This window comes from Xenia sp. Carnegie-2017, unplaced genomic scaffold (genome assembly GCF_021976095.1).
Source record: "Xenia sp. Carnegie-2017 unplaced genomic scaffold, XeniaSp_v1 HiC_scaffold_16, whole genome shotgun sequence".
NCBI lineage: Eukaryota > Metazoa > Cnidaria > Anthozoa > Malacalcyonacea > Xeniidae > Xenia > Xenia sp. Carnegie-2017.
In genome coordinates, this window is record NW_025813469.1 from 8,785,575 (window position 1) to 8,909,528 (window position 123,954).

The following is a 123,954-nucleotide window of genomic DNA, read 5'->3' on the forward strand; positions in this document are numbered from 1 at the left end:
ATTTTTAGTTGAAACGGATAAACGCATCGCACTAGCTATAAAATAAACAAAAACACGACGCAAACTTTTCCAGCTGGAAAAAAAACGAAAGAGTTAAAAACCGAATAATCTTTAATTAGTAAATATATCTTGATTTAAGTTTGATCGACTTGGTTTTAGAAACAAATAGAGGAATTTTTACTTTCTACTATTAAGCTAAAGACTGTAATTAAGTCTACTTCATCGACTTTAAAACAGTGTGCAGTTTTTTACTTACCGAACAATTCAAATAAGATGTACCCTTTCTAGCTGTGCTCGACCACAAAGAGAATAATCTGCATCAGCTAGCTAATTGCTTATTATGCCACAATACGTACGCAAGTATTAAGTCTTTGATGAACGATTGGTTTATAAAAAACTTTTGTATTTAACATTTGCAGGTTTACATTTTGGATCTCACATTTCTTTTCCAATGACGGCAATAAAGCAATTGGTTTTCTGGGAGTAAAGTGCTTATACGAGTTGCAAGACAAAGATGTCATCAGGTCAGCATGTACACAACTAAATAAGAATTATTCTCGAGAAATGAAGATTGAAGATGTTTCTTTTACTCCTGTTGATTCGAAAGCATTTTTCGAATTTCTTTCTGAATGCAAACACATAAATGAAGTTGTGTTTCATTCGTGTGAGTTTATTGATAATCATGTCTGCCTTGCAATGAAAAAGTTTTTATTAAACTGGACAGGCGACAAATTACTCTCTTTGCGTTTTGATTTATGTGATTTTAGTCGTTATTTTTTGAAATATCTCAGTGAAACTTTAAAATGTGGTAACTTTACATTCACTGCATCTAGGAACTTGATTAATCTAGAAAATGAAGGTGCTAAATATCTTAGTGAAGCAATGAAATTTGAGAATTGTAAAATTGCGGATTTAGGTATTAAAGACCACGATTTAGGTTATGAATGCGCGAAATATCTTAGTGAAGCTTTGAAAAATGAGAATTGTATACTTACTGAATTGCTTATTATGGATAGCAATATAGGTAATCAAGGCGCTAAATATCTTAGTGAAGCTTTAAAAAGTGAGAATTGTAAACTTACTAAATTAGATCTTGAAACTAACGAAATAGGTGATGAAGGTGCTAAATATCTTAGTGAAGCTTTGAAAAGTGAGAATTGTAAACTTACTCAATTGGATATTTATAAAAACGATGTTGGTGATGAAGGTGCTAAATATCTTAGTGAAGCATTGCAAAGCGAGAATTGTAAATTTACTGAATTGGATCTTCATGACAACAAGATAGGTGATGAAGGCGCTAAATATCTTAGTGAAGCTTTGAAAAGTGAGAATTGTAAACTTACTAACTTAAAACTTTCAAACAACAAAATAGGTGATGAAGGTGGAAAATATCTTAGTGAAGCTTTAAAAAGTAAGAATTGTAAACTTACTGAATTGGGTCTTAGTTCTAACAGTATAGAAGGCGAAGGTGCGAAATCTCTTAGTGAAGCTTTGAAAAGTGAGAATTGTAAACTTACTGAATTGTCTCTTGAATATAACAATATAGGTGATAAAGGTGCAAAATATCTTAGTGAAGCATTGAAAAGTGAGAATTGTAAACTTACTCAATTGAATCTTTATTGACAACAATAAAGGTGATGAACGCGCTAAATTTCTTATTGAAGCTTTGAAAATGAAAATTGTAAACTTACGGAAGTGTACTTTTCTGCTTACAAAATTAGTAATCAAGGCACAAAATATTTTAGTGAAGCCTTAAAAAGTGAGAACTGTAAACTTACTGAATACTTAAGATTGAACACTAACAACGTAGTTTGCAAACGGAAAGGCCTAGTACTTAAGCTTGGCCAACCATTGTCTCTTAAGAAAACATTCGTTTGCAGTGGTGTACTGGGCTCTGACTTGCTTCAATTTAAGGCCCTTTAGCTTTTTACTATTAGGGGGGACCATAAAAAGTATACCCAAAATGTTTTGTGATAATATATTGTTATAAACAACAATTTCTGCAGAATTTAGCTACCCTAAGCTGTTTTTAACTTTGCAAAATAATTCAGTGTTGTAAAAAGAACAGTTAATCCATTTCCAATGACTTCGACACCTCTCAAAAGTACTTTTAAATGTTAGTTTGTGCAATGCCCGTTTGCCTGCTTTAATTTTTATTTCTCAGTAAGGGGGCCTTACAATGGGCTCATATGCTATAGCGCATGCAATTGCTAGTAGAGCAGTCCAAGCCTGATGCATACCTGTTATCGACATCTAATTTATGAGTAATATAGCCATGATTTTCTTTTGTTTGCGCAAATTGTACTAGGTACGCTGTAGGTACGCAAGCCACTTATATTTTACTTCGTAAAATTCCACCTCTAGCTAAAAAGATTATAATTTTTTTATTTACTTTACAGTAAATGAATAATTTATGTGCATTTTGGAACTTTCATTTCATGGAAACGTACCTTCATTTTACTTCATTTTGTAAAGTAAAAGTATTGTTTGATTTTTAGATAGACAATTTTCATTTGTTTGTTTTGTTAATTTTATAACATTTATGTAAATAGTAAAAATTGTTACAAACAATGATAGACTGAAATGATGTTGTAAATTTTTAAGTAGCCAATGAAATTTAAATAATAAACATAAACACACGAATATTTTTATAAAAAATCCTTTTCCTGATGACAATTCCGACAACATTCATACGAACGCAAAATTTGAGTGTTTATTTAAGAAAAAGTTGTTTTCTTGTAATTGTATTTTGACTTCATTTAAAAGTCACTGACAACAATTAGCTTTTACAAGCGTCCTTCGATTTTTAAAATTTAGAAACAGAATATTACGTCAGATACTTGCCACAAACTCTATCAGGTATAACAAAGGAGCAAAGTTGAGAAATGAGTTTTTTACTATCTGCTCATAACAAGACTTCATCATTTGCATTTGACTTCAAAAAAAGTATGACCGTATGGGTGTAGAAAGTCGATAATTGAGATACAGTGTAGTGAATATACATTAGGGCCACTCCATTGAATTTTTTCGTGCCACGCATACCTTTTTACCAAATTACCCATGCGATTAACATAGTCAAAGTCAGCCAATTGCTTTTTTTGACCAATAGAAATGATGTAACAGCTAACGGCAGCTAGTAATCTAATTAAATAAACAGCAGCCAATGACACACGAAGTGGACCTACTGTATATCCCTATAATGTGAATGAGAGAAGGGCTAATATTCATATATAAATAGTAAAAATTATTAATTTCCATTGAAGTAGATGGCTCTCTAAGGATTATAACGTGCATATTTGAATATGAGCCCCTCCCACAATTATCAATCTTCCTATACCTATATATGAGCAAAAAATGTCAAATGCTTAAAGAGCCATATAGTATTAAGCCAGAATTTTGTTATAATGCATGCGATATATACAACTTTTGTAGCTATTTATAAATTTCCTAAAAATCATTGTTATAAAATATATAGGCAACAACAAAATCATAAGCATATCTTTGCTTTACATAACAATCTATTCTTTAGATTATTCAAATTCCGTGGCACAAAATAATTTACTTGTTATTAACTCAAAGAATACAGATGATTGCTAAGTTCTAAGAACGTTTTATTTTCAAATCTCTAAGTTTAAGCCTTTAAAAAGTAAAAGGTTTTAAAGACAAGATACACTTAACTGTCATTCGCGCTTATGATGCATAAATGTAATCATATATGTAACTTATTTACCATCTAGTAAGTCATTTATACACTTTGAAAAAATTTAAGTGTCGCTCTACAATGCCGTAAAAAGAATCTTCTATAAATAACCCGTATGTAATTCTGTTATTGTACATCAATCAAACGCAGTTACAAAGACAAACAACAACAGATTGCTCACCAAAAAAAATCGCTCTCATCTAAGAAAACAAGGTAATTTTGTGGTGATGTGTTGGTTAAGGAAGATAAACTGCTATTTTTGTTTATTAGTCGCTCCGTCCAAAGTCTTATTTCAACATTGTGATGGTATTAAATGACATATAGCTGACGAAGCAAATTAATTTCGAAGTTGCAATTCTACTTATAGAAGTATAGAAATATTGATCAGCAAATTGGCCTTGCTTATAATCGCTCTAAATGTATTTTCCTTGTCGAATTTATGATTCCTGAATTTAGATTTTTGCTAATTATAGTTATATTATAATTGTTTTATGATATTAGGAGTAATAGTATTTTGATTTTAAAGTTTTTATATTGATTTTAATTTGTTGTTAGTGTAATCGAAATGACAAAGATAAAAAAAATGTGCTTAAACTCTTTTCATCATTTCATTGACACAGAATAGAATAATATTAAATTATTTTTTTTATTCGAGCTTTGGTTAAATATCGTTTGTCTCACGCTGATGTGCTAATATAAATTGAAATCACTCTTTCTAATCATCTTCATAAAAGGATATTACTTCTATTTTTGATTTTAAAGTATTTATAACGCTTTTGATGTGATATGTTTTATGACATTTTACAGTATTTTCATTTCAAAGTTTTTACAAGGTTTTTCTGATGTGTTGTAGGAACAATCAATATGACAGAAAATAACAAAATAAATATGCACGAACTATAAAGTCATTAACATGGAATAAGAGGACAGTTATTTGTATTCCAGCTTTCAGTATGCAATGTATCTCTCTTGCTGATATCGAAATGTTGAATCAAATTGCTTTTGCTTTGCAATCGACTTTAGCAATACAATTCAAAATATGTGCACTGCAGAAAAGTCAAACATTCATAGAGTCTTATTGTAAGCATACTTTATGATAATTCACTAAAATTTACAATTTTTGGTATCCATTTGCACGAAAAAATTAAAATGAAAAAAAATACAAAAAAAATTATAAGCTTTATCTTTGCTATACGTTACAGTCTATTCTTAAGATGATTGAATTCCGTGGCACAAACAAAATAATAAGCCTCATTTTAAATTAAAAAATACATCAGACATTTAAATTGTCAGACCTTTAAACATAAAAACCTAAAAGCTTAAACAGTGTCAACTACTAAATAGTTTGTCAAACAAAACACAAAAAATTACCACGCCTGTTTATTATGTATATACTTATTGTGTATATAAAATGTAAATTTTCAAACATAGTGCAGCAGATATGTGCAAAATATGTTCGTTTTCAGTTAAAAGCACTAAAACTTGTATGAAGATAGTTCTTGTGGTAATGATCAAAATTTTGATGTTGTACAATCTCAAAATTACGTGCTTAGTGCTTTTTCGAGGGTGTTCTTAAAATGGCAGCCACCTTGAACTGAAAGTCAAAATATTGGTCAAAATTATTCTAGGGAGTTTCGGCAAATATCAAAAAAAGCAAATTGTTCTTAAAAAGTATCGCTCAGATTGACCATTGCAATCAAATAATTCTAGTAATCACAAAACAGGTACTGACTAGAATCATTGGACAAAAGTTCATAATATACGACGTTCGGTTTCTGTCTAAAACTCTTTTCTTACACGCAATTAAAATTAATTATGAGGTAACTAGAATCAGTTTATTGCGGAGTTATTTCATGTCATAAAGAACATGACTAAATATGACAAAAACGTTTTCCGTATTTCTTATAAACATTAATCCTTAACATTTGAATCTTGAAAATGTTCTTTGTAACATAACTCTCCAGACCGCGGAGAAATTTGAAAAGTGCGGTGGGGTGCGGCAAAAGAAGGTTGCAGAATAAGATTGTTGTTCCCAATATAGCAAAGCTGATTTTAAGAATTTTATCAGTAATCATCAAATATACAAAATTTGTTTTATTTCGTTTGTGAAGCTTATTATAATGTGTTCAGATACTGAGTGCCCGGGCATGGTGTTCAGGAACGTGCTCCAATAGGAACACTATATTTTGATGGTGCCCGTGTATGAGTATATCTGAGTGCTCATGTCTGAGTATATCTGAGCAACGTATACAGAGAGGCACGTATTCAGCACTTGGTTAAAAACCTGTTTAAAAAGTAAAGCATGAAATTGTTACCGAATGATGGACAAATCCTTATTAAATAATCTGTTTCCGCAATCCTCAAGACACTTGGAAAGAGCTGTACAACTCAAATTGACCATGTAGCAATCACAACGTCCATGACAAACACTTTTGCCACCACACTTAACCAAATGATGACATGACTTCATCATTTCTGGTAATGTTGTCCTCAAGGGCCGATATTTGTTTCAATCTAAGATCTATCTTTAGTCTTGCAGACGTGGAAGGAAAGGAATTTACGCAAGCTCCTGTACCTACGCGTACCACCCTGTTAGATTGTACAGTGGACATATTGGACCATTGCTGCTCGTGTTGATGGGAAAGAATCAAACTGTTGTCCTTTGCGAGTAAAAACTGCTTAAGGGCTTCATTGACATTTTTTTGTTACGCTCTGTCATACAACAACACAGTATACCACTCCAAAAATGATGTCCACTCATCACAAACTTCCAAAAGTGCATTGCTCATGGCTAGAAAAACAGGAGTAACATTGGGATAAATATTTCAGGTATCCAAGGAGTTTTCTTGCCCTTACCGAAAAACAGGAAACGGTGTCACATCCAGTGAAAGTATGAAAAGCGGGCAAAAGCACCGGTATCTTCACTACCGAAAAAATTAGTTATTTCATGAGCTGCTATACAACGTACATAGATGTGTGCAGGTTTTAAGTGCTACCCAGAGTTCAATATCATTAGCTGTCAGCTCTTGTAGTTGATGGAGCAGACATACTGTCAGAGCCTGAACATCTGTATCGTCACTGTGCACTTTAATTTTCCTGAAACAACACTGGATAGCATCTGCCTGGCGCTCTCAATCAATAGAAGTGACACACTGGGCGAGAAATTGAAACAGCTCTTGCTTGCTTTACTCAACATGAAGAAAATCTTTTGGAAGGGGGTTATTCGGTGCAACGTATTGCCTCACTCTTAAACCGCGAAGACTCCTAGTAGTGGCTTTCAGGCTCTTCCTAATTTTCTTCGTTCCACATAATATCGACACGTCTCACATATCAAATCTACGCAGACACATAGAAACAAACGTAGATGTGGCGTAATCTTCCAATGTTACATTAGGCTTGAAAAAGTGGATTACTGAAGCTTCATCCAAAACTCCGTAAGTTCCTCTCTGCAGCTTCAGTCAAGTCGTAATTACGATATTCTCCCAGAAAGAATTAACAATTAGGGCCTCCTTATGTAACTTAGCTTTTTTGCATTAGAAGGGACGTACTTGCCCCCTCCATAATGCGAAAATGCCAGCATTTACATTATTAAGTTTGTTGGTAAAACGTAAACTGTTGCCTGGTGTCACTGTTGTTGCAACATCACGACCCACAGCTGAACACGCATTTCATGAACTAAAATTTGACCGAAATGTGGAGATCTTAGGTTTTTTTGAAGAACAGATCAAATATAATATCGATAAGTTTTGTGTTGATGATAAGAATACCAATGAACTGATTTTGAATTGCATTGATAATTCTAGTAAGCTTCGTAGCCTGTGTTTTATCCCCGTCAACACTTATATCGTCTGTATGAACCTAAAGGAATGCTTTATAAATAATGCTGAGGATATTCCAACGACAATCACTGAATTGTACAACAGAGTCATTAAAATCTTATTATGGAGACACCATCCTTCTCTCAAGAAAAAAACAACGCCAAAATATTATTAGACTTTCCTTTACCATCCTTGCTTGATACCGATAAAAAAAAGAAAAAGCAAAATGAGGTATTGAGAAAGGAAATTTGATTTTTGAGGAAGAGAATAATAAAGAATTTCAAGATTTGACAAACTGTGGTATTTTTCATCAAGTTCCAAATAAACGAGGCTTTTTTTATTATTTTCTTCATTTAACTCTTTAGGAATTTTTAGCTGCGTGGTGTATTGTTGACGATGGGAAAAACCTCGGAAAACTGGCAGATCAAGTGGCAGATCCTAAATGGCATTTGGTGATTGAATTCATTTCTGGTTTAGTTGAAGATATGAAAAAATGAAAAGAAGTAGAAGATATTAACGTTGTTGGACAAAGGTAAAATATTTATATGTATTAATGGAGAATTTCTACACGTTTTATGTGGTTACGTGAAATTTTTTATTAAATCCAAGTAGGCTGATTTAAAAAAAATAATTACTTATTATCTTTCTACTATAATTTTCCTGATTTGGTATTCAAAGCAGCAATTAAAGGATTCTTTACACATGTCACCATCGCATTATTATTGGTTTACAATCATCTTTCAATTGTTCGTAGGAAAATATTTTCTTAAAATAATTACATTGATATGATCATCGTTATACTATTCAAACATTTTTGTAATTTGTTTCGTTTCAATTACTCTTGTATGTCTTCCCCATCTGAATTTTTGGTAGAGATACTATTAAAACTCATTGGATGTGCTCAAACAAACGTGAGGTAGAACCAAGTGTTAAGCCGATCTTCCTTGCAACTGCATTTTACGATGTAGTGCAAAACGTTTGCAATAGCTCATTGAGTAATCCATGTGTAATTTTGTAATGTTAAGAAGAGTTGGCATTCCCACAATTTGCATTGCAAATAATAAACTTCACTAATTAATAGTTAAGTATTAACAAGCCTAAAGGATATTTAATAAGAACGATGATTTTTTCAAAGCAAACATGTTTCAACAATACGAAAATTTCATCTTTATTGCAGATTGATATGAATTAATTAATATGATACATTATAGGATGTTATAAAATGAATAAATCATTAAAATGAATGGGAACATTATCTAATTACAATTATTAAGTTATTCACGTTGATTATAATAAAAAATATAGTGCATTAGCTAGCGGTTAATTTTAAAATTTAGCTCATTTTTTTGATCAAAACAAGGAATTTCTTTCATTTTGAAAGAAAGATTTGAGTGATCGGAGATGGAAAAGAATATAGCATGCCACATGTTGAACAAAATTTGTCTTTTGGTACTTTGCTGGCAACTTTAATCTTAGTTTCTTTTTACCAAAAGGTTCTTGCTAGACGGAAACAGTCTAGCTCCACACGACTACAGAGCAAACTTACAAATGTATTGCTTCAATATTTTAGGACTGTTTCAAAGATTGAATTTTACAAAAGCCAAAATACATTTAAAACAAAAGAAAATGAAGAGTTTATCTAATCATTTCTATTGCCTTTATAGCATTCAGCATATGTAAAATGCAAGAATTAAAACCGATCTTGAATTATTGCATTAGCAAATCAATTTCCAGTCAATCAACATTAGATATACGGCTTTTTCTTCTATCAAACCAATGGTTTAAAAGTAAATTGTGTTTTAAATTTGTAGATTTAAAGATTGGATTTCAAATTTATTTCCTGAGGACAGCGATAAATTCCTTGGTTTTCTAGGAGTAAAGTGCTTATACGAGTTGAAGGACAAAGATGTCAAGAGGTCAGCTTGCATGGAGTTAAAGAGTTTTTCTCAAGAAATGAGGATTGATAGAGTTTCTTTTACGCCTGTTCATTCAAGCGCATTGTTTGAATTTCTTTCTGAATGCGAGAAACTCAAAATTTTTTTTTACCAATGCAAGTTTCTTGATAATCATAGCTGTCTTCCAATGAAAAAATATTTGTTAAATGTAAGAGCTGAAATTTCAATTTATTTACGGTTTATCTGTTTTAATTTTGGAAAATACTTTTGGAATCATCTTAGTAAAGCTTTAAAGAGTGAGAGTTGTAAACTTACATAATTGCATATTAGTATTAGCAAAATAATTGATGAAGGTGCTAATATTTTAATGAAACTTTGAAGAAATGTAAAATTATTGATTTACACAGCGGTAATAACAGTATAGGTGATCAAGGTGCTCAATTTTTTTACTGAAGCTTTAAAATGTAAGGATTGCAAGCTTACTGATTTAAATATCGGTAATAACAGTATGGGTGATCATGGTGCTGAATATCTTAATATAGCCTTGAAGAGTGAGAATTGTAAGCTTAATAAATTGAATATTGAAGAAAATAACATTAGTGATCAGGGCTCTAAATATTTTGTGCAGCTTTAAAAAGTGAGGATTGTAAGCTTACTGAATTAAACATCGGTGGTAATAGTATAGGTGACCAAAGCGCTAAATATCTTAGTGAAACTTAGTGAAGATCTTTATATCAGTAATAATAGTATAGGTGATCAAGGTGCTGAATATATTAGTGAGAATTGTGTACTTACTAAATTGTATTTAAGTAGTAGCAATATAGGTGATAGGAGTGCTAAATATCTTAGTAAAGCATTAAAGAGTGAGAACTGCGATCTAACTGAATTGGATGTTTCATAAAACATTTTTAACGATGAGGGTGGTAAATATCTTAGTGAAGTATTGAATAGTGAAAATTGCAAAATTACTGTATTGAATATTAATTATTGTAATATAGGTGATAAAACCGTTGAAAAACTTAGTGAAGATTTAAAAAGTGAGAATTGTAAACTTACTGAATTAAGTAATTGCAATAACAAAAAAAGTGGTGAAGATTTTAAATGTCTTAGTGAAGCTTTGAAAAGCAAAAATTTTATTCATCAGAAAATTGGCAAAGTTATTCGCCAAGGGCAAAAGGTTGGTGATTTTTCGTAGCCAACAATCAACGAGCTATTTTCTGTTTAGAAAAGACTTTAGAAAAACGTTTGTGCCTTTACAGTTGTGTATACGTTAATGCCGTAACTGATTTATAAAAATTACATTGATTTTGTTTTGTTGTGTCAATTTTAAATGTAAGTTTATTTATAAGGTTTGTTTTATATGTAAGTTTATTTGCAGCAGTAACCGATAATTTTTCAAAAAAATTCATGTGGAAGCTATTAACTAAATATTTGGAAAAAATCATTGTTTTTTTTCAAAATGATTTTTTCGCATTTCAAGATGCCTTTTTTTTACGAAAATTTAGTACAGAGGGAAAATTTGGCTTGCACATAAGGTAAACATTTCATTCAATTTTATTTTGTTCTCGCTTTGTTTGTTGATAATTATCTAAAATAACCGAATATAGTAAGTAGAGTAGTAGACTATGTATGCATTCCTGATGCATTTGCAAATTCAACCTCACAATAAAACATTTTTTGGCATTAAACATTAGGTAAAACACGGAAAAACTGACTCTTGAGAAAAATATATCATTCTTTGTCTATAACGAAATAGCCTGTAGGTGTGTAAGCCACTTGTATTTAACTTAAAATCATCCCACCTCCTGCTTCAAGTTCATAATTCAAACCTTTATATGTTTTGTAAACAAGTTAAGTGAACAATTTATACATCTTGGGACTCTCCTTTCATATAAACGTTCATTGATTTAAAGTCAACAACTAAATCTATAAGTATAGTTTGATTTGTAAACAAATATTGTTCATTTATTTTTTTCTTAATTTTACAATATTTACTGTAAACAATTAAAAGTGTAACAAACAATGATGGACTTTAATGATGTTGTAAATATTTAACTATCCAATGAAATTTAAATAATAAACGTGAACACACAAATATTTTCAGTAGAAAATCTTTTCCAAATGACAATTTGCTTTTTATTATATATTTGGAATCGAGATCGTATCTTTCAAATGCCTCTTTTAATATCTTGTGACACGCGTTCGCGCTGCTGATGGATTCTACTTAACTCAACTTTTATCTAAAAGTGAACACATATGCCATTTTTGTTTTTGCATGTATTTTCTATGGTACTGATATATATTAAGACAAAGAGTTTACAATCACGATAACTTATGACAATCACTTAAACTGTATTACCCAAACAATTGTGTATACCTACACACTAAACAGTTTCTAAAAAACCCACAGAATTGCGCATTCTTGGGGCATTCAACGTCAACAGCTATAAGACACATGCTGTACGAGCTAACAAAGTTTTAAGAAATTTGGCTGATGCGTACACGAACGCATAGCTTTCAAATTGCAAATTATTTTGAACTTTTCGGGTTTAAATACCATCTTGTCATAATCTTCCTCAATTATCCATAAATTTGCAGTTTAATTAATCCAAATATGAATAACCAATGAAATTTTCAAAGAAAATGGCATTTAAAAAGAAAATAATTAATCTTATTCTCAATTTGGATGCTTAGCGTTCGTGCACAGTTTTGCCAAATTTTACGGAAGTTTGTAAGCTTGAACAACATGTAACATATTTTAACCTTAGGTGTTCCACCTGGTCTTTCGCTTTGTCGTTTTTGTGCGCAAGCTATTTCAAAAGAGCTTCTAGGTAACACAATTCTCATTCTAAAAATGGTTTTTATTTACAAAAATTTTCTATCAGATGATCCATTGGAAGTCCAACTGTCTATATCATTAAAGGATTTTGCAGATCTTGCACACTGATAACTATAGCAATGTTTCCCTATCTTTTTCAGTTTTTTTCATACTTTGTATATATAAGGAATAAATAACCTACATTCCTTTATCCTTGGCAAAGGGTGAGTAGACCTTAACAACTTTCAAAACCCTTTCGTTTTCTTCGATGATATGTCTTCTTCTTTTGGGAAAGGTCCCATCCATAACTATCGTACAAGCATCATGTCCTGCTTGTTGCTCTTACAAAAAGCCACTAACTGATCACGCTGCTCATTAAATGTTATCTCTGACTCCCCTTCAGGTATATCTGGAATAATTTGTAATGGTTCAACTAATTTCCGTTTTCTAACAGCCTTTTTCTTCTCATAAACCAAACCAGCGTCTTCCGATTTTTTTCTATAATTTGTTTATAAAAACACGAAACACAAGCTAGTTACACAACAGTTATAAAGGCCCGTTTTTACGAAAGAAAACTTTGCACAAAACGTAAAATTTTTCATAGTGCGCATGCGCTAAATATGGTAAAATATGCATCAAATTTTCCAGTGAAAGAAAATGGAATGTTTATTCGAGAAGAGATTTTTCAACTTTGTGTTATTGGTCTGGCGAAAGCGTGTGCAATCTGAAAAATTAAACATTCTTTTGAAAAATTTCTTAAGTGGAAACGGGCTTTAAGTGGTGCCCAGCCTCTCTTCAGGGAGTTAACGAACAATGGAAGTTTGCCAAGAATGTTAGACTATAACAGGATAGTAAGTAAGAAAAATGTTTTGTCAAAATTATCTAACATAGAATGCATGATGTAATTTTCATGCCAAGAATATGTAAATTTTAACCTCTCTCGCAGTTTTCCTTCCTATATTTAGCTGGCGATCTTTGATTTTCTTTGCCCAGAATTGTTAAAAAGTAGTTTAATGATAGAATTATCTATGCTATTATGTTAAACGATAACAAACAAATGTGAACTAGAAAGAAAGTGACTTATTACATAGCCCAATCCAAAAAGCAGTAGATTTTTTACGTAAGTACCACGAGAACGTACCTTGTTCAACACGACTACGGTCAGGTTTTCCTCGGTAAGGACCTCCGTAAATCTTAAGTCTTTTTTATTTGACTATTTTTGCAACCGACGATTAAATGTATTGCATACACTGAGACTCATTGACTGCATAAGTTATGTAACAAATTTTAGCCTTATCCCGGTCTTGTTACAAATTGACTTTTTTCTTACCTTGAACTATTTTCTGTCGTTTTTTCTTCATCTATAGCTGTAGACTATAATCAAGGCATGCATGCCTGTCAAGTATTTCAGGCGATAGTTGCCTCTAAAAAACTACTCATCTTTGAAATCTTCTGACATTTAGGGTTTGCATGATTCAACAACAATTGATCCCCAAATAAAAAGCTGAAAACACATATATACGTTTTGCAGCTATTGCAAATTTAAAATCCGAAGCATTTTGGCCTCATTAAGAACAAATTACTGCTGAGTCTACAAATTCCAAATGTCGCCAAATTTCAAATATGAGCATTTTATAAGATACATTGCATTCTTGGTACTATAAATGGTTTGTGCAAACTTTAGCTTAGTTGTTTGCTTAATCAGATGTGTGTTTTTTTTTGTAAATTAAACAATGATTAAACGACAGTGGCATATGCAAGGCCGGAAAAATGCAGTGGAAGTTGTTTGAGGTATTTTCAAACGTACATCATACAACAACTTGTGGTGTGTCTATATACTTAAAATGTTCCATGCATTACTGCATTCATATACTAAAAGGTTTCAAGAACTTAAAAATTAATGTATTCAGGACAAACATAGTCGACTACTCATAAATGATAAATAAAAACTAATGTAGAATTCATAGTTTTACATACTTTAGAATAACTGTCAGTGTGTACTTTATTGCCACTTGGATCAAATTCCTAAATGGACGGTCACAGATATCACATACTTCTGTATTTATGTAAATCTTCATAAATACATGATCTTGAACAATTATAGCTACGTATTTGATGAGGTTTCAATGCGTTAATTTTTTCTGAATTTCTTATGACTCAGAAAGAGTGCCCCCCCTCCCCCGCGCCTTTACATTTGGTTTTATCTTTTGAAGGGTGATTTTTTCGATCGTTTGATTATTTTTGCCGCTATTTTGTCGTCGGCCAACTATACTTATATTTCAATGGCATTAAAGTGCCTATATCACCTTCAGGGAAATAACCCATTTAGATAGAGTTTAAGAACATTCACAATGTATTTTATCTTGGCTTTTTTCGTATCTGACCGCGAGGTGCTGTGTCTGGGTCTAGTTCACTGAACGTGACGTGCATTAGAAAACACGCTGCTTTTTAACTTCGTAGAATTATAGTATAATTCAATAATAAAAAGCCCAACACAATTAAAGTTTAATAAAAATACATTCCTCGACTTTGTCACAAATATCACTAGAAACTACAGCGTTAAAAAGCAGCGTTTTCTACAATGTACGTCACATTAGCTGAGCTAGCCCCACTCACAACACCTCGCCGTCAAACACGAAAAAAAAGCCAAATTTGAGACCAAAAAAGTCAAGGAAGATAAAATTTTTGTCTTATAAAATACATAGCAAATGTTGTTAAATCATCAACTCTATCTAAATAGATTATTTTTCTTAGGGTAATATTACTGATATAGTCACTTTAATGATTTATAATCCGCACTTGCATCGATGCTAACTGTGCAGTTTGCTTTCATACAAAAAAAAAACAGAGCATAAATTTACATTTTGAAACCTGATTCACACATAATATCAAACACATCTTACATTTTTCACCAACGGTCCACTTACCATGCCGGTAACCGAGGTCCACAAAGCGATGAACTTTTTCTTATCTTTAATAATTTCTATTAGCATGTTCCAACCAATTTCATTGCACAAAAGTTTTCTCCATCGATTTCGTTATCTTAAAAAGACAACAATTTGTATTTCAATGAACAAGAAACGAAACCGTGAACTGAGTTTTTTCAAATTACCTTCAAATACGGTGACTGAATTCGACAAAGTATTAGCTTGGAAAAAGAAACAATGTTTACACACCAGAGCTTTCATTTGACAGTAAAGACATCACCGAAAAGTTATATTTTACTCAAAAAACCGAGTAAAAAACCTCGGCGAGAAGCTAGCAATGTTCAGTAACCCTTCACAAGGAATCCACTTTTTGGCGCAAATATACCAAAAAGCTTTTCGAATCCGTGAAAATGATGTAACAACTTATAAAGTGGAAACACTGATTTACAAAAAGAATAAAAGTCTTCGGAGCGCTTGCTTGTTTTGTTGGTTTTTTACAATTCTGTGTAACTTATATAATAAAACAATGCGCTGATTATATAGTTTTAATAAAAAGTGGTGATAATAAGCGTTGTTACGTGCCAAATACGTACTGACTTTTTTACATCAACTATATCAGAAATGGTCAGTCATTTAGTTTTGGTTCACCAAAATGATCCTGGTTTACACATAACATGTGATATACCTGGATGTCAATTAACTTTTACACGAGTTTTTTCTTACAAAAGTCATCTACGTCGTACTCACAGAGACATTAATATTAAGAAGCCAGTAGCCCAATTAACACACGGCATCGAAGAAGTGAATCGATATGGAAGAGTTTTGCACGAAGATGAAGAAATAGTTGAAACTCATAATGGAGATGAAATTAATAAGATGAAACGTGCAAACGCTCTCTATATACTGAAGCTAAAGGAAAAGAACTTTCTCACTCAAACATCACTTAATAGTGTGGTTCAAAAATACGTACAACTGGCATTGTTAAAAGAACCCTAAGTGCGTTGAGAAAGGAAGTGGCAAAGACACTGGCAAAAGATGGCATAGAACTAACGAACATCGAAGGATTAAGTGACTTATTCGACAATGATCACCCTTTATGAATCCTTTTCGCCAATATTGAAACACAGTATCAACAAACAGTATTTCAGAAATTTTTTTTTCTTAGTGATAAGAATAATGGTTAATACTTAACATCTTCACATCTGAGCATGCTCACTAGATTATACTAGACAATATATACATTTATTCAAGCTGTATAGGTATACAAAACACGTGTTCTAATATTAATGAAATGCATGCAATTATCTTAGTTTATATTGAAGTAATTACATTCGAAATTAAGGAACCAAGACGTATACTACTTGGTCATGTATCAAAAAGGAGACGTGTTGCAACAGGTCATAAAGAAATTTTGGTTAACAAGGAATTCGTGTATGTCCCATTGCTAAAATCCTTGGAACAAATGCTCAATCAGTCAACAGTTTTTTCTCAGGTAATTCAATGAGTTAGCTAAAACTATTAACCGTTCAGTGGATTTTATTACTTGTTAAAATTTTAATAGGGTTGCCGTTTGTATGGTAATCATTAAATTAAGACCGAAGATTGAGGTTAAACACTTTAATTTTTAGTTGCCGAAATACATAGTTCTATATCGTTGGTATTTTGATAGTCAACGAAATATTTAGTTGAATTTTTGCTTTCTTCAGGTTGAACAAACAATCCCATAATCCCATCTGAACAATAAAGTGTTCATTACAGTTATTAAACCCTCATAAAAGTACCGATAATTATATTAGAGATTTCTGCGATGGTAAGCTATACTAATGCCATCCGTTATTTTCGAGAAAGTCTCGGGCAATTCAAATAATTCTTTATTACGATGAACTGGAGATAGCAAATTCATTGGGAAGTAAGGCTGGAAAACACAAATTAAGTAATTAATTGCTGTTTGACGTCATGAAATTCTAATTATGCCTTTTACTTAATAATATGACTATCATTAAAATTATAAGTTGCAACTTTCCCACTCACTATTTCCCAAACACCAGAACTATTGGCATAGAGGAACTAACTTTTAATGTAGTAATTTTTTATCACACTTTGGGCAATATTATTCAAGAGAAAAGATCGCAACATTCAACTAGTTGCACTTGTTACCGTTCCTCTTGTTAAAAAATATGGTATAGATGCCATTTTGGAACCGTTTATGAATGATGTAATGGAACTTTAGAAGGTAATATTGATACATTGTTACAAAAACAACGGAATTATCTATGTGCCTGTGGCGTGAAACGGCATAATTTTATATGTGTGGTAGGCACATGTAAAAGCCTACTACTAACTTTATGGGACAGCTGCTCAAATTCGTGTAATATGACAACTATAGCAAAAGACCTCACTAGCTTCTCGAGCTTACATTTATCACTGGAGCATCTACGTCAAATCTAGGCTCTTACGTCACAATTTGTTTCTCAGGCAAATGACTACACGACAATAATAACTCATTGCGCAAATGTTCGTAATTATTTGCATTTTACAATATTTATCCTAGGATGAGGGATATGGTTCTAAAATAAGTGGCAAAATACACAAATTACAAGGAAATATAATTTACTGTAATGGGGATAATTTGGTTCACAACTCCTGGGTGGATTTAAAGAAGGTCCGGCTTCTTACTTAAAGGGAAGAGAGTGTATGGGCACTCATGAACTTATCACTTCACTGGTATGGAATAAAGAAATAAACCAAAACTGCGTATGTATCGTGATATACGTAATTTTCAATATGATATTAACTATACAATGGGCATGTCAAATTTAGTTTATTTTTAGTTCTTAGAGAAGAACTTTGAATTACGAACTAAGGAAGGTCATAATCATCATTGTCGTCAAATAGAGATCAATTCAGAGCTTTCCAAGACTTATGGGGCGAAACGAAAATCAATCTTGTGCAACTCTCGATATTTTCATGTTATTCATGGCCTTCCTGGGGATGCCATGCATGATGTACTAAAAGGGGTATTACAGTATGAGTGCAAGGAGATGCTAAAGCTTTTCAATAATCATGAATTTTTTTTACGTTGGAGGAACTCGATAACCGTGTACAGTTATTCAACTATGGCTACATGAATGACAGAGACAAGCCTTCAACTATTCAGCAACGCACACTAGCCAGTGCAGGCATTGCTTTAAGGGGTGCGCACACACGCACCCAAGTTGACTAAAGCGAGCGATCCATAGCGCGCCATTTTACGATTTCTTTCACAAAAGAGCGAAACTGTAGTGACAAATATCAAATTACGTTCTGAATAACATTTGTAGATAGTTGTGAAATTTGTTGATATCATGACAAAATAATGTGTTAATGAAAACTATTAGTAAGAAATAACTTTAGGTGCACTTATGCAAGGAATTATCTTTTCAATGATACAAAAATTACGTGCGCCTTTACGTGAAATTACGATCTTTGGCCGACTTTGGCCAGAACTTGACCTTGACCTAAAAAGAGCGCGATTTTTCCATAGTATTTTTCACAACAGAGAAACGATCGTCAGTATATTTGTCAACACTATATTGGCGCGTGCAACGTTTTTAAAAATTTAATTTTTTAACAAATGGCGAGGTTTGTAGCAAATATAAGCTATATGAATAAATAGTTAAGCACATACTGTAGTTCAAGTTGAATTAACTATAAAGTAAAAACTACGTCATTTATAATTATACTTTGAGGATATTTAAAAAAATTTTAGCGTCGAGCGCGCCATAAATTTTTCGTGCATGATCAATCACTTGCGCTTAATTTTCTTACAGCAAGGCCTGTAGCGACAACAACAGCTTAAAGCGAAAAGGTAACACACCTAGCTTCGCTACATAATGTCACGAATAGAACTAATAGAAGCTTCAAAAAATTTAGAATTGAATAACCCAGGCATTGTCTAAAATTTTCAAGTAAAGACAGTAGGCTACCAGCACTTGATAAAATTGCCAGAAAAAATGCCAGCATTTTACTTTATCTTATTAGCAGCACAAATGTATTGCTTTGCAAAGTTCTTACACCTGATAATTGGTAGACTTGTTCCAAAGTTCCGGCACTGGAAGCTTTTCTGCCAGCTCCTAGAGATGGTTGATATCGTGTTTGCACAAATAACAGTCAATGCCACTGCTGTATTGGAGGAACTGATTGAAGAACATCATTCCACATTTGTTCAACTTTATCCAGACTGTTCAATCATTCCTAAAATGCACTATATGGTTCATTATCCATCCCACATGATGCAGTAAGCACTCAGACACTAAACACATGAAATAGTAATGGTATATGGCAATAATTACGTATAAATAATTCCAGGAGTACGATAAACATAATATTTTTTATAGATTGGATCCATGAAGCGGACGTGGTGCATGCGTTTTGAAGCTAAGCATCATTATATCAAAAGGCTAGCTTCATTTATTGGGAACTTTAAGAATGTAGCATATACCATGGCCACATGTCATCAGGGGCAGCAGTGCTACTATTCAAATGTGAATGATGAAGAAACTTGCTCATTTCTCAAACGACCAAGGTCAGCAAGTAATATATAGCATAATGAAGCACTAGTTTACAGCTACAGGCATGGCATTAATATAAAATTTAAAGCATGCATTAATTAAACAACTCACATCAAATAATATGGTTTAAGAACTCTATAGGCAGCGGTCACATTGTTGTGGCTCAGGAATCCACTTACTATGTTGAATTACAAGCTAAACTGAAACACATGGCAAACAAAGAGTTGTTCTTTGAGTAAGTTTTAATGTACTCTTATTATATTTTGTTTGTGATTTAAATACCATTGCAAAGTCTTTACTGTAAGCAAGCTGTACAATAAAATATTACATCATGCCAGTATTTTATCTAAAGCATGGGACAAACTAGAAAATTTTGCTGTGTTCTGTTTTCTGCCTGGCATGCCAAAATGAGTCCAATCAATTGCAGAAAACTGACAAAATTTTGCATGGATTTTGCAAGTTGATATTAATACTATGCTGTATTTTTCTGTAAGACAACATGCCTAAAAAGGTTAACATTAATGGGAATGATTACATGGTTGGAGCAATTGTAGTCACAGGTTATTCATATGAGCATAAAGAGCCAGAATTTGGTCTAATACGAAAATTGTGATGCTACCATCCATATCCTATTTTCACATAAAGAAATATATTGCTGTCAACTCCAACAACCATTTTCATGCTTATGGAGAAGAACTGGAGAAGAACTGTCAACTTTCATCACTAGCAATGAATTTTTTATTCATACTCCAATGCACCTTGCATGTGCTATCAGTGCAGCTGGAAAAAATGCACCTTCATTTGTTGTGATACCATATAGCACAACAATCCATGCATAAAATCATGAATTCTTTGATTGAAATTATGAAAAGTGGTAACATAAGTAATGACATGGTAACAATTAAAAATTGGAAAATGTATATCTTAATATATGTGTACATTGAGCAGGTTATTCAATTTTGATACAACTTATTTCAATTGGATAATCTAATTATAACGAATAATGCTAATTTTTAGGTGTAACAAAATGTATGTAAATATATACAGTATGAAAGATTAAAAAAATGAAGAAGTACCATATATACTACACTAAGAAACTAATATATATAAAAACATACTGTATAATAATTTTACTTACCAAATATCACGTGTTTGGATGTAAACTGCACTAGCTTGGCACTCGGGTTATCATGAATGTTTTGCAAGTTCAACAAAATTATCAATCTGACTGCAAGAAAGAAAGAAAAAATTTTCCTGCGCCTTTAACATCTCCACATATAAAGATACATTTTAAAACGATGGAAATACAAAGGAGACAAAAATTCACACATCATGTAATATCACAAATACAAAGAAAGACCATGTAGTCCGTTGCCTGTGTAATCAAAATGTCCTTAGAAATAAAGTTTCATAGCCACCATTGCGGTGCTAAATTTTATGAACGGTATTCTGTCGTTTTTGACATGCTGAATTCGAATTTCTCTGTTCCCACTCACCCAAACTCGCAGTTTTTCAGAATTTTGACGATGAAGATCGTTCCCGTTTTTGCTCTTATGCTACAATCTTACTTGAAGTACTTCTAGTTTACCGCTATTATTTTGAGCCGAGTTATGGGCTTACAATTATTTTGAGAGGTAAACAAGGCAAAACACAATTTTCTAGTAAGAAAGATTATACAAGTTGACAGAATATTGAAGTTTGCTGCAAGGTCAAATCAAATTACGAATTATGTAATAAAGAGGTGTTATAATACGAAGAGCGGGCAGCATGTGGATCCAGAGAGCCTAAGACCGTGAAGAGTGGAGAAAATGTGGAGGCCATCTGCCAGCAGTGGCGTGACAGGCTGATGATGATGATGATGATGATGATGATAATAATACGAAGAACAATTGGTCTCGACTCCCATCAAATCGTACCCATTGGCAAAGAAAGTTTAGTCATGATGGGCCAATATGCCACACATATAAATGATATCTAGGTAGTCATTCAAGTGATCCTTTCTTCAAACAAATTCTATGTCTACATTAGGCACACGACCTCCTATATACCCTTAGAGCCAATTATGTAAATCACTAGACTAAGAATAAAGTTTTGATTTATTTTCACAAATGTCCAATGTTACGCCTAAACTACAGAATAACAATTATATACAGAAGGGTTACTCAAGTGTGCACCGCGTCTTCACGGCCGCCAATTCTCCAGCAAGATACTTTGGGTTTTTCACTTGTTTCCAACCACTGCAATAACATAACATCATATCTTTGTAATGAAATCAAAAATAGTTTAATATAAGAAATGACGAAGTAAATGGTTTGAACCCGGGATTATCGTTATATGTTTGTAAATGATGATCATCCAGGTTAATAAAGTCCTGAGAAGGACTGTTTTTGTTTTTGTTGACTGACGTTTCGACAACCTTAGCGGTAGTCATCTTCAGAGTCAAATGAGGAGTAAACGTCAGGTTAGCCGTATTTGTTGTCTGTTTCTTACGTCATTGTATTGTGTGTACAGGAAATGTGTATTGTCATTGTGAGTTAGTGTGAAGTGAAATATTTCATTTTTAGTTGTGATGTGTGATTTAGGTGTGCAATGATCTAAATGTTGATGTAATTCTGTTTGTTCTTGTTTTTGAAATAGGGTTTGTCACTTGTGTGCTCAATTGCCAATGTTGCGTCTTCTTTGCTTGTACTCCCGTGAATGTACGTCAAGAGCGTTGGCTTTGGTATGTCCCAATTTAGAAGAAGAAGATGGACACGTTCTTTTACAGTCCGCTTCTAAATTAAAAGTTCCTTGTACAACCGATAGGAAGTTGCATGTATTTACACATCCATGCTCCAAATGTATTAAGTGCAAAGGTTCAGGTACACGATCTTCCTAGAACTACCGATGGAGTGAAAGTTTCGCTTAGATGCAATCGCTGTAATTTGTTTCATGGATATTCCAAGTACGGTAATGGGAAAAATGGCTGGATGTTATATCCCGAACAAAGAAAAATGATCGAAGCTACGGATGTCTGTTTCGTTGATTCAACTTTGCTTCAGTGGCAGCTGTCACTCGCGTAAGTTACAAAATAGTCACTTGATTAATTTATGTTCAAATAGCAAGTAGAATTTACAAATGAAACATGTTTTACATAGTTGTCATTCGTGGGTATCATTTAACGGTTTTCCTGAAGCGCTTAATGAAGTATACAATGGCAGTAAGAGAACGATATGTTGTAGATCTGTATTACTGATATCACGTTGTTACAGTTTTTGATGGTAAGCATTATTTGCGTTTTATACAAATAAAACACTGAAAGTATATTTATGCTTTTACACTGAGTTGTTAAATGTCCATCAAGTGAATTTCCTTTATATTGGTCATAGTGCAAAAGTGTCACATGTTGACGAAAAGCATGCACTAGCTATAAAAAACATGAATATTTTATGAGCCTTTTCATTATTGAACAATTGTCAATAAATGCATGGACAAGATAACGGAAGATGCATTATTATTCATCTTTAGAAACTGTTGAACTTTACTACTGTGGCTGGAAAAACATCATTTTATGGAGAAAAAACACTTAAGTATAAAAGTTTCAACGTTAAGAGGACTGAAAATTAAATAAAAACTTGAAGTAGCTACAAAGAGATTGGTTGTCATACTGCATCACAATACTTATGTTTTTTATTACCTGGTGCATGTTTTTCGTCAAAATGTGACACTTTTGTATTATGCCCAATATAAAGGAAATTCAAATGGATGTACTTCATTTAATGGACGTTTCATTTTCAAAGAAAGGGAGAACTCATTGCTGCCATGAGGAATGTTAAAAGCGTAACATTTTTCTTTGAAGAAATTTCTTCAAAGAGCACTCATGTTTTAGAGAAACAGAAAGACATTCATGATCCATCTTAAAACAATGCATGGAAAACATGAAAGAAATATCGCCATGCAATTGAAATATTAAACTTGTGAAAATTCACACATCCTTGTATCGTAAAAAGAAAGACCAGTGTTTTATTTGTGCACTAGATTTGTAAAAAACTCCTTCTTACACACATCTATTTGTTCAACAACTAGACTATCCCCGTCATTTTGATACACAAGCGTGATAACTCTTTCATGTTGAGATGAAATAAGCCACTTCAGGAATAAAATTGACATCAATAAACAATTTAAACCCTGAACTTTTAACAAAATAACGCTTCCAGGAAATGCCGAATCAATGAAGTGAGAGACACCTACGAAGCTGTTTGCTGCATTGGTAGACAACCAAATTCAGACGTTTGTGTTTTGGGCGAAAACCTTCAATTGAACAGTGATGGTGACGTCGTTACTGCAGAAGAGACCAGCATTATATGGGTCAAGCCAATCTTGGAATCGGAAAGAACTGCAACTCATTGGCCTAAAGTAAACCAACCTTTATGTTCCTTAACATTAGGTAAAATGGTGAACTCTCTGATATCCATGTTGCATCATAATGGTATCGCTGCTGTACTCACAATTGGTAAGCTCATTACAATATGTTCAATATTGTGGCAAGTGATGTCTGTTTATTACATAATTGCTGACGTTTTTTCGTGTAAAAATACATTTGTCACATTTATTTTAGCATGAAAAGAATAATAGTAATTTGTAGACCTGTTGCTTATTTAAGTTTTTATGTAGTTAAATAGTGAATTTTATATGTAGCTACAATATTCACTCGAATGAAACAATATGAAGAGCAGGCGAAACTTGATCACCGATTTGATTAGTTTTTTTTCAAAATAGCTGCAATGTTATTAGGCTTTTATTATGAAATGATTGTGGATATTCTGAGATTTTGTCCCCTGCCCTTTGTATGTGAAACAAACAGACTTGGAAAGACAAAATCTTTAAAAGCCGCACTAAGTGTTGTAGGAAATGGATCAAACTTCTTTTCAGCAGAAAGGGAAAGACTCATCCCCAGGCTATGCAGCAGATCAACTTTGCCTCCCGTGCTCGACGACGTTAAGAGCACCACAGTTATTGAAAATGTTGCGGTCTCTTTCTACAACAGTGGCAAAGACGAAAAATGTGTTTTCGAAGCAGCTCCTCGAATGATTCCGATGTTCACAGTCAATTGGGACACTTTAGAGGGATTGAACAACGGCTCCAGGTAAATTTTTCCGTATTTATGGAAGAGGTTTGCTTTTTATTGCATTAATATAATTTTTCACGTGCTTTAGAGTACTTGGAAGGCTTGTCCTAATTCCCTTTCAAGAAGGAGCAAGAAGTCCTCTCAGAATCGAGAATCAACAGAACGCAGAATTCCAAAACAATACAATAATGGAAAGAGGGTCTAGTGATTTTGGGATCATGGTGGCAATTAGCAGATCTTTCGAATACCTCTGCATAACTAGAACTAATGAGCTCTGTCAACAATTTACCATTGAAGCACCGAACATTGACGATCGCTGTTTAAGAAATCATGCACTTTTGGTAGCAATTGCTGAGAAGGTATTTGCCTTATTAACAACATAACATGTAATTGACTAATAGCCAATGACCACTTGCACAATTATAACATAGGTAATACGGCTGGCAAGTATTGATGATCTCTATCCAAGCAATGCCATCGCTTTTTTCAAACAAACAATCCTGCCAGTGTGGATGAAGCGATTCCAGACCAACCAAGCGCAAGTGTCTCATGCAATGCTTCAAACAGAACAGCCAATTATTGTGGACTTAATAATGAAGTCAATAGAGCACAAAATATCTTGCAAAAACGTTTGTAATAAATTCATAGCCCATAGACCAAATTCATAAAGTAATTGTGACATTTCTTATTTCTAGTTACTCACTTGGGTAAATCCAAAAGTGACATTTAAGTCAAGCTCAAGTGGAGTAAGACTTAATGGAGTAGCAGTGGCACTGAAATGTTTTTTTGCCTTGCTAAAAGATCGCGAAGTTCTGTTTCCGAATGAAGAAAGAGTGAGACAAGAAATTAAGTCTCTCGACATTGGGGTGGTCAATGGGCGAAGCCAGTATTTCAATGCAAATGCAAATGGTGAAAAGATCAGCAGATGCTCAAATGGAGTAGAAACTGCTTCCAAAAACTGAGTAATTATACAACAATCTGCATTTGGAAGTGAGAATTGGATTATTTTTTCGGAAGCTTAGCATTTTTAACAACTAATTTTATACAGATGGAAGCAAGTGCGAAAGGATTACAAATGGAATGGACTGGCTACTCTTTAGTCATGATATGTTAGTTTCAAAGTATTATAACTATCAGCTTCTTTAAAAATTGATTTAAGAACAGATGCTATTTAAAAAGAAATCTAAAGTGTATATTGACAAAACGTGTGATTGTCATTGAAAAGCGAAATAATAATAGTCATTATTTTTTTAGCCTTCAACATCTTAGATACAAATATCGCAAGAGACAGCTTGGGGTCCACCACCGAAACCAGCATAAATGATACAAACACAGCGTCTATGTCTGAAATGGAAATTGGTAAACGCAGCAGACCGTCAACATCTGGAACCAGAAGATACAACTCAAACACACCGTCCACATCCGACAATCAAAATGGAAGAACAAACACATCACGTATTGTAAATGCAAACACCACGCAAAACTTACCCTTTGAGTGTGGTGACACAACACCTGACGGATCTGACACACAATCAACATTTGGTGCTCAATCAACAAATTAAGATGATAGTGGCATTAATCTGGAAGGTAAATATACTGATAGAAACTATTATGCTAAAGGTTCTTCTATTTGTCTCATATCTAAAAATTTTTATCATACTAACATTTTGTTTTTATACTGTCGTATTAGTGGAGCTGGGAGAAGTGGACAGAATGGATGTTTTAAACACAGTTAGTGCATCAAAGAAAAAGAGATGCAAGCAAATAAGGGAGCGAACGAGACATGTTTAAAACAAAGAAGTTTAAGAAAAAAGATATATAATTAAAAAAGTATTGTGTTTTGTGTAACGTGTTCAGAATAATATGGTTATGAAAAATGTAACTTCTCGCCGTATAAATGAGCTATCTTGCCATGAGATTACCTAATTGGCTAGCAAAACAAAATATGTGACATCTTGCCTTCATCATTCATTGTATGAAATATGATAACAAGGCAGAAGTTCTCTAAGAAAACAACAAGCATATCTCTAAACAATTGGGTTTTTTTCGTTGCAGCCAAATACAAGTATTTATATTGCAAAAAGGTTTGAAAAATTATGATTCGTTTTTTAAGAATAACCGTGTACTTTTGATCATAATATACTATCTTACTTTTCACACTTCATTAGGAAAGGTCAAAGGACGAAGAAGACGAAATGATTGTTTGCGAAAACAGAAAAAGAAAAGCAAGAAAGGTTCAATATTTTTTATCGTTTTATAAATTGATTCGCCTCCTGCTCCTTTTGTAAAGCCAGGCCTTATATCAATAAAAAATACAATTTTCATATGTCATAAAGACCATTTGTTATTTATGTTTAAAAATTTTATTGCTTATTTTATGGGTCATCTACTAAAGATCTATGGCCAATACAGTGTACCATTTTAGAACTGCCAACAGATCTTCGTAAAAAGCATATAGTCATGCAAGCATTAAGGTTTTCAAAGTGCATATTAAACATGAATCTTCTGCTGCAACCTTTTATTGAAGAAACTGAACAACTGGCAACTAAAGGTAACAACATCATGTGCATGTACCATGTTTTAGTTATATTTGGGCAGTTTACCAATATGTTAGACCAAATAAGAACAGCGCCAATGAGGGAGCTTGAATGACCACTTCCCTCCTCCCCCCCATTATTTTTTCCCTTAGGTAAAGTTCGTTCTAACATTTATATATATTAGCCTAACTTGATGCAAGGTAAGACACAGTAAGTTTGTCTACAGTAAGTTTAGCCCTACAGGCTCACTTTTTGTTGCGCCGTTTTTACCAAACTAGTGAAAGTTATTCGCCCCTTTATTAAATGAATCAAAAAGATTTATTTTCGTGATTCTGATAAGTTCAATCTATGCTAAAAAACTGTATCAAATTGTCTTAGGACATCTTATTCCATGGTCATCGTATATGGGTTTTTACCCCTATTTGCTCTGCTGATGCCCCCGCAAGACCTAAACTGAAAAATACGAATTAGTTTATTGGCGTTTGTGGGTGCGATTGGTGTCTCCATGCAGGTATATTGTGTTATATTTTTAACATATGCGATTTAAACTGTGGCATTTGATTCTAACCAAGTCTGCAAGTTTACTCTCAACGACATTTCTCGCATAATCATCCCTGTACAGACCCAGAAATATTTGTCATTTGAAACGGCAAGGAAATTTATCGAGGAAAATTATTTAAGTAACATTCATTCAATAAAATATTCCAAATACAGATACGGCTTAACTTGTTTCCTTTAAAAATTTCAGACATATCTTGCCCTTTTCAATTCGTTTTGCATTGCGAGAATGAATAAAATTGTGCAATGTGCACAGGCTCTAATGACTGACATTTCTGCGTCAGTCGTCGATTCAAAACTAGAGTTAAAGCCATGTGACTTTCTGTGATTTAATGATTTCATATTAGTTGGATACGTTTAGCGTTTTAGGAATACAAGTAGTGCGTGGTAAAGGGAGAACGCGAGTTTATCCATTTGACGAGGCTCAAAAACAACGCACCCATCATGAAATGGAATGTGGGCATTAGAAGCTTTGGAAAAGGAAACTGCAATAATGGGTGTGAAAGGGACAAGTATGCTTTCAAAGTTTAGTCACTTAAACATGGTTAATGGTTTTGTTCCTGACTTTTTACTTTGTGCTCTACTTAAAGTGGCACGTCAACTTGTATCTCTTTGGTTTGACAGCAGTAACCACGAAAGCCCATGGTACATTGGACAGCCTTTCAAACAAACAATTTATGACAGTCTAATCAAGATCATCGTTGTTCCAAAAAGAAGTACGACGGCTTCCACAATCTTTAACTACACGCGAACACTGGAAAGGTAATGAATACAAAACGTTTGTTTTGTATTACTCACTTATAAACATTCAAGGAGTTCTTCCAGCATCTTACCTCAACCATTTTTTCCTATTCGTGTGGGGTCTTCACAAGCTACTTGGTACAGTGCTGCCACTCGAAGGGGAAATCTCTTTCAGTAGGAGGATTTAGTGGTTTGTAGGTGGTAGGGGAAACCTACGGAGAAAACTGTAAATTTTAGGGGTATTGTAGCGAGAAATAAAAGTTGTTTAAAATTGAGCCTCATTTTTGCCAAAAATACTCTTTTCTTCCTGTGTTCTCACCATTTAGCAAGTGATTGTAACAGAATCTTTCATTTGGCACATTTTGTGACCATATATGGCAATAGAAAATCAGCAACTTAGATAAACTCAGTGTGTCATTTGCACCACCTGCATGTCATTACTTCCTACACCAAAGTACTAACTTTTTCGTATAGATGTTCTTAGTTTTCATTAAATCTTTTTTTGCTTGCATTTTTAAAAACAGACTAAAAAATTCAATGTTCTGACTCGACTTAGGTATATAATATGGGGATATGCTGCTGTGTAGGGGAAAAGTAGGGGAATACAAGGAAAATCATCGTAGGGGGAGGTAGGTGGAAAATGAAGTTTTGGTAGGTGAAATGTGCATACACAGAGTGGTAGCACTGGCTTGGTATTCCATTTCAAAAAATGACTTGGCAAAAGTTTAAGCTGGACTTGATCTGTTTATTGTGAACATGGAACAACTGTATGGGGTTTCCCATTGTACATTTAATGTTCACCAACTGTCTCACTTGGCTAAGAGTACTGAGATGTGTGGACCTTTATGTGCTGTATCAACATTCTTGTTTGAGAGCAACAATGCTACTCTGAAGAATATGATTCAAGGAACACAGTATGTTTCTGGTCAGGTTTGCAAAACGTAGGCTGTTTTTGAAAACGTTACCGTTGTTCATGAAACATGGTGTGCAAGGAAACGAACTGGTCTCTGAACTTTTTGAAAAACTGGTACATGGAACGTCTTTAATATAAAAAGCGGTGAAACTGTCGCAGAATCTTACAGCGTTGAATAAAGCAAAAATTCCATTGAAGGAAAAGTACCACTGACAGTGGCTGCTGGTGGAGTGGTCAACAGCGTTGTGTACAAATACAACCGATTTATTATTAATAGAAAACTTTACGAAAGCGATCAATACAACAGATCTATGAAGCGGAAAAACTGCTACGTTAAAGTAAAACGTCAAGGTAAAACATTTTTTTATAAAGTAACTGGATTGGTTTCTTTGAAAAGATGCAACTGTCACACGTAGCATCACGAAGAATGTGTTTGCCCTAAATTGAACGTAATTGCATGCACCCTTTTCAACGTTGTAAGAAATCAAATATATAGGTGTATTGTTTCGACTATTACGTCTGATTTTATATCAGAGGAGATAGAGTCACCAGAGGTAGTTATATTGAACTTGAATGAAATCGTCTCTAAATGTATCAAAGTTGTCCATAAAAAATAAATTCATTTGATTAGTATGCCTAATATGGTTGGAATGGAGTAGTTATATTTCTGTCAGTCGGTTATATTTATTAATTGTGCACAAGGTCTATTGTGCCGTAAACAGCATGTAAGCTTTGTAAATATAAGATAAGCCATGTTAATAGCATATTTCTTGCAATATTCCTATCAAAATATAAAGTATTCCCATAGTATAACGCCTTTAAGATACATAATAAAGAATCTTTATACTATAGTGTTGTTAGAACATGTTGTTTTGCGTGAACAAACCTTGGCAATGGTGTTTAAAACATATTTTTAACAAAATGAAAACATTTGAGTATAGTTTAATTCAAACGATGTAACCGTAATTTTTTATATTAGCTATATGTCTTTGTAAACAAACTGTATTAACATCGTTGAAATCTCTCTCTTTTTTCTTAACACGATAGCTTTATCACAATAACTATAACTTTCTTGAAAATGCAAAAAATGGCCACTGTATTTTTCAATAACTTCAATTTTGTGAACAAAGTATATTAATACTGTTTATAAGTTAGAGTTTTCTTTTAAGCACGACAGTGTAGTTTTTTCATATAAACACAAAGTTTCCTCACCGTTTGTTTCAGATGAACTATATCTTTCTCCTCTACACATACAAACAATATTTGTCTCTTAAACACCATAGTTTTTTATAAAATCTATAATTGTCTCCTAAACACTATAGCTTTCCCAGGTAAACTATAGTTTTCTGCTATACACAGTAGTTGTTTTATGTATTAACTATAGCTGTCTCAAAAACACCACAGTTTTCTCATAATAGCTACAGTTGTCTTCTAAACACTATAGTTTTCCCATATAAACTAGAGTTTTCCTTGATAAACTACAGTTTTCTGCTAAACACAATAGTTTTTTTTCTTATAAACTATAGTTTTCTCCTAAACACTGTAGTTTTCTCCTAAACACTCTAGTTTTCTCCTAAACACTATAGTTTTCTTATAAAAAATGTAGTTTTCTCCAAAAAAACTATAGTTTTTTTTTGTAAGGGTTTAGAGTCTGCCAGTCATTTTTTATGCTGTAATTGATGAGTTTGTGCCTCCACTAGCATTTTCATCTATTGTTAAGCATGTGTAAATAGTATAAGCATAATAGTAAAGTTAGAAAAAATCGTACAGAATCGTTAAAACTTGTGAAAAAATTTATGAGGGTAAAATGAATGACTTTTATTTTTTGTTTTGATAAGTTTTTTGGTTGCTCAGGCTTCCACCATTTTTTTTCATGTATTGTTAAAAAATACTAAGTTTTCTTGTACAGTTGACTAAAGCTATTTACATTAACTTTCCTGCTGGTTAATAGAAATTGAGGCGACACACCCGTTATTGTTATTTTATACAATAACATTTAGTTGAATGTTTTTTGTTGAGTATGGTGTTGATGTGGTGCAAAATGAGCAGTGGCGGCGGAACATTGATAATTGGGGGTGGGGCTATATTCATATATTTATATGTTATAATCCGTAAACACAATTAAATTTTAATAGAAACTAATAAAGCAAATATGCACATATGAATAATAGCCGCCCCTCTAATTATCAATGCTCCACTGCCTTAAGTAAAGTGGCGACTTGTGAATGCGAACGATCATTGCCGAGATTTAAGCCGTAACGCACGATGTTCTCGAAAAGTGGAATTTACACTCTGGAGTTGGTACTTCTCTGGCTGGGAAAGAAGAGGATCTTCTATTATAATAATTAAATACAATCGCGAAAACATTTAGCAAATTAACTGTTGTGTTTTTGCACTATGTCTAGATGGACGAGACGAGAGATAAAATGTGTATGATGAATGCAATGATTGATGAAATCTTGCCGAAAATTATCACAGCCCAACGAACCTGGCTTTAATGTGCTAAGGGCAGTTTGCATTGTGTGTGAAGTTTGACAAATAAGAAGATCTATTGTACTTTTGGGTTGAGAAGCTTTTGCTAAATAATATACGGCTCTTGCTGACAGAAAGAAAAAGTTCAACCTGGTTCTGTTGATGTGGACAAGACAAAAAATATAAGTACAGTTATGATGCCCATTTAAATAATTCTTGTAACATTGAGGTAGAAGTACTCCTTTTTTCAACAATTTTACCACAAAATTAACTTTGTCATACTTTTGGAGGACCTGTCACTGTCATTCACAGTATGATAACTCTCGGCTTGTTTGGCTGATGTGGCATTGAAAACTGAATGAACTGTAGTTTTTATTAATGATGAAAACATTGTTATGATATGAATTTGCCATTGTTGGCATCAGATTATGCATGAAGAGATTGGTTTTCTTGTTCCATGTTGAAGCCATGGATTCACTTTTTATCATATTAATAGCATTATTAAATATTCAGTAAATTACCGTCTGAAAATTTGATGCTTTAGTGTATACAAATACTTAATATTTTTATCAAATGCTTTTTTCCAACATTAATATGTTGGTGGTCAAGCCTGAGTACCTCACAAATGACCATTCGACAACAGCATCTTGTGTAGTTAACATTGGGTTAAAAAGCTGAGATTATTTGGACCATTGTCACTAGGATGCATTTATAGTAAAGTAATTTGAATGAATTGTTCCCACCTTTGTGCAGAGTCTGTTTTCTGGTTTCAGTATCCATGAGTTTTTAATTTTTCTGACTAAACAATTTATGACTACCAGAATTTAAAATTATTTTGTATTCACAGTATACAGTCGAGTTATTTCATATTAGTTTAAATAACTATGATCATGGGAGAGCATATTTATCTGCTTGCAGAAATTGACCAAGACAATATTTAATTACTTGTAAGTAAATGATTGATTTAAGTCAAGATTTAAAATACAATAACACATTTTAATGGGAATTTTGATTCTTAAAACACACAATATAATACAATTTTAAGTTTGACTTTACCCAAGAAATATTTGGTGGTTATTGTTAGCATACAAGCTTCCAGTTTCCAAAGACGATACACTAAAAAATACAATGACAAAGTACTGATTTAGGGAATAGCCTCTCTTTTCATTGACCAAGCTCATAAAAAATTAGGAAATTGAACAAGAAATTCAACTACAGGTAAGTATCGTTAATTTCCTTATTCTATTAGATCTACCGCAGACATCCCACGAGATTTGAAAGTCATGTGGACACAATTCATGCCTACACGCAAGTACGACATTAAGTTATAAATATATTTTAATTGGAGATGTATCAAACATATCCAGAAATAGTAACAGATTTGAGTTCAAGTATTTCCTTCTCTTGCACTATACATGCAAGTATATGCGTTCTCAACTCTCGGCCAAGTTCAACTAAAGAGAATTCTCATCCAATATCTGTCTTATTTAGACGCTGAAAGAATGGCATTCCCAAACTCCGCATCACACGTTGAGACACAATGTTATTATTGTAAAACCGATGAAAAACGCAATGAGGTGGTGTGATTGTGCACGCTTCCCTGTGACTAATATACTGAGCAATGCCAACTTATGAGTAAGCTGTTGTAGGGTTAAGTCTTCTTTTGCCGGATATGTCGTTAAATACTCTAAAACAATGGAGGTGTCCCAGGTCACTTGATACCTTGGTAGCGCTGGTCTAGATTGGAACACTCCCTTCATAAATCTCTGAACCATATAATGTGTACCAATCGTAGAATTCTCTTCAGTAAAAACAAATGAAGATAACTTACGTCGAGGAGTGTTTATGCAAATGTAACTCATCCCATGATCAAATAAGTGCTGTAGAAAGTCTAACTACCTGTAAAGTTAGATCAAGGGAATCTGCATTCCGTTTATTAACATAGAGTTGCCATTTGTTAACGTACACCTGATATTGGTTTTGTGTTCCTTGCCGCCAGGAATTAAATGTTGTTGCTTTAGCTTGTGGTGAAATGCCTTTACTTGAGAGTGATCTCCGGATAAGAGACAAGCTATCAGTCTCAGTCTCCCTTTGAGTGGATGTTCTTTTGTTTCCTTGAATGGTAAGCTCACGTTCCTTTATTTTGGGTAGAAGAATGGGTTGGCGAAGAATTAATCTTGCTAGCATCAGATACCAGGATTTTGTTTGCCAATTCGGCACAATGAGAGTTGTCCGTGCCTGGGCCATTTCTATATTTTGTAAAACTTGTGATATAACACAAAAAGATGGAAAAGCATAAAGAAACAATTTACTCTAATCAATGCAAAAAGCGTCAATAGCCCACGCCTGTGGATCTTGGTGCCAGGAGACATAAGGTTTAAGTTGATAGTTTAGTCTAGAAGAATCATGTCAACTTCTGGGGTCCCAAAATATGCTGATATTTCAAGAAATAATTCAATATGAAGCTTCCATTTTTTGAAATCATCAAATGTTCTAGAAGCTTTGTCAGCCACCACATTTAGTTTCCCAGGTATATAGCTGACAGTTAGCCATATGTCCCTGATTCTGTACCACGCCCATATTTTCCTTGCATTTTTATCGCAATGGTGAGAATGGCAGCCCCCCCCTATGTGATTAATATATGCAAGTGAAATGGTGTTGTCAGTCATTAGTGTAATGTGGGTGTGGACTAAATCTATATAGAGAGATTGTAGCCCAAACAGTATTGCTTTGAGTCCCAGGCAATTAATATGCGAGTCTTTTTCGGCGATTAACTGTTTGTTAATACTTGCGTCCCATCTCTTGGTAGAGGCGTTGGTATACAATACGTGGCAATCTTGCCGTGATTCAGATGTTTTTTGGACTCATATACAGGATTAATCCACCAAGATACGTCTTCCAGCGCCGAAGGAGAGAGTTTCAATGTCCCATCAAAGTTACCCATGTTAGACTTGTTTTGTTCCTATCAAGATCACGATAAAACAGTGGGCAATGTTCAACGCCAGGAAAACAAGCGACCATCATACCAAATAATTTGACCACTTCCCGTATGCTAGGAGAGTCAGATTTTAGCCCCCACTGACAATCTCACATAATTTGTTGTGTTTCTCAAAGGATATAGATATAGTCACATCTATTGAATTTAACACAAATCCTAAATGTTGTAAAATCTGTGTGGGCTACGTATCAGATTTAACGTTATGGGGTAAAAATCCTAACTTCTGAAACAATTGTAGTTTGTCATGTTCGTTTTGCTCGCATTGTGAATAGGAGTAGCCCATTAAAAAAGATTGCCATCTTTCTCAAAGATACAGTAGCAAATGCGCTATGTCACATGTGATCCACAAATTGAATATGAGCTAATTTGTCTATTTAAGTCCTTCTGACTTGGCCTGCCAGTGGTCATGTTAGTGTGACATTTGTAGGTGTGTCTAAACAGGGCATTCCATCCTGGTCGTAAACAGCAAGAGTGCAAGCGTAACTAAGACATCTAGTGTTTCACCGGAATCTTTTAATAGGTGTTTGAAATAAATTTTTAACAAAAGTTTTTGGATTTATGTTTTGCGTGAGAATAATACCTACGTTTGTTTTTTTATTTCCACTGTTTACGTAAAAAGTTAGCAATTTTTTGTCTACAAACCATTTTTATGCAATAATTAGATGCGTTTTTATGTTTCAAAACACTGAGTAGGGCTATAACACTTTCAAATCCGCCATTTTGAATTATAACTTCACCAATTACAAATTGGTCATTACACATTGCAATGACACAGGCAAACAGTATAACCATTCAAAAATTGGTTAAAACTGCTTACCAATAATAATCACGTTGTTCTAACGTAAGAAGAATGAGTCGAATCGACCAATTCCGTTTGATCAATAAAATATATGATCAATAAAATATATTTAGCTGAGAGAAGAATTGGTTGTTTTAATATTAATTTTTGACAGTGTACGTATATGATATTATAAAAGTATTTTAAATTTATTTCAATCAATTGCCAACAATAGCTAACTACAACCATCATCAGACTTTTTTAGTTAAGAAACAAAATGTTACGTCAGACAAACGAGTCACAAACCCAATTAGGTAAAGTGGGAGTACCAAGACCGGAAACAAACTTTTTTTACTTTGCTAAAAGAGAAACTTTTTGACCGTTGAATTATTGACTTTCTATACTTGTATAAGAAGTCCAAAAGATTTGTTGAGTTGACTAAGGGGGTCAGTGATTATAAAAGGAGTCTTTTTATCATGTCATTTGTGAACCGGCGTAAATACAGGTTGACTTTATTGTCCAAAGTTTTTCTCCGTTATTTTTTGAGCTATGTAGAGTTGGTCAACATATGACATCCCAAGTAGATATATAATGCAAGCATTATTACATGATTGAGTTCACATGACGGTTCCCGCACAACTTACGATGCATAAAAACAACGACAATCAATCATCGTTGGTTGGTGCGTTTGTTTTTGGCATCTCGTGAATATCATTTAGTATACAAAGAACACATACAGTATTACAGTATTTTGATTACATGTGACTTGGTTTTGATTGCTTAATATGTGCATAATTATTTGTTTTAAGGAAAAACTACCTGTTTTTGTTTTTCCCTTTAAATTAAAACTCTTACAATGAGAGTTGAGTGAATTAATTTGCTGCTTATGCTAGCCACCATACTTCCAATATAGTAGTTGATAGTGTGATCTCGTCGGATTCGTATCAAAAACAACTACCTAAGGTAAAATTCTAGTTATAGTCTGATGATATCTTGAGTGTAGAGACAAATCGTTACTGTTAATAAATAATAATTTCCTACAAATTGGCTATAATTAAAATTTTATGTTGGACAGTTTTTTTTTTAACACGAGTCCGTTTCCCGCCAGGCAAGTCTCTTGCTATCAGGTGACTGGCTTCAAGAAATGTATTTTTGGACTTTGCTGTTTATATCTCTTCTGGTGGCAGTCATTCGACCCATATGATCGACATAAACTCCATCTCTAGGACTTTCACATCCACAGTAATCTGATACCTTTATGTAAATATCCTAATATTGTTTTGCATATTCTTTCTTGTAACACGTTATCTGTAATTAGTCTGCAAATGTGTCGAGTCAAAACGAAACGTCACCTTAAATAAATATTTTATAGTTAAAACAATGATGAATTTTTGAAAATGATCTGTTTGGCTCTAATTTTTATATTAAGATAAATTAGAAAAGGAAGAATGCTAATGTCTGAAACTTACATCGCACGATTAAATTCGTGGGATGACTGCCACGGCTAACACCACAAGACTTTTCAAGGGCGGATCTAGGATTTTTTAAACATCAGTCATAAAATTTCAGAAGCGCTCCGCACTTGGAGGGGGGGTCGGAGGCATCCTCCCTGTGAACTTTTGAATGTCAGAGCCTTAAGAATGCCATTTTTAGCGCTTTACAGCAATACAAAATGTACTTTGTGGGCAACGTTTTGCTTTAATACAACACATTTTCCTTACGTTTTTTTCAAAAATAAAAACTGAAGTGAACAATATTTTATTGTTTTGACAAATATTTAGGCTCATTAGCATGCCAAATATATGGCTCATTGGCATGTCTAGAAACATAAAATTTATTTTACAATAATGCTATTAGGAAAAAGATATTGTCCTTAAAAATTTCTACCAAGTTGTCAGGCATAGACACCCTAGAGTCCACAATTCCAACCTCTATGTAATGAGTTAAGTTAAAAATTTAGTACTACAAGAGACAGTTCAAAGATGTAGACAGCAAAAATTTTAAATCACAAATGAACAGAGCAATTTTTCTAACATCTATGAAAATAGATGTGAATGATGACTTAAATTCGTGTCATCACATTATTAACACAGCATAACTGAATAAAAGGATATTTGATTATATCTTTTCATTGAAGTTTGTATTAAACAATGCTTATCTCACATTAATTGGCTAGTGGAGAATCAAATCATTCTTGCTTTGCAACAGACTTCATCAGAACATATAACTGTATGGGCGTACGGATTTTGACATTTGTGTATGCTAGAGCTCAAATTTTCATGATTAGCCAATTTAAGCTCTTTTACAATCCATTGTTTTGTATGCATCACAACATGCATATTTAAGTATGAGCCATCCCCCACAAACTAAAGATCAACCTACACCCATTTTAGTATATATATATATGCACTACAAATAACGTCAAATGTTTAAAATAAGCTGTACTAAGGTTGCGCTTACACAATACCGGATTCCCTCATCACGACATCTTCATTTGCTTTAAAGGGTTAACTTTACGGATTAAAGGCTTATTAAGTTGATAAATTTAGTCTATTTGATTGTGCTTCTGACGTTGAACAAATTCACTGCCTTTTAGTACAAAGGAAATTTAACTTGTTACGAGAGTAATCCGGTATAGTGTAAACAGGGCCTACGTAATTTATGATAATGTGTTATTATAAACATTTTTTGCTATTGATAATTTTGCTCAAAGTTTTAATCATCTATTGCCCAAACAAAAACAATAAAAATCATATGCCGTATATTTGCTTTACATAATAGTCCATTCTTAAGATGATTTAACTTCCGTGACACAAAATAATATGCCACGTATCGACTCAAAAGATATACATACAGTGCTTAATCTGTGAAGAACGTCAATTGCGAAAACCTGAAAACTTAAACCATCAATCAGTAAAAGGTTTGTGAGACAAAATAAACTGAATCATTATGTGTGTTTACGATGCATAAATCAGTCCATAAAAGTAAATTGTTTGCGATCTATTAAGGTTTTTATACATTTTGAATAAATTATAATCTTGCTATCATGCCAGAAAGTATATTTGTTATTGATTGCCTGAAGAAATATTGTATAATTGTGCAATATGTGTGATTTCCCTAACGTTGTAATATGATTCAATAATATATATGCATCACAAAGCGAATTTATTTTGAAAGAGTAATTCTACGGCTAATGTTGAATTGTTCAAATATTGAGTCATTTTATAAGTATAGAAATATCGACCAGCAAAATAAGCAAATCCGTTCATTAGTGATATAAATTTGTATCGCTTGTTATATAGATATGGCCAATGAATTTGAAGATTTTCGCGATGTAGCAAATGCCTCCCGCTTCCGTTGGTTTTTGTGACAAAATCTACCAAGTGTTTTTTGGTGATTTCATAAAAGTAATGAGTTAATGAATATACACGCAATGCAGAAACATAGAGTCCTATTACGGGCATAATGCATTAAGACTTACATTTTTTGCACAAATCAATCAATTTGCTCAAAATTTAAAATCAAACATTTGGAAAACAATAAAAATTATAAGCAATATTTATGCTTTACATAACAATCTATTCTTAAGATAATTAGAATGTGCGGCACAAAATAATATGCCACGTATCGACTCAAAGGATACATATCACGCTCAACAGTATAAACATGAAAACCTGAAAGTTTTAACCATCAATCAGAGAAAGGTTTGCAAGACAAAATACACACAATCATTAGGCGTGTTTTAGGTGCATACGTACGATGTAATAAGATCATTATTAGCTACTAAGTACTATTAAGTTTTTTTATGTCTTATTTATGTTTTTAAACTCTGCTTTCATTATGACAGGAGATATCAAGGAATTTCATAGATACAGCTAAAATTTTAAATCACAAAAGAACAGAGCAAGTTTTCTAAGAGCTATGAAAATCGATGTGAATGATGGCTTAAATTCGTGTTATCACATTATTAACACAGAATAACTGAATAAAACTATATTCGATTATTTCTTTTCATTTAAGTTTGTATTAAACAATGCTTATCTCACATTAATTGGCTAGTGTGGAATCAAATCATTCTTGCTTTAAAACAGACTTCATCAGAACATATAACTGTATGGGCGGGTAAGGAAGATTGATAATTGTGTAGGCTAGAGTTCAAAGTTTCATAATTAGCCAATTTAAGCCTTTTTAAAATCCATTGTTTTGTATGCATCACAACATGCATATTTAAGTATGAGCCCTTCCCAAAATTAAAGATGAACATACACCCATTTTAGTATATAAATAATGCACTACAAATAACGTCTAATGTTTAAAGTAAGCTGTACTAAGGCTGCGTTTACACTATATCGGATTCGCTCATCACGACATGTTCATTTGCTTTAAAAGGATAACTGTACGAAGTAAAGGCTTATAAAGTTGATAAATTAAGTCCATTTGATTGTGTTTGCGACGTTGAACAAATTCACTTCCTTTTAATACAAAAGAAATTCAACTTGCTACGATAGTAATCCGGTATGGTGTAAAAGGGGCTTAAGTAATCTATGATAACCCTTTATTATAAACATTTTTTGCTATTGATAATATTGCTTAAAGTGCTACTGAAGTGAAATTTTGGGTATCGATTTTTTTCTATAATCAAATAGTTCTATCTTTCCTGATCATTTTGGTATAATTTTTATACATATTGAAGCACGGGATCATCAATAAATGTTTGCTCAAAGTTGGGTTACGCGTGCGAATTTTTACTACTGAAATATTATACGGATGTGACGTAATTAAAAGGACGGAAGTCGAAGTATGAGCATTGATTTACTAGTATTTTGTTAGATTTTTAACACGTATACACAATAAAATATGAGTTCTTCAAGCAGTGAAAGCGAACGCAGTTCGGATACTGAAAACTCAGATATGGCAAATGAAAATTTACTTTCGAATTCCGGCGATGAGGATACAATTGTGGCTAATTCAGTTGTAAATCCTTACGAAAATGAACCTCTTGCGAACGCAGTCGGAGAATTTTGTGTCGGTCGAAGAAGACGCAGATGGCTTAGAACCTCGAACATTGGAAGCGAGGTTCGAAGGAACCGTTCAGTTAGATAAGTGGTAAGTTGATAAATGTTATTAGAACTCTAGAAGAAATAAAACCATGAATTAAACATGTTATTTTGTCCTTATGTCGTGGTGCATAAATATGATAACAAACCACTTTTTTATAGGTGTGCATGTAGCTTGTGTCGTACTCAACTGCTGACAGATGCCATTGAATACCGTTGTTGTCAAGAGGTTGGGCCTACTTTACATAAACTGGTATTCGATGGTAGCATTGAAAAAATTAGCTGTGTTACTCTTCACGAAGAGTACACGATTATGACACATGCTACAGTCTTGAAGAATGTTCGCTCACTTCTAAGAGACCAAGATGGAAGGTCATACAAGTGTCGTAGAATACACGAAAATGAGTTAGTACATTTTTGATTTCTAAATTTGTTTTGTAACGAATGATTAATATCCTGCCATGTATCTCTACTTTTTACCTTTATGTGGTTCATTATTGTGCTGTGATGCTTCACAATTTTGTTGTGTGAAGTCAAAATAAATAATCAAATAGAAATTACTATTTTGAATTTCTCATAGATACTTGAGAGCAGTTGCATACCATTGGGTCATTCGATGGCTGTGTGGATGCCTTGGTTGGGAAAATTGTATACCATTACCTGCATGTATCTACACAGACATCCGAAAACGATTTCCATTACGAAATCCCCTAGGCCAAGAACATGCTGGCTACAAGTCAGCACAGGAAAGAAACTGATAGAAGTAGGAAACATTTTTTGTAGCATAGTATATTATTTTATAACTAACTTTAAAGTTGGCCTGCTAAGAATATTTGTCAAGTAATTCTTGTGGACAATGACTTTTTGGATGTCCTTTCATTGGCTGTCCACAATTTTTGCATAAGCGCGTTTTTTTTGGATCTGAAGGACCTGTTGAAGCAGCTTGTTTTTCTTTGTCTAAACCTTTTGCTTGCAGTACATCTTGCTGTTGATCTATAAATAACAATTTAATGTGTTTACTTTTAGAATGCACTGGCCATACCTATTATACATGGTAGCATGAACAACTTACATGTGGGAAACAATTGTGTTGAAGATAGTTGTTTCCTATCCAAATGCCGTTGGATTTCCTCAGTTTTGGAAATTCGATCCGAGAACGTTTTGTTTAAGGCTTCTGGGATTTTTTTCCTTATACTTCTTAAATATGTTGTCCATGGATTCCTCACAACTAAGAACCATGACATTTTTGATTTCATTAACATAGTCTGGAAAAATGACAAGTGGTTAGATGTGTAAGTCAAGAGTACCAATGCATACATGCTAAAATTTACAATATGATGGTGCTGAAGAAACAGTTCTTACTACTTCATCCCCTGATTTAAATTTTGGGTATGTCACAGAATAATATGGTGTTCCATTTTTTGTTTTTTTGGCTGTCTGTGAAGGTTTTCATTGAAATGAAGTACTGCCAGTACGTGCCTAAACAGAACAAACCATTTACTATGTAATTTTTTTTTTTGACTAGGAACAAGTAAAAAAGCCTTTGCAGATAGAGAACAGTGATTACAAGTTACCTGCAATATGTACCAAGCCAAGAAAAATGGGTCATCTTTGGATGCCAACCATTTAATGTTGAATGAAAACCTTCGAGACAACTAGTTTGTGCTTCTGAAGATAGTTTTTTAACATCTTTGAGAACAGATTTTTTCAACAGAATGGAGGAAAGTCGCTGATATGATTTAGTTCCTTAAAAAGAATACAATCCCATCTGAAAAGTGGTAAATAACATTTTAGACGTTTTAACAATCTCAATTCTGTCTTGCTGCCTAAATGTGTGCATGCTCATACCAACTTGAAGCCATAGACGTTCATCTAGCTCTCCATGAGCACATTTAGGAAACAACTCATCTGGATGGTTTTCATGCTTGTTTGTAATGTGCCTAGCAATGGATTTCCATTTTGCCACAATCATATCTCCATATCCCATCTTAGTAGACATAGCCGACCAATATAAGTGGAAACCTTATCATCTTGGATTGAAATGCCTTTTACAGAGTCTATGGTTGGAACAGCATCAGAGCACAATTGTCGTCTCATGTTTAGCGATTTTGTCGTCTCATGTTTAGCGTTCACGGTGAATGCAGAATCTGCCAAATGCATTGAACATAGCACAGAGTACTGCTGAGGAACGAATTTTGGCCTATGTCTCCTAACAAATTTTGTCCATTTACTCAGCCTCTCCTTGTCATTCATGGGCAAACGTTGTACTGAAACACCCTCTGTGTGTTGACTGTTTGTACAACTTTTTCCGTTGGGCCAACCAGCAACACAATATTGTCCTCCTCGACGATTTTTTGCAGAATTTTGCCTACTCGCCATATTTTAACTTGCGGTGTATCGTTACGTTTGACTAACTTAATAAAAAATTATTCTCCTTATATTATGTGCGTTGTGATAATATTGCATGGGTTTTAAAACCACAGACTACGTCAAGGATGCGACACCCCTATGATAAAAATGATAAGTCTAATCCAGAAGTTTATAAAAGTAGTATACATTGGATGATTGGAAATAAGCGCGTTACAGTTAGTTTCTGATAACATTGCGTGTGTGTTAAAACCGCAGACTTCCTCAAGGATGCGGCACCCAGTTTATTGAGAAATATAAGTTAATTCAAGAAGTTTATAAAACTCTAATCGATTGTAAATGTTGCTTACCTATGCGTGTTGCTCATTTGTCACTAAATATACGCAATTTTTGCGAAGAGAAGTTATAAAATATGTAAAATTCCAGTGGAAAATATGCTTGTTCGTATATAATTTTTATATACTAAGACCTTTAACATTGAACTTCCGTCCTTTAAATGACGTCACGCACTCAAAGTCAAATTCGCATCAAAACAAGCAAATATGCCATGTTTGAACGCAAAGTTCGATGCGTTCCCATCGACTAAATTCAGTGGGCGATAGCTCAAAATGATCAGTAAAATACAGAGAAAACGTTTGTATCGAAAAACGAAATATGAAAATTTCACTTCAGTAACACTTTAAAGTTATGGACATCTATTGCATAAACAAAAACAATAAAAATCATATGCCGTATCTTTGCTTTACATAACAATCTATTCTTAAGATGATTTAAATTCCGTGACACAAAATAATATACCACGTATCGACTCAAAAGGTATACATACAGTGTTTAATTTGCCAAGAACGTCAAATGCGAAAACCTGAAAACTTAAACCGTTAACCAGTAAAAGGTTTGTGAGACAAAATAAACTGAATCATTATGTGTGTTTACGATGTATAAATCAGTCGATAAATGTAAATTGTTTGCAATCTATTTAGCTTTTTAAACATTTTGAATAAATTATAATCTTGCTATCATGCCAGAAAGTATATTTATTATAGATTACCTGAAGAATTATTGTATAATTGTGCAATATGTGTTATTTCACTTACTTTGTGATATGATTCAATGACATACATGCCTCACAAAGCGAATTTATTTTGAAAGAGTAATTCTGCAGCTAATGTTGAATTGTTCAAATATTTGAGTAATTTCATAAGTATAGAAACATCGATCAGCAAAATGTGCAAATCCGTTTATTAGTGATATAAACTTGTATCGCTTGTTATATATATGGTCTCTGAATTTGATGATTTTCGAGATGTAGTAAATTCCTCTAGCTTCCGTTGGTTTTTGTAACAAAATCTGCCAAATGTTTTTTGGTGATTTCATAAAAGTATATGAGATAATGAATATATACGCACTGCAGAAACATAGAGCCCTTTTACGGGCATAAAGCATTAAAACTTACTTTTTTTGCACAAATCAATCAATTTGCTCCAAATTTAAAATCAAACATATGGAAAACAATAAAAATCATAAGCAAAATCTATGCTTTACATAACAATCTATTCTTAAGATGATTCAAATTCCGTGGCACAAAATAATTTCCCACGTATGAACTCAAATGACACATATCACGCTCAATAGTATAAATATAGAAACCTGAAAGTTTTAACCATCAATCAGCGAAAGGTTAGTAAAAGAAAAAGCACAGAATCATTAGGCGTGTTTTAGGTGCTTACGTACGATGTATAAATATGATCATTATTAGCTAGTAAGTACTATTATGCAACGATTTTGTATGCAATTATTTTGTTCATTTACCTACCATACTATTTGCAAATTTTATAACAATTTTTATAAGTTGCATGCTAGAAATTAATAATCGTTTTATCCACATTTTATCTTTGTGAAATATGTGTTGCGTCATTGATTTTGTGTTATTATCAAATGAAATTTATAAATTTATACCTGACGAGCAATATCGAATTTAAAATTTTGAAAATAAACTGATGCTATGACATCATTGAGTAATTGAAACATTTAAATTGTTTTAGAAGTAGAACTGTTGATACTGGTTTATCTTTGCTATAATTTGATATTGCTCATTATATTTACAGTTTCTGTTTATTAATTTAGAATTTTGCTAATTTTAGTAATGTTGCAAATCTGTTTATTCTTCCAAGGCCCATGGGTGTCTCAAAGATAATTAATAGTAATGAATTCGCCACAAAAAGCAAATTTCACACCGAAAACTTGAAAATACTTGTAAATTTCAGATAGACACCTCAAATGCAGAATTCACAAGCCACACAAAATTCTGCTGCTCACTGACCTTTGGCTGAAACTTCTTTAATGATCATTTTCTCGCTTTTTATTAATGATGTTTTTGAATTATAAATCTTTGACGCTTCGTTGTGATTGCGATATTGAAACTACCAAACAACCAAATTCAACTTATAGTCTAGGACCTGTATAAAAAGTTTGTATGCATTTTATTTACCGGAAGTTATCTCAACTGTTTTTGTGTAAAATGACCATGACGAACAACATGGTAAGGGTGCCATTTGCTTCATCCGGGACGAAAGTCCTGAAATTGAGACCCCCCTGAAACGAAAGTGTCGACATAGCTCTAACTTCCAGAAAATTTTTATTCGTTTTTTCAAGCATTTGAAATTGTTTTTGCTAGCATACGATAGAATATATTTCGCATACCTATTTCCTTAACCCGCTTACAGCAATATTTTGTCGTTTTGTGAGCATTTTCATCGCCGAATAGTGAAAGTACTTGCTAAATCTTGCACATTTTCTTGCACAAAAATAAGATTTAAACCCAGTTTTGTCAAGTTTGGATGCAATGCAGTGTCTTTTATCTTAGATATTTAGCAGGGGCGGATCTAGGATTTTGCAAACATCAGTCATAAAACGTCCGTGGCGCTCCGCACCTGGGGGGGGGTCTGAGGTATTCTCCCCTGAGAAAGTTTGAATTTCAGAGCCTTGAAAATGCTATTTTCAGCGTTTTAGAGCAATACAAAATGTATTTTGTTGGCATCGTTTTTACGTAAAAACAACATATTTTGCTTACGTTTTTATCAAAAAAAAATAAATGAAGTGAACAATACTTGAAAGTTTTTTCGAATATTTATGCTCATTATCATGCCAAATACATGTCTCATTAGCATGTCTAGGAACGTAAAATTTATTTTACAATAATGCTATTCCAAATCAGATAGAGTTTTCAAAAAAATTCTATCAAGTTGTCAGGCATAGACCCCCCTAGAAACCCCCATTAAAACTTCTATGTAATGAGTTAAGTTTGAAATTTGGTACTACAAGTTGCAGTTCATAGATATAGAAAAGCTCAAACTTTAAACCATGCAAGTTTATTACAACCCTTTACCCATCTCCACATACGGTGCCAGCAAATTCACCTTTTCAGAAAAAACTCAAATTTTTTTTCTGCCAATGACTAAGCAAAAATGATCAGAGTGAAAATTTGCAGTTAAGGACAGCTTAATGCCATTAATGTTTATTAGGTATTTTACTCGACTATTATCTTCTGCAAGGTGTGCTATATAGTAATCACTAGTAGCATTGTATTTGCAAATACAAACAGAATGTAACCAACATGTCTTTAATTATATAATTACATGAATGTTAAAATTGGTTCATGTGTCATGTTTACTGGTTATGATAAATATCTTTTCATATGATCAAAGCTTGTTTAAATGTAAATCTGAAATTTAGTTTAAAAATTATAATGATCATCACAAAAATTACCTAGTGATCATGAAAAATACTTTGCTGTTTTGCCAAATTTCAAGGTTTATCTGCATACATAGGAAGACATGTTTACTTTATAGAAAATGCTTTTCATACATCAATAGCCCTTTGGAAATTATGGCAAACAATCTGGTATGAGGAGTAGATCAACACTCCTTGACATCTCTACATGAGGTGTTGAGTTTGAAAATGGGACAATATGTGACATGGGACAACATTTCATGTATGTGAAATACTCAGGTTTAATACCATTCCAGTCAACTTGTCAAAATAAAAAGCTTCATGGATCTGAAAAGACTCAAAATCACAGGTTATAGTAATCAGCTTCTCATGTAATCAATGTTAGTTTTCTCAAATCTTAGATAATGTGTAGTATAACTGTCCAATGATTGAATAATCAATGATAATAAACTGAAAAGCCCAAATTATTTGTTTATGATAAAGTAAATAATAGTATGGCGCCTTATGGCTACAGATTTTTTGTCCATTAAAATATATTTGCAGGAATGTAGGATTTCGCTGCCATATAACGGCCACGATTCCCCAAGCACTAAAGAAATCATAGCTAAAAGTCCTTCGGCAACAACAATTTTAGAAGCATCAATCTACTTACCATACGCCATATTGACATAAATCGCATCACACACGCGCAAAAATTGACCTTGATATATTACACTCATGCATACACTTCACTTGTCCTTTACTTACGATTTTGGATGTAAATTTCTGCTGAGAAAACTCAAAACAATGTTGGCTTTCTTTTGAACATCAATGACTAAAATGTTGCTCGCGAGATCGTCTTTGCCAAGCCTTTACAATTTATCCATATATTTTTCGCCCTCTTGAAAAAATTCCCAGTTTGAAAAGCAGCATTCATGTCAATGTATGAATTTATAAAAGATTTCCATAAATTCCATCTGATTGTAGTTTAGTTTCTATCATGCTTAAGAAATTACTATGAAACGATCAAACATTCAACTCAAACAGTGAGCTTGACTATGTTAGTTCAGTTGGCTATCAGTCGAAATCGGTCAAACCAATCTCAGTAAGACAAAAATTTAAACGAACCAATTACACGATATTAATTGGACTCCCTTATATGTCCAGCCTCCTCGCTTATCGGTCGAGATTATTCCAGTTCGTCCATTGATCTGGCTATTGACCAATGAAATGGCTTAAATAAGCGTTCTTGAACTCCGTTATCGGTCGAACCAGTCGAGCCATCCCGTTTATCAGTCAGCGAGTAAATACAATTCTAGATATGTTTTTATCTACTGATCTGTTTACTGAAGTGGGATTTTTATAAGTTTTCATACATAGAACAGAATTTTTAGGATGAAATCCAAACTATTGCAGAACGAAAATTTAATGATCAAAAAAATTGTAATCCTTAAATTTGATAAATAATTATTGAACTATAAACATGTCGCGTGATTGATTTGACATACCATAGATCCGCCCCTGATATTTACTATAAGGACATTCTGTTAATATCGGCACAGAATAGAGACATACAGAAGGGCCAGTCTCGTCGGAACCATTGAGTTCTATAATAACTGGAGCGGCTATCTCAAGCGCGGCCTTAGATATCTGATGATGCCAAAAAAATGGCGGATTTCGTCCGTTGCCGCTGAGATTTACCGAAATTGACCGCTTTTCCGAAAATTTCACAATTTCCCACTCCATCCTGAGGAAAGAGTGAGGAAAATGTATATGTGTATTTGGGATTCGGCAAGCAATTTTTTGTTGAAAATCAAGGTAAAAACCTTAAATTCATAACAGCGAGTCAACTGTGGTTGTCAGTTATCTGCTGCTACGAGGATGCATTTATAACTATCGACGAAAGACCTATATATCGGCTACACATGTATGAATGCAGATGTGCGTCGTTTTCTTACCAGCGTCAAACTTGTTTGATCGATTAAACTCTTTAGTCTATACAAAAAAGTATATCATAGTTCATCTCCACGGTTCACGAGAGAAGTCAGCTTATTTGTTATCATTGCTATTTTGCTTCTTTTCATGCAATGGGCAATGGCTTTTTCGCCACAATTGTAGGATTTTACTTGTTTCTTTAAAAAGTACATATTAAATCTCTGGATATTTACGGATTTTCTGTAATTGAGTTTCATATGAAATTTCAAAAGACTCAAGTCTGCATAGGTTTGGTAAATAAAACAAACAATATTGTGTAGAAATTACTTTAAGTAACCTTTTGTGATGTTCTGAAGTGCAACTGCATCAAATACTTGTAAAGTTGTAGCACATTTTGATTTTGTTGTATTGATATATGAATTGGGCAAAATGCAAATAATCATCAAAACACTTATGCTTCCAATGGTGTTTATAATTCATTTGTAGTTTTAATACTTCTACCTTTCTTTTTCACTTTGTTTTGTTTTTCCTATATTTGCAATAAAAGTGCACTATAATTTGAATGATTAACACAGTTTTCACCTCAATAATAAATTTCATAAGCAGTTGGTAGTGGATTTTGTTCTCTGAGTATCCACATCTGGTGTTTTGTTCATACAAGAATGATGAAATGCAAGTAGATATGTCATAGCAAGGCAATAAAACCAAATGAATTACATTCCTATAGTGTACTTTTATGCTAGAAGCTTAAAAGCTTTTTAGAAATTAGAAAGTTATTGGATTATATTACCTCTATATCATCAATCTCATGATAAGAAATAAGAAGCAAAAAATTTGCAGAAAAGCTTTGAAAAGTGAAAAACTTTTCTTTAAAAAAGCAGCAATAATGCATATGATAAATCTCCATTCTGTACTCTAATAGGTAAATAAAATCAAATTTTTCTTGAAGAAATATAAGAAATATATAAGAAATATACAGTACAGTAACTTTAAAGGTTTCATCACTGAATCTTTAATGCTTCAGTATAGTGCATTAGATATTAGTGACATTCAAACAACACTCAACTAAAATATTTTGATAAAGATATGACATGATTTAAACATTAAGTTACATAAAACCCAATGGCTTATACCTTTTGAAGCTTCACATCTGCATCGAGTCATCATCAATCTCAGTACAAATGTTTACATAGACACAAACTTTATGGCCTTTCATTTTACATGTTTGTGAATTGACATTTCATTAAGCATCAAAACACATACAACCTTCTTGCCATCTTTCTTTGGATCATGAACTTTAACTTCAAAGCATTCAAGGCATCCTTAGTGAATCCATTGTCTCCATCCATAGAATTTGACCACAATCAAATTAAATAACTCTGGATAGGGCACACAATAAATCAATTATCTTTACAGCATTATCATTTTTTAAGACTCTGCCTGGTCAATAACATCTTCCAGTCATCTTTACTCCTTGATCTTCCCTGCATGTTGTCAGCAAATAGAACATAACAAGCTCTGCTCCAAATCATGGGTACCGTTTGGGCTGATCATTTCTTTTTGATACCAGATCACATTTTTGATACAGAGCAAAATGTGTGCAGTGTCTTTTTTGCTTTAGGGAAACTATTTTGCAAATAGATGGGTAAATTTACGATTTCATGCATTAACAAATGACAGAAAAGTATACAGAATTTTATAAGAATTTTACAAGTATACAGAGTTTTATAAACAGTAAAACATCAGTATATTTGGCGTTCAAGTCAGTCTTAAAAAATATGATCTTTAATATGTATTTTATGGCTTTTCAAGTGCATGTATAATTGCTTTTCAATCGTTGACGGACTAACAAAACAAACAACTACCTCACCTGTGAGAAGCGATATGTTCCTTTTTGTGGAAACTACGACATCCAACAATTGAACGATTGAAGTGTTGGCATTATAAAAGAAATGCCAAAAAAGAATCGTCACAGATTATGGAACTAACGATATCCATATTCTGTGATATCGTGTTTGTTTTTGAAAAATTCTTTATAATTTACTATAGACACCAGGGGGAGGTCGAGAATATTATTTTTCTGCAAAGCGATCATTTCAGCGGAAATACGTCCGTTGGCCGCCATTTTTTTGGCATCCTCGCCCCAGTAAAGTTAGCCCCTCCAGTTATTATAGAACTCAATGGTCGGAACCTTTGAAGATTTTGTTGTCAACTTTTAGCCCGCAATCAGCCATCGCCGCCATATTGGCAGCAAGATAACTCTAGCAAGTTCGTAATAGAAAATCTAGTAATGAGAAACAGTTCGGCGCGTCCTCGATAATTTTATGGCTATTCCATTTTTGTTTTGTGTATGCCATCACGAGCAATGTCAAAGAAGGTAATTTTGACAACTTAGGTCGAATCGCATCGTTAGATTACAAGTTTTAGAGTCAAAATTTGTTATTGTGGTCTGATACTTTTGCCAACTTGCCAACATTCAATCATGGTTATGCTTGTATTGCGAGTTAGAATGAAAAGGATCATCAACTTTGTCTATGGACTTTTCCTTGTAGTAAGTTTGTAGAATGTTACAAATGCTTGACTTTAATGTACTTTCGTGATCTTTTATTAGAAGAGGAAAACTCGCGATTTGCAAATTTGATGCAAACCATTTACTTTAACAGATTTAAGGTTGCCTGAGGAATACCAGCTGTTATTGGAATTCGTGAAACAAACCGTCTAATTGAAGACTTTGTTGGCAGAATAAACAGCTTGGAGAGGAGGCTATACGCTTTGCCACTAGCATGATATATAGAAACTGCTAAGGACTTCATTTCTGGTGAGTACCTTCTTCCATGTTTTTTTGTTGAATGTAACTTCAGTTGCAATTCTATGAAATTAGCCAGTTGATTTGGTAATTTTTTCAATTCAGCATAAATTGATTGATTGGTTGATGTGTCCTTTTTGGCAAATTTTCTAACTTTTGTATTAAGCCTTGCAATTACTTGCTGCTTCACTTTCAGCTTTCTCCTTTGATTTTTTTTTTCTAGGTGTGTCATTTGAAAGTGAGGAAAGTGTTTGACAGCAGAAATCTTTTATTTCTGTGTCTTTTCCACCTGTTAAAATTCAAGATATCAAATAACTAAACAAATTTAAATCGTTTGGTTGAGATCATCTTGACTGCATGTGTCATATACCTTTTTCATTATGTGAATGTGGTTCATCTTCCACTGAAACAGTTGGTATATCATGTACTACAACACTTGACACCTCTGCCTTTGTTATACGTCTTTTTGTGCCTAAAACTGAGTTTCTCTTAGTAAAAACTCCTTAATTTACTTCCATAATATAGTGAAATACCTAATTGACAATTACCTATTTCTTCCTTGTGAATTGCCCTTCGTTTCTGGCCAACAGCACGTGGTGGATTTGGAATATTAAATAATGTAGGCTTAGCCAGGACTTTTAATCGTGATTTTTCAAAGTTTAGAAACATACACTCTTCAAAGTGCTCTGCACACAGTTTGCAGTTATTATAGAGATAATTTGCAGTTTTATTTAACAAGTCCTGGCGTCTAGTGTTTTGAACCCATTCGTTTGATCTAAAGGCATGTGAATGTCATAGTAATTTGTAAAAGTTTATCTTTACTTTCAAAACTTACTACATTTACTATTTTACCTCAATGGATCTCGCGGAAAACGAAAGAAGCTTAAGTCAGGTCGAGTTCTTTTGCTGTTAATGCAGTTTACTGCTGAACAATGAGTCCTTGCTCCACCTTTTAACTTCTTTTTGTCAGCCATTAGTGCGAATAAGTAAATATCAAAGACTATTATAAATGTAATTAGTTTAGCGAAAATATATTATTAGTTAACTATTTAGTGATCTTTGTAAAATGCCTTACTCATACATGCATGTGTATGATAACCACAATAACAGGAAAAGCTTACGTATAGGACGTGGTCAACCTACTGACTACAGACAACGTACAGGACGTGGTTAATCTACTGACCACAGTTTACGTCATTGTACGATCACTTATAAGTGATGAAACGAAAGCTGTAGTTATGTTGGTGCTTAGTAGAAGTCCACATCAGAAGAAAGCCTCATGTAAAAGAAAACGAACTATATACGAAAACAACCAAAGAATCCAGATATATATCCAATCCATCAACAAAAGAGTCACTGAAAGCAGTTGTCTTAGATAACTTTGAACATTTACACATTTATATTATAACGTTTATATCAAAATTATTAGTATATTAAATAAATATGCTAAGAATTGACAACAACTTCTCCACAAGGTTTTACTCCTTTTGTTACGAGCAATTGAACCAAAAGCGGCCATTTTATTGTTAGTCGGGACGTTCGTAACACATGACAAATTTAAGGAACATATAGTTAAGAGCATCAGGAAGTTAGCAACAATCATACAATATAAGAATTTTCCCAACACAATATGGCATTGGCATTAAATACAATTGCATAATTTTGCAATTTCTCAATGAACATTTATCGAGTGTTCGGGATATGACTAAATTTTTCTGAATTGTAAAGCACCAAATCCAATGTCATACGAAATATCTTTTTTAGTGTAGCCCGTCCGTTGATAAGTTTCACATTTTTCCTTCTTGAGTCTGATTTAAAGACGTTCGTAAAGCGCTTCTCCGCTTCCGTTCTTTACAAATAAATAAATACAAATAACCTTGACCACACGGCCACGGCACAGCATTTCTCATACAGGTCTCGACAGAATTGTACACATTGGTTTTACATGAAAAAGCATAAAAATATGTTGATTGTATGTTCCCATTTCAGCACAGCTTTCATTTGGTCGTCCCAGGATAAATAATTCAACTTTTTAAGTAATGACGCCAAGATTTTTGAGTTGTACATTGCTACCCTTATTTAGTGTAGCAAGTTTATCTTGCTGCCAACATGGCGGAAGTGGCGCATGCGCATTAAAATTTAGGACCGCATTTTTCGCGAAGTAGCCCTTCTGTATGTATCTATTCTGTGATATCGGGCGCCATTGCAAAGTGTCGTTGCTTTTCTGCTCAATAAGTTCCGCTTCATTGACTTCATAAGTATCTTGATTGCAGTAACGTAACGAAATACAATGTATTTTAGTACCAATCGAAAAAATGAAAAGATTAGCTTTATCCGTAAGTGAACTACCTCCCATAACAACATTTAGGTTCTTAATTCAAAACACAGCTCTAGAAATAACATGTAGATCACGTGCGAGCTTTGTGAAATTCTGTCGCATGCCACTTGACGGGGGGTGATGTCTTTTTCAAAACTTTATTTCTCTTGTGTGATGCAATTGGATTTTGTTTTTGAACAGCATATTTCGTAGGATTGAGTTGCCTATAAAAACTTAACACATAAGTCAACCGTAAGGTGAAATGGAAGGAAAACGCTTCGTAATGTTTATTTAAGAAATCTTGAATCAATGTAAAAACATCACCCATAATGCATGAGTGTAGAAAGATCTATAATTGTTGCGAATATTCGTACAAGCATAATATGCCTTACTTTAAATTCGTTGTTTTCTACAGATTATAACATGCATATATAAGTATGAGCTTCCTCCCTCCACAAATTACCGTTTTTCCTACGACGGTATGATGATACACATACCCTAGAGAAAATATATTAATTATTCCCAAAGAAAGCAAAGAGTCCTACATAGTAACCTTGCTGCATGCCTTATGTATTAATACAATAAATACCTAAATAAAAATAAAAATTTTAAGCGTTTCTCTGTTTTCATAACAATTAGTGAATATCTTCTTAACATGATTTAAATTCCGTGGAACAAAATAATTTGCCACGTATCGACGCAAAGGATAAATGTGACCCTTATAAATTTGCCCGAGCAATATTACATCTTTGTAACATAAAAAAGCACGATTTATAAGAACATAAAGCCGCGGAAACGTAATCACATTTTCCATATGTTTCTTTGAACATCGAAAAACGTGTAACTAATAAAAGAGGCAGAAAAATCTCCATTGCAGACTAAGTTATCTCATGCAGATTTCATTTAATGCGTTCGCTACATATTAGTCACTTAATAAAACTTTGAATAAATTTTGATCATGCCTGACAATACAAAATCATATTTATTTTAGATTACCTGTAGAAACTCATGACCATATTGTTGAATATTAAAGGTATGGTTTCTGAATGTAGAAATTTGCTAATTTTAATAATGTTGCAATTGTGTTTTGTTTCGGTTTGTTCTTATGAAAAACATTGCCAAATTCTTGTTCTGTTTGCATTTGCTTATTTAGCGTGTTTGCTTTATTAAATTATGTGCCTATTCAATTTCACAGGGTTTGTAGAGCATTTAAGCAAAGCAAGTTAAAAGTACTAAGTAAATCAGTTAATACTTGCTATAGATAAGAATCGCTTATTACAAGAATTTTACTAATTTTAGTAATTTTGCAATTATCTTTCGTTTCCATTGGTTTTGTTCAAAAAATTTTCTGCCAAATGTTTTAAGGAGGTTACATACAGTTAAGAAGTAGGGAACTATGGATAATTTGAATGCGCATATTGTGCTCATGTCGAGTGGATTTTTTACATAAACGCCTGTCCGCGCTGACTTATTAAAGGCTTTTTCGTTTTTCCTTCGGTAAAAGATTTGAAAGTTTCCGAGTCTCTTGATTCTTTTAAGAAAGCTTTTAAAGATCTTTTGTAGTTCCATCTCGAAATGTCACTTTTATCTTTAAAAATCCTTTTAATAATAATTTTTTTTCATACATTTATAAGGCAAATATGTATATGTATTTAATTTTGTAATTAGTTACTGAAAAGACCTATAGGGAGTACATATTGTTCGTCATTAAAGTCATTAAAGTCATTAAATTTTTTAAAAATTCGTGTGGATGTTTTCATACAACAAAAGATATATCATACAAAAAATAGAACAAGTCCCTGAATTATAATTAAACAAATTATCTGATTTTTAAGGAGATAAAACTCTCATTTGGAGTTTCATCTTCGTATCTCTGACTAAACATTCTAAGACTTGCACTTCTCTCAATTATGCTCAAATTTCGATTTCTTGTAACTTGTGTCTAATTAAGCATTATATGCAAGTGATATCTGTATTTTTCTTATTGTTGTTTGTATTGCGCAAATAGAGAGTTTTAGTTTAGCGTTTTAGGCAAACGGCATTTTTAAATTATCCATTTGCCATTTAGGTTTGTTGCTTCGAAAAAACCGAGTTTGATACGTAGTTTTGCATTTGTATTTCACAATTTGCATTGTCAGGAGCTGTAGTTCCTGTTTTATTAAAACTCTGTTGAAAGCTTAATAGGCATATTCATGATTTATACTCACTTAAAATAATTACTTTGCTTCACAAAAGTCACTTTGTTGTAATAGAAATACACAAAAAAGCTTGCGGTACTTTACCCATAACAAAAAGGGCCTCCTTCTCTTAAAAACTGAAATGCTAACCACAACGTAAACGGCAAAGCCGTCATCACGCCTCGACGAAAACTTGAGTTCTTCGAGAATCAGATTTCTTAGTGGTTTTTAATTCACGAAACAAACGATGCTCATGAAAGTGTATTACATATCGTCAATACAAATGTCTCTCACGAGCAGATGAAATTCTCCTTTTCTTTACCGTTACAACATACAAACGACGTACAAAAAAACATTGTTGTATTTGCTTTGTAGTTATGGTCTTCTTTTTAGCAATGAGAATTATAACACGTTATTCCGACATAGTAAACTGTTAGGGATTAATATATTATATATATTCTCTGATGATAGCTTTGGAATATAGTTACTGTTTGATTAAGCAAGTTTGCATTGATTTTTTGCACTTTGTGAGCTCAAATTTACACCTAGAAAACAAATATACCCAGTCGCACAAATATTTTAACTCGAAAATTATCGCTTTTAGCGCCAAAATTTGCAAGTGAAAAACCGGCTTAATTAGTACGAAAAAAGCGTGTAAGTATGGAGCAAATTGTCTACAACTAAGGTTAGAAAACATTCAAGGTTCGGACTGCACAATAAGTTTTTCATTTGCTGCTGTGTTGCGTTATGTGAGCTGTTTAGAAAATTTATTACACGACCTGTTTATTCAATAACAGAGTTCAACCAAATACCCTCCATTTTCCTACCCTTTTGTTATAACCAACATAATTAATGTGACATAAGTCAGGTCTAAAATATTACAGAAAACCATTTACTGAATGAGGTTTATTATTTTTAAGATCTTAATTAGAGCTAAGCTGAACTAAACTGAAGTCAAATGCATAATATTAATTTACACGAAAGTGCATCGCATGGAGCTTTTGTGACCGATTCTTGTTTATTCATTTGTTTCAAATGTAAATGATCATATGGGATGCATTAGGAAAGAGCAAAATGCTACTGTCGTTTCCTCTGGTAACAATATACATAAAGAAATTTCTTAATACTGATTGGTTAAGCGCATGGCAGTCATTGAAAAACTCACTCGTGCATGTTTATGCCAAATTGCACCCGAAACCATGCTATTACATAAACAAATTGTTTCATATTTAACTCAATGCCAGTAGCCTGAGGCACAGTTACGTAAGATTTATTATAGTGCCAACTTAGAGTCATAGCTACCTTTGTAAAAGAATTTATTATTGTAGAGCACACGTACATGAATATCCTTCTCCCTCCAATGCTCTAGCTGGTTATATGCCACAGCGAAAGAACATAATTTTACACTTTATTTAATTACCAAACAACACTTACTGCAATGATTATCAAATGTGTCTACTAAAATTCCTGTATATCTTAATGCAAGATAATCATTTAGACACCAAGTAGATTGTTGCATGAGGTATATACAATACTGGAATTTCGCGTGCGACTTTGTACATAGAGCTGTGGGTAAAGCCAGCAGTAGCGTAGCCATTCCGACTTTTTAGTCCCGCTATGCTATTAATTTAGTGTTCACCGACCGTGAGAACAGTAGATTTCTAAAGAAATGAATAATGGTAAACTTTCAAAATTTACATAGTGGAAGTAAATCTACAAGCTAGCTACGATACTGAACGCCAATGCTAGCGTCTTGTTTTGAATTCAAAATAATGTGACGATTTAATACTTTTTTTAAGCATAAAAATGGAAAAGTGTCTTGAATACATACCATGGAGCAGTTTTAACTGGTTTGGAAGAATAACACTTATTCCTTTTTTTACCATTGGCGTTATGGTTTCTGTTCATGCATTAAAAGTATATGACGATAATTCATTTTATTGTCATAATGAGATTATATCAAAGACGAGAGAAAGCTCTTTTTTAAAGAGCATTGAATCAAAATGTTTCAGACAATACAAAGATGGTCTAACTTTTAAGTATGCTGCTTTTCTTATGGTAGTTTTTAATTTTGGTATTGTCTTTTTATGGACTATCGTCTACGGATATTATGTAAAGCGTCGAATTGAACATAATGATAATGACAGTCCAATAGAAAACAGTGACGAACAAAGTGAACTTCTGCATGTGGAATATAGCGAAGGAACTCGTCAACCTGACAACGTTGCATTCAATTTTTCTTCATTTTACATTTACATTGTTCATTTGGTGGTTCGCATTATCATATTATCTGTTCTTGTTGGATTACTTTTTTCTGCCAAGTTTCCCGTCGAATACACCTGTAGAAGACGTCCAACTATGAAAGAAATTTCTTTGTTAAATCACACTATTTCAACCATTGTTTGTGTAAATCCCAACGGAGATAAAAGTGAATATGTAATCAAAGCTGTTTTATCCTTCGATTTCATTGTAATAACACTAACAATTTTGGAGCTGTGTTACTTGACGTATAAGACTTGGACTGATAACTCTTTTAAAAGAGAGGATAAATTTTGTACAGTTTACTTGAATTTTGTACCGCGGAGAACAAAAGAATGTGGAAAACTTTTGGAAGAAATTAAAAACAATTTCGACACTAACGAAGTATTTGAAATACATGACGACTTTGGCAATGAGACGAAAGAGTGGCGAAATCTTAATGATATTTACATTAACGTCTTAATGCAAGAAGATAGACAATTAATGAATGCTTATCCAGAAATATTTCAAAGGCACGAAATCTTTCATTGCTATCTTACTATAGGAGAAAATATCAAAAAATTATCAAGGGCAACAGAGATTTTTAAACCAATCCAGGGGGAGCAAGACCAATCGTATCCCCGTACCATTTTAGTTATTGGAAGGCCAGGAATTGGTAAAACTATGTTAACAAAAAAAATTTTACTTGAATGGATAAAAAATTCAGATGAATTTTTTTTTGATAAACTAGTTCTTTTAATTCGATGTCGTACTATTAAAAATGGCAGCATTAATCTCAAAGATATGTTAAGCGATTGTGATGGATTTTTAGATGAAGAATTTTCTAACATTTATGACTTTATAATCAATAATCCTGAAAAAACTGTTCTTGTCTTTGATGGTTTTGATGAACTATCTTTGAATGAAGAAAGCCTTAAAATTGATCGTTCAATCATCCATGATTCGAAAATGCCAGCATTTAGACTATTAAGTTTTTTGGTAAAACGTAAACTGTTGCCTGGTGTCACTGTTGTTATAACATCACGACCCACAGCTGAACATGCATTTGATGAACTAAAATTTGACCGAACAGTGGAGATCTTAGGGTTTTTTGAAGAACAGATCAAAGATTATATCGAAAAGTTTTGTGGTGATGACAAGAAAACCAATGAGCTGATTTTGAATTGCATTAATAATTCTAATGAACTTCGTAGCCTGTGCTACATCCCTGTCAACACTTATATTGTTTGTTTGACCCTAAAGGAATGCTTTGTAAATAATGCTGACGATATTCCAAAGACAATCACTGAATTGTACAACAGAGCAATTAAAATCTTACTATGGAGACATCATCCTTTTCTTAAAGAAGAAACACCGCCGAAAAATCATTTGACTATCCCTTTACCATCCTTGCTTGATACCGATATAAAAAAAATAAAAGAAACAGCAAAGAGAGGACTTGAGGAAGGAAATTTGATTTTTGAAGAAGAGAATAATACAGAATTTCATAATTTGGCAAACTGTGGTATTTTTCATCAAGTACCACATAAACGACGCTTTTTTTATTGTTTTCTTCATTTAACTCTTCAGGAATTTCTAGCTGCGTGGTGTATTGTTGAGGATTATCCAAATATTGGACAGTTTTTGGATGATCACGTTGCAGATCCTAAATGGCATTTGGTGATTGAATTCATTGCTGGTTTAGTTGGACATATGAAAAAAAAAGGAAAAGTAGAGGATATTAACGTTGTTGAACAAAGGTAAAATATTTATATTTATTAATAAAAAATCTCTACACGTTTTATATTATTACGTGAATTTTTTTACTAAATCTAAAAGAACTCATTTTCAAAAAAAAATTGTTTATTATCTTTCAACTACAATTTTCATAATTTGTTGTTCAAAGCAGCAATCTAAAGATTCTTTGACACATGACATCTCATTAACCTACTTTTATCTAAAATCTGGATGTTTTTAAGTAATGAGGTATAATTGTAAATGTTTTAAGGTTAGCCACAGTAGGCGGAACTTGGTTTTGATATTTACCATTAAAGTAAGAGCATACTTTCCTTTTTAAGTCTTTTCCTTAAATATAAATGATAAGATTTGGGTTATCTATTGTAGCGAAAAGATTCTTGTTTTAATCTTTCCTTTGCAATATGCTTCACTAATAAAGTAGGGTTTTGTTACATATATTCAGAATTTTTCCACGTTATTTGTGAGCTATCTATTAATTATCAAACATTTTCTAGTATTCAACGTTATACATAATGACATTGCATGCTGGACAGCTGATATAGAAATGTGGTGAGAAATACTCCTCTTACTGTTTTATAATTAAAATGTGTAACTTTCATTATAACCTAAAGTATATACCAACCTCAGTTATCATTTAGTAAAGAGAAGAACATCTTAAAAAATAATTTAAAAACATGAACATCGATGAAAATAATTTTTCAGAATTCAATACATTGCACTAAATACAATCAAAAATTACATAAAGCTCTGTATAGTATTCTATTTTATTCAATACTACATTAACTATCACTACATAATGGGTATTTAGAGAGCAATGATTGTGTGGTAGTGGTAAGTGTTATAATTTAATGGAGTGGTGTAAGAAACCACATTTCATTCTTACAAAACACTTTTAGTTTTGAAAAAGGTATTCATATTGTGGGCTTACTGTATAATTTATTTGTAAATGGAAGTAATGAGTATATAGTTAGCTCTAATGTTTATTATTCCAGTATGTTTTTTAATATATTCAGATAAGCCACTAAGGATAACAGGACAGTGTAGACATGCATAAATAATGAGCCTTATTTTATCAATTTCATATGATATGACGTCTGTTTTATGACGTCATATATCTGGCGTCATGAAATTTGCTTGATGTATTTAAAATCCCAGATCTGTCTCTGTATGAAAAGTCCTAAGAAATCCAACTTTCGGAACATGATAAAATTGAGGATTGTTTGTGCCGATGTAAAAAAATAAAGTACCAGAATGCTTAAAGAAATGGCGAAATAGACTTGCGACGTTTATTGAAACAAATTGAAATTTAAAATAAACGATAATGTATTGTGAAAGCAATATGTTTGAATTTATGTAATATATGAAATATGTAAATTAAGTTGTTTTTGTGATTAAAATATTGTATATAAAAAGATTTATGTTTTTTCACACAAGTGTCTCAGTTAATACTGTTGCAACATGCACTATGACGCACTAGACATCAAAACATTACATGTACAATACATCATTAAAAATATTTAAACGCTTTCTTCATTCTACGTTTCTCCTAGTTTGACAAGACTTTTTAGTTGAAACGTATATTCTCGAGAGTGCATGTCCAATGTTTATTTTCCAGATGTAAACATCGCTAATTTCCGTTTTATACATGAAACAAAATGTTTCAATCATACAAACACGGACAAATATTTCTTCCGTATCTAATTCTTTTAAAAAGTAAGGTATTTTTATTTGACTGCGGTGAAGAATTTGCAACCATTTTTATCCTTAAATAATGAAAAAGTTAACTATAATTCCTTTGTAATTTGAACATTCCTGTTTGATACTGATTTTTAATCCACTTTATATATTATTATATTAAATTGAAAACATTGGCGTGTGTAATACTTCGAGTATAATGATCACCTAGATATGGATAATTTTATTTATGTCATATGGCACAACTTCAAATAGGGCTAGTTGTCCAGCAGGTTACACCTCACTTTCGCACCCCAATTACTGATAGATTGCAAACATTCAATGGGCTTTTGTTTGTCGTACAATGAGGTGCAATCTTTCAGCCAGAAAAAATCAGTTGATCGAACCACAGATATTGATGTTCCATCCTAAATGAAGAGTTTATTCAGTATTCTGCAGACAATGCTGATTATAATGTTAGAATCTTAGATGGTAGGGACTCTTTTCATGCTATGGGAATGGTAGTACCTGTTACACCTGGATCAAGTTGTGCTCATCCAATCTCATCAATTAAAACAGTTGACATTTCTGCAGCCAGACATGTTCAGATAATTTCACCACCCGAGCTTAGATGTCCCTTTAACTTGCAATACAAAACATTGATATTTGAGAGAATCCAGACACATGTTCAGATATCACTCTCCTCTGAGGGATGTCATTGTTATTTAACTTAGATGCCTGTACATAATGCTCTTGCATGATGCATTGAACAATTGTTAGTGAATATCATCTAAAACATCCTCTTCTAAAGTATTTTTTCTGCCAATCATAGACCTGGAACTAAATAACAAAACATTGATCTACTTAACCCTTAAATTCATTGCAGAACATGCCTAGAAACACGGTACAAAATATCCAATTATTAAATTTGACCTGCCTATTATTTAAAATGAGCCAACCAGATGTCTTATCACCAACGTAATAGATCGCATTGGCGCATTTTACACGAAGATGAGCTTCCCTGGCTCTATTGTTCATCCAATGGCAGAGGGCGGGTTAAAAAAGCTTTTTAATCTTTCATACCAATCAAATGCGGTTGACTAGATGCTCAGCGGTAAAGCAATAGCAGTTACAGTCCGTGGTCACGTAATGGTTGATGCTCCTTTAAACAACCTTCTCTTTGCTTCAGATGTTGGTTTCTCTGCAGTTTAGCAAGTACAGGTAGCATGATAATAAATTGTTTACACGATTATTGATTTAATTTTCCATAATATATGTAGCATTATTGTAATCATGTAATATTTTAGAACATAAGTTTTCTCTCAATGACAATATAAGTAATCAAGAAGTCACAGAAAGCTCAAGCAAGAAGTGGGGCAACATACCATATGAAGAGACAAGAGGTATAGATGCAAATTCATTTTTGAATTAAGCAACACTGGTTTGCTTGCAAAATTTCATTGGAAAGATTTCTTGGCTTCTTAAATAACAACGCAATGAGCATTAAAAGTGAAAAAATTTATTCTAGATTTGATTTAGAAATTTCCTGTTTTGAGCATGAAAATCGATGTGAAACAATAATTTTCGGTTGGTATGAAACCTTAAAAGTTAGATGCCACGTTTTATCTTCATTAAATTATACTTTGAAAACAGCTGGCAAAATTTATCAGAAGCACGTTCTCTTTTTGAGCTACCACTACACAAAAAGATTTCATGTGAAATCTAGTGAACTGTTAATAGATTGCACAACACGTAATCAGAACTAAAATAATATTCAAAAGTGCAGACGTACCTCAGCATTATGGTTACAATATATGGAAATGGTTGATATTCTTAAAGCTTTCATTACTGCAGAGTGATTAAGCAAGTGGCATCTGAAATTACACGTTATCAGCAAAATGCTACCCTTTCTTCCTGCAGCTTGGCACATTCAATTCATTAATTGTGCAAGTTTAAATTTTGAATTAATAAATTATCTATAGCAAGATAAACGTGAAGTGTACGGAGGCTTTAATGTTGGGCCCCATGTTGTCAGACGAAGTAATAGTTACATGGCCGGCCTCTTGAATACCTTATCATCGAACAAGTGTTGAAGCGTAATTTAAAACTAGCGGCGGTTTATTGTTGAGGAGTGTTATGACTTAGCAGCAACGGCTTACATGGCTTCTGGCGATGCCTGCTACTGCTGAAGTCAGTCAATTAATGCAAGAGTAAACATGTGTAAACTATAGCTCTGGTGTACACGAAAAGGATATTACTCATGCAAGAAAAGAGAGAGAGAAAAGGAATACTCTGAAAATATTTACCGTCGTTTAAGAGCACAACCCATTTTCGCAAGATTCACAATTAAAAATTAAAAATCCCAATTGGAGTCAATGGATAAAGGCAAAGACTGTGGGAGAAATGATTCTTTCTTTAATGAAGGATAGATTGCCTTTCAAGTACCAGTTCAAAAGGAAAAACAATGCTGTAACTTTGGCAATAAAATCTTATGTAAAGATAAGTGATAACAGGTGCAAGTCGATCTCCTATCACTCTTTCGCTATGAACTGTATCGTATCTTTCGTCCCTTTTTGATTCTTCTTTGATGCTATTGCAACCTAACAAGTTAGTTTTTGGCTGATGCCATTTGGTCTAGACTTCCTCATGAAACCCAAGTCGAAAGCCCAGGTAGTGAAAAAAACTGGCAATATGCTTTAGACAGGGGAGCACTTTTGCACAGACTACCTTGGGCATCTCCAGGGTCTATAACCTACAGAGAAGTATGTCTTTTACATTGTCATTACGTAGCAAAGAATATGGAAATGCCATTATTGTAATTGACGAGTATAGACAGCAAATGTACTAAGCAGATGACGCAGACGAGAAGGTCATTTGGAAAGACGCCTCAAATGGTTGACTGAAGAAATAAAGATCTCTTCCAATCAAACCAAAAGAACAGAAGATATTTCTTGAAGTTGCTATCTAAGAGAAAATGGTTGCAAGACACGTCATGCAAATGGTGACGCTGATTTAATAATTGTGAAAACAACAATTTTGTCTGATAAATCAAAATCTACCTTACTTGTTGGGGATGACACAGACCTTATATTTTCTTATCTTCAACGTTGAATTTGATTGCTTTGACATTTTCATGCACTTGTCATACTCTACAATGGAAAAGTAGAACAGAGTATAGACAATATGCGATACATACATCACCAAAGTTTTGCAGACCATATCCAAACTACTATCAATCTTGTCGTTTATCCTCGCGCAGTTTTTGTAAAATTATAGGTATATTGTAAGATGAGGGAAATCAAAAAATAAATATTGAATTCTTTAAAAGCTTCGGGATTCAGATGATAAGATTTAAAAGGTTTGCGTACTTTAATTAAAATGAGAAGAGAATTGTTAACTTACTTGATTTCCACATTTAGCCTTTGCTCATATGAGATTTTACTAATAGCCCTTTCAGTTTCTTTTAAAGGTTTTCTAGACTGTTCATTTGCCGCTGCATTCTCATTGCCTTTTGTGTGTACTCTGTTTACAAACTTATCATACTCTATACAACAATTCTAAATTTTAAAAAAATATTGTGAATGGCTGACTTCAGTCATATTATCTTTTCTCTCTCTCTCTCTCCCACACACGCACACACGCATGTTTTCGAGAAAATTGTTATATAAGTGTTCTAAACGCAAAAAAGAGACTTGGTATTTCTAAATAATTCACATTGTGTGTAGATTGAAGAACAGTCCAACGCCCTCACCTCCTAATTGTGATCCCTCAAGATCACAACAAAATCTTTAAGTCTATGTATCTGTCGATAAAATATTGTCGGATTTTGTTGGGGGATTGAGTTCAGTGGCGCAACAAAACCATAGTGGGCTTTCTGTCAATTAACTATTAGTGGTGCTCTGTGCTTTACCGAGTGGTAAAAGTAATAAGTTAATAGTTCTTAAAAAACTGTTTTAAGTAAAGAGCACTAACTCAATAGTTCGAGAAGAAATTTTATGAAACTATACAACACGATGCATTTTGGCAGAATACTCTTCAAGTGTCAACGTCTGCTAAATATACTGCTTAATATTTGTAAAATAAATAATGAATATTGAATAAAATAAAACCATAACATATCGTTCGTAAGGTCTGTTGAAAAAATTGATTTGACTTTTACATTAAAAAGGAATTTGGAATTTATAAACGTTACCTTGAAAAGCAAACAGTTATCTTGAATATTCGGTGTTTTTTAATTTACTTAACTACTGTAGGAAATCTTCCTATCATATTTACAAAAGGCATCGTCAAAGCAAATTCTACAAAAAAAAACTATGATATTTTTTCATGTACAATTTCGTTGCACATAATTTTCATGCCTTAATTTCTAAGTAGCAGAAAGCCTAAATTACATTTAATAAGGAAAATTAATTCTTCAAAGCAAACACGTTTCGACAGTATGAAAATGTCACCGTTATAGCAGATTGGTTTATATTAAGAATGGGATCTTGAATTAATTACTTTTATTAAATTATTCACATTAAATATGATAAAAAGAAAGTTTGATAGAAATTGGTAAATTTGAATATTTAGATCAGGATTACCATGATGGATGCGAAGAACTACTTTAATTTTAAGAAAATGTTAATGATCGATGTCGATGATTTTATTAGAAAACACTGAAAATATGTTTTTAAAAATAAAGGTGCATGTAACACGCCACACGTTGAACAAATTTTTTCTTCCTGGCTACTTTAATCCTTAGCTTGTTTACTAAAAGATTGCTTCATATTTTAGCCGGTTAGTTTAAAAAAAACAAGGATATAAGGATTTTTTCTCATCATTTCTATTTCGAATTCATTTAGCAGATGTAAATTGCGATGTTTAAAACGGCCTTGAATTATTGCATTAACAAATAAATTCTTCTCATGCAAAATTAGCTACATAGCCTACGACCTTTTCTTGAACAAAAAAAAACGGCTTGAAAATAACATTTGTGTTTTAAATTTGTAGATTTAAAAATTGGATTTCAAACATGTTTTCCTTCACTGGAGATAAAGTCCTTGGTTTTCTTGGAGTAAAGTGCCTATACGAGTTGCAGGACAAAGATGTCATGAGGTCAGCTTGCACAGAGTTAGAGAATTTTTCCCAAGAAACGTGGATTGATGGAGTTTCTTTTACGCCTGTTGACTCAAACGCATTGTTTGAATTTCTTTCTGAATTTGAACACATATCTGATCTTACTTTTCACGATTGCAAGTTTCTTGATAATCATAGCTGTCTTCCAATAAAAAACTATTTGTTAAATAAGGAGGAGAAAAATTTGATCAGCTTAAGTTTTTGGATGTGTGCTTTAGGCAATTATTTTTGGAAGCATCTAAGCGAAGCTTTGACAAGTAAGAACTGCAAACTTACTACGTTGAAAATGAGTTGCCGCGCAATAGATGATGAAGGTGCTAAATATCTTAGTGAAGCATTGAAAAGTGAGAATTGTAAACTTACTAAGTTTGTAATGATAGGCAGCAATATAGGTGATGAATGTGCTAAATATCTTAGTGAAGCATTGAAAAGTGAGAATTGTAAAATTACTGAATTGCGTGTTAAAGGGAGCAAGATAGGTGATGAAGGTGCTAAATATCTTAGTAAAGCATTGAAAAGTGAGAATTGTAAACTTACTGAATTGCATATTACGGGTAGCATTATAGGTAATGAAGGTGTTAAATATCTTAGTGAAGCATTGAAAAGTGAGAACTGTAAACTTACTGAAGTGCAAATTATGGGTAGCAATATAGGTGATGAAGGTGCGAAATATCTTAGTGAAACATTGAAAAGTGAGAATTGTAAACTTACTGAATTGCATATTACGGGTAGCATTATAGGTAATAAAGGTGCTAAATATCTTAGTGAAGCAATGAAAAGTGAGAATTGTAAACTTAGTGAAGCGCATATTACGGGTAACAATATAGGCAAGGAAGGTACTAAATATCTTAGAGAAGCATTGAAAAGTGAGAATTGTAAACTTACTGAATTGTATCTTAATTATAAGAAAATAGGTCATTAAGATGCTAAACATTATAATGAAGCATTAAAAAGTTAGGATTGTAAACTTACTGAATTGTATCTTAATTATAACAAATTAAGTGATGAAAGTGATAAGTATCTTAGCAAAGAGTTGAAAAGTGAGAATTGTAAACTTTCTGAATTGTATCTTGATTATAACAAAGTAGGGAATGAAGATACTAAGTATCTCAGTAAAGCATTGAAAAGTGAGAATTGTAAACTTACTGAACATTACTTTGACTCGGATTTGAGCTCTGACTTTTAATACATATTTTTAACCATTCCACTTCCTGATATAAAGTTTATTATTTAAACTTTCATATGTTTTATGAGAAATGTAAGTGAAAAATTTATACATCTTGCGACTTTCTTGTCATATAAACGTTCCTCAATTTAAGAACAATTTTGAAATATGTTTTCTTAGCTATATGTTGATTCATTGTTTAGAGTAAATGTGTAGTTTGATTTGTAAACTTATATTGTAAATTTTTTTGAGTTTTTTTAAATACTGTTGATTTATTTCATTGTTTTGTTAACCTTACAACATTTATTGTAAACATAAAAACTGTAAACTGGGGAGTGGTGTTGTCAGTCATTAATTTAATATGGGTGTGGACTAAATCTTTACAGAGAGATTGTAGCCCAAACATTATTGCTTTGAGTTCCAGACAATTAATGTGCGAGTCTTTTTCGGCGATTGACCATTCGCCTCTGGTGGACTGTTTGGTAATAGTTGCTCCTAATCCCTTGGTAGAGGCGTCCGTATACAATACGTGGTCAATCTTGCCATGATTCAAATGTTTTTTGGACTCATATGCATTAATTAATCGACCAAGATACGTCCTCCATCGCCGAAGGGGAGAGTTTCAATGTCACATCAAAGTTACCCCTGTTTGACTTAAGAGCGGTTGTTTTGTCCCTATCAAGATCACGACATAACAGTGGGCTATATTCAACGCCAGGAAAACAAGCTACCAATTAACTTGGATGAACTCAACGGATGCCATGTAGTACCCAGGTCGCATGAGCTGAGTACAAGTATGAATAGATTCCATTTTAAAGTGGTGATATGTTACAAGTGTGTTAAGCTCTTTTAGGTTTAATATCATTCTAAAAGATCCATCTTTCTTTGCTCTAAGAAAGATGTTGGAGATAAACTCGCCCTGTTCATACATGCTTGTAACAATGATACCTTTCTCTAGAAATTTTGTAACTTGAGGATGGACATTTTGTACTTCCAAAGGAGATATTTTTATAGAGTGGGTTTGTTTCAGCTGGACTGGGTCTATAAGAAAATCAATCTTTTATCCGCTCACAGCTGATAAAATGGAAGGATCGTGAGTTAGCTCCCTTTACTTCCTAATAAATTGTTGCATCCGGCCTGCAACTATACTACAATCATTGGAATTATATGAGCTGGTCGACCGTTTATCGTTTCGTTTCCGTTTTTGGCTTGTCAGTTGCTGTGGAGCCTTTTTGCTTTCTTTCACTGTTTTCAGGCGTTCCTTTAAGTCATCACCAAACAGTTCTGCAAGAACAGGTTCATTGTTACGACAGATTTCCTTGTAATTTTTATCAACGTCAAGTTTGAACAAGTCCCTGCGGCCCATGTTCAGATCATTAATAGCTGAAGCAAGAAGCACAATGGATGTGGACAGGCCATCCCAGATAACCTCTGGTGTTCGTGCAGGTGTTGCAAGGTTTGTTCCAAGAGAAGTACTAATCGTTCCCGCAATTCGGGAAATCGGAATGACTCCCTTTATTAAGGCTTCTAATTTTTGTGTACGTGAAACCATGTTACGTGTGGCTTTCCTAGCAACGTCCCAAATTTCTGGGTTTACCTTTGTAACTCTTAACAGGTCACAGTTTTCGGGGCGTTTTACTCCTTCCTTCCGTTTTGCTAATGTTTGTTCGTTTTTTCCAGTGGACAAAATACAGGTAGGATATTAGAAATTTTAGTTGGCAATGTTTGGTCGGTCGGTTCATTCTCAGTCATTTCGTGAATCAGCTTATCTACCAAAGCATCGCTTTTGTTTTCTAAAGCTGTATCTGTATCTGCAACTCCAGCAGCAGCCCTGTTGGTCGAGTGTTTGTCATCAGTTTCAACTTCAGACATATAATCACCATCGTTCATTTGCCGGTCAGCGTCATAAGCCTGCTTAAGATCTTTTACTACAGGAGCAAAAGAACTCATCAAGACAGTAAGTTGATCGACTTTCCTGTTAAGGTCATCCAAAGTAGTTCTCCCGTCATTTCCTTCTTCCAAAACTATTTTGTCGTTCTACAAAGCAGGATGGCAAATTATTTTATGGACTATTCTTATATAACCAAAAACGCCATCTGTAATGGCAGTGAGCAAGGTAGAGAATGATTAATGTGCGCATGCGTAGTATTTCGTGGGATCTCTGCGGTAGAAGCTAATAGAATCGAGGCTTCCAAATTTCAATGCTTTAGAATTTTGCTTTAAAGAATATAAAGTTTGATCAAGTACGTCGTGGATGAAAGAAGTCAAACAACATGGACAAAGTAAGAAATTTATGCAATAAATAAGTAAGAAAACTTATCAATACTTTTCTCACAAAACATGCTAGTGCCCAATGGTCACCACAAGGAGGTTTTCAATCCTCACCACGAAAAAAGTCTAAAGAGAACCTGTTAAAAAAATGTACCTAGGCAATACTACAGCGGCCATGTTGGCTCTTAACTCCCCCACAATGGCGGACAGAAAAGCTGTGACGTCACGTGCAAACACTATAGATTCTGAAATAGACCAATGGCCTACCAAAAGCATAATCGAAAAAACGTCAAACGAACCAAACGAAATTCTTTTAAATATACAAGACTAAAAAATGACGGCACTTTCAGAATTATACTAAATCTTACAAAATTTAATCAATGTTTATCATATCTTCATTTTAGAATGGATTCATTGAGTACGATAATCAAGTTAGTTGACAAAAATTGTTCTATGGTGGGCGTCGATCTCAAAAATGCATCTTATTCCATACCTATTAGAGAAAGAGGTCGTAAATACTTGAAGTTTTATTGGAAAGACAGACTCTATCAATTTTCTTGCCTACGGCCCCACCCTCATGCAACGTCAGTGGACGCATTTAGTCTACTCTGATCTCAACATATGTTCTACGCTTTTCCACCCTTCATTATTATAGGAAATGTACCGAAGAAAATAAAAGAAAAAAAAGCGAGAGGTGTGTACGCGTGTTCTTCCAAATTAATTAACGCAAGCGTGGTACCCAAAAGCTCTAGCAATGATGGAAATGCCACCAATACACCTAAAGACATCGATGACACTATTAAAACTCCCCAGTCATCCAGATGAGATACGTCGACTTTACAAGAAAATCACTTATGATCGCCATTTCATCCGGGGAAAATCTAACAAACCAAAATCTGTCAAATGCAGCGAAAGAAATTCTCTTTACATCATGGCGTAAAGGTAGAACAAAACAATATAAGTCATATTTGTTTCGTTGAGAAGAATTTTTTCATCAGCAAAAACTTCCACCACATAATTCCTGTACGGCAAAAGCCATTAAATTTCTTAACGAACTTATTCATTTATGGCTGGGGTACAGTGCTGTTAACACTACTCGGTCAGCTCTATCTTTGGTGATCATTCCAAACGCTGGAATCTCATTCGGTAAAGATCCTTTGGTGTGCAGATTTCTAAAGGGAGTATTTGAACTTAAATCATGTACACCAAAATACTCTAAAAAATGGGATGTGAAGAAAGTTCTAAATTACTTAATATTGACCTTAACATTGAATTTCATTCCGTTGACCAAATTAAACTTAAAAACCTCACAATGAACTTAGCCACATTACTTATTTATTGACGGGACAGTGATGTCAAACCATCCACCGAATTTATGCGAATTTTAATCAGTCAACTTATGATGGATGTGTTATTACCATCAATCATGTACTTAAGCAAACTAAGGCAAGGAAACACCAAGCCCCTCTGCACCTACGACCTTACCCGGATGATAAGAGACTTTGCGTCATAAGTTATCTTCAAGAATAAGTTAAGTGCACAACTATTTTGTGGAAAGAAAAAACCCAACGGCTTATAAGTTTTAACAAACCATATAGGGTAGTGACCAAAGATACTGTTGCTTGTGGGGTAAAAGCTACTCTCTAACTATCTAATATTTACTCTATAACTAAAGAATTGACACAGAAGAATTTTCTTGCCACAGCACTTGTTCTGTTTCAACTTATTGTGCAGCTGGCTTAAATTTATCTAACATCATGCAATCAGCAGGATGGTCCAAGTGTGGTACATTCGCGAAGTTTTATGAGAAACACAAGTTGGTGGTGATTTCAGTTCAGTTGTCCTGAATAGCATTGGTAAATGATATAGACTGTTAAATTTTGCATAAAAAGATTTATATTTTTATTGTTCAATTCGATTTATACGCACATAGTAAACAGCTGCAGGACTTTGAAATGTCTTTTGACTCCGTAGTGACTTGACTGATGATCTAGTAGAATTCTAAAATTAAACCAGACTTACCTGTAAGTTGGAGTTTTTGATTGGAATTCTACTAGTCATCAGTCGGGAACGAAGGAGTCACATGCCCATATATATTATTCACACCCTTTTTTACACTCTTCGTTCTTCTTTACTTAAAACTGTTCACGTGAAAAACTGATCAGTTAAGTACGTGCGCGCTTCTCATGTGATTCCTTCGTTCTCAACCATTGAACTAATAAAATACAGGGAACGCTACCTGTAATAGAAATGTTTAATAAATTCTTGAAGCCAAATTTTACACCAAGACACGCTAGATTACACTCAGATACGCCTGTGTAGTGAATCAATTTTCAGAATCTTGAAACACTACACACGCGTGTCTGGGTGTAAGATTTGTCTTCAATTATTTGCTTTAGGTAGCGTTCCATGTATTTTAGTTCAATGCTCCCGACTAATGACTTGTAGGATCCCAATCAAAATTCAACTTACAGAAAAGTCTCGTTTAATTTTAGAATTCTACATTGAAATATATAGCTAAGTGACGACTGTTTCAATGACACATCGTGAACATGCTGTTTTATGTACAGTACGTATATTTTATACTGATTTAGATCTTAAGGATGTTCTGCAAAGAGATGTATACGTGCTACATTGTCGGTCATGAATTGTCATTTGTGTAGTAATACCGTAGGTTATACTTTCGTATTTAATTCATAATCGTTGGGCACTTATGAATTGGTATTTTTATTTGTTCATTTAAGCTGCCAAAAAAATTTAAAGCAAAATTAGCTATGAGAGTATGAAGTTTACCATTTGACTAACGCATTCTCAATGGGAGCAATTATTCTTTTTTGGTTGGCTTCCAAACATTACTGATTTATGATGTTATGAGTGATGACTATAATAATATGCAGATCACATTATAAAGTTGAAACCACAGAACAGGAAATCTTATTTAGTGCTGAAACCATACAACTTCCGTACGAATATAGGTTTATAAAATCTTGTACTGAATACTGCATGGTTTTCATGAAATTTTGAACGTCTTTATCAATTTATTGTTTTTCACATTGCTGTAATGTAGTTTCTTAAAGCAACTTACAATAAAGGAGCATTTATCCATTACTTGCATTTAAACCTGAAATTCTGACATATGATGTCATAAGTGATGAATAATATACAGATCACAACAAGTCGTTCATTATTAAACCATACAACTTCCGCTCAAAAATAAATTTAATTATTTTATACTGAATACTGCTTTTCACGAACTGATAAACGTCTTGATCAAATTAATGTTTTTAAAATGCTCGAATGGAATCTTCTACTGTGAATTAACCAACAAAGCTTTTTATTATGAATATATGGTGAGAAAATGCACCATTTTCAACAATATTAGTTTTGATGGCCAAAATAACAAAGCCACTATCATGTTTCAGAGATCATGTTTCACGTATTTTGTTTCATAGACAAAAGAAAGGGCGAGACCTATTTCTTTGGCTTTGACGCTTCACGTTTTCTTCATCGGAGTGCTTTTCCTTTCTGTTACAAAGTAAAGAAGAAAAGAAGCCAGTGATTGGTAAATGTTTTGATGCCGTGGATATCCATCGCTTAAAAAAAGAAAAGAAATAAGCAAAGGTTCGTTAAATTGTTCTTTATTGTCTGGATATAATATGTGTGTCATTATAAACATAGAATCTAACAGCCATACTAAAGATCATGCAACACGAAAAGATTCAGACAAACGTAATGTTTAAAGAAAATAGCAAAAGATAATTTTAGCCATAATTGTGATATAAAGTTGTCTTTGATGAGATAATGCCTAAATACCAAAGCCGTCATCAGAGACTACTGCTTTGGTATGAATATTATCAATGCCTAAATACTTCCACACTGAATATTATCAATGCCTAAATACTTCCACTGATTTCATTACTGCAAATACTCGTTTTTCATTGCTGCATTTGTACACATTCAATTTCCTTTTTTAATAATATAAAAATTGCATCATATTTATCGTTAAAGCGAAGTTTTATTGTACTTCAAAGGGTTATTAGATAGAAAAATCACGGCGCATGTGAGAGTAATGTAGACGCAGATAGAGATCAGTTTTCAACGCTGTTTGTAATTTCAACAGCATTCAGTCATCACAAAAATGGGCGAGCGCAATGTACACCTAAAGTGCCTCTTCCTCCAAACATTTTTTTGCAATATCAAATCTGTCTATGATTTTAGGCTTCTTTGAGAAAAAAGATTTGAATTTGGTCAAATCGTTTGATTTTTGTCATTAATTTCTCTAAAAGGGTATATTTTGTGAACCATGTGAACCGTGATAATGAGGAGGCTGAAACTAGCTAAATTTCCGACGTCAACCAAGGTACTCGTGATACAAGAGTCGTGTATTGACTGTATTCAATAGCTATCAAGTCACTACTGCTGAAGCATAGCTAAAGTCTATAAGCGTCTAAAAGCCTTGCCTTTTTCTGAAAATGGTAAATAGTTGCATTGCAGCCATTTTTATGAATAAATCAAGACATAGCTCTCGTATGGGTCTTCACACTATGCCTTATAATTATAAAAGGTCCAAGGCTAAGCGAAGAAGAAATATCTTGGTTTTAAAGAAAAGCGCGCATTTGAGCCTTTCAGTGCTTCAACACTTTGTTCAGCTCACTTAAAACCAGAGGATTTGGATCGTCAGTTCAGTAGTTTTAAGAAGCAAAAGAACGCTAATTTTCCAGGGCTTCAAAAAGATGAGATTGGAATTAGTGTCTTTCTGACCATCCATATACTGGAGTCAAAATCCCAATCATTATTGCTCAAGTTTCATTGCCTTCCGAGTTTTCTATACAGTATACCGGTATAAAGTTTTTGTCAGAATTATATGACTGAACATTATATTTTGATTCCGATTCATCGCTTTCTTCGCCAAGGGCAATACTTCAGAAGGGGCACTTTAATTTAATGTATGCTCCCGAGGAAAATAGTGAGTTTTGTTTTCCGAGAGAAATATTGATGAGATTTATAGGAAAATTTGCATTAGTTCACTGTTCTGAAACTTCACTCGAATGAGGGGACTGTATTTTGACAATTGTTTTTAACATTTCGATAAGATATTTACAGTGGTTGTGCACAATTTTTACAAGACGGATTTCCAAACGTTGGTACTTCACGATTCGGAATATTTGAAGTGATAGAGTTAAGATTACGGACAACCGTCAATCCTTAACCTGAGTTTTCGTACTTTATTTCTTTCTGCAATACGGTTGCTAAATTACCAAATTTGTACGACCAATTCATTCACCAATAACTCCAACTTTTTTCCTTCGGTAAATTTTTTAAAAATTCGTGTGGATGTTTATTCCAACAAAAAATATAACATACGCAAAATAGAGCAACTCCCTAAGTTCTAATTAAACAAACTATCTGATTTTTACGGAGATAAAACTATTATTCGGAGTTTCATCTTCGTATCTCTTACTAATCATTCTCCATCATCTTGCATAGTTTATATATATATATATATATATATATATGCACTGCAGATAACGTCAAATGTTTGAAGTAAGCTGTACTATAAGGCTGTGTTCACACTATACCGGATTCGAACATCACGACATCTTCATTTGCTTTAAAGGGGTAACTGTACGGAGTAAAGGCTCATTAAGTTAATAAATTCAGTTCATTTGATTGTGTTTCTGTCGTTGAACAAATTCACTGCCTTTTAGTACAAAAGAAATTCAACTTGCTACGATAGTAATCCGGTATAGTGTAAACGGGGCCTACGTAATCTATGATAACGCGTTATTATAAACATTTTTTGCTATTGATAATATTGCTCAAAGTTATGGTCATCTATTACATAAACCAAAACAATGAAAATCATATGCCTTATCTTTGCTTTACATAACAATCTATTCTTAAGATTATTTAAATTCAGTGACACAAAATAATATGCCACGTATCGACTCAAAAGATATACATACAGTGCTTAATTTGCCAAGAACGTCAATTGCGAAAACCTGAAAACTTAAACCATCAACCAGTAAAAGGTTTATGAGACAAAATAAACTAAATCATCATGTGTGTTTACGATGTATAAATCAGTCAATAAATGTTAATTGTTTGCGATCTATTAAGCTTTTTATACATTTTGAAATAATTATAATTTAGCTATAATACAAGAAAGTATATTTAATATAGATTACCTGAAGAAGTATTGTATAATTGTGCAATATGTGTTATTTCACTAACTTTGTGTTATGATTCAATGATATATATGCCTCACGAAGCGAATTTATTTTGAAAGAATAATTCTACAGCTAATGTTGAACTGTTCAAATATTTGAGTCATTTTATAAGTATAGAAATGTCGACAAGTAAAATAAACAAATCCGTTCATTAGTGATATAAACTTGTATCGCTTGTTATACATATGGTCTATGAATTTGAAGATTTTTGCGACATAGCAAATACCTCTCGCTTCCATTGTTTTTCGTGACAAAATCTGCCAAATGTTTTTGTTGATTTCATAAAAGTATATGAGTTAATGAGTATAAACGCACTGCTGAAACATAAAGTCCTATTACGGGAATAAAGCATTAAAACTAACATTTTTTGCACAAATCAATCAATTTGCTCCAAATTTAAAATCAAACATATGGAAAACAGTAAGAATCATAAGCAAAACCTATGCTTTACATAACAATCTATTCTTAAGATAATTCGAATTCCGTGGCACAAAATAATTTGCCACGTATCGACTCAAAGGATACATATGACGCTCAACAGTATAAACTTGAAAACCTGAAAGTTTTAACCATCAATCAGTTAAAGGTTTGTAAGACAAAATACACAGAATCATTACGCGTGTTTAAGGTGCTTTTGTACGATATAATATGATAATTATTTGCTACTAAGTACTATTATGTTTTTATATGTCTTGTCTATGTTTTTAAGCCCTGCTATTATTATGACAGTTGATATCAATGAATTCCCTAGATACAGGTAAAACAGGTAAAATTTTAAGTCACAAATTAACACAGCAATTTTTCTAACAGCTATTCAAATCGATGTGAATGATCGCTTAAATTTGTGTCATCACATTATTAACACAGAATAACTGAATAAAAGGATATTTGATTATTTTTTTCATTGAAGTTTGAATTAAACTATGCTTGTCTCACATTAATTGGCTAATGTGGAATCAAATCATTCTTGCTTTGCGACAGATTTGATCTGAATTTATAAATGTATGGGCGCGTACGGAATATTGATAATTGCGTAGGCTAGAGTTCAAATTTTCATCATTAACCAATTTAAGCTGTTTTAAAATCCATTGCTTTGTATTCATTACAACATGCATATTAAGTATGAGCCCTTCCCCCCTAAAATTAACAAACCACATACACCCATTTTAGTATATATATATATATATATGATAATGATAGGGATTCTATATATAATATATGTAACCGTCATGTAACTTAACACCTTTTAGACGATGTATATAGCCAGCAAATAAAATATTATCTGTCAGTTGCCTGAAGATCGCCCTATGGCGTGAAACTCTGAGTAGCAACAGCAAACAATTGTCCATTTTATTTTAGTTCATTTTATATATATATATATATATATATATATATATATATATATATATATATATAAAAGATAAACGTTTCTCCGGATTTTTTAAATGATTTTTATTGAGCTTTCGACTCGTTGCTTCGAGCCTTCATCAGAATGAGGATATTTATTTACACGTGCTTTTAGCTTGGAGACGTTTAGAGCGTCTAATTGGATGAGTGGGTGGATTAATGTGATTGGATGGAGTGAAATGCGTTGCCATGGGTTTTGGTGTGTTGTTAATATGGTTGGTGTTAATAATATTAGAGTGTAGTGTTTTAGTTTTGGTGTTGTTTGTAGCTTTTTTGTCTTTTTTCTTTTAGGCGAGTTTTAGATGCTTACGTACGATGTATGAATATGATCATTATTAGCTACTAAGTACTATTATGCAACGGTTTTGTATGCAATTATTTTGTTCATTTGCCTACCATACCGATTGCAAATTTTATATCAGTTTTTATAAATTGCATGTTGGAGATTAATAATCGTTTTATCCAGATTGTATCGTGTTGAAAAATGTTTTACGTCATTGTATTTGTGTTATCATCAAATAAAATTTATAAATTTATACCTGAGGAGCAAATTCAAGTTAAAAATGTTGAAAATAACTGATGTCATGACATCATTGAGTATTTTAAACATTTAAATTGTTTTAGAAGTAGAACTGTTGATACTGGTTTATCTTTGCTATAATTTAGTATTGCTCATTATATTCACAGTTTCTGATTATTAATATAGAATTTTGCTAATTTTATAATGTTGCAAGTATGTTTATTTCTTCCAAGGCCTATGGGTGTCATATAAATATGTAATAGTAATGAATTCGCCAAAAAAGCCAAAATTCACACCGAAAACTTAAAAATTATTGCATATTTCCGATAGACACCTCAAATGCAGAATTCACTAACCACACTAGATTCTGCTGCTCCATGACCTTTGGCTCAAACTTCTTCAGTCATCATTTTCTTGCTTTTTATTTATGATTTTTTTGAATAATCAATATGTGACACTTCGCTGTGATTGTGATTTAAAACTACCAAACAACCAAAGTCAACTTATAGTTTAGGACCTGTATAAGAGTTTGTATGCATTTCATTTACCAGAAGTTATATAAACTGTTTTTAGGTAAAATGACCATGAAGAACAACATGGTATATGTGCCATTTGCTCATTCCGGGACAAAAGTCCTGAAATTGAGACCCCACTGAAACCGCAGTGTCGACATAGCTCTAACTTCCAGAAAAAATAGCAATAACAATTCTGTAATGTTTAAGGACTTTAGAAGGTTAACTTTTAGGGGTGGTCATGGGAGGAATAATTTACATAAATTTAATATTTACTGAGAAAATTACCATACACCAGCTATGGTCAGATGCCAATTTTGCAAAATTAACAAATATTGTTGGCAGAGATTGAATTTTCATTTTTTCCAAGAAAAAAGCATATATGATGAAAAACCACACTCAACTCACTTTAATTATTCGTTATTTCAAGCATTTGACATTGTTTTTGCTGGCATACAATAGAATGTATTTCGCATACCTAACTCCTTAACCAGCTTTCGGCCATATTTTGCCGTCTTGCGTGTTTTTTATCGCCGAATCTTGAAAGTATTCGGCAAATCATGCACATTTTCTTGATTACTAATGACAAAAATAAGATTTTAACCCAAGTTTTGTCAAGTTTGGATGCAATGCAGTGTCTTTTATCTTAGGTATTTCGTACACGGACATTTCGTTAATATCGGCGCCATTGCAAAATGTCGTTATTTTTCCGCTCGATAAGTTCCACTTCATTGACTTCATAAGTATCTTGATTGCAGTAAGTAACGAAATACATTGTATTTTAGTACCAATCGAAAAAATGAAAAGATTAGCTTCATCCGTAAGGGAAAAACCTCCCATAACAAAATTTAGAATCTTAATTCAAAACACAGCTCTAAAAATAACATGTAGATCACGTGCGAGCTTCGTGAAATTCTGTCGCATGCCACTTGACGAGGGGTGATGCCTTTTTCAAAACTTTATTTCTCTTGTGTGAAACAATTGGATTTTGTTTTTAATTGCATGTTTCGTAAGATTGAGTTGCCTGTACAAACGTAACACATAAGTCAGCCGTGAGGTTAAGTGGAAGGAAAACGCTTCGTAATGTTTATTTAAGAAATCTTCAATCAATGCAAAAACTTCACCCCATGATGCATGGGGTAGAAAGATAGATAATTGTGGAGAATATTAATACAAGCAAATTACGCCGTATTTTAAATTTATTGTTTTCTAAAGATTATAACATGCATATATGAATATATGCCTCCCCCATAATTATCGTATTTCCTACGCCTGTATGACTATACACATACCCGAGAGAAAATATCATACATTTAATTATTCTCATAAAAAGCTAAGAGTCCTATATAGTAAGCTTCCTGCACGTATTATGTCATAATGTAATAATACAATAAATACCTAAGCAAAAACCAAAATTATAAGCGTTTCTCTGTTTTCATAACAATTAGTAAATATATCCTTAAGATGATTTAAATTCCGTGGAACAAAATAATTTGCCACGTATCGACACAAAGAATATATGTGACCCTTACAAGTTGCGCGTGCAATATTACATTTTTGTAACATAAAAAAGCGAGATTTATTAGGATATAATGCCGCGAAAACGTAATCATACTTTTCATTAGTTGCTTTAAACATCGAAAAACGTGTAACTAAATAAAACAGGCAGAACAAATCTCCATTGCAGACTAAGTTATATCATGTAGATTTCATTTAATGCGTATATAATTATTTAAACGGATTCCGTTTTTTCTAACACACCCTGTATAATGATTTGGATTTGTCGTTAGTATAATCAAAATGATGGAAAAATAGATGTGCTTCACTCTTAATTGTCATCTTGTCACTAACACTAAATAAAAAGACTTTTATTCATTTCTTTTTATTCAAGCTTTTAGCAAATATTACTTGCCTCACGCTGATATGCTTATATAAAATCAAGATACTCTGGCTTTGCAATCGACTGCATAAAAATAATATAACTTCTCTTTTCGATTCTAAAGTATTTATATAGTGGTTATAATCAGTTTTAAGTGCATTCAAAATATATGTCACAGAGAATGAAAAATAATATGCTCAAACTCAAAGTCCTCAACAAAGAATGAAAAGATCATATTTAAAATAGTGTTTGTCTCGTTATGATAAGCAAATGTTGAATCAAACCCTCTTGTTTTGCAATCGTATATGAGTATGTATATACACACTGCAGAGAATGTAAAGATAATCCTATAGTAAGCATATACTTTATGATAATGCATAAGATTTTACATTTTTTTACCTATCAATCATCATGCTCTAAATTAAAATCAAACATATAAATTATAAAAAACAATAAAAATCATAAACCGTATCTTTGCTTTGCATTACAATCTATTCTTAAAATGACTTAAATTCCACGGCACAAAATACGACCACATATCAATGTAATGAATATGTGTGACGCTTATAAATTGCCCTTGCGTTATATCGGAAAATACGAAAAATTCGACTGTGAACCAGTAAAAGGTTTGTCAAACAAAATTCACAAAATCGTTATGAGTGTTTGCGATGTATAATTGTCATCATAATGTAATTGCTCGCCATATATTAAGCCATTTAATAAACTTTGAAGAAATTTTGATCTTGCCTGATACTATAAAATCATATTTATTTTAGATTACCTGTAGAAACTCATGACCGTATTGTTGAATATTAATTGAAAAAAGTCAAAAATACAAATAGCAACAACGATTTGCAAAGCAAAAACAAAACAAGGTATGTTTGTGATGATAATTGGTATGTTAAGGATGTTGAATTGTTTGTTAGAAATCATGAGATTATAGTCTAAATAGGATACATATTTGAGTTGTTTTAAAAGTATGGAAATACTGTCACCAATTCTTTTTATTATTGCTGTAAACTTGTACTGCTCGTTAAATGTATGGTTTCTGAATGTGGAAATTTGCATATTTTAATAATGTTGCAAATGTGTTTTGTTTCGGTTTGTTCTTATGACGAACTCTGCCTAAATGCTTTTTTTTGTTTGCATTTGCTTATTTAGCGTGTTTGCTTTATTAAATTATGTGTTTAAAAGTGGTTTTTGGACAGTTCTGCGCATATTCAATTTCTTAGGGTTTGTACAATTTTAAACAAAGCAAGTTAAAAGTACTATGTAAATCAGTTTGTATTTGCTATAGATAAGTATCGCTTATTGCAAGAATTTTACTAATTTTAGTAATGTTGTAATTATCTTTTGTTTACATTGGTTTTGTTCACAAAATTTGCTGCGAAATGTTTTGAGGCTACATTTAGTTAGGAAGTAGGGAACTATTGACAATTTGAATGCGCATATTGTGCTCATGTCGAGTGGATTGTTTTTACATAAACGCCTGTCCGCGCTGACTTTATTGAAGACTTTTTCGTTTTTCCTTCGGTAAATTTTTTAAAAATTCGTGTGGATATTTATTACAACAAAAGATATAACATATGCAAAATAGAACAACTCCCTGAGTTCTAATTGAACAAACTATCTGATTTTAACGGAGATAAAATTCTCATTCGGAGTTTCATCTCTGTATCTCTGACTAAACCTTCTCCATCATCTTGTATAGTTTAGCGTCTCATTATTTTATGCCTTAAGACTTGCACTTCTCTCGATTATGCTCAATATTTGATTTCTTGTAACTTGTGTCAAATTGTGCATTATGTTCAAATGATATTTGTATTTTTCTTATTGTTGTTTGTATTGCGCAAATAGAAAGTTTGGTTTGGCGTTTACGGCAAACCGCAATCCTAAATTATCCATGTGCCATTGAGATTTGTTTTTTCGAAAAAATCGAATTTAATACGTAATTTTCCATTTGTATTTTACAATTTGCACTGTCAGGAGCTGTATTTCCTGTTTTATTAAAACTCTGTTGATAGCTTGATAGGCATATTCATGATTTATACTAACTTAAAATAATTACTATGCTTCACAAAAGTCACTTTGTTGTAATAGAAATACAAAAAAAAGCATGCGAAACTTTACCTACAACAAAAAGCTCCTCCTGCCCTTAAAACCTGAACTGCTAACCGTAACGTAAACGGCAAAGACGTCATCACGCCTCGACGAAAATTTGAGTTTTTATGATTTTTAATTTTTTGCAGACAAAATAATTCGCTAGCCAATCATATTTTTTAGTGGTTTTTGATTTTTGCATGCACGTTTGTCTGCCGTACTCAGTTTTTAAAATGGTGGACGTTAAGAAGTTTTTTGCTTGGGAAATGATGAAATTTCCATATCATCTTACAAATATACTTTACCGAAAACAAAGTTTGAGAAAGCAATTTCTTGAACAAAATACGAAACAAATGATACTCATGGAAGCATTTAATATGCCGTGAAGACTAAGCTCTCTCACGAGCAGATAAAATTCTCCTTTTCATTACCGTTACAACTTACAAACGACGTACAAAAAACTATTGTTGTTTTTGCTTTGTCGTTCTGGTCGTCCTTGCAGCAATGAAAATGATAACACGTTATTTCGAAGTAGTAATGTTGTTACTGTTTGATTCAGCCACTTTCATTGATTTTAGCATTTTGTGAGTTAATTTTTACACGTAAAAAACTAATATACCCAGTCGCACGAAATTTTTTAACTCAAAAATTATCGCTGTGGCGCAAAAAATTGCAAGTGGAAAACCGGCTTAATTAGTACATTCAAGGAACATTCAAGGAACATTCAAGGCTCCGTTTGTACAATTAGTTTTTCATTTGTTGCTGTGTTGCGTTAAGTGAGCTGTTTTGAAAACTTAATACACGATCTGTTGATTAAATAGCCGAGTTGAACTAAATACCGTCCATTTTTTTCCACCCTTTTGATATAATTAACATAATTGATGTGATTTAAATCTGGTCAACAATATTACAGAAAACCATTTACTGAATGAGCTTTATTCTTTTGAGAGATGTTAATTGGAGCTAAGCTCAGCTAAACCAAAGTCAAATGCTTAAAATTAATTTACTTGAAAGTGCATCGTGTGGAGCTTTTGTGACCGATTCTCGTTTATTCATTTGTTTCAAATGTAAATGCATCATAACTTAGGTGTAAAGTAAAAGCAAAATCCTTTTACCTCCAGTAATAATATACATGAAAAATTTCTCAATTCTGATTGTTTAAGAGCATGTCAGTCATTGAAAAACTCATTCGTGCATGTTTATGCCAAATTGCACTCGAAACCACGCTTTACATAAACAAATAGCATATTGTTTCATATTTAACCCAATACCTGTAGACTGAGGCACAATTACGTAGGATTGATTATGGTGCTTGAGTCCTAGCAACCTTTGTAAAAGAATTTATTATTGTAGGCACACGTACATGAATATCCTTCCCCCTACAGCGCTCTAGCAGAATATACACGACAGATAAAGACCATAATTGTACACTTTATTTAATTACAAAAAAACACTTGTTGCTATGTTTATCAGATGTGTCTACTAAAATTCCTATATATCTTAATGCAAGATAGTCATTTATACGAAGTAGATTATTATAGATTATTCTTATTGTAGATTATTATAGATTATGCGACTTTGTACCTAGAACTGTGGGTAACGCCAGCAATAGCGTAACCAGCCCGACTTTTTACTTCCGCTATGCAAAGATTTTACTTTTCACTGACTGTGAGAACAGTAGATGTCTAAAGAAATAAAGAATGGTAATCTTTCAGAATTTACATAGCGAAAGTAAATCTGCAAGCTGGCTACGATACTGAACGCCAATGCTAGCGTCTTGTTTTGAGTTCAAAGTAACGTGACGATTTAATACTTATTTTTAGGCATACAAATGGAAAAGTGTCTTGAATACATACCATGGAGCAGTTTTAACTGGTTTGGAAGAATAATACTTATTGTCTTTGGTATATTTGGCTTTATCGTTTCTGGTATTTCATTAAATTTATATGGTGATACTTCATTTGATTGTTATAATGAGATTTTATCGAAGGCCAGCGAAAGCTCTCTCTTAAAAAACATTGAATCAAAATGTTTCAGACAATACAAAGATGGACTAACTTTCAAGTATGATATTTTTCTTGTGGTGTGTTTGAATTTTGTCATTGTGTTATTTTGGAGTATCGTCTATGGATATTATGTAAAGCATCGAGTTGAACACAATGGTAATGACAGTCGAATAGAAAACAGTGACGAACAAAGTGAACCTCTACATGTGGAATATAGCGAAGGAACTCATCAATCTGACAGCGTTGCATTTAATTTTTCTTCATTTTACATTTACATCGTTCATTTGGTGGCTCGCTTTATCATATTGTCTGTCTTTGTTGGGTTATTTTTCTCTGCCAAGTTTCCCATCAATTACACCTGTGAAAGACATCCAATTATGAAAGAAATTTCCTTGTTAAATCACACCATTTCTACCATTGATTGTGTAAATCTCAACGGTGATAAAAGTGAAATCTTAATTATTGTAGTTTTATCTGCCAATTTCATTGTAATAACACTAACAATCTTAGAGCTGTGTTACTTGATGTATAAGACTTGGACAGATAACTCTTTCAAAAAAGAGGATAAATTTTGTACAGCTTACTTGAAATTTGTACTGCTTCAAAAACCTAAAAATTTTTTTGAAGAAAATAAGAACAAAACTGCAAAATGGTTGGAGGAAAATAAAAACGATCTTTATTCCAACACTGTGTTTTTAATGCACGACAACTTTGGTGATGAGATCAAAGAGTGGCGAAATTTTGATAATATTTATGTCGACGTCATACTACAAGCAGAGAGACAATTAAAGAATGCTTACCCAGAAACCTTTAATCGGCATGAAATCTTTCATTCTTACCTTGAAATGAGAAATGATGCAAAAAAACTAACAAGAGTAACTGAGATTTTTAAGCCAATCCTAGGTGAAAAGAGCACGTCGTATCCAAGGTCTATTTTAGTCATTGGAAGGCCGGGAATTGGTAAAACTATGCTGACTAAAAAACTTATATACGAATGGAAAAGTAATCGAGATGAATTTTGGCAAGATAAACTTGTTATTTTAGTGAAATGTCGTGATCTTGAAACTTGTGACAATACTCTCAGAGAAATGTTATATCGGAGTGATGGACTAAAAGATGAACATTATTCTCAAGTTTACGAATTCATGATCACTTATCCAAAACAAACTGTCATTATAATCGACGGATTGGATGAATTATTTTTAAATTATTCAGAGTTCCATGAAATGAAGAACCCTGTATTTAAACTAATAAAAAAGTTAGTTGAAGGTGAAACGCTCTCTGATGCCATTATTCTAGTAACATCACGACCCACAGCTGAAGATGCATATGGATGCTTAAAGTTTGACAGGACTGTGGAAATCTTGGGCTTTTTTGAAGATCAGATTAAAGAATACGTCGACAAGTTTTGTAGTAAAGACAAGAATACAGCCAAAAACATTTATGAGCACGTTGATACTTCTCTTGAACTTAAAAGTTTGTGTTATATTCCTTTGAATAGTTACATTGTTTGTCTGACCCTAAAAGAATACTTGACATGTAAGGCTGAGGATATTCCAAAGACCAACACTGAGTTATACAATAGAGTAATCAAAAACTTGTTGTGGAAGAATCATCCACTTTGCACATCGGGTGAAATACCAAGAACAAATGATTATCTCATACTTCCTTTGCCGCTCAAGCTTAAAGAAGATATTGACAAAGTAACAGATATTGCAGTTAGTGGAATTAAAGAAGGAAATTTGTTTTTTGAAAAAAGTATTAATAGTGCTTTTTATGAGTTAGAAAATTGTGGTGTATTTTACCGTATACCAGATGCAAAACGTTTACAGTACTGTTTCCTACATTTAACTATTCAAGAGTTTCTGGCTGCGCAATGTATTGTAGAGGATTGGGGGAATATTCCACTGTTTTTGGACGAGAATAAACGTGACCCTAAATGGCATTTGGTGATACAGTTTGTTGCTGGTTTAGTTGGAGACATGAATGGATCTGGCATTATCAGAGATACTAAAACCGTAGAAGAGGTTGAACAACGGTAAGATCTTTATTTTTGTTTCTGGTGAAGTTTAGGTTATTGTCTTCGATGAGTTTCGTTTAGTCAGTATTTAGTCCTACTGGACAGGAACCGCATGAACACTAACTTCGTCTACTACATATGCACAGAGTTGTTGCTGGATTGTTATAAGAAATCGCAGCAGTTTTATATAAAGCTGGCAATTATTTATACAAGGCATAACTTCATGCTCTTCTGCAGAGTGTTGTTTCAGTTTTGAAATTGTCGCTGAGTTGCATAAACGTCTGTCTGTTTCAAAACAAAGTTTATGCCTTTTTTACAAAATTTTCTCTTTGAATCTAACGCTGTTATCATTGACGCCGCAATCTAAAGAAAGCGTAAAGGCTAAGGCCTTTTACTTAGTTTATAGCGTGGGGAGCATTCGCGATATAAAGTTTAAAATTGTTTTTTTAAATTTGTTGAGCATTTTTATAATTACCACTATTTAAAATTCATAACAACAATAAAAATGGCAATAATAGTAATGTTGTTGTTGTTGTTCGTCCATCGCAAGCGATAATGACCTTGACAAGTTAACTCAAGTACTAGAAGATTGGGTACGGTGAGTTCTGAGGTGGCTAATGAGCCCAATCTTGGCACGGAATGTTCTTGAACACGAAGGGCAAACCAGAGATGCATCTGATGTTGAAGCACTGGCTGCTCTTGATTTCCGCAGCTCACGTTTCTGTTTGGCGTCCACAGTTCGCCTTTCTTCTGATGCTTGACAGCCCTTGAAGATGAGATCGCGCCAGGTTGATCGGTTCCCTGCAAGTTTGTCCCATGTTGCGGTGTTGATGTTAAAGGACTTCAGTGAGGTCTTTAATGTTTCCTTGAACCGCTTCTTTTGGCCCCTGACTGATCTTTTGCCGTTGGAGAGCTCACCATAAAGCAGTTGCTTAGGTATCCGCTCATCTGGCATGCGAGCAATGTGGCCTGCCCATCGGATCTGTGCTCTCATCAGCAAGGTGTAGATGGGTGGCTGGTTGGATCGAGAGAGGACATCTGTGTCTGTCACCTTGTCTTGCCACTTGATTCTCAATATCCGACGGAGACAGGTTGTGTGGAAGTGATTCAGCTGTCTCGCATGCCTCTGGTAAACAGTCCAGGATTCACATGCAAAAAGGAGAGTTGGTAATACTATGGCAGAGTAGACCTTCAGTTTCGTTGCAGTGGTGATCCCTCTACGCTCCCAAACGTTTGTGTGCAACCTGCCAAATGCGGAGCTGGCTTTGGCGATCCGGTTGTTCACCTCTGCATCAATAGTCACGGCTCTGGAAAGAGTGCTCCCTAAATATGTGAATTTGTCAACTGTCTGACGTTGTCCATTCACTAGTATGGTAGGCTCAGTGTAGTGTGTATGAAAAGAAGGCTGATGAATGACCTCTGTCTTCTTGGTACTGATGGTTAGACCAAAGTTGTCACAGGCTGCGGAAAATTTATTCATGCTGATCTGCAACTCCGATTCTGAAGACGCGTTGAGGGCGCAGTCATCAGCAAACAGGAAGTCACGAATAATGGTCTCCTTAACCTTGGTGATAGCTTGCAGTCTACGTAGGTTGAATACGCTCCCATCCATTCTATATTTGATGCTGATACCATCTACACCATGGTGATAATCATCAGTTAACATGGCAGTGAAAACCATGCTGAACAATGTTGGAGCCAGTACGCAGCCCTGTTTGACACCATTTGTGACTGGGAAGGGTTCGGATTATTCACCATCAGCTAGTACTCTGGCCAACATGCCATCGTGAAATTGACGAACCATCAAGATGAATTTCTCTGGACAGCCAAACTTGGACATAATTCTCCAGATGCCCTGACGGGAGACTGTGTCAAAAGCTTTTGTCAAATCAACAAAGGTGGTGTACAGATCTTGGTTCTGCTCTTGACACTTTTTCTGGAGTTGTCGTGCTGCGAAAATCATATCAACAGTTCCACGGCCCTTACGAAAACCACACTGTGATTCTGGTAGCAGTCCTTCTTCAAGGTTGTCTATTAGCCGGTTTAGTAACCCTCGGGCAAGAATTTTCTAGGCTATTGATAGGAGTGAGATGCCACGATGATTATCACAAGACTGACGATTACCCTTCGTCTTGTATAGGTGAATAATCGAGGCATCTTTCAATTTCTTGGGATGGATCCTTCTGCCCAGAAGGATTGGAAGAGTTCAGTGAGCTTCTTGAAAAATATGGGACCACCAACTTTATATATCTCGGGTGGAATAGCATCTGCACCAGGGGCTTTACCACTAGAGAGCTTGTTTATTGCCTCCCTGACTTCTGATTCAACAGGTGGAACATCCATGGTCGTGTTGATTTTGACCTGTGGCAACCTGTCTATTGCCTTATCATTGATGGAAAAAGACAGCTTCAAAATGTTCAGCCCACATTTGCAAGATCTTTTCCTTCTCGGTAATTAGTGAAGTCCCATCTGAGCTCAAGAGAGGGGAATTTCCTGACGATCGAGGTCCATATATGGTGTTGAGAGCTTCATAGAACCGCTTTGTATCATTTCTGTCGGTGTAGGCTTGGATTTCATCAGCTTTAGCACTGAGCCAGGAATCTCTCATCACCCGCAGCATACACTGAACTGTTCTCCCTGGCAAAGGCATTCTTCTTGTAGACTGAAGTTGGATCATCTTGGTAAGCACGATGAAGTCTGTGCTTTTCATCATGTAAGGCTTGAATCTCCTCATCATTCTCATCAAACCAATCATGCTCATGTCGGGGAAGGTAGCCCAACACTTGCACTGCAGTTGAGTGAACTATGTCGCTAAAGGATTGCCAGTCTTCTTCGACGTTACCTCAAGGATTGAAGTTGGCAATTTGGGATTCTAGGTCTGTGGATAGAGCTGCACTTGTTTGATGGTTTTCAGCTTGGCAACATTTATCCTCTTTTTGGTCATGCATCCCTGTGGACGTCTCTTTGGTTTAATGCAGATGTTCATTTTAGAGATGATGAGTCTGTGGTCGGTCCAGCACTCTGCACCACACATGGCCTTGTTAATTCTGACATCCTGCCTGTCTTTCTTCCTGACAATGATGTAGTCAATGAGATGCCAGTGCTTCGACCGGGGGTGCATCCATGATGTTTTGTTCCTGTTGGACAGCCGGAATATTGTGTTGGTTAAAAGGAGACCATACGACGAGCATAACTCCAGCAGGCGCAGGCCATTGCTGTTGCACTTGCCTACTCCACTCTTTCCAATGAATCCATCCCAGGCAGAATCACCGCCTACCCTTGCGTTAAAATCCCCAAGTAGGATCAGCTTATCAGTACTGCGCACGGATGAAAGCATAGTATCCAGATCTTCGTAGAGTCTGTCTTTCACATCTTCAGGATTTTTCATTGTAGGTGCATAGGCACTGATGAGTGTGGCCCGTTTACCATCATGTAGATGAATCAGCATTGACATGAGACGATCGTTTGTACCTTTAGGGAGATTGGCAAGCTTTTGCACAAGATGGTTCCTGATGGCAAAACCTACCCCAGACTCTCGGCGCTCATCAGCAGAACGGCCACTCCAGAAGAAAGTGTAGCCACCTCCATTTTCAGTCAGCTGCCCCTCATTAGCGAAACGAGTCTCACTCAGTGCTGCAATTTCGATGTTATATCTTGCAAGTTCTCTGGCAACTAAAGCAGTTCTCCTCTCTGGTCTGTCTGATAAAGGGTTGTCAAGTAATGTACGCACATTCCATGTGCCTAAGGTGATCGGTGTCACCTTAAATTTTTTCTTTCTTATATTTCGACCGCTGGTGTGGAATTCCCGCCAACCGCGGCTTGCTGGCCAGGATGAAGGTTGAAGCAGGCTTTTTTTAGGACACCTTTTCTAGTCCCTCATGTGAGGTGAGCAGTGCATCCCTAAAGAGGGCTGCTCAGACACCCAGGTAGACGCCGAGTTCACTGCTGCTTCAGTCAGTACGAAAGCGACCATTAGACCTGTGCCACCTGTGTGCAGGTCTGCAACTACATCTCCCAGTGTATCCAAACCTGCTGCTTCGTCGCTCACCCATCGCCACAGGGCTTAAGGAAAAAATCTTAACTTCCAGGTTAAGTGGTGCTGTCAAGACGTATGCAAGAATTTATTATAGTGAGGAAAAGCTGGCAGACGTCAACCTCACTCTTCTCTGAAATCACATGGATTCAGTGGCAAGACAGTGTCGAGACGACTGGTGGTGACCTCAGATGCAGGAATATTCGGTTACTGCTAGATGTTATGCAGTCCATCAACAGAGCTCCACCCGGAACCAGACAAGGATAGTTTGGGACAGCAAAATACCAAAACGGAACAAGATGGATGGCGGGTGAAGGCAGCACAATAGCGAGTCATGGCAGATGGACCCTGGGACCAACTAACCTACCAGAAAAGACAGCACCTGGTCTAACCGCACTGTTCTCCAGCAGTTTAAGGAACAAGTCCAGCGGTACATAACTCACATAATGCTCCTGAGAGACCAGGTATGTAACCTACAACGGCCATGACTCGCCATGTGTTACCTTTGATGTTTTGGCAATGCTGTCAACCTCTCAAAGATGGTTGAATGAGATAACTTCTCAGAGATGAAAAGATTAGATCACTTTGTCTGGGCACGTCGCTGGCAGTACTGTCTACGGCATTACAGATAGAAAATGTTGATCATTATCATGATGATAACAAATGGCCAGACAATTACAGACAATAATAGTAATATAAAACAGGGGAAGTACAATTATATTTTGGTGACATATACATATGAAATTTGTTCTCAAAGCATTTTTGCAAAGGAGCGATAACTTTTCTGAACGATACATACTGCAGCAATTTATCGTTTCATTCTTTAAACAAAGATCACGACAAGCTGGGAAGAACTAAAATAAAAGCAAGAGGAAAAAGCTAATTTATTCTATTTGGCAGTTAATGTGAAAAAGTTGATTAATAGTTTTTACATTTTGACCTAATCATATAAGTGTGGAGTTTTCATTTTGTCTAAATAGGTCTGAAATGCACGGAAGTCTTGCTATCGTATTTACAAAATACATCTTCAAAGCAATTTTTACAAAAAAAAGAGATATTTTTTTCATACCAGCTACATTCAACAATTCATCACACCATCATAGAAACAGTAATCAACACTAGCTGCACGAGAAGAACTAAAATGAAAACAATTGCTAAAATCTATTTTGCAATATGCTGTAGTTATTTCCCCAATGTTAATTATGAGTTCTCGTCTGTTTGCCAAGAGTACAAAAGCTATATGTATATAGAAAATTGCCAAAAGAATTTTAAAGTTATTTAAATATGCGCGCGTAGCCAGATGATTTGCAATTTTGTTTGAATGTTAATTTATGTTTTGATTGGCTAATTTAATTTGCAAAGCCAAAGATCACATACTTTGACAAATAAGTGATTGATTTTAGGCCTTCCAGCATAACTGACATTCTCGCAAACTCTCCACATTACTTGATCTTTCCTAAAGTTATTGCACATATATAGTCTTTCAGGTTTTCTGTAGGAAAAAGCTTTCTCTTCATCATGAGCGAAACTAGAACGTTAAGTGGGGGATGTATATTCATATATTCATAACTGCTTGACGGATTTGTTTTGTTAGCGACGATAATTTAAAAAAATCAGCAGGGCAGAGCTAAATATATGATTATTCACACACCCGTCTCTTAGCGTTCTAATTTCGCCCCTGCTTTCCATTACTCAGCTTCCAGAACATACATGATTGGTCAGTGTAAAAATCGGAAACTTTCAACGAGAGCGTAGAATCGAGAATACATAGAAGGGCATCTCGCGTCGGTAACTATTGATGTAAGCGTGTCGCGCAATTTGCTTTGCGCATACCGGAAATTTAACGGCCGCCATTACTCTCGCCAGCAAAGCGTAGAGTGTTTCCCACTCTCATCTTTCGTACGTTTCAACTGCTTCTGATCCAAGGCAAGTGAGCAACGTTGCTGTTCTTAATTTTTTGACTCATTTCTCAAGTGCGAAGGTATCTCGTAGTTGTTCCACATTCTTCTGAATTTCTTCCAATTCGAAGCCAAATTCCCACATACATCCAATTTGGGAGGTAATAGAAACAACAATTAACACCAACTGAGGAGAACTAAACATATGCTAGAATTATTGTCAAAATTTTAATTACAGATTTTCGTCAGTTAACCAAACAGTGCGCAAGTTAGAAGTATATAAACAAGTCGCCATGGGAACATTATCTAATTACAATTACTAAGTTATTGACTATAAAAGTAATAAGAGAGCGTTATAGCTATAGTGGTAAATTTGAGCATTTAAGTCAAAAATAGCTTTATTGATGCAAAAACCTTCTTTCAACTCAAGAGAAAAATTTGAGTAATCGGTGTCGATGATTTTAAACAAAGAGACTGAAAATAAAATTTTAAAAGAAGAAGCATGTATAATATGTCCCATGTTGAACAAAACTTGTTTTTTGAAACTTTGCTGGCTACTTTAATACTTAGTTTGATTACCAAAGGATTATTGTTACACGGACCCAGAATAGTTCTATGTCAAACTTAAAAATGCTATACGTCACCATTGTAGGCCCGTTTCAAACCCTGAATTTTACAAAAGCCAAACGCATTTAGAACAAAAGAAAATTGAGAATTTTATCTTATCATTTCTACTGACTTTAATGCATTCAACAGATGTAGCATGCGTCGACATTTAAAATGGGTTTTGAATTATTGTACTAGCCAATCAAATTCCTGTCATGCAACATCACATATACCCTTACAAATAAGTTATGTATTTTGATTTTATAGGTTTAAAAACTGGATTTCCAATTTAATTTCCGAGGACGGTGATAAAATCCTTGGTTTTCTTGGAGTAAAGTGCTTATACGAGTTGCAGGACAAAGATGTAATGAGGTCAGCTTGCACAGAGTTAAAGAATTTTTCTCAAAAATTGAAAATTGAGGACGTTTCTTTTACGCCTGTTGATTCAAACTCATTATTTGAATTTCTTTCTGAAAGCGAATACATGGGAAATCTTTTTTTTCGCCGATGCACGTTTCACGATATTCAAAGTTTTCTTCCAATGAAAAACTATTTGTTAAATGAGAGAGCGGAATGTTTGATTAATTTAGAGTTTATTTCTTGTACTTTTGGTAAACTTTTTTGTAAGCATCTTAGCGAAGCTTTAAAAAGTAAGAATTGTAAGCTAACTAAGTTGAAATTTGTTGGTAGCACTATAGGTGTTCTAGGTGCTAAATATCTTAGTGAAGCTTTGAAAAGTGAGAGTTGTAAACTTACTGAATTGTCTCTTGATTATAACAATATAGGAGATCAAGGTGCTAAATATGTTAGTGAAGCATTGAAAAGTGAGAATTGTAAACTTACTGAATTGAATGTTGAGTTAAACAATATAGGTGATCAAGGTGCTGAATATCTTAGCGAAGCATTGAAAAGTGAGAATTGTAAACTTACTAAATTGAATATCAATAGTAACAATATAGGTGATGAAGGTGCTAAATATCTTAGTGAAACATCGAAAAGTGAGAATTGTAAGCTTACTGAATTGAATATTGTTTTTAACAATATAGGTGATGAAGGTGCTAAATATCTTAGTGAAGCATTGAAAAGTGAGAATTGTAAGCTTACTCAATTAAATATCGATAGTAACAATTTAGGTGATCAAGGTGCTAAATATCTTAGTGAAGCATCAAAAAGTGAGAATTGTAAACTTACTGAATTGAGTATCGATAGTAACAGTATAGGTGTTAAAGGTGCTAAATATCTTAGTGAAGCTTTGAAAAGTGAGAATTGTAAGCTTACTGAATTGAGTATAAATGGTAACAGTATAGGTGATGAAGGTGCCAAATATCTTGGTGAAGCTTTGAAAAGTGAGAATTGTAAACTTACTGAATTGAGTATCGATAGTAACAGTATAGGTGTTAAAGGTGCTAAATATCTTAGTGAAGCTTTGAAAAGTGAGAATTGTAAGCTTACTGAATTGAGTATAAATGGTAACAGTATAGGTGATGAAGGTGCCAAATATCTTGGTGAAGCTTTGAAAAGTGAGAATTGTAAACTTACTGAATTGAGTATCGATAGTAACCGTATAGGTGTTTAAGGTGCTAAATATCTTAGTAACACATTATAAAGTGAGAATTTATATTCCAACAAGTGATTTTTATTTTTTGTTATATTTCCTCAATGGACTTTTCTCTTTGTATGATACATGATAAAAATGAGATTTCTAATAAAGTTGACTTGCACACATGGTAAACATTTATTCTATTTTATTTCCTTTTGGCTTAGTTCTTCTTTCTATAAGTATCTAAAATGTCTAAAAATATTAATATTTAACAATGGGCTATATTTCTTTTGTTATTTGCACATACTAATAAATATTAAGAAATTTGTTTCTTGTTTACTTTGAGAGGTTTGAGAGAACTCAGTGGTGCATGTGCCTAATTACTCTTTCTGACATTCCTTTACGTTTAAAAAACCCTGTATTTCGAATACAAAATCAAAATATTTTATATACCTATGTTAATTGTCCACTCTAGATCAAACCTCTGTGGAAATGAGGACCAGCGTCGATAAATAATGTTCTGTCTATCTATTAATTTTAAGTCATTGTTAAAGACTATGTTAATTGTCCACTATAGATTAAACTTATATTGTTAGCTACAGAGCTCTTCGGTGCTTGGTACTTAAGCAGACCTCAGGTACTTGTTTCTTCAACAATCATGAAATGCATGCTGCGTCGTCAAATGTAGTCAAATGTAATCGGATGTAGTTAAATGCAGTCTTAAGAGACGACATTTGAAAAAGTCGTTATGTAATAGGGAAGTACATTTGAAAAGGTCGTAAAATATTGCATGGGAGGCAACATTTAAAAAAGTCGTTGTAAGTTTAATTTTGAATGAACAACATTGCCTTGAAACCTGAGTATAATTACTTGACACAAGAAAAGTAGAAGATTTTTTATCGAGCGTCGTACGCCTTGGTAAACTTGCATAATTTGGTGCTAAAATAACGATTACAAAGTAAAAATATGGTAACAGTTCAAACAAAACTGTGTGTTTTATAAAAGCCAGTATAAAGCTCTTGTGTATGATACTACAAAATATGTGAGCTAGGTCTAAGCAGACAAATTAAATAATCCTACAATATACTCTGTATACTGTTAACCTAAAATATAGAACAAGGCAGTATTGTTTTGTCCCATTCACTTGTCAAGCCGACAACGGGATGGTGTGTCCCTCGTCTGGCTAAGTGGGATAATTGCTGGTGTGGTGATCACGCTATGAAATCTTTGTTATTTTTTTGCATGGCGAGTGGAACACTTGTGGCTGTCCATAGGACAATCGCACCATCTTGAGTTCAAAACTGATCTGATCGTTTTCTTTCACTTCAAAATTTTAAAATCTGAGCAAATACGCCAAAAAATAATAAGAATTCGATGTTGGGCGCATAACTCGACTGGCCATTACTGTCCTCATGTGCATAAGAACCATAGAACCATGGCTGGCAAGGTAACATTACACCTTGCACGCGGCAGGTGGGAATACAAAAAGTCGAACTTGGGATAGAGAGGCAGGTGGTAAGAAAGAATATAAGGTAAATGGTTTGAACCAGGGAGTATCATCACATGTTTGTAAATGTTGATCGTCCAGGTTGGTATAGTCCTGAGAAGGACTGTTTTTGTTGATGTTGACTGACGTTTCGACAACCTTAACGGTAGTCATCTTCAGAGTCAAATGATGAGTAAACGTCAGGTTAGCCGTATTTGTTATCTGGTTCTTACGTTATTGTATTGTGTGTACAGGAAATGTGTACACACTTGCTCACAGTTGTACATAGTTGTACATTTTTGTTTTCGTTGTTTCGAACTATCTCGGACGCTCTACATAACGAAAACAACTATCTCTAATGTGTTTTCGACAAAAAAATAATAACTCTGACTTTATCAAACGCAACACTTACAAACCCAACGAACCCAACGAAACAAGCAACTCAGTGACAACAGCAAGAAAGGTACGTCTGAGACTATCTCGCGTATCTTACGACCATACAACATACGTGTCGCACATAAACCAATCACAACGTTACGACAAGTACTAACGAACATAAAGGACGAAGAACAATCAAACGAGCGACAAGGTGCAGTTTACCAAATAAACTGCTCCGACTGCCACGCCTCCTACATCTGGGAAACTGGCAGGAACTTAAACATAAGACTTACTTAACACAAACGAGCTACTAAGAAACAAGACAAAACTAATCACATTGCCGAACATCACCGAACCACAATGAACAGCATTGACTGGGACTCGGCAAAATGCATTAATTACACCACTGATTATAGAAAACAGCTTACTGACTATAGACAACACCCCCCTGAACAGATCACAGCAATTACCGGCACCTTACAAACGACTTATTCACAATACAAACAAACGATCAATTGTTCTCTCACTATTTCTTGCACCTCACACTATTTTACAATGACAATACACAATTGACACCCACAAATTACAACTAAAAATAAAAATATTTCACTTCACAATAATTCACAATAACAATACAAATATTGACACCCACACATTTCCTGTACACACAATACAATGACGTAAGAACCAGATAAATACGTCAAACCTTACGTTTACTCCTTATCTGTCTCTGAAAATGACTACCGCTAAGGTTGTCGAAACGTCAGTCAACAACAACAAAAACAGTCCTTCTCAGGACTATACCAACCTGGACGATCTGCATTTACAAACATATTAATAATCAAGTTGTGTAATAATTGATTTTGTGTTGTTAAAATTATTCTTGACAATTTTGAGAAGATGGGGCCTTCAACTTTATATGATTTTGTTCTCTTATTATTGCTTGCAACAATTTTTCAATTTGTGGCCTAGACATTGTGTACCTAGACATTGTCTACCTAGACATTGCCTATCTAGACATTTAGGTAGACATTGTGAGAGATAAAGTACATCAAAAGAATCCTCCCCTGCACATATTTGGACTGTGATGCTCTCTAAGTTCATCTCTGCAGCTTTAGTTAAAGCGCACTTAAGATATTTTCCCAGAGAAATTGAACAATTAGGGCTTCTTTATGTCACATAGCTTATTTTGCATTAGAAGGCACGTTTTTGCACGTTTTGTTTATATAGTTGCCTTTGGACAAGTGATTGATAACATGCTTGATTGAACTTATAAATGAGGAAATATTGATTCAAAATGGCATAATGCTCCGTCAAATATCAGATAGTTTGCTTAACCTGAGAAATCAGAGAGTGTTTCTCTGAATTATGCATTTATTCTTGTGGAGAGTTCATCCTAATTCGCTTCCCTCATTTGACATTATTTATTATATCGTGTAGTTTCGCTTTTCTTTTAAGCCATGTAGTAACACTGACAGCATTTTTTACAAACTTTTATAAAGTTAATTTAATTCCCTTACTTAATTATGCTCGACTTTTGAATTCTATTAATTTATGTTAAATTGATTATCATATGAAACAGAGACTTTGTCGTGGTGACAAACTTAAAGATAGATTTGAAAATAGCAAATACCATGGTGAATGGTGATAATAACAATGTAATAGTTCTTAAAAGAACTGTTTTAACCAAAATACTAACCAAACAATTCATAGGAACCATTATTTACAGCTAGTGATTATCATATGTTATCCAATGATATTTTTATATTGGAAATGATGTTTTACTTAAAGTGCACATACAGTTATTTTTCGTTTTTTATTCTCAAATAGACTTTGGATAAATAATACAAATGCCGTTTACAGAATTTGAATAACTTTTTTCGTTTTTGTGTTATCTTTCGGCAAAGATGCGAATAAAACCTAAATTTCAACGTTTTGTAAAAAATGTCGAGAGCTCTAATCCGTGGCATGGGACTTACTTGTGACGTGATTTAAGTAACACAGACTGACTTCCAATACAACTTACACTGTTTATCCACGTAAACAAACACAAAAATGCCAGATCGATGTGTAGTTTTTGGTTGTTCTAACGTAGCCAGTTTGGAGAAAGGCATTTCACTTCATCGCATACTATTTTTTAACGACGAAAGAAGCGAAGCTAAGCGTTGGAGAAAGCGATGGGTCAACTTTGTGAAAGCTACTCGCGATAAGTGGGTACCCACAAAGAATTCCGCATTTTCCCCGGAACATTTCACAAAAGATTCGTTTTCTCGGCAATTTGGCTCGCTTTCTGAATCAGAAAGTAATTTTGCACCTCGACTCATTCGAGATGAATTCGGAATCGTTGCTTACCCGAGCATTTATCCTCGAAAAGATGACAATGAACTTACAAAAAGAGATCGCAGAATGGTGAGTACGTTGAAATTATACATATGCATATCTACATTTTACCTGGAATCTGTGTGAGAGTATATTTCATAAATAGATGCCATTTTAGATGAAAAGAAAGTGGATGTCTGATTATAAAAGAGAGGTTGAATCAGAAAATATTCCAAGGACAAATAGCGAACCTCAAGAGCAAATAGAAGAAACAACTTGTGATGAGCCTGTATTAGAGAAAGTAAACTTATATGAATATTACGCCACTGCTGTAAAGGTTAACGTAAATTATTGTTTTGTATATGTATTGCTGCTGTTCCTAATTTAGGAAGTAGCTGTGCAATGTGAATTACAATGACAAAATTGTTTAAAACTTGAAAAAGAGAAACGTCGTTACAGGAACTTATGGCTTCGGGCAAAGCATAAGCTTCAGTGTAGCAGAACTTATGCAAGCTGTTCTAATATGGATATGCTTGCAGTGGGTAAGTGTTTTTTAAGATAATACGCCTGTTAATTTTATTTCATGTATGATTCTAGGTCAAGAGAAGATTTGCCAACGTAATAGGATCAGCTATGTGTAATAACCTCAATTTCTACAATACTACCAACTAAGCTTACATGCACCCCTGGAAAATTATTGAATTTAACTACTAAGAAATATGGACTTAATCAATCTTGTGTAGCTGCGCATTACTGAAGTATCTTATTTCATACATGAGTATGACAACAACAGCAGCAATGCAGAATCATCAACTAGTAGCAAAGTGGTTGATCTTGATAGTTGTCCCGCTGAGGAGATTTTGGACCCAAATGATCTTAGTGGTGACTCAGACTCAGAGAATGACCTTGGTGCTGAACAAAGTTACGAGACTGAGACAGAAGAGATAATCACATCTAGTGACATGGAAGTTGACTCTGAATCAGAGCAGCCAAGACCATTTAAAAGGTAACAATTTTTGGAGGAGAACTGTAATGTATCAATCACCATGACAATGTTAAAATAGTGGTGATTGTTAAATAAATGAAAGTTAAACAGCTTATTTAATCAGTCACTACCTTGATGACACAAATAATGTGTGCCAGTATGTAATGTAATTGTATTTATTGATAGCAGCTATTGCATTTCATAAATTGAGTTTTTTTCTTTTGTAGAGTGCTCAACAAAGACACCAACCTAAGAACAGAGAAAAAATTCATTGTGTTCTTAACCCAACTGTTTGAACTTTTTAAATTCTGCCCAATTTGCAAATCAGATGATGTTCTTGTTGAGATATTGCAAATGGTTCAATGGCAAAAGTGAAAGTTAGTTGTTCCAATCAAAAATTTGGAACTGCCACAACATGGAATAGTCAACCAGTCATGACTGGGACTTCCATTCCTGCTGGAAATTGTCTATTGTCATTTGGTATTTTGACTGCTGGAACCTCTGCCACAAAGGTGATCAGAGTTCTACAGCATATGGGATTGGCATGCATTTCATTGAGTACATACTTCTCTCACCAGCATGTAAGTAAAACTTATCTAATAGTGTAAAAGAAAGATGTAAAGAAATTACTACAATCAAATGAAAAGCTTGAAAGTCTTTTTAAAATTTTGTGTAGGAAAAAGTATATCCTGCATTGGTGATCTACTGGAAAAAATACCAAGACAGTTTGATAGAGAAAGTGATGACATGTAAACAGCCTATTGCAATTGCTGGGGATGGAAGACATGATTCCATGGGACATAGTGCCAAATATTGTGCATATACAACATTCTGTTGCACAGTACCTCAAATCATTAGTTTTTCTCTTGTGCAGGTACATTTCTTTGAATTATGTGATTTTCTTCTTTAAAATTGTTTACCTATTTGCTATTTTGTAGAGAAATGAAGTTGGAAATAGCACTAGTATGGAGTTTGAGGGATTTAAAAGATCGATGGATTTTCATAAATCTCGCAAAATTCCAATCTCCATGTTAATCAATGACAGGCACACACAAATTGCCAAACATTTGAGAGAGAATTGTCCAAGTATTACCCACTACTTTGACCTTTGGCATTTGACAAAAAGTAATGATTTTTTTAGTTAATGAAGCAGTACTTTATGAAGCAAAAATCTAACATATAGCTAGTATACAATTTACTACCTATACTGGCATCAATAATTGAAGTGTTTATCTAAAACATATTTTATATTTCATCTTAGAAGTGACCAAGGACCTGACCAAACTTGCAAAATGTGGTGGATGTGAGTCTTTATCAAGCTGGATAAGACCTTGTTCCAACCATTTGTACTGGAGTGCTACATCAACACCTTCTGGTAACGGAAATGTGATTGTGGCTAAGTTTAAATCTTTCCTTGGTCATGTCGAAAACCAACACAGTGGATTTTCGGACCCTTTAATTGACAAATGTGCTCATGATTCCAACATAAAACCACGCAAATGAGTAAATGAAGGTAAAAAATCTAAAAAAATTCTTGTTGCTATTAAAAAGAAATATTATGTGTTTAATAATCTCTCATTCATTGCCTTGTCTTTAGATTCTATATCATACAATAAGATGTATGCATCTTTAACTAAACCAAGGTTGATTGCTGGAATCGTTAAAGCTTCTCCAATGTCTCAAACAAGTGCATTGGAGGGATTTCACTCAGTTCTTAACCAGTTTGCACCCAAAATGATAAGCTACTCTTTTCCTGGGATGTTCTGCAGGTATTCTATGAAACATGTGTGATGAAACACCAATGTGTCATTACAGTTTTTATTCCCTTGTGCCAATTTAAACTTTTTCAAGAAATTGAATGCAATTTTATATTTCATGAAGGCATATCCTTGCTGTTACTCACTTCAACAGCAATTTGGACAGGGATAATCAGAGGTTAATGGAGTTCCCCAGGTTAAAGTGCATTATCCAAAATTTAAAAATGGTGAAGCTGTTGTAAGAAATGTAAAAGTTGCTCAGGATTTTGGTAAGGTTATTTAATACATTTTTCCTACTGCCAGATATTATGTGTTTAATTCCATAATAATGAAAGCCTTAATAAGAAATGGTTACCATAAAATAAAATTTTGAATAATTTGCACATTGCTTCTCCAGGGTATGTTGAAGATATTTATCAAGTGTTGTGCTCTGCACTCATTGATGAGGAAACATTGAGAAAAGCCAAAGGTGATCTTTTACGAATGACTCCATTGCCAATGAATTCCATGTTGGACAAGCAATCAAAAAGTGAAGCTATCTCAAAAAAAGCAAGAAGAAAAAGCATGCCAGCTGTACATTTCCCCCCAACTAAGCCAGATTTTACAAAAGGCATTACTTGCTTTGAGTTAATTTGAATCTTATTTTTGGAACTGACTCACTTTATTGTTTGATATAGCTGAAGTATCACCTGTCGAAGAAATAATCACTAATCAGAGAAATGAGAGAGCAGCACCTCGATGCACTGTGTGCAAGAATTGGATGAAAGGCCATAAAAATATAATGAACTGTCCAAAAAACCGAAAGTAAACAGTTTTTTATTACCTGGTGGTATGAGCCCAGTTAGTTGGGATTCAGTGAAGTGTGAATTGACTGCATGGACAGAATAAAGAGAAAGGAATTGTAATTTTGTATGTTTTGTATAACAAGTATAAGTGTGAATCGAAGATGCAATAAATCAAGAGTGGCAATCATTCCACACTTTACTGAATCCCTACTAGCTGGGCTCATGCAAACAACACCTAAAATAATATATAATAAAGTAAATGGTTTGAGCCCGGGAGTATCGTTATATGTTTGTAAATGATGATCGTCCAGGTTAATAAAGTCCTGAGAAGGACTGTTTTTGTTGTTGTTCACTGACGTTTCGACAACCTTAGCGGTAGTCATCTTCAGAGTCAAATGAGGAGTAAACGTCAGGTTAGCCGTATTTGTTGTCTGGTTCTTACGTCATTGTATTGTGTGTACAGGAAATGTGCAGGAAATGTGTAATACCATTGTGGATTAGTGTGAAGTGAAAAATTTTATTTTTAGTTGTGATGTGTGATTTAGGTGTGACGTTTTTAGTTGTAATGTGTGGGTGTCAATTGTGTATTGTCATTGTAAATTAGTTTGAAGTGTAATGTTTTTAATTGATCGTTTGTTTGTATTGTGAATAAGTCGTTTGTAAGGTGCCGGTAATTGGTGTGATCTTTTCAGGGGGGTTTGTTCCAAGTTGGTATACCAACTTTCTAATGTAAGCCGTTGTCTATAGTCAGTACTGTAAGTGATGCATTTTGCCGAGTCCCAGTCAATGTTGTGCTTTGTGATTCGTTGATGTTCGGCAATGTGATTAGTTTTGTCTTGTTTCTTAGTAGCTCGTTTGTGCTCAGTAAGTCTTATGTTTAAGTTCCTGCCAGTTTCCCCGATATAGGGAAACATTACACTTCAAACTAATTGACAATGACAATACACAATTGACACCCACACACTACAACTAAAAATGTCACACCTAAATGACACATCACAACTAAAAATAAAATTTTTCACTTCACACTAATCCACATTGACAATACACATTTCCTGCACATTTTCTGTACACACAATACAATGACGTAAGAACCAGACGACAAATACGGCCAACCTGACGTTTACTCCTCATTTGACTCTGAAGATGACTACCGCTAAGGTTGTCGAAACGTCAGTCAGCAACAACAAAAACAGTCCTTCTCAGGACTTTATTAACCTGGACGATCATCATTTACAAACATATAATATATAATGTTATGTTATTTTACAAATTGTCCTCTTCATACCCTGCAAAGTGTTCATTTTTTTTTAAATTAAAAGTTTTTCGAATAACATGGTAAGCACAAGCTGGAAGTGGAATTCTTTTGTCTCGAAGAATGCCATGTACCATTCTTGTAAATTGTCTGTATGCAACAACTCGAAAAAACCTGAAAAGGCATAATACACAAGGTCCATTAAAACAGGTAGGAGTCCATAAAATACAAATTTTGCAAGTGTGCATTCATAGATAACCCAGACAGAAACATTTAACTAATAATTCTAACAAACCTTTGCTCCAAGAATCGTTTATGATATCTAACTCCATCTTGTCTTTGGTAAAGATTGGCAGCTAAATTTAATGCCCATCGATTGAGGCAAATGGCATCCAATCCTGGATGCTCTGTTATGCATTTTGGCTGCCTTCCCAATTCGGATACCACCATATGATCTTGCATTTCAATCATGCAATTGGCAATTTCGTGGCAGCATCTACATTCTTTTGGATTAACCAAAAGAGGAACACGGCAGTTACCACAATGGCACCTACGAAAGTTATCTGTCAAAAGCTTCGGCAACAATAAATAAACAAATTTTCCAACTTTTCTTACCAAGAATCAAGAGTAACTTCATTTTGCATTCTGCGTTCGAGCTCTTCTGTTTGGCGTCTTTCTTCTTCTGTTTCTCTAATATACTTTTTTAACCACTCTACATCTGCAAGTGGTTCGTTTTCATACGCTTCAGCTTGGCCATACTCAAAATCGCCATCGGTGTTTCGGAGCGCATTTGATGACGATTGATCTTCGTCTTCTAAATTGAATTCCCGACTGTTCAATTGAATATTTTCCACTGTTGTTGCTGTACTCGACTCAGAATCAGATGTCGACATGTTTCGTACAATTTTTATATTAATTTAAAGCAATATATAAAGAACTGTTATTTCACACTATGTTGTTTTGTATGCAGCGCATTCATACGTTCCTTAAATGACGTCACAAACCTCTCGTTTTAAGTCCCCTCAGCGGCGCGGAAATTTCTCAAAAGCAAGCTAATTCAAACCGCAAAAAAAAACTTTGTTTTTTCTTTTTTTACGAAATTTTTTTCGAAATCATATTTTCCACAGTCTAAACTTTAAAATTTCAACGAATTTGGAATTAAATGTATGTGCACTTTAATCGTTGCTTTATTGACTGTTCATTTTCTTTTTATGAAGTGAAAACTTTGAGAAACATCATTTAGACTAATTTGCTTACCACAAAACTTATAAAATCCTAGTGTAGTCATCCAAACACTAATAACATGAAAAATTGTTGGAGTTCACGCATCTAAAGGAAAGTCAAAGAATTTAATTTTTTCCACAATTTAAAACTTATCCCAGAACCCGACAAGCGTTTAAAATTTGAGCTAATGTAATTAACTAATGTATTTTTTTGAAGCATACCAATGGAAAAGTGCCCTGAATACATACCATGGAGCAGTTTTAACTGGAAGAATAATATTGATTTTCTTTAGTATATTTGGCATTATTGTTTCTAGTATTTCATTAATTTTATATCATGATACTTTTTTTAATTGTCATAATGAGATTATATCAAAAAGGAAAGAGAGCTCTCTTTTGTAGAGCTCTGAATCAAAATGTCTCAGACAATACAAAGATGGACTAACTTTCAAGTATGTTGTTTTTTTGTGTTGTGTTTAATTTTGGAATTGTCTTAATTTGGAGTATTACCTGTGGATATTATGTAAAGCGTCGAATTGAACATAATGATAATAACAGACCAATAGAAAACAGTGATGAACAAAGTGAACTTCTAAATGCAAAATATAGCGAAGAAATTCATCAATCTAATAACTTTGCATTTAATTTTTTTTCATTTTACATGTACATCGTTCAGTTGGTGGTTCGCTTCATCATATGGTCTGTCTTTGTTGGATTACTTTTCTCAGCCAAATTTCCCATCTACTACACCTGTAAAAGACGTTCAACAATGAAAGAAATTTCTTTGTTAAATCACAGCATTTCTACCACTTTTTGTGAAAATCCCAACGGTGATAAAAGTGAAACCTTAATTTTATCAGTCGATTTAATTGTAATGACACTAACAATTTTAGAGCTGTGTTACTTGACGTATAAGGCTTGGACTAAAAACTTTTTTAAAGAAGAGGATAAATTTGGCACAGTTTACTTAATTTTGTACCGCGGGCGCGGAGAGCCAAAGAATGTGGAGACCCTTTGGAAAAAATCAGAAATAATTTTGACAAGAACGAACAATGTGTAATGCATGACGACATGTAAGAATGGCGAAATCTTGACGATATTTTTATAAACTTCATTATACAAGCAGAAAGACAATTAAAGAATGCTTATCCAGAAAAATTTAAAAGGCACGAAATCTTTCATTGCTATCTTACAATAAGAAAAGATACAATAAAATTAACAAGGGCAACAGAAATTTTTAAACCAATCCAGGGGAAGCAGGACCAATCGTATTCCCGTACCATTTTAGTTATTTGAAGGCCAGGAATTGGTAAAACTATCAAGAATTTCCTAAAATTTACGACTTTATAATCAATAATCCAGAAAAAACTGTTCTTCTCTTTGATGGTCTTGATAAACAACAGTGCACAATTGTTGTTAAAGATCGTATAAGAAATCCTCCGTGTTTTTTCTGCCAATAATAGACCAGGACCCAAATAACAAAACATGCATCTACTCAACTTTTAAATTCATTGCAGAACATGCTCAGAAACACGGTGCAAAACATCCAACTATTACATTTGACCAGCCTATTATTCAAACTGAGCCAACCGGAGATCCTATCAGCAATGTTATAATTTGCATTGGCGCATTTCACACGCAAATGAGCTTCCCTGGTTCTATTGTTCATCTAATGGCCGAGATCGGGTTAAAGTTTTTTCAAATCTTGCATACCTATCGAATGCAGTTGACTACATGCTCAGCGGTAAAGCAAAAACCATTGCAGTCCTTGGTCAGCTCTTGGTTGATGCTGCTTTGAACACCCTTCTCTTTGCTTTAGCTCTTGGTGTCTGCAGTTGGAAGCATGATAATAAATTGTTTACACTATTATACATTCAATTTTCCATAATATAGGTAGCATTATTGTAATCATGTAATATTTTAGAACATAACGTTTCTCACAAGGACAATGGAAGTAATCAAGAAGTTACAGGAATCTCAAGCAAGGAGTGGGGTAACATACTATATGAAGAGACAAGAGGTATAGATGAAAATTCAGTTTTGAATTAAGCAACACTGGTTTGCTTGCAGAATTTTATTGGAAAGGTTTCTTAGGTTCTTAGGTAACGCAACGAGCATCTAAAGTGAAATGATTAATGCAAGATTTGATTCAGAAAATTCTTGCTCAGAGCATGAAAATCGATGTGAAACAGAAATTTTCAGTTGGTATGAAACACTAAAAGTTAGAAGCCATGCTTTATCTTCATTAAATTATACTTTGAATGCAATTTGACTGGAATGGTATTAAACCTTAGTATTTTACATGCATGAAATGTTGTCCATGTCACATATTGTCCCCTTTTCTAACACCTCATGCAAAAATGTAAAGGTGTGTTATGCTACGGCTCATACCAGATTGTTTGCCATAAATTACAAAAGACTATTGATGTATGAAAAGCAATTTCTATAAAGTAAAAATGTCTTTCTATGTATGCAGATAAACCTTGAAATTTGGCAAAACAGCAAAGTATTTTTCATGATCACTAGGTAATTTTTCTGATGATCATTATAATTTCTAAAATAATTATTTCAGATTTATATTCAAATGAGCTTTGATCATATGAAAAGATATTTATCATAACTAGTACGCATGACACATGATGCAATTTTAACATTCATGTAATTATATAATTAAAGACATGTTGGTTACATTCTGTTTGTATTTGCAAATATAATGCTACTAGTAATTGCTACATAGCACACCTTGCAGAAGATAATAGTCAAGTGAAATGCCTAATAAACATTTATGGTATTAAGCTGTCCTTAACTGCAAATTTTCACTCTGATAATTTTTGCCTAATCTTCGGCAGAAAAAAATTTTGAGTTTTTTCTCAAAAGGTGAATTTGCTGGCACTGATGTGGAGATGGGTAAAGGGTTACAATAAACTTGCATGGTTTGAAGTCTGAGCTTTCCTATATCTATGGACTGTCACTCGTAGTACCAAATTTCTAACTTAACTCATTACATAGATGTTTGAATGGGGGTCTCTAGGGGGGTCTATGGCTGACAACTTGGTAGAATTTTTTCAAGACTATCACTCTTTTTGAATAGCATTACTGTAAAAAAAATTTTACGTTCCTAGACATGCTAATGAGCCATATATTTGTCATGATAATGAGCCTAAATATTTGAAAAAACATTCAAGTATTGTTTACTTCATTTTTTTTTTGAAAAAAACGTAAGCAAAATGTGTTGTTTTTACGCAAAAACGATGACCACAAAATACATTTTTTAATGCTCTAAAACGCTGAAAATGGCCTTTTTAAGGCTCTGAAATTCAAAATTTCTCAGAGGAGAATGCCTCAGACCCCCCCCCAGGTGCGGAGCGCTTCCGACGTTTTATGACTGATGTTTGAAAAATCCTAGATCCGCCCCTGCATGGTGTGTTGTACATCGCTGTCATCTAAACAAAGTTTGTCTTTGCATCACGTTCACGATGCTTTAGTATTGCTAGTAAAACGTCAACCAATGTCGCGAGCAGTCATAGCGATGAAGGCCGACGGGGAACAACCCGAAGTATAAACCGATGCTAAAATTACTCAGTGGAAAGATTTAATGTTCAAGCACACTTCAACTGTACACCAAAACTCTTTGCCATGGAAAGCTGTTATATTTAAGGAAGAACTAAATGAAACATCCCACGAATATTCAAATATGATAATGTTTGGAATGAACCATGCGTGTTTTGATGGTGTTTCCTCCGTCAAATTTGTAAAACAATTTCTGAGTAACATGAATGAGATAGCAAGTGGTGTCAGCAATGTCGACAAAGATGTAACAAGTCTCGAGCTATTGCCTAGCGCGCACGACTTGGTAATACAAAACAGATTCGGTCATTCTTTGTTTCGGTTCGTTGTTTCATATTGTGGACTTCGTCCAAAATTGGAATTTCTTTTGACAAAACTAATTGCTTATGTTGTTAAAAACAAACCAATCAATCCATACTACCAAAAGTACCCACCACTAGAACCTGTTGACATCCCTGTAGAAAAACTTCAGCGGTTAAATATAAGAACATTTAACGAAGAAGAAACCAAGTCAATTATTGGCTCCTGCAAAGCTAATGGTTGTACAGTATCTGGAGCAGTAACGGCTGCTGCTCATCTGGCATTTTACGAGTTCTTAGATGAAAAGAATAAGAAGAAAACGAGCTTAGAAACTTTATTTCCTTTCAACAATCGTTTATTCGGTAACCAGAAGATTACATCTGCTTTTTTGTCTATTTCGCTACCTATTACTTCAAGTATAGTAAAACTGATCCTGATGACTTTTGGATGATGGCTAAAGAAAGTACAACCCAACTAAAAGAGATTGTAAAAAATGAGTTTTTTTTCAAGGAAATGTCGTTATTAGGTGTTCTGAATCCAAACTTGCTCGTGAACATTTATTACAATAAAGAAGCTTATTTAAAAGCCATCAGCAATGTTATATCTAGTTATGGCGTCTTTATTTTTGGGCGTGAACAAGAAATTCCAATGACGTACATCTTGAATGATTGTTTTATACTTCCCATCGATCATCGTAACAACACTGTGTTTACCAATTTCCTGTATACAATTAATGGAAAATTGACATGGATTCTAAAATCTGATACAACCCTTCCAGATGCGCATCCTGAACAATTCGTTGAATTCTGCTTTAATACAGTGCTCGCCAAGATTTGCATTACAGAGAAAGAATAAAGTTGTATGATAGCATTCTTCTATATTATGATCATGCTGTTTGTTTTGATGACATTCTCACTAAAAGCTACGAACATTGTTTTACTCTTTACAGTACAATTTTTTAGAATTGCTTGCTGGCTTCAGACAAAGCTCTGACAATTTCACGGCCTACTTGGGGGAATATAGGGCTTGTACTCTTTTATTTGTAGAATAAATAATTTGCAAAATTGAAATGTTTTGAATTTAACAGCCCACAGATGTCGTGCCATTCTGTCCTAACGTGGTATAATGGGTACCATGCCGTACTATGCTCGACCAAACATACTTACTTTGATCTTTTAAAGGGATACTTGTATAATCCGGATTACAACTTTTTTACCGTCACTGATCATTCTGTTATAATTTTAAAATCAAACCAAATTGGTTGCTTTCATTTTAAACGTTTTCGGTATATTTTATATTATATATTCTGAAATTAATATTGTGAATTTATACAAAAATTGTTCAAGAAAATTTATCCAATGGTAAGTAATAAATTGCTTCCATTTGACGAATTCATTTAATGCCTTGCTAACTCCTTACTAGAAGGCTCATATGCTCAGCCATAAGTCGTATTTTTTGTTGCGTGGTATTACCGTAATCGTTTAGCGTTCTCATGTAATTTTACCTCAATCAGTAATGGGACAAATTCACTGAGTTTGTATTGGAATGGGAATCTACCTACTACGCATATTCCTGCAACACGGAATCATTACAATTAATTCCAAATGATAATCAAATTGTGAAATTCTATTATTTAGAAGACCAACATAGGATATTTCATTTAAAATTTGTACTATAGCAGCTATTAAAATCAATACTGAAAACTATAATGTTATTTTGCACTTTCAATTTTAGCACAATTATAAAGATATGGCAATGCTACATTATAACGATATTCACTGGCAAGTATTATTTCCTATTGGTTTCTGGTCACTTTCTTTTATTATTCTTATTTCCATGGTGCATGGTAAACAAATTAGGTATAAATCATGTAAGCTTCGGCATTTAACGCAACTGAGTTCGAAAAATCTCAGGTTTCTATATCGGTAAGAAAAGTCTGTACGTTACTCGAAAATCCAAATAATTGTTTGGAGAGTGAAACAAGTCACAGTTTACATAAAGGCACAATATATCGAGTAGAACTATCAAATTTAAACATTATCTTTAACTTGCATGTATAAGATAATATGTCAAAATTATGCTTAGGATATGAATTGCCTAGCATATCACTTGAGTTTCACCACTTTTTTTCATTGCAAAAGAAGAAAAATGAATGCAAATCTACCAAAGCATTTTGTGTGACATACTGCTGTGCACCATACAGTGGCGAAGCAAGCCTGCAAATATGGTCTTGCTACATTAATTTTTCTATGCTCACTCACTGTAAGAACAACAGATTTCTAAAAAAAGAAATAATGCTAATGATCCAACATTTAAATAGCAGGACCCAAACTTGCAGGCTGGCTATTTCACTGGCACCGTATCTATAGAGCAGCAAAAGGAGAACTATTCCAAATTACCAACTATTCAAAGTAAAATAAGTAAGAAAAAAAAACATGGTTGCATAGGAGTTTATTGTCAACCTACTAATTAGTATTTGAATGAGATATTTTGTAAATATTTTGTATATATATAGTTTTTTGAGGTATTTTGTAATGAAAAATCATAGGCTTTCACTTAAATAGTTTAAGCAAGCGATAACTCTCCTCATTCCATCGTAACAGACCGTGCGCCGCAACGTTGAATCAATTCATTGTATGTATATTATGTAATGTAATATGGATACAATCAATTAATACAAAGTTTGCCTCGCATGGTCTAGCTGTTACGATGGAAATGGCTTATCGTTTGTTTAAACTATAAAAGTGATGTTTCGGTCCGCCTATGGAAAATGTGAGTCAACGTGAAGTAAAATGAAACGCTTTTTATTTTCAAAATACAATATTAATGTATCCAAAACTCGTAAAGTTAAATGCCAAATGAATTATGTATAATAAAAGTCAAGTAATCAGAAATCAAAAGGAAATAGAGCGACAAAAATTTCAACTGCTAAGTGATAAATAAAATGACGAGCATTATGTGTTGAAATTTAACAGTTTTGTGGTGAATTTCGTTCAATTCTCACAATTAGTTTGAGGAATCCTGATTTGAATTTAACTGATCGCTTTTTGTTTCTGATATCCCTAATCACATCATTTACATCACAATTCTTCAACAGCCCAACATTTCTTGACAGCTTTCATGAGTTTTAACATAACAAATTCCCTAATCTTTTCTTTTGATTGTGCTAACGTTCACGACACACTTCTTCTATTTTAATTGTATATTATTTAAAATATTCTTTTCTTCAATCCTCTCAGTCTATTCTTGTTCACGTAAACATATGTAATCAATCATAAGGCTTATGTCATATTTCACCGTTATTCACCGTTATCTTCATATGAAAGTATTCCTTGAATGCTTTTCGTTCCTTTTACTGCTGTTGCCCGTTTAGGTCTGTACTCTCTTGCTTCTGGGTTTAACTTGACTTGTTTTCCTATATCACAATGCAATTTCAGTCGATAGAGAATCTGTATTGGTTTTTCCAGATAACATATTGCTGAAAATTTACCAACCACATTCAAAAGCAGCAATTTCAGACCTCACTGCGTCACAACTTAATTAAGAATTAATCTGAGCATTCGTAATCAACTCTACAAACTCTCAAATTTCATGGCAATAGCAGCCACCATCTGTATGTACTAGTACCGATCATGGAGTAACTTGGTCTATCACAAATTTTCGTATAAATCATTTGCACACTCGCATTATGCTTAAACATGCACAGTCATCTCGATCAGCTGCCCAAGTCCATGGACAATTACCAAATGCATCTAATAGCACCGATTTTGAAGTAAATAACATGCTTGATAGCAATTTAATAGAGAAATCATCTTTTTATGTCCTCGAGCATGTGCAGTCCAGTCGATTAATTGTTCAAAGTCATGGCAACGGCCAACTATATGTACTTGCACTGTATTTGTGGCAGCTAGCTCACTTGAATCATATGGGTATGCGTGGTAATAATGTTAATCACAATTTAACTTTAGCAAGCCTTTGAATTTATGTATATATCTACAAATTAAAAATTTCATGTTGTAGATGTCAGCTAGCAGTTGAAGCTCGGTGCAATTAGGTATGCATTGGCTATGGAACCCAGACTTTGGTTACAACCGCACTCTCCCTACATTACCCTAGCAAAGCATATCGCATGGAATCTTGCTATTTCCATTCCCAAGTAGGATAGCGTGAAGGCAAAAAAATCCTACCGAAACGTTAACATGCCGCGATCTAGTGTCTTACGCCTAAGAAGGTATCGGTAAACATGAAACGAAACAGGATTTTTTGCTTTCAAATTTATGTTTTTTCTTACTTAAGTTTTTCTGATAAAATAAACCAAGCAATGCTCGAATTAACTTCTTTTGACACTTATAATTTAAGACAACCTTAAACAAGTTTTGTAAAATTTTTATTATCTTACTTATTCAACTCTCTCATTTACTGTTTCTCATGCTTTACAAGCAAACCATCCATGGCCTTCATGGGAAACAAAGATTGTCTTGCTCCCTTAATTAGCATGGACAATACTTACACAAAGAGACGTAACTAAAATGTTAATTGGGAGTTGCGCCTCTGCTTACACAAAGATTTAAAATAATATTATAAAGATATTTAGAAGGCATAACAGCAATATTTCAGAGAATGTAAGAGGAAAATTAGTTGCTTCCTTGCAAACCTTAAATATAAATCACTTGACCTAGGAGCTACGGATTTTTCATTGAAATTAATCAAATGGCAACTCGTTGGCATTCACAATTTAGGCCATATATCGAGCCGTTATATTTCACAAACCAGCACAGCTTTAATTGTGATGTAATCATTTCCTTCTAAGGGAGCACTCCCACAGACATTCTACAATCATTCTGTTAAGTTATAAATTGCTCATTTCATGTAGTTATAGCACTAAATTTTTACAAAATGCAAATCATTCTCACAATCCACAATGTATATAAATATATATTGCTGGTTATTTTATGTACATTAATTTTAACAATTTCCTTTTCACAGTTTGCAAGGTGTAATTGTGAAAATTCAAGCTTAAACAAATATTTTAAAGTGGAATTAGAATGAGAGGATTTAACATCACTCATAATTGGCTATTGCTATGATGAAATTCATGAGTATGTTTAACCAGTCTTTAAAGCATTATACAGTGCATAAGAAAATTGAACTCAATTTATATTCATTTCTTTTATTTTGCTGTAGACGAGATACTAATGTTTGACCAGATGAGATCATTCCTTAGATGCGACAAATGCTTACATTTTTCCCTTTCCAGCTGTTTAAATTTAGACTTTTCTTCTGCCCTATCCAACTGTTTTGTTTTTCCATGCTAATATTTTGGCATGAACTTACACAAATAACTACAATCCCCGTCTCAACATTAAAGAAATTTCCAAGGAAACAGAGAAACTGTCATAATTCCTTCCATGATTGTGTTGGATTTAGAAAATGTAAACTTAAATCGGTAGCAACTATAGCTGGATACAATTTTGTCATAATGTCCTACCCATTTAGCTTGCCAACCTTTTGCATTATACACTCTCAAAACATGGTTGTAGTTTATTTATTTAGATGCTTAACTCAAAACTTAGAAAGTGATTACATTCAAAATACAGAAAAAGTTAAAGTAATAAAAACAAATAAGAAAAGAAGGAGAATACATACCTGCATTTGACGAGTGCAAAAACAGTTTTCGTATTCAGCACAAAAATGTGTAGCATGAACACACGTACATCGTCTTTTGTTGACTCTAGTTTCTATATAATACCACTTATAATCACATATTGGCAATCTAAGATAATGTTTTTATCTTTCATTATTATAAAATATAAAACATTGGAATAGATGGGAATGGTTTAATAATACAGTTTTATTCACTACACTGACCGAAATTTATTGCACAAGCGCCCTCCGGGATGTAATGTTTTCCACAATAACAACCAACCCTTTCTTGACAGGTCTTATCAAACTTAGCAAAACAAATTCCCTAATCTTACAAATTTTATTGTAATGTGCAACAATTGCAACAATTGCATACTGAAAAATCAAAATAAACAATACATCTGGACTCGTTAGTCACACAGTTTTAACTGAAAAGTTATATTGCTTACTGTGTATATACCAATAACAAAAATTTGGAAAATTTTGGTTCAAAGTCACAAATATTAGTAGTCTAATCCATATCTCGCTTTCACAGAAATTTTCTCGTAATCCATGTTGGTGCTTATTTAAAATAACATTCTTGTTAAATGTATTAGTCACCGCTGACCATATACCAAATATGGTAATATGAGCAAAAAATGTTCTTTGTACGTATATATATCTAGTAGAGCTAATGTGAAGAACTATCTTGTAAAACTCGTGTTTCTTTGTTAAGCAAAAACAAATCGTTCTAAACTATTCTCGTTCTATTGCATATTTAACAGGTTATGGCCCAGGCAGCGTTAGCGAAGTTTGTTTAATAAAGAATAAGTTGGTATAATTTATTAGAAATTGAATTATCTAATGAGATTCTGTGCGATCGACTTCTGGGTCCTCTTGGAGGTCACAGATTGAGACAAATGGTGAATGAAAATTTAGTGGAAGGATTCAATTTTGACATGAAGAAGAATCTATAATTCTGTGATAAATGTGCAAAAAGAAAGCTTCAGCGTAATTCGTTTCCTCATGGTGAAGCGAGCAGAGCATCTGATCCTCTTGGTCTAGTGCACAGTGACTACTGTGGGAAATCAAATGTAAAATTTTGTGGTGGTGCAGAATATTTCTTGACGTTTACTGATGATAAAACTCAATATGTTCTGATTTATCCTTTGAAACAGAAAAGCGAAGTATTCGGCAAGTTTCAGAAATTGAAATCTTTTGTCGAAGAAGCAAGTGTGTTTAAACTTAAAACCTTAAGAAGCAACAACGGCTGCGAATTTACGTCGAATGAATTAAAGAGCTACCCTAAAATCAGAAGGAATCAAGCAAGAGCTCACCATACCAAAAACTTCCGAGCAAAATTGTCTAGCTAAACGTCTTAACCGAACGCTGATGGAGTCTGTTCGCACCATTTTGATTCAAGCAGAGCTGCCGCAAAGATTATGGGTTGAAGAACTTACGGCAGCCGTGTATTTATACAATAGAAGCCCCACTAAAAGTCTGTTGAAGATGATACCACTTGAAGCTTGGTCAGGTGTGAAACCAGACATCAGTCATTTAAGAACATTTGGTTGTATTGCCTATGCTCATTTTCCGAAGTACGATTGAAAAAGCTGGATTCAAAAGCTAAGAAGTGTGTTCCGCTGGATATGGTGCAGAAACTAAAGGTTATTGGTTGTTTGACCCAGATTTTTCTCGAGTCATTTTTAGTCGTGACGTCAAATTTAATGAAAAGCAGTATGGATTTGAGAAACAGCCTGGAACAAACGAGAGTCCACCTAGACGTGTGATCTTACAGCTTTCATGTGATGACGAGAAAAATGACGATGGTGAAAACAACGTAGTTAATGACGCACCACTGGTTTTACGGTAAGACAATGACACCCACCTTATCGTTACGGAGAATGGGTTACCATTGTCGACGAAAATAATACAGAACCAAAAAACTTTGGTGTTGCACTCGCTGACCGAAATGATGATAAATAGAAAATGGCTATGCAGGAAAAGATTGACTCACTCAATGAATATGATGTGTTGGAACTGACAAACTACCTGAAGGACGTAAGAGAGTTAGATGCATATGTGTCTACAAGATCAAACGCAATTCAAATGGCGATAGAGAAAGATTCAAAGCTCGATTAGTGGCGCAAGGCTATGCACAAAAATATGGAGAAGACTACGACGAAACGTTTTCTCCAGTAGTGCGATTCGAATCAATTAGAAGTGTAATTGCCTTATATGTCCAGAGAAAATTGCAGTTGCTTCAAATGGATATCACAGCAGCATTCCTGAACGGAGAGTTAAATGAAGACGTGTATATGAGTACTACTTGTACAAGCTAAAGAAGAGCTGGTATGGGCTCAAACAATCGTCTAGATGCTGGAATTCTGTTCTACATAAACACTTGAATTCTATGGAATTTTGTCAAACGGCTGGTGATTCTTGTATCTACGTCAGAGATGACAATGGGGAAACTTTTATTATTGCAGTTCATGTTGATGATTTAATTATGGCTGGATCGACTAAGGAGAAGATTGCAGAGGTCTAAATTACTATCGCATCTAAGTTTAAAGCAAAAGACAAGGGTCCACTAAGCTATATCCTTGGATTGCAAGTTATCCACAATAATGGAAGCGTTTGGATGGGACAAACTACCTATACTAAAACCATTTTAAACAAGTTTGGAATGGAGAATTTCAAACAAGTGGGAACACCTGTTGAATCGTGCTCGAAGCATTTAAAATGCACAGAGGATAGTGAAATGTTTAATAAACACGACTATCATTCAACATTTGGTAGTTTACTCTATGTAGTTTACACTTGGACAGCAGTAAAGAGAATTTTCCGATATCTGAAAGGAACATTCGATTATGGCTTACATTACACACCCGAAATAAGTTTGGACTGCGTTGGATTTTCAGATGCAGATTGGGGGGAAGATATTAACGATAGAAAATCAACGTCCGGATATATTATTGTAATGAACGGTGCTGTAGTCAGTTGGAGAAGCAAGAAATAAAGCTGTGTAGAATTTTCGATTGCAGAAGCTGAATATATAGCCTTGAGATCAGCTGTTCAAGAAGCAATTTGGATTCGTCAATAACTTAAAGATCTTGAAGCTGATAAGGAAGATCCTATGAAAATCTACGAAGATAATCAATTAGCCATCTCCATGGGAAAGAATCCTCAATTTCATGGAAAATTAAAACATATTGACGTAAAGTATTGTTTTCTTTGAGATCATATAGGAAAGAAATCCGTGAAACATTCAATATTGTGCTACAAACGAAATGTTAGCAGATTTGTTGACAAAAGGAGTAAGTAAAGAGCATTTTGAAAAACAACGACAAAAGATTGGAGTCGTATCAGAAGAACAATTAGATATTTAACTGCGAATGAGAAGGAGTTTTGGTGTTTATTTAAATTAACATTCTTGTTAAATATATTAGTTACCACTGACCATACACCAAATATGGTAATATGAACTAAATTCGTTCGTTGTACGTATTATAAATATATCTCTAGTAGAGCTAATGTGTAGAGCTATCTTGTAAAACTCGTGTTTCTTTGTTAAGCAAAATAAATCGTTCTCGATCTATCGGCGTATTCAACAATCCATTGGATAAAGCTTCATGTTGTTTGCTCTGTGAACCTTTGTTTGTAAACTTTGAAAAAATAACGGGCTTAAACTTCAAAGAAATTTGAAACAACTTATACATTTAATTTACTGTTCATTATAAAAACTCAGTATTAATATCGACCGATATGTCAGTTAGTACGAACAATAGTTTTATTAGGGTATTTTTATTTAGTAGCAAAGAGTATGTTAGCAGATTGTAATTGTTTTTCTGAAAATAAAATAGAGCTGTACAACCGAATTTCAAATTCTTTTATTTCAAAACTTGTGAACTTGTCACATTTGTGAAAGTAACAATACTGCTGACAATAACCAACATTGAATGACCGCACTGCACTGCAAATAACAATCTTTCAAATAACCAACATCTCAACAGATCTACTAAGTTTTTTCATTATTTCATCTAAATTCAAAGAAAAATTTGCCATTCCGTTAATGCATGATCAAAATGTCTGCATGGTATTTAGTAAGGATCTGGTTATTCTTTCAACTGATAACAAAAAACTAAACTTTTATAACATCTAGCAATCGAAGATGTAGTTTAGAGAAATAAACTAAAACAATGATTATTAAAAATGTCCCATTGAAGTGTCACCAATACCGAAAATTTCCTCCGCTATCGCGTTCATTCGATTACAAAAACCTCAAACCTTTCTTGAGAGTGTTCTTTATGTTGAAATAATATATTTGGTTTGATTTGGTCATTTATCCCGAGATAAAAGGAGACAAACTATTAAAAATAACTCATATTACTACAGATCACTGTTACGAACGTCCCGACTAATAATAAAATGGCCGCTTTTGATTCAATTGCTCGTAACAAAAGGAGTAAAATTTTGTGGAGAAGTTGTTATCATTTTTTAAGATATTTATTCAATACACTAATAATTCTGATATAAACGTTATAACATAAATGTTAAGTGTTCAAACTTATCTAGGACAACTGCTTTCAGTGAGTCTTATGTTGACGGTTATAATGTTCTGGATTCTTTAGTTCTTTTGTAGATGGTTCGTTTTCTTTTATTCAGTTCTTTTCGGGTTTCTCGTTTGTTTATGTTTCACTTTTTACTTCCTTTTGATGCGGACTTCTACTGGGTACCAACATGACTAAAGATTTCGTTTCTTTGGTTATAACTGATCGTACAATGAAAGAGGATTAAGCGCCTGTACGTAGACTGTGGTCAGTTGTTTAAACACGTCCTATACGTTTTCTGTGGTCAGTAGGTTGACCACATCCTATGTGTAAGTTTTTCCTGTTATTTTGGTTATCATACACATGCATGTATGAGTAAGGCATTTTACAAAGGTCACTAACCAGTTAAATAATAATATATTTAAGTATAAAATATGGCAATAATAAATATAACTTACATGATTAAGGATTTTCATGTAACATCACTCATCAAAGTTAGTCACAGTAAGATGCCTGCCACACTTGACTTCTGACTTTAATTTTTGTATGTATAATATACAATAGATGCGCTTTCCATGTATTTAGCTCAGTGATGTTAAGGTTAAGCGTAAAGATATGATAAATAGGACTAGCACTTTGTATTATGAAATGAGTAGAAACTAGAAGAAAAACGAAAAATTTGTAGTCAGTAACGTCTGCTTTTAATAGATTCAAAAAAGATATGGCTTGAATTTTAATTTAAAAATTTAATGAAAGAAATTGCAAAGACTTTTCAGTGATAAATATTACATCACTACTTACTATAAAGCATAAAACATTTCTTTTCAAAACGTACATGTTGATAACAAGACTTAGGAGATTAAAACTTTGCATTGTATTACTGAGGATGCTATGGTAACAATATCCACATTTCATGTATGTGATATTTCCAACGTTTCACATGGTGTCATTGTTGGTAATATAGCAGAAACATCAACAACTAATGTGGATAGTAAGTCCAAAGTATCAAACTTGGTTGGTGAGGATAATATGCAAATAATATTCCCAAATCTTATAGCTTCATCGTATTAATTACTTTCTTAGCCAACAATTTTAAGTTAAATAAAGGTAACAAAAATACCCATTAACCTCAATTGCAGATGAATGCATGTTTTAATCAAGTTAAATGCACAGAAATATACATTTTGAATGGTGGTGAAGAAAGAGCTAGTAATAAATCTTAATTCTTGAATCAACCCAATCGATGATAAACATCAGTTAATGATATGTCAGTACAGTTTTACCAGATTCTCTAGTCAAACTTCTTAATTAAGTCCTAAGCTCATATTTTGCTGTTTCCTGTGGACTTTACGTTGGCATTTGCATTACTATTATAGCAGTACCAATGCTTGAGACGTCTTTTTGTACTTCTGCTGCAGGTTCACAAATTTCCATGTCTGAACCATACATGTCTATTGTTGTTTCGTGATCGGACGTTCCATAGATATCTTGTCTCGCTGCTGTTTCTGGTTCATATGATCCTCAAATATTTCAACATGAGGCTCCAATGGCTGGAATAACTTCTAATAAACTACTATTATAAAGATTTTCAACCGTCGTATTTTCAGTTTCATAGATGTTTTGTACATCGGCGATAATGCCTATGCCATACGCAGTTGTAACACGTGTTGCGTCATACAGCTTTTGAGCTATGTAAAGAAAATGAATAATTCCGTTCAGCATTTTATCAATAATTTTCCTGTGTTTTTCAACAATATTCTTGCGCATTTGCATCCACGCAAACTAGTAATTATAACTTTTTTTGTTCATGGTAAAACGCTTTTTTTGAAGTGTTTAATGAAGTTGTTTTATAAAGGAAATGGATCCATTATATAACAACAGAAGAAAGTTCTTCATGTGGAAGAGAAACTCTTTCACTTGATACAAGAATAGGCTTCAATGTATAAAAGATTGTTGTTATAACTCAATTATTTAAGAGAAGAATAGTCTTTATTGTGTGTTAGATACTAATAAGGTCCATAAGACTTAATTTACAATTAAGGTTTACATATACATGAACCTGTCTTAGTTATTGGAGCATCAAAATCGCGTAATTCGGAATACACCGAGTCGGCAGCATGAATTTTCGTAGCAGCAGTATCTTTGTCTTTGTATTAAGCGAGAGGCAAATATGTGATGGGAAAATATTAATGTACATCCTAAAGACAATAGCGAATGTACTTATCGCCCCTCTCTCTCTCTCTCTCGTCCTTTTTCTGTGGAAATATTAGACGTTTGCATTTTTAGTAAACACATATATGTCGGACAAAAACATCTATAGGTCTGATATCTGCAAGAGCATGCAGGTAAAGCCGTCTTATCTTGATAGCAGAGGGGTCTTTTTAAGCCAACTACTAAAGTAGATTTGAATTGAAATTACTGCCATATCTGACTTTTTTTCTTTTTTTCCTTTTTCTTTTCTTTCTTCTTTTGCGACACATTTTTCGCCTTTCCTGTCTTACCTTGCTTTGCAGTTTGTATGTTCGTTTTCTATTGGAAATAAAATTTGATAAAAATTTTGCTTGTAATCTGTTGTAATTTTTGTATGTAAATAAAGAAGACCAAAAACCTTCGTTTAAATTTGAGCATTGGCGTAGCCAGCCCGCAAATTTGGTCCTCCTATGTGAATATTTTTTTGTGTTCACTCACTGTAAAAACAAAAGATTTCTAAAGAAATGAATAACGTTCATGTCCTAAAATTTACATAGCAAGATCAAAACTTGACGGCTGTCTACGCCACTGAATTTGAGTGTCAAAAAGTTCCAAAAATTGTTACTCAATTAGGGTTACACGCAAGACAACGTTTAAATATTAATTGCTATATGTGGCTATCAGTTATTATAAAAATTTGAAAAGGAAAATTTTCCTCCCTAATACTCCTGTTACTTTCCGCAGAATAAGTATACAATTTATTCTTTTTAATTTCCCAATATTGACAGCGTACAAAAGACTGACTCCTATTCTTGTATTTTTCGATTTTGAGCATAGCCTGATATTATATGTACACTTTTACTAATTTTGTTCTTATATCTGAACTAAACAATGCTACTATCTAAATTTGCTAATCCGAAAGTTATATTTGTACCAATCATGATTAAATTTTAATTTTTTTTTAGCTAATGTCTATTTTGCATTTTTTGAAACAGATCTTTTTATTCGCTAACTATGATGTTTCTGAACTTTATTGTTCTCAATGCATGAACACTAAGCATCTTCATCATTGTTGACCATACACCATACGCTTAATGACGTCGAAAGGCAGAAGAGCTTAGCGCATTGTGGTGTTAGTTGTCACACAAATGAAAACACTACAATATGCCTACTATTTTTAGCTAGTCTGCGACTGTTTCTCAAAATGCAATACCTGATTTTAATTAAAAAAAGACCTAAGCTCTCCTATAAATTCTTAATTGGATCTTAAGGTGTTTGGCGGATATAAAAAAAAAAACAGCAAAAGAAGAGTTTCGGCGTTCTTACAACGGCAAAAGGCATCGCGAGCTTTTTCTTTATTTTCTGAACTGTAATCGTATATAATACACAAATACATACACGGAACAGGTTATTATAGTATCGTAGAAGATTCTTTATCAAACTTTCGCCTGGCTAATGAGTTCACAATGTACTGCTATCATCGCATTTTAACGTCATTACGCATAAGGTCAATTAAAATTGTTGACAGAAACTTACCTTTTGCTGTTTCACCTTTTGTTGCAGTCCGTCCTGTAATGATGATACAGCTTTACAGTTTAGTTGTGCATACTTGATTACTTTCTGCTGCAACAAACTGGGGAATAAGATGCTAAGTTTTTTTAAATACACACGTGCACTGCAATTTATTAGCACGATGTTCTACGACAATTGCTGATGGCAAACTTATAATAAAATTAGTAATGTTTTAGAACAACAAAATTACAAAAGATTTAAAACAGTTGTTCTATAATTATCAAGTAAAATTTTTTACTAAGGACTACATTTTCGTTGCTGTAGTGCATTTGATAGCAAAATTAAGGAAGTAACGTAGTGTAGCAACAGAAATTCTTCGTCATAAAATAACGAGATGTATTGAAATACTTATGAACCAAAGTACCATAAGGAGAAGGGAAAAGATAAAATACTGCATTTGAACGTCTTTTAAAAATAATGAGAGTAAAGTTTTCTTTCACAGTTATTTTTCATAGTTTAAAATACAGTTGAGGGAGTTTTATTATCTATTTGATTTAAACTACTCAATGAGTTTGATCCATTTATCTTAGTTAAAACACTCCAATACATAAATGTAAGTTGAAATTTCCTTAACACACACCTCCACCCGCACCCGCACCCCCCGTGTACAGCCTCAGGTGCATAAGCATAAAAACATTTAACTTAATAACACGAACAAATGACAATATTAAAGATCCTACCAATACGATTGTGTAGAGTAAAAGGTGGTCCAACTCCTGCAATTGTTCTAGCTTTAATATGAAATATATAATCGGAGTATGGATTCCATTTTTATCATTTACCAAACAATAGTGTTTGAGGATAAAGACGA

At 33.7% G+C, this 123,954-nt stretch overlaps 7 protein-coding genes and 5 long non-coding RNA genes across 12 annotated transcripts in view; 8 read left to right on the top strand and 4 right to left on the bottom strand.

Annotated features, from left to right (window-relative positions):
* Positions 1-1,503, top strand: part of LOC124436202 (NACHT, LRR and PYD domains-containing protein 12-like) — a gene marked incomplete at its 3' end in the record, with an annotated part of 4,644 nt that extends 3,141 nt beyond the window's left edge. Inside the window, exon 2 of the mRNA XM_046986150.1 lies at positions 420-1,503. Within this exon, the coding sequence (XP_046842106.1) occupies positions 420-1,503 (1,084 nt within the window). The remainder of the gene's footprint in view (positions 1-419) is intronic.
* A 12,725-nt stretch (positions 1,504-14,228) lies between these two features.
* Positions 14,229-15,369, bottom strand: LOC124437389. Its single transcript, XR_006945679.1, has 3 exons — positions 15,344-15,369; positions 15,159-15,273; positions 14,229-14,256 (listed from the first exon to the last, which is right to left on the bottom strand). It is a non-coding gene; the product is annotated as an uncharacterized LOC124437389 (long non-coding RNA).
* Positions 15,370-25,076: 9,707 nt separating this feature from the next.
* On the top strand, positions 25,077-25,501 carry LOC124437160. The gene is made up of 2 exons (XR_006945594.1): positions 25,077-25,174; positions 25,247-25,501. It is a non-coding gene; the product is annotated as an uncharacterized LOC124437160 (long non-coding RNA).
* A 12,574-nt stretch (positions 25,502-38,075) lies between these two features.
* Positions 38,076-39,814, top strand: LOC124436380. Its single transcript, XR_006945340.1, has 2 exons — positions 38,076-38,732; positions 39,115-39,814. It is a non-coding gene; the product is annotated as an uncharacterized LOC124436380 (long non-coding RNA).
* A 1,098-nt stretch (positions 39,815-40,912) lies between these two features.
* Positions 40,913-43,248, bottom strand: LOC124435985. The gene is given in 7 exon segments (XM_046985913.1): positions 40,913-41,862; positions 41,942-42,134; positions 42,232-42,299; positions 42,302-42,348; positions 42,444-42,615; positions 42,718-42,891; positions 43,101-43,248. Coding segments are annotated over 7 exon segments (972 nt in total). The 3' UTR covers positions 40,913-41,692.
* On the top strand, positions 40,973-41,770 carry LOC124436379. Its single transcript, XM_046986293.1, has 2 exons — positions 40,973-41,274; positions 41,450-41,770. The coding sequence occupies exons 1-2, from the start codon at positions 40,973-40,975 to the stop codon at positions 41,625-41,627; spliced, it is 480 nt and encodes a 159-aa protein (XP_046842249.1). The 3' UTR covers positions 41,628-41,770.
* Positions 43,249-52,047: 8,799 nt separating the features above from the next.
* LOC124435986 (52 kDa repressor of the inhibitor of the protein kinase-like) lies at positions 52,048-52,661 on the bottom strand. The gene is made up of 3 exons (XM_046985914.1): positions 52,538-52,661; positions 52,234-52,460; positions 52,048-52,157 (listed from the first exon to the last, which is right to left on the bottom strand). The coding sequence occupies exons 1-3, from the start codon at positions 52,657-52,659 to the stop codon at positions 52,048-52,050; spliced, it is 459 nt and encodes a 152-aa protein (XP_046841870.1). The 5' UTR covers positions 52,660-52,661.
* A 5,324-nt stretch (positions 52,662-57,985) lies between these two features.
* On the top strand, positions 57,986-68,340 carry LOC124435987 (NACHT, LRR and PYD domains-containing protein 12-like). Its single transcript, XM_046985916.1, has 3 exons — positions 57,986-60,177; positions 66,842-67,629; positions 68,336-68,340. Exons 1-3 carry the CDS (start codon positions 57,986-57,988, stop codon positions 68,338-68,340), a joined length of 2,985 nt encoding a protein of 994 aa, XP_046841872.1.
* A 900-nt stretch (positions 68,341-69,240) lies between these two features.
* LOC124435988 lies at positions 69,241-70,228 on the bottom strand. The gene is given in 3 exon segments (XM_046985917.1): positions 69,241-69,827; positions 69,830-70,169; positions 70,217-70,228. Coding segments are annotated over 3 exon segments (939 nt in total).
* A 1,980-nt stretch (positions 70,229-72,208) lies between these two features.
* Positions 72,209-95,190, top strand: LOC124435989 (NACHT, LRR and PYD domains-containing protein 12-like). Its single transcript, XM_046985918.1, has 7 exons — positions 72,209-72,259; positions 73,856-74,024; positions 81,728-81,826; positions 84,875-87,095; positions 93,882-94,582; positions 94,922-95,017; positions 95,096-95,190. The coding sequence occupies exons 4-7, from the start codon at positions 84,883-84,885 to the stop codon at positions 95,188-95,190; spliced, it is 3,105 nt and encodes a 1,034-aa protein (XP_046841874.1). The 5' UTR covers positions 72,209-72,259; positions 73,856-74,024; positions 81,728-81,826; positions 84,875-84,882.
* A 5,623-nt stretch (positions 95,191-100,813) lies between these two features.
* On the top strand, positions 100,814-101,795 carry LOC124437289. Its single transcript, XR_006945633.1, has 3 exons — positions 100,814-100,903; positions 100,999-101,196; positions 101,584-101,795. It is a non-coding gene; the product is annotated as an uncharacterized LOC124437289 (long non-coding RNA).
* A 427-nt stretch (positions 101,796-102,222) lies between these two features.
* Positions 102,223-102,609, top strand: LOC124437288. Its single transcript, XR_006945632.1, has 2 exons — positions 102,223-102,348; positions 102,477-102,609. It is a non-coding gene; the product is annotated as an uncharacterized LOC124437288 (long non-coding RNA).
* Positions 102,610-123,954: the final 21,345 nt, after the last annotated feature.

What these genes read in the sequence shown, in the direction of transcription:
- LOC124436379 (XM_046986293.1), top strand. Translation starts at nt 40,973, where the DNA reads ATGTTATTTTGTCCTTATGTCGTGGTGCATAAATATGATAACAAACCA. An exon ending in CGTAGAATACACGAAAATGA is followed by an intron (nt 41,275 to 41,449) that starts GTTAGTACATTT and finishes AATTTCTCATAG; the next exon opens with ATACTTGAGAGCAGTTGCAT.
- LOC124435986 (XM_046985914.1), bottom strand. Translation starts at nt 52,659, where the DNA reads ATGGCTGACAAAAAGAAGTTAAAAGGTGGAGCAAGGACTCATTGTTCA. An exon ending in TTTCCGCGAGATCCATTGAG is followed by an intron (nt 52,461 to 52,537) that starts GTAAAATAGTAA and finishes ACATGCCTTTAG; the next exon opens with ATCAAACGAATGGGTTCAAA. An exon ending in AATTCACAAGGAAGAAATAG is followed by an intron (nt 52,158 to 52,233) that starts GTAATTGTCAAT and finishes ACTCAGTTTTAG; the next exon opens with GCACAAAAAGACGTATAACA.
- LOC124435987 (XM_046985916.1), top strand. Translation starts at nt 57,986, where the DNA reads ATGGAAAAGTGTCTTGAATACATACCATGGAGCAGTTTTAACTGGTTT. An exon ending in ATTAACGTTGTTGAACAAAG is followed by an intron (nt 60,178 to 66,841) that starts GTAAAATATTTA and finishes TTAAATTTGTAG; the next exon opens with ATTTAAAAATTGGATTTCAA.
- LOC124435989 (XM_046985918.1), top strand. Translation starts at nt 84,883, where the DNA reads ATGGAAAAGTGTCTTGAATACATACCATGGAGCAGTTTTAACTGGTTT. An exon ending in TAACAATATAGGTGATGAAG is followed by an intron (nt 94,583 to 94,921) that starts GTGCTAAATATC and finishes GTAACAGTATAG; the next exon opens with GTGATGAAGGTGCCAAATAT. An exon ending in TAACAGTATAGGTGTTAAAG is followed by an intron (nt 95,018 to 95,095) that starts GTGCTAAATATC and finishes GTAACAGTATAG; the next exon opens with GTGATGAAGGTGCCAAATAT.